General features: G+C 42.1%; 16 protein-coding genes across 20 annotated transcripts; 12 read left to right on the top strand and 4 right to left on the bottom strand.

Moving 5' to 3' along the window:
* Positions 1-2,190: 2,190 nt before the first annotated feature.
* cdcp1a (CUB domain containing protein 1a) lies at positions 2,191-7,430 on the top strand. Its single transcript, XM_087847988.1, has 6 exons — positions 2,191-2,330; positions 4,806-5,012; positions 5,108-5,470; positions 5,592-5,960; positions 6,600-6,675; positions 6,779-7,430. The coding sequence occupies exons 1-6, from the start codon at positions 2,261-2,263 to the stop codon at positions 7,209-7,211; spliced, it is 1,518 nt and encodes a 505-aa protein (XP_087704114.1). The 5' UTR covers positions 2,191-2,260; the 3' UTR covers positions 7,212-7,430.
* A 2,063-nt stretch (positions 7,431-9,493) lies between these two features.
* LOC118453625 (CUB domain-containing protein 1-like) lies at positions 9,494-19,550 on the top strand. Its single transcript, XM_087847987.1, has 9 exons — positions 9,494-9,795; positions 10,223-10,438; positions 10,534-10,896; positions 11,013-11,381; positions 12,317-12,508; positions 13,613-13,972; positions 14,072-14,428; positions 16,727-16,814; positions 17,706-19,550. The coding sequence occupies exons 1-9, from the start codon at positions 9,726-9,728 to the stop codon at positions 18,067-18,069; spliced, it is 2,379 nt and encodes a 792-aa protein (XP_087704113.1). The 5' UTR covers positions 9,494-9,725; the 3' UTR covers positions 18,070-19,550.
* Positions 19,355-21,010, bottom strand: clec3ba (C-type lectin domain family 3, member Ba). 2 transcript variants are annotated; one of them, XM_087847990.1, is made up of 3 exons: positions 20,777-21,005; positions 20,585-20,683; positions 19,355-20,390 (listed from the first exon to the last, which is right to left on the bottom strand). In XM_087847990.1, exons 1-3 carry the CDS (start codon positions 20,871-20,873, stop codon positions 19,990-19,992), a joined length of 597 nt encoding a protein of 198 aa, XP_087704116.1. In that variant the 5' UTR covers positions 20,874-21,005; the 3' UTR covers positions 19,355-19,989. The 2 variants fall into 2 exon arrangements, with proteins under 2 accessions (XP_087704116.1, XP_087704115.1); XM_087847989.1 differs by having other exon boundaries at positions 20,585-21,010.
* A 3,970-nt stretch (positions 21,011-24,980) lies between these two features.
* fez2a (fasciculation and elongation protein zeta 2a) lies at positions 24,981-29,445 on the bottom strand. Its single transcript, XM_087847985.1, has 8 exons — positions 29,343-29,445; positions 28,005-28,129; positions 27,704-27,820; positions 27,408-27,540; positions 27,055-27,314; positions 26,805-26,885; positions 26,331-26,406; positions 24,981-26,259 (listed from the first exon to the last, which is right to left on the bottom strand). Exons 2-8 carry the CDS (start codon positions 28,074-28,076, stop codon positions 26,144-26,146), a joined length of 855 nt encoding a protein of 284 aa, XP_087704111.1. The 5' UTR covers positions 28,077-28,129; positions 29,343-29,445; the 3' UTR covers positions 24,981-26,143.
* On the top strand, positions 29,301-37,605 carry ubxn11 (UBX domain protein 11). The gene is made up of 15 exons (XM_087847986.1): positions 29,301-29,638; positions 33,086-33,202; positions 33,305-33,345; positions 33,699-33,794; positions 33,907-34,007; positions 34,102-34,153; positions 34,235-34,314; positions 34,396-34,462; positions 34,551-34,768; positions 34,857-34,934; positions 35,008-35,131; positions 35,222-35,325; positions 36,358-36,431; positions 36,822-36,965; positions 37,053-37,605. The coding sequence occupies exons 1-15, from the start codon at positions 29,301-29,303 to the stop codon at positions 37,222-37,224; spliced, it is 1,806 nt and encodes a 601-aa protein (XP_087704112.1). The 3' UTR covers positions 37,225-37,605.
* Positions 37,606-38,060: 455 nt separating this feature from the next.
* Positions 38,061-50,271, bottom strand: cep85 (centrosomal protein 85). 3 transcript variants are annotated; one of them, XM_087847983.1, is made up of 14 exons: positions 50,171-50,271; positions 49,221-49,279; positions 48,985-49,116; positions 44,711-45,498; positions 42,810-42,940; positions 42,590-42,707; positions 42,291-42,476; positions 41,656-41,808; positions 41,413-41,567; positions 41,182-41,299; positions 40,699-40,749; positions 40,500-40,607; positions 40,123-40,366; positions 38,061-40,005 (listed from the first exon to the last, which is right to left on the bottom strand). In XM_087847983.1, the coding sequence occupies exons 2-14, from the start codon at positions 49,258-49,260 to the stop codon at positions 39,842-39,844; spliced, it is 2,388 nt and encodes a 795-aa protein (XP_087704109.1). In that variant the 5' UTR covers positions 49,261-49,279; positions 50,171-50,271; the 3' UTR covers positions 38,061-39,841. The 3 variants fall into 3 exon arrangements, with proteins under 3 accessions (XP_087704109.1, XP_087704108.1, XP_087704110.1); XM_087847982.1 differs by lacking the exons at positions 49,221-49,279; positions 50,171-50,271 and having other exon boundaries at positions 48,985-49,162; XM_087847984.1 differs by lacking the exons at positions 48,985-49,116; positions 49,221-49,279; positions 50,171-50,271 and adding an exon at positions 46,118-46,367.
* A 3,134-nt stretch (positions 50,272-53,405) lies between these two features.
* On the top strand, positions 53,406-64,184 carry wdtc1 (WD and tetratricopeptide repeats 1). The gene is made up of 16 exons (XM_006795899.3): positions 53,406-53,578; positions 54,086-54,226; positions 54,308-54,391; positions 54,486-54,532; positions 56,245-56,356; positions 58,071-58,258; positions 59,188-59,370; positions 59,511-59,605; positions 59,708-59,823; positions 59,915-59,990; positions 60,069-60,165; positions 60,556-60,726; positions 60,825-61,060; positions 61,289-61,454; positions 62,346-62,538; positions 62,701-64,184. Exons 2-16 carry the CDS (start codon positions 54,161-54,163, stop codon positions 62,896-62,898), a joined length of 2,028 nt encoding a protein of 675 aa, XP_006795962.1. The 5' UTR covers positions 53,406-53,578; positions 54,086-54,160; the 3' UTR covers positions 62,899-64,184.
* A 547-nt stretch (positions 64,185-64,731) lies between these two features.
* On the top strand, positions 64,732-69,506 carry LOC102795989 (transmembrane protein 222-like). Its single transcript, XM_006795900.3, has 6 exons — positions 64,732-64,909; positions 65,056-65,140; positions 65,453-65,484; positions 65,585-65,681; positions 65,953-66,083; positions 69,387-69,506. Exons 1-6 carry the CDS (start codon positions 64,791-64,793, stop codon positions 69,472-69,474), a joined length of 552 nt encoding a protein of 183 aa, XP_006795963.1. The 5' UTR covers positions 64,732-64,790; the 3' UTR covers positions 69,475-69,506.
* A 1,113-nt stretch (positions 69,507-70,619) lies between these two features.
* On the top strand, positions 70,620-72,170 carry LOC102796283 (trophoblast glycoprotein-like). The gene is made up of 2 exons (XM_006795901.3): positions 70,620-70,881; positions 71,119-72,170. The coding sequence occupies exons 1-2, from the start codon at positions 70,622-70,624 to the stop codon at positions 72,080-72,082; spliced, it is 1,224 nt and encodes a 407-aa protein (XP_006795964.2). The 5' UTR covers positions 70,620-70,621; the 3' UTR covers positions 72,083-72,170.
* Positions 72,171-74,236: 2,066 nt separating this feature from the next.
* On the top strand, positions 74,237-77,364 carry kdf1a (keratinocyte differentiation factor 1a). Its single transcript, XM_006795902.3, has 4 exons — positions 74,237-74,537; positions 74,835-75,865; positions 76,278-76,352; positions 77,062-77,364. The coding sequence occupies exons 2-4, from the start codon at positions 74,854-74,856 to the stop codon at positions 77,145-77,147; spliced, it is 1,173 nt and encodes a 390-aa protein (XP_006795965.2). The 5' UTR covers positions 74,237-74,537; positions 74,835-74,853; the 3' UTR covers positions 77,148-77,364.
* A 4,268-nt stretch (positions 77,365-81,632) lies between these two features.
* nr0b2a (nuclear receptor subfamily 0, group B, member 2a) lies at positions 81,633-83,090 on the bottom strand. The gene is made up of 2 exons (XM_006795903.3): positions 82,461-83,090; positions 81,633-82,345 (listed from the first exon to the last, which is right to left on the bottom strand). The coding sequence occupies exons 1-2, from the start codon at positions 82,993-82,995 to the stop codon at positions 82,104-82,106; spliced, it is 777 nt and encodes a 258-aa protein (XP_006795966.1). The 5' UTR covers positions 82,996-83,090; the 3' UTR covers positions 81,633-82,103.
* Positions 83,091-90,679: 7,589 nt separating this feature from the next.
* Positions 90,680-95,793, top strand: gpatch3 (G patch domain containing 3). The gene is made up of 7 exons (XM_087847981.1): positions 90,680-91,110; positions 92,753-93,213; positions 93,372-93,546; positions 94,752-94,811; positions 94,893-95,014; positions 95,104-95,231; positions 95,582-95,793. Exons 1-7 carry the CDS (start codon positions 90,696-90,698, stop codon positions 95,772-95,774), a joined length of 1,554 nt encoding a protein of 517 aa, XP_087704107.1. The 5' UTR covers positions 90,680-90,695; the 3' UTR covers positions 95,775-95,793.
* Positions 95,794-96,123: 330 nt separating this feature from the next.
* On the top strand, positions 96,124-100,211 carry gpn2 (GPN-loop GTPase 2). The gene is made up of 5 exons (XM_006795905.3): positions 96,124-96,908; positions 97,066-97,222; positions 97,502-97,662; positions 99,105-99,235; positions 99,434-100,211. The coding sequence occupies exons 1-5, from the start codon at positions 96,489-96,491 to the stop codon at positions 99,504-99,506; spliced, it is 942 nt and encodes a 313-aa protein (XP_006795968.1). The 5' UTR covers positions 96,124-96,488; the 3' UTR covers positions 99,507-100,211.
* Positions 100,212-102,199: 1,988 nt separating this feature from the next.
* Positions 102,200-119,824, top strand: arid1aa (AT-rich interaction domain 1Aa). 2 transcript variants are annotated; one of them, XM_006795907.3, is made up of 20 exons: positions 102,200-103,427; positions 105,770-105,988; positions 106,077-106,676; positions 106,783-106,878; positions 108,516-108,756; positions 109,990-110,079; positions 110,165-110,335; positions 110,918-111,251; positions 111,394-111,539; positions 111,649-111,734; positions 111,852-112,061; positions 112,172-112,376; positions 112,555-112,690; positions 112,784-112,950; positions 113,038-113,248; positions 114,076-114,201; positions 114,849-114,942; positions 115,169-116,012; positions 116,172-116,302; positions 116,390-119,824. In XM_006795907.3, the coding sequence occupies exons 1-20, from the start codon at positions 102,513-102,515 to the stop codon at positions 118,244-118,246; spliced, it is 6,879 nt and encodes a 2,292-aa protein (XP_006795970.2). In that variant the 5' UTR covers positions 102,200-102,512; the 3' UTR covers positions 118,247-119,824. The 2 variants fall into 2 exon arrangements, with proteins under 2 accessions (XP_006795970.2, XP_006795969.2); XM_006795906.3 differs by having other exon boundaries at positions 112,537-112,690.
* Positions 119,825-120,614: 790 nt separating this feature from the next.
* pigv (phosphatidylinositol glycan anchor biosynthesis, class V) lies at positions 120,615-123,456 on the top strand. The gene is made up of 3 exons (XM_006795909.2): positions 120,615-120,958; positions 121,126-122,292; positions 122,383-123,456. The coding sequence occupies exons 1-3, from the start codon at positions 120,896-120,898 to the stop codon at positions 122,662-122,664; spliced, it is 1,512 nt and encodes a 503-aa protein (XP_006795972.1). The 5' UTR covers positions 120,615-120,895; the 3' UTR covers positions 122,665-123,456.
* A 1,360-nt stretch (positions 123,457-124,816) lies between these two features.
* On the top strand, positions 124,817-133,926 carry zdhhc18a (zDHHC palmitoyltransferase 18a). The gene is made up of 9 exons (XM_087847980.1): positions 124,817-125,420; positions 125,510-125,670; positions 125,961-126,110; positions 127,602-127,739; positions 127,828-127,879; positions 128,392-128,494; positions 128,607-128,719; positions 130,507-130,612; positions 132,211-133,926. Exons 1-9 carry the CDS (start codon positions 125,188-125,190, stop codon positions 132,547-132,549), a joined length of 1,395 nt encoding a protein of 464 aa, XP_087704106.1. The 5' UTR covers positions 124,817-125,187; the 3' UTR covers positions 132,550-133,926.
* Positions 133,927-137,788: the final 3,862 nt, after the last annotated feature.

Below are 137,788 nucleotides of genomic sequence, written 5' to 3'. Positions count from 1 at the left end.
AAATCCGATATTTTCAAATCCGATTTGGGTCACTTTCGTATGTGGTACTGAATCCGATACATATCCGATGTTTCAGAAAGCGACTGCTGTTTGAATGGTCAAGTCGCATTAAATCCGTCTTTATGTCACTGACACAAGACAGACGCCAATTATCAGCGCCGGAGAAGACATCACGAACGCTTCCTGGCCATCCGGTGAAACTGCTGGGAAGACCACGTTGGAGAAACGTTAACATTTTATTTGTACTGCATAATCTGCAGATTCTGACAGAAATCTGCAACTATCCTTTGAAGCACCGCTCCTCTGTAAAACAGCAATAAGGATAATGATTAGGTTATCTACATTATTATGTAAATAACAAAATAACTTAAAGCAAAAATTGGGAAACGTGAAGTCCGAAGTCTTTATATTAAGGGCCATCAGTCAAACAATATTGTTTGCTCTGGGTCTAAACAGAGCGCGTTGTGTGTGACATCTTCTTTTGCGCATGCGGGCCGCTTTGAGCGTTCACACTAGAGCGCGTTTGCTGTCGCATTTTATTTGTAGTGTGAACGAGCAGACAAAAAAATCGGATTTGATCAAAAAATCGGAATTGAGCATTAAGACCTGCAGTGTGAACGTAGCCTAAGTTTGTGGTAAAAGGTTTGCACCCATTTGCCACAGCAGATGCCCCCGATTTTCGGTAAGTGAATGTGTTTAATTGTAGGCAGGGACATTACTGGATATTCTTGTGTAATTGCTACAAAATAATGTATGTTATACTTTGTTATTGCTACAGAAGAATATTTATTTTATTATTTTACATTTACAAATGTTTTTCCTGGGGACCCTGTGACACCCCATTGAAGAGCCATAGGCTGTGGATCTCTTAAGATCTCACTGTTGGGTTTGTAAGGCCATGTTACTCCTAAATTTCTATCTTGTTCAAAGAGAAGATATAACACAAAGTTCTAAGCTAATCGACCTTAGTGTTCTCCTTTTTTAAAAAGAATCAATAAGAGAATCGATAAAGAATCGAATTGTTAAACAGAATCGAAAATGGAATCGGAATCGTGAAAATCTTATCAATACCCATCCCTACTCGTGTTGAACAGGAGTTGGCTGAAGAAAACCTGCCAGTGAGGAGGTTAGGTTCAGACTCTGTTACCCTGGTAACCGACTCAGAGTTAAAGTTTAACCCTCTTTCTGGAACTGAAAACCCGAGTTTCCCTCATCTCCGGAATAACAAACTTGGACTTGTTAGCTAAACCTGCTTCCTAGAATAGCCCCAGTAATGAATCTACAGTGAGCTTAAAACATGTTGTGGATGAGAGAAGCAGTGAAAACACAGCACTTCAAGCCGGAGAAACTCTGTTTTAGTTTATAATCTGTCAGCTGTTGACTCTGTGAGAGTAAAGATTAACTATAAAAACATAATGTTTTATGAGCATACTTTAATGCGTATAGAACAATAACAATAAAATGATTCATTATTAAGTTGCATTTTAGAATCTGGACAAACTGGGATACATTAACAATGCTGGGAAATAGTGTGAAAGTTTTACACCAAACTTACAAATAAAATGCCATTTGCCACTCAAAGGTTTCCATTTGTCTCTGTGCCACTCGGAAATGGGTTGAGCAGCATGTACCGTGTGTACGGTTACTGAGATACTGTAACACATCCTGACTAACCTGTTTGTCCTGTGTAGAGAAACTAAAAGTCAGGGTTTTTTCCTCATAGTTGAGCAACCACACAAGGCTGTTTATCATTTAGGGGGGGGGGGACTTCTTCATAATATAATTTTAAAAAGCTCAAGCTCGTTTATGTTTCCAATTTCTAATTGGGAGTAACCATATTTATAGTTATCAATTTCTTATTCAGCAAATACCTCAATATATCCTTTGGGTTACTGTTTTACACTCAACGATCTATTAAAAGCACAACTTCACAAGAAACAGAAGACAGCCACAGGTGTTAGGCGTCCTGCTCACATTAACTAAGGCTCTATAACAGTGCGATCTCATCACATAAAAGCTTCTTTTAAAAAAAATTCTCCATGATACTTTTCAGGATTTTTTTTTTTTTTTAAACATGGGGTACAGGGCTGTCCTAACGCATCCTGCCAATATGGTCCTCCTGACCGCGCCCTTAATCGTTACCTTGCGTAAACACTCCCTCCTTGCTGGCACACTTTCACAATTAGGAGTCAACAACAACTAGCTGAGCTTCAGTTAACACCCAAGAATTGAAAGTTTCAGAGCGTCACTGTAGGGCAGCATGTCAGTATCAGCAGGCGCGGCCCTTCTGTGGATTTTACTTCTTACATTCACTGTCTCCACCGTGTCAGGTAACCTGAAACTTAAATATGAACCAGTGGGAGAGATTTGGTGTGAAATGTTGGTGAGGTGGTGGATCTGTCCGTTAAATACTGACACTAATGTCACTCAGAAGCTGAAAACAGCTGAAACAAGAAAATCCCTTTCAAGAAGCTCTCAGAGCGTGAGTGTCAGGTGATAATGAGTACGGCTGTTTTCGGTAAATCGTAAATTATACCGTGGACATATAAGGTGTCATGGCTACTGGACGGACTCACGCGCAGACAGTTCTTTCTTTGAGAACAAAAGGAGATTATTTATTTACAACAGGGATCACCTCAGTGCTATCTATCTATCTATCTATATGTGTGTGTGTGTGTGTACAGTGAGGGAGGGAGGGGGGGGGGGGGGGTCCAGGGCTCCAGGGAGAGAAGGGGGGGGGGGAGATCCACACACGGTTCCTCTTCCACACAGTCACCGCCACAGCTCCTCCGCACACATGCACTCCTCTTCAGCCGCACTCGCTCCGAAACTCCACACACGCTGCCACACCCGGGCAGGTCCCGTGATTTGGTCCAGAAGAGGGATATCTACACACAGAATTCAACGTTAGTTCCACAGCAAAATACACACAGGGGATTCGTTTGATAATGCCGAGAGCACGAACTCAGGAGGTTCACCGTTCCAGCGGTGAGCTGCTCTGTGCCACTGCCTTAAATAGCAGCTGGGGAAATCAGCCAGATCAGCAGCAGGTGGAGACAATCACACAGGTGCGTGGGCCAAGAGCGAGAGATCGTAACGACCTCCGCCCGGGCAGAGAGGAGGAGGAGAGACAAAGAAAACAAAAACAAAAAAGAACAACAACAAAAAAAAAAACCTGTAGCCAGCGTGAGCCAACCAGAGAGACACGGGGACCGTGACATAACGAGTCCACAGCGGAAGTGGTCAACAGGAGATCAGTGGGTATGAATCACCACTGACTGATCAGTTTTCGAGAAAATAACGCAGCATTTCCCGGAAGATCTCTGAGAAAAGAAAGGGGCTGGTGGGCCTTGGATGACCTCCAAAAACTTTTATTAATATATTTAAGATGATAGCAGCACTAATGAAATTTTTTGCAGCACAAAGGTAACACAAACGCTTGACATAAATTTTGTTTGATCTGAAGAAGGTATTAGTGTTTGGGAGGGGGGGGGGGGATACTGCTAGAGTTGTAATTATTAGAACAGAGGACACAGAGAATACCTGTTCAATCAATTTAATTTCACCTTGATCTGCTGAGTAACTGAAGCAATTTTCACATCTTCTTTATAGGCTGTGGGGAACCAGATTTGAATGCTTAAATGTATCCAGTTTAAAGTTTCAGAGCTCCAATCTGCAGCCATCACCTTAGGTATAAACAGCAGCACTAAGAGTGCACTCCTTGATAAAAGAGTTTTGTTAACCAGAATAACAAATAGCTGCCAATTATTCTCATGAAGCTGATTGAACAGGCATTCTTGTTAAAGAGCAATATAAAATAGATTACAATCAAGTCTAACAACATTTTATACACATTCTAATTAACCAAAAATAATACATGGCATAATACATACAGGCATTCCTATGACAATGCAATGCACAGTTTGCACTTCTTTTAGTAGTAAGGTAGACTTAAGCTGTTCCACATGTCCTGTGGATCCCTATTCATATTGAATTGCTGGTATTGAATTCGGTTTATCAGTTGGAAAATCTTGCACCAAAAGTCTGTTTAGAAAAATATGCAGAACATCGGGGGTTTTCAAAATGATATCAATGAAACATCAATTCAAAATCATGGATGGTGAATCTGTCTTCAGTTTTTATTGTGTCTTTAATAAAGGTTGTTAAAGCACTGCAGATTTCTCATATATAATACATACATAATTCATAATAATTATCACTGGTTCAAAGCTTAAATACAAGGTTGTTATTCTTTTTTAACTCACTTTTTCTTTTACTGAAACCCCATTGATAACTACAGGGACAACCTACTCCATACCTTGTGACAATCAGCCCCATAATAGATTTTTTTTAATCTCTCAGGTGCAGACTCTGTGTATACATAGATATTTGGTAAGAGGACATCAAATAAAGTGTAGGTGTCCTGTTTTATGATCATATAATGATGACTATAGAACAATAACAATTTGCTGCCATAACAAATTACTGATCCTCATTAGGGAAATACAAATACTTTAGATGCCATCCATTCTTCCACACATGGATCCAAATGATCTTCCAGGAATGGTGAAGCTATTTACCGAAGTACTGCAGTGATTTTCTACCTCTTGATCCCTAATCTGGAATCTAACTTGTTCCACAATGCAGAGCTGCTTAGTTATAGGAGAAATCATCTGTCACTGCAGTTAGTTGTATTTGTGAATTTTATCTCATCGAAATGGTAATTTCACTCTGTTATTTCCAGATATGACACAGGTCACACATGTTTATCCCTTTGCTCACTATAACTCTCTGTTTGCTTCCAGGGGCCCAGAAGTTGACTCTCACTGCTGAACCTGGAGCCATTATAAACATCAGAAATAATAATAAAGTCAAAGGTTGCAAAGTGTGTACAGGATCGATTATTAAAAAATGCAACGCTGGATCTCTGAATTATTTAAAAGGAAGTACTGTGGAATTGAAATGCTCCAGACCTCAAGATGTATTCAGTATAGAAATTGTACGGCGTATAAGTAAGTGTCTGTGTGATATCTGATTATTTTATCAGTGAGACTGAATGTCCTGAGTGGACTAACACAGTATGAGTGGATTCATTTTCTCTTTTCAGCTTGCACCACGGAGTCATGCAGTGGTCACATCATCCAGACTGACTTCAGCTCGACTGATGCGCTGCGTTTTAACCGCACGTTTACCTGGAATCTAGAGGCCGCAGCGCCAAAAGCTTTCCAAATAGATTTCACTAAGACAGGTCTTAAACAGATCAATCCATCTGAGAAATGTCCAGACAGACACACCTACACCCTCCAGGCCTTCCAGTCTACAGGCAATGTGGCTGTGGGGAAGTACTGCAGAAGTGGCACCATCAGCAGTGCTCAGGTTTTGAAAAGCGGCAGCTTTTCTGTGGACGTCCCAGCAGAGCAGAAGCTGCAAAATGACAAGTTTGATGTGACTGTGCGGGAAAAAATCAAGTGTGAGTTTAGTTACTGTCACTTTTTTTGTGTTTCATCCAAAATTACAGTGTCATTTAACAATTTTTGTTTTAATTTCAATTTATTTGGTGTGTTGTGTGTGTGTGTGTGTGTGTGTTGTAGCTCTTGCCCGAATTTCTCTGACTTTACCAAAAGGGACCTCTTCCTCAGAGCTGCTCTCGCCGGACTACCCAGAGAGTTTTCCTGATGACGACATCATGGAGTGGTACTTTCAGGTCCCAGACAAACACGGGGTTGATGTTCAGTTTCTAAAGCTCACACAGCCAGATTGTGTGAAGAAGGAAGTAGCAGTGGAGTACCACCAGAAAGGCAGGGTGACATCAGTTCTGGGGCTAAATGAGACACAGCCGCTCCAGAACCAGGGAGACTTTTTGCTCACGCTGAGGAACTGCGAGATGGAGAGAGCACCTGCTGATTCTCCTGGACTCACCTTCACCCTCAAGGTGTCTGCTTCCAGCCCAGCTTCAACAGGTCTGTATGTTATAAGCACTCACTCATTCATAGTTTGTACTTTCATTAACAATAAATAGATGAAATGTTATTCCGAGTTACTCCCAGGGAAAATATTTGCTTTTGAAAATGTAAAACTGCTTTAATCGATATTTGCATAAAGCTCTGTCATTGCATAATGTAGAAGATGTTTGAAGTGATGACCACAGAGAGCGAAAACAAGGCCCCAAATGTTACGTTTTCTTCCACTTATGCAGTTCAGGGTACACCCTGGGCAGGTCACAACACCGTGTTTGAGCATGACTCCCCAGAGCAAACAGGTCAGGAAGGTATTTCCAACTTGCCCAACAGCTGAAGGCTTGATGGTCTGGGTAAAACCTCGTCATCACTAGGTCCAAATTTTTCCAAGACTTTGGTTTATGACAAAACGTACTGCAGCACTGTGACCAGATCACATCAGCTTGATAACTTTAGCATTTGGTGTAAAGCACCACAGGAATATGAGGCTGTAGTGTAGCTTCACACTCGGGAGGATAAACGATAATTGAGTGATTTTCCAGCTTCAGCAATTCTGTTTATTGTTGAATTCTTTTTTTACAACCACTGCACATTGAAAATGTGAACCAAATGTTAACCAAGTTAATTGTTTCTCCTCTATAGCACTTTTAACCATCATCCTGGGTGTAGTGGCTACTCTGCTGGTCATTTCTGTCATAGTGCTAGTTGTAATGATTAGGTGAGTATTTCTATTATTTAGTGTGTTTTCAAAGGGGACGACCCATCAATAGCTGAATAAAACAGAAAATAATCCCAATCTTCTCTTTTGTCCCGCCAAACAGGAAGAACAAGAAGAAGAAGAAGAAGAAGAAGAAGAAGAAAGGCAATCATGAAGTTGCTGTCTATAATCCAAATGGCATCAACTTCTTACCAGGATACAAATCCCCAGACGTGCTGGGGACTTGTAAAGATGATGAGTCCCATGTGTACGAAGAGATTGATGACACCCTCGTCTACACACACCTGCTGAAAAGGGCTGCAGAGACTGGCAACTATGAAGAAACATGTAAACCTGTTTCAGGACACAGAGACTCTCAAAAGCCACTGCTCTCATCACAGCAGGGTCCTCCACGCCCCAACAAGCCACCAAGCAAAATCCGAACCCCGGTGGACAATACAATTTACCAGAATATGATTTACCAGCCTAAGGATCAAAGTGAGGACGAAAAGCTCCCGAATCTGGGGCCTCGACTGGAGCTAGAGGGAAGCAACTGAGCAGAAGACTGAACTCAGCTTTTTGATTTTTCTCTTGACCCACTTGAACTTTGGGATATTCATTCCCTGTGTGATTGCTCGCTGTTCAGCCTCACAAAGCACCTTTTCTGAGTGCAGCTTTTGCACTAAAGTGAGGCACACACAAACAACCTGTCTGCAGCTGTTACAACGTTTTGTCCCAGATTAAAGGCTCTTCGATTGCAAAGGTTGCTCTCAATCATCCCCTGTAGCTGCATCTGACATAAAACATTTATTTCATAGTAAGGTTAAATATATTGCTTTTTTAATGTGTCACGATGGGATGAGTCCTTTATCCTCATTGGAGACTAGTGGCATAATTCCCCTGCAATTAAACTGCATTTCAGTGTATTTCATTTTTAATTTCGGTGTAGTTATTTGACTGCAATAACTTAAAGGCAGGTACACTGGAATAATGGGGTGAGAAGTCAGGTTTTTACAGGAAACAGAAATTATTTTATTAAATTTTAAGTAGTGCGCAAGTAATTTTATAAAGTTCATGACTTATTTATTAGTATTACAGAATATCAGGTATTTTAAAGGAAAGGGGAGAAATTAAGTACATTTAAATAGTGCATAAAAATCCTAAAGTCATTTTAAGTATTCAATTTCATTGTAATTTTGCTGAATAAACAATATTTTCCCATCTTACCTCATAAATGGACTGGATTTTGGGTGTATGGACCATATTATGGAGTGACTTAACCTTGTCTTACATGATATTTATTGTTTTAGTGTGCATGATAGAGAGTCCACTGTGAAACTATTCTTTCATATTTATTAATATAAAAAATTATGTAGTAAGTTAAACTGTTCTCCCTTTTCTACTTTTCAATATATTTATTCAAGCTTTCAATATATTTTCACAGCGTTGTCTCCTCTGAATAGGATAGAACACCAAAGCTTTCTCCTTCCAGAGCAACGTCCAGGCAACAAATGCAGATAAAAGTTTTCAGTGGTCTTAAACAAACTTGTTTCTCTTTCCTGTGCCAATTTCAATACGATCCGCCCTCTTTTTTCTTAAATATTACAGCTTCAAGCTTCCCATCCAAGAAGCTACTCTAAGCGAGCGGTGAGTAACGGGCAGAACAATTACATTCTTTTCCACTAGAGGGCAGTACAACTCCTTGCTCCAATTAAATGGGTTGCCAGAAGAAGACAAAGAAGAAATTACTGCAAATGAGACCACGCAGCACGTGATCTGCTGGCTGGACTGACCAGTTTATCGTGAGGACAAAAATGAATTTTTCTTTAACCTAGTTTGCCACAGAAGGACGTTTGTAATTCAGAGGGAAAAATTATTATGATTAATGTTCCCAATTACTTCATCTTAATAAATAAATACAACACAACCTGCGTTTGCCTCTTTGATCCACTTCTTTGTGCATACTCAAATACCGTGAACTAGCTTTTGAGTATGGACAAAGAAATGAACACATCAAGCTGCTTGTGCCTTTATATGTTCTGCCAGTTCTTTCTCTATATGGTCGTCAAAGACTGGATAGGCAAGTGCAGTTCCTTTATATCCTTTAATGGCCTTATTTCTTTTCCATCTATTTTTTTCTTCTCCATGCATCGTTTTAATGTCATCCTGCACATGTTGATCTTCTTCGCTTCCTGAATGGACTTCCCCTTCTCCACCTTGCTCACTATAGTTCACAGCTCTGTTTACGTCCTCTAACGGAGGGGAAGCTCTGCCTGTCCTCCACATTGTAACTCTGTGGCATAACTACAAGCGTATAGACTCATAGTGTAGCTTACAAAAGGACTAAAACATCTGTGAAATGTTTTCAAACTTGTTTAAAACAGACAAAATAATGAAAACACCTTGATCACAGAAATTTTACCTGAAAAGGCAAAAATCACTTGAACTTAAATGTGCTTAATTCTCATGCAACGAGGCGCTTCTTTGCAGGATGAGAAAAATGTCGGACTCTCCATAAATGTGCGGTCACATGACCAATTTCTTCCCTAGAAACAGGGTGTGGCGCAACTCCCTCGATCCTTTGTTCTGCTATTTTACACTCGATCTAAAGACTTTCACATGAAACAGAAGACAAGCACAGTTGTTACTAATCTCATTCCTTAAGTCTGAAAACAGTGCAGGCTAAATCTAGATTTTATTGTCATGAGAGGACTGAGCCTGTTTTATCGTATATCAAACTCTGCATATTTTCCAGAAATTTCACTTTATTTTAGCACTTTTGTTCTACATCACGTCAGGAGTGTCGTAACGCGTCAGCACGCCTACCTGCCAAGATGGCGATTCTAGCCACGCCTTTAAACATCACCTGGCCTCAGCACTCCCTCCTTGCTGGCACACGTTCACATAGGGAGTGGACTCGTTGTGTCGACAACTGCTCCGTGAGCTTGATGTAACGCAGAGGAAAATGTGGCGTCCCAGCTCCAGACAAGAAGCGATGAAATGTGTCCGCTGATTTTATTTTTGTTTTTTCTCTCAGGATTGAAAGTTTCAGAGCGTCACTGTAGGGCAGCATGTCCGTATCAACAGGCGCGGCCCTTCTGTGGATTTTACTTCTTACGTTCATCGTGTCCACCGTGTCAGGTAACCCGAACCTTAAATATGAACCAGGGGGAGAGATTTGGTGTGAAATATTGGTGAGGTGGTGGATCTGTCCGTGAAATATTGACACTGTCTTCACCCGGAAGCTGAAAACAGCTGAAGCAACAAAATCCCTTTCAAGAAGCTCCCAGACTGTGTCATTTGATATGGGCTGTGCCGGTTTTGCCCCTGTGTAAATTTGAATAACAAACATTTCAGTGTAAACTAGGTTATGGCCAACCTGACTGAAGCACCATATTATGTGCTGAGCTTGCTCAGGTTTACTCAGTACAGACCTGCTTAGTCACAGGAACACTTAAGACAAGCTTCATCTATCACAGCAGTCAGTTTTATTTGTGAATGGAATTTCACTGTGTTATTTCCAGATATGATACATCCCTTTGCTCACGATAACTCTGTTTGCTTCCAGGGGCCCAGAAGTTGACTCTCACTGTTGAACCTGGAGCCACTATAAACATCAGAAATAATAATCAGGTCAAAGGTTGCAAAGTGTGTACAGGATCAGGAAACACACAACGTTGCAGTATTGAATCTCTGAACTCATTCAGTGGAAGTACTGTGTCCGTGGAGCTTGAATGCTCCAGACCTCAAGATGTATTCAGTATAGAAATTGTACGGCGTATAAGTAAGTGTCTGTGTGATATCTGATTATTTTATCAGTGAGACTGAATGTCCTGAGTGGACTAACACAGCATGGGTGGATTCATTTTCTCTTTTCAGATTGCACCACGGAGTCATGCAGTGGTCACATCATCCAGGCTGACTTCAGCTCGACTGATGCGCTGCGTTTTAACCGCACGTTTACCTGGAATCTAGAGGCCGCAGCGCAAAAAGCTTTCCAAATAGATTTCACTAAGACAGGTCTTAAACAGATCAATCCATCTGAGAAATGTCCAGACAGACACACCTACACCCTCCAGGCCTTCCAGTCTACGGGCAATGTGGCTGTGGGGAAGTACTGCAGAAGTGGCACCATCAGCAGTGCTCAGGTTTTGAAAAGCGGCAGCTTTTCTGTGGACGTCCCAGCAGAGCAGAAGCTGCAAAATGACAAGTTTGATGTGACTGTGCGGGAAAAAATCAAGTGTGAGTTTAGTTACAGTCACTTTTTTTGTGTTTCATCCAAAATGACAGTTTCATTTAACAATTTTTGTGTTAATTTGAATTTATTTGGTGTGTGTGTGTGTGTGTGTGTGTTGTAGCTCTTGCCCGAATTTCTCTGACTTTACCAAAAGGGACCTCTTCCTCAGAGCTGCTCTCGCCAAACTACCCAGAGAGTTTTCCTGATGACGACATCATGGAGTGGTACTTTCAGGTCCCAGACAAACACGGGGTTGATGTTCAGTTTCTAAAGCTCACACAGCCAGATTGTGTGAAGAAGGAAGTGGCAGTGGAGTACCACCAGAAAGGCAGGGTGACATCGGTTCTGGGGCTAAATGAGACACAGCCGCTCCAGAACCAGGGAGACTTTTTGCTCACGCTGAGGAACTGCGAGATGGAGAGAGCACCTGCTGATTCTCCTGGACTCACCTTCACCCTCAAGGTGTCTGCTTCCAGCCCAGCTTCAACAGGTCTGTATCATATAAGCACTTGGTGGAGCATTTAGTAACAAAAGTGTGAGTTGGTAGAGACGAAAAATGGAGCTGAAAGAAGTTTGCGTATTGGACTTGTAATTAATCAAAAGGCCATAACAAGACTACAAGTGAATACTGAGGATGTCTTCATGTCTTGAAGGTGTGTTATTACGTGCAGTGACATGTCTATATGTCACACTTTTTCTATGTTAGAGCAGCACAACTGTGTAAATACATACCAGACTTTACAGGTGTGTAGCTGATGAGTGCAGTCTGACCCATAAGTAAGCAACAAGCACAAGAAGCATGTTAGTCACAGGGTTAAAAGCTCCATCACATTATGTCTTTAGCTATTATTAGCTAAAGACATAATTAGTATTATTAAAGAGGGTGAGCTCAGATAGTCTGCTCTGTGGTTTCTCTCACTGTAAGGTGTTGGAGGATGTTGATGCTTCGTCTGACTCCAAGTGTTTCAAGCACGTAGTTACTAAGTGTAGCGTGGGTCCCACATGGCTAAATTTAGTACTGCAGTTTCTTTTGTACAGTGGTTTTGCTGTTGGGGAGATGGGTGCTGCCTGCTCTGCATGTGGCAGCATGTACTTGTATAAATAGTCTCTTTCTTTTTTCTTTTTCTTTCGTCTTTCTTAAAGGTTACAACAAAAGTGCAGTTTGATTAGTCAGTGGTATGACAATGTTCATTTTCTTGTAATATTTGTGAATAGGAGGGACTTGGAAAGTGTGTCTCATGGCCTGTTTCTGAACCCAGGAAAACTCTTAAATTGCCTAATCTCTTAGTCATGTATGACAGCACTGATACATTTCCAGGAAAGTTTGAGGAATCACGTTTGTTGTACGCGCACATTTTTCAGAGCCAAAGGAAAGCTCAATAAAACTTAGTTTGTGCTTTTTTTTGTTGCCCCCACCCCCTCCAGTGCCATGTAAAGTAGATCTCAGCAAAACTGAGGGCCTTTCTGTGAAGATTTCTACGGTGACACCGACCCCTGACTGCGTGATGAAAATAAACTCGGTGAAAAAAGACGACATCACAGTCACATCAAGTGCTGATCTGTCTTTTGAGGACTGCTTTCCTGACAACATGGAAGTCACAGCCACGCAAGTCATAGGTAAATCAAGATTTACTTAAACTCTCGTTTCATCAGCTGTTTAAGCCTCACTGTGTAAAATCCACAGATGTAGCGTAAATAATTCATTATAATTCTTTTGTCATTTAATCTAAATTATCTTAGATTTGGCTAAAAATTCTATGGTCCAAAGTTTATGTTTATATATATATATTGCTGTGAATTTTTAACTTAATATATTAAATAATTTAATATATTATTAAATTTAAAAATACTCCGGGTACTCCGGCTTCCTCCCACCGTCCAAAGACATGCAGCTTGTGGGGGTTAATAGGTTAATTGGATAATCCAAATTGCCACTAGGTGTGAATGTGCGAATGAATGTGAGTGCGAATGGTTGTCTGTCCCTGTGTGTTAGCCCTGCGACAGACTGGCGACCTGTCCAGGGTGTACCCCGCCTCTCGCCCTATGACAGCTGGGATAGGCTCCAGCGCCCCCCGCGACCCTGAAAAGGATAAGCGGAAGCGAATGGATGGATGGAATTTAAAAATATGATTTTTGAGAAATGGTCTGTTGACTTCCAGCGTGTTTCTCATTTTAAAATCGGAGGCAATATTTGAATAGCTCAAAAGAAATTTTTACTGGTTTTTCTTATCATAATTCTGGAAAGTGGATGGTGGGATCTTTTTAAAATAAATAAATAAATATAAAGTATTTCTTATACCAAGGCTAAGTTCATTATTTACTTTTAATTCATATAATTTTCAGGCAAATCAGAGTTGGTTCAGCTGAAAATATTCAAAAGTTTGATTTTAAGACGGAATAATAATAATACTAATGAAGGTGTTTAAAATGCATTGTAACATAGTGTAATTTAAGGATAAATATTCACTGCTGTTTTAGATCTGTTATTTTATTATATTTTATTTTATTTTTCAGTTTATATACACACCTCCTAATTTGGGTGCTCAAAGGAGAGGTTACAGCTGTTGGCAAATACATTACTACTCACATGTGCTTACAGGTTTATTAAAGTTAGTTCAGACCATGTGTTTAAAAACATCTGTACTGCCTTCTACTAAAAGTGCTTCTCATTGTACTGTAAAGTACTTTATCAGTTTCATTTGAGAACCTCTTTCCGTTCAGATTGTAGTTCTGGTAAATGTCCTGATCCAGTCAGTCTGTCGGTGCCTCTGCTGCCATCATGCCTCCCTGCACCTCTGAGCCGTGTGACGTGGACACTGCGTCCCGGTCAGCACGGCACGGTAAAGCTGATTTCTCCCAACGGGCCCCTCAAGCAGTCCCTACCTGGACAGCTATGTGATGACAGCATCACTATTGACGTGGCAGAAGAGAATGGAACAACTATTGGGACCTTCTGCCCCAACGGAGCCATACAGACCGTTCACATTCACACAAGTGTATCTGTCACATGGTGGTCCAGCATGAATGCTAAAGCACCAAGATCGGCTGTGTTGAATGCCAGTTTTGAAAAAGAGATTACAGGTAAAAACAAGCACACTTGAAGGGGATAAGCTGAATGAAATAAGAACATTAAATAACCATTAATATTTCACATTGTTTTCTTTTTGCAATAACCTTCAGAAAGATACATATTCACCGTTTCTCCAAAGAGAGACACCCCAGAACTTGTGGCTACTCCAGCTTGGCCAGCGGGAATGAAGGCCCACTCCACCGTCTCCTGGATTGTCTCAGTTCCTCCGAAGATGGAGGCGCAGCTGATTTTTACCAAGCTCAGCCAGCCCAAGTGCATCAACCGCCACACCAACATCCGGGTGCAAAGAATGGGCAGCACCAAGGAGGACTACAGCCGCAGGGAGGATGAGGTGGCCAATAGCGAGCTCACGGTCTCTGAGAGCTTCTACCTCAACATGTCCAACTGTTTGCCTGAAAGAGGAAACTTCAGCGTAATTACCAAGATCTCCCTGCAGAAGAGCAAGGGTAAGGGGAAACTTTACAGTTACTTAATCTATAAAATAATTTTCTGATTTTTTAAAAAAAAAAATATATATATAATTCTCAAGAATATTTTGATGAATTTCCATGAAAATTTGTCCAGACACTCAAGGTCCTCTGGCTTTTGAAGACAAATGTGACAAACTTTAACTTTCAGCATGCATCAGCTTGTTTCTGTTGCCTTGGTAAGGATGTTAGCCAGCTGAACAGTGTCAATACACTGTTGTGCATATGTAGATGAAAGATGCTGGTTGTGCTGGTGAGCATCATCAGTGATCTTTCCTAGATTCCTTGGGTGATTCGGTTTGGCGACCCAGCCAGGGATTGATCAGGTCCTGACATTAAGCCCCAGATTTCCCCACTTAATCCACCCGGAGGCTCCATCAGCTGCTTCTTTTGCAGTCCTGATGGCTGTGTTTCTGTGTGGTCCCTTCACGCCTGGCAGGGTGAGGACTCAGCCTACTTCAACAGCCGAGTGGCTGTAGCTCAGGAGGTAGAGCAGGTCACCTACTGATCGGAAGGTCAGTGGTTCGATCCCTGGCTCCTCCATGGGCATGCTCCTGCATGGGCAAGATACTAACCCCAACTTGCTCTTCGATGCGTCCATCGGAGTATGAATGTGTATAAATGTCGTTAGAAAGCACTAAGTGTAGATAAAGTGCTTGTGAGAATGGGTGTGATTGGGTGAGTGAGGCATGTTGTATAGAGCGCTTTGAGTACTCCGTGAGAGTAGAAAAGCGCTATATAAGAATCAGTCCATTTACCATTTAACAGGAAGATGACATTGTGCTCGCCACCTTTTTCTGGCAGTCCTCCCGAAACAAGTCCTTAAAACTTGGCCAGCTTGCTTTCAAAACCCTCCTCCATGTGATCCTACCAGTGCACAGTCAGGGCAGGTTGTTTTTACGGCTCTGAAAGAATGACAGTATGTGTCATCTGTGATGTGTTACAGAAACATGACTTGCTTGCCCAGACTGAGCACTGGTTCCCAGTTGTGTGAAGTGAAGACTTTGCTCTGTTCTGTGCTTTTGGTTTCTCATTAAGAAATGAAATTCCTACACAGACTTGCCGTACAGCTGGAGATGTGATGGGCTGGTAAAATGTCATACGCAGCTTAGTTGAGGAATTTAATTTGTTGGTGCTCTGCTCGCCAGATGTATTGACGTAAAGTATCATCACTGACTGATTGGCTTTAGTATTTTGCCTAAAGAACTGCTGCAGCTGTAGCATACAGGAGTATGAAGCTGTAGTATGGCTTCAAAGTTGGGAGCATGGAGGGCATGGATACTGAAACAGTTTTCTTTTTTAACCTTAGTGCAAAGTTTTATTCTGCTTTGCTGATTTTTAATCAATGTTCTGTTTGGAGAAAAAGTTACTTACACAGTTACTTTCCTTCTTTCTCTCTTGTGCAAGAAGAATCCTCCAGAATCAGGATTGTATTTATCTATATTTTTATTAATTCTTCAGCTTCAGGAGAAGCAGCCTAAGCAAGGACACCCAGAACCTCCTTCTTCCCAACTACCCCCTCCAGCTTATCTGGAGGAATACTGCTGCATTTCCAGGCCAGCTGAGAGATGTAATCTCCCAAGCATGTCCTGGGTGTGTCCTAGGGCATCATTCCGGTGGGAAATTCCGGAAACACTTCAGCCAAAAGGTTCCCAGAAGCCATCCTAGTCAGATTCCTGAACCACCTACCTACCTCTCTCTCTAAGGGAGAGACCTGCCACCCTTCAGAGAAAACTCATTTCTTTTAATCACTGCCCAGAGTTTGTGACCATAGGTGAGGGTTGGATGGTAGATCCATCGGGCGATCATGGCTCAAGTTGGGAGTTCACCTTGTAATCGGAAGGTTGCCGGTCTCGGTCGTTGTGTCCTTGGGCAAGACACTTCACCTACCGCCTACTGGTGTTGGCCAGAAGGGCCGATGGCGCAATATGGCATCCTTGCTTCTGTCAGTCTGCCCCAGGGCAGCTGTGGCTACAACTGTAGCTTGCCTCCACCAGTGTGTGAATGTGTGTGTGAATGGGTGGATGACTGGGTGTGTAAAGCGCTTTGGGGTCCCTAGAGGGGACTAGTAAAAGCGCTATACAAATACAGGCCATTTACCATTTAGATCAACCGGTAAATCGAGAGCCTTGCTGTCATACTCAGCTCTCATTACCACAACGGATTGATGCAGTGTCTGCATCACTGCAGGAGCGTCCACCATCCGTCTGTCAATATCAGCTAAAAATGTGATAGAAAAAGCTAACTATGCTGTTTGTTGCCATTTTTTCTTTCTAGACCTTTTACTAATCAACATCCTGAGTGTGGTGGCTGCTCTGCTGGTCATTTTTGTAATGGTGCTGGTTGTGGTCTGTGTGGTGATTAGGTGAGTATTACTCTTTTTTTATGTTTTGTTCTTTGAGTTTTATTATTTTTCTTTACAGTTAACATGGGTATTTTCACATTGTTTACTTATCTGCTCTCCTAAACCTGCTAGAAATTTTTGTCCTCCGTTGAAATTGACAGCGAGTCTTCTGCCCTCAGCTGAATGTCTCTATCCAGCTTATGCAGAGAGCTAAACATTAAATGGCTTCAGTAAACACTCAGGAGACCACGTGGCATTCTTCAGAGCTTTACTGATCCTTATTTTTCTTTTTGTAAAACTGTAATAACAGAAACAGAATACATATTCACTCTCCATACAAATACAAATATTGTTGACTTGTGTAAACAGTCACTACACAATCTCAGTATCAACACATGTCAAGAGATACAGCTAACACCACATGCTGGTATGCTTCATGTTAGCAGGCTAAAGAAAGGGCTAACAGCTAGCTTATGCTGGTAATGTAACAAACTCACTAAACACACAAGAAACTCGTTACTTTGCTAAACAAGGTACTAATAAGTGAGAACAATAAACCGTTTTGCCACACTTACAGATTATGCCTTTTCAAGGGCGCCAGATGCAGTAAATTACAGAGACACAGAGAAATGGACCTTCCCTGTCGAGCGCTGGGAGAAAACCACTGCTTGCACTCTAACATGGCGCTTCCCTGTCAACCCACTAGATGGCAGGCTTTGCCCAGACAAGATCAGGAATAAACATATTTTCTGACACGTTGCAACAGTTAATTACAGAATGAATGATTATGACCCGCCATATAACAAACTTATAAAAAACATACCTTAGAAATAACAGGAGGGACAGAATAGCGAGCATAATTTATCAGTAATTTCATTAAAAAAAACTCCGATCTTCTTTTCTGCCAAACAGGAAGAAGAAGAAGAAGCTCAATCACGAAGTCTCTGTCTATAATCCAAATGGCATCAACTTCCTGCCAGGATACAACGGACCCCCGAAAACACACGAAGACGATGACGCTCACGTGTACACTTCCATCGACGACACACTCGTCTACACACACCTGCTGAAAAAGGGTGCAGATATTGGCATCTATGGAGAAACATACCAACATTTCACGGGACACACAGACTCTCAAAAGCCACTGCTCTCGTCACAGAAGGGTCCTCCACTTCCCAACAGGTCTCCGGGCCAAGAACAAACCCTGATGGACCAAAGTGAGGACGAACAGTCTTCAAATCTGGGGCCTCGGCTGGAGCCAGAGGGCGGCAACTGAGCAGAAGATTGGACTTGACTATTTGATTTTTCTCTTGACCCACTTGGACTTTGGGATATTTATTCCCCGTGTGTTTGCTCGCTGTTCAGACCCACAAAAGACGCTTTTTTTGCATTGAGTGCAGCTTTTGCACTAGAGTGAGGCACACACAAACAGCTTCCAAACCTGTCTGCAGCTGTTACAGCGTTTTGTCTCAGGTTAAGGTTCTTCTTTTTCAAAAGCAGCACTTAATCATTCCTTCTACACAGGTTTTTAGTTTTTATAAAGAGGTCTTGTGTTGCTTTCAGGCAATGAATGTTTTCCATTTGTGATATTTTGTAAATACATTATATCGTTATCAGAACACAACGGTCTGGACTGCAGCAGCCGTATGTTGTAGCAGCATGTCCTTCTGTTGTTCATTGTTGCTTTTTGTTTTCTAGCTGTAGCATCATTACACCATAAATGAGCCTTACAGACGGGTCAGGCTCCCTTTAGAAATTAGTAAAGATCTTATAGTTGTTTTCAGTCATTTGTGTTACTGGGACGGTGCCAAACTGAAACAGAGCATTTGAGAAGCTCAAGCCTAAAGTGCTACTAGTGCATACTGAGACTGTATATCATGATCAGCACTGATCAGTAGTTAAAAAACATGTTTCACCATTTGTTGTGAGGACAGACACAGCTTTGTTTGGATTACGATGAGAAAAATATACATTGATTTGCAGTATATCAGCTGCTGCATCTGCCAAAAAATGTATTTATTTAGTAGTGAGCTGTAATATATTGCTGTTTAAATGTCCCTTATTCTAGCATGAGTCTAAACACAAAAGAGAAAAGTTTTCTTTCAAGGCATGCGTCTGTCCTCTTTGAGGAAAAGTGCTTCAGAAGGACTTTGGTCTTGAAAATTCCTGTTCCCTGCCGAGCGTGGCCATAAATGTTTTACAGTCTCAGTGGCTCACAGTGAGTAAAGAAACTTTAGAGGAGCCTTTAAAATCCGGAAGTTTGGAAATATTCAGACTTGTTGATCTGTTGCCTTCATTGGGGTGAGTAAAGTATTTTGAATGCAAACACAAAATGTAGAGTGTGTGTGTGTGTGTACGTACTCATCATACTCTCATCATTCACTCATAGTGAATAGGCTGGATTTACTTCCAGTATAAATTGGACAGGCGGGAGTCTTACGTTCATACTGAATCAGTTGCACAATACAATGAATCAGTCAACTTGGCACACCTATTTAAAAACAAAACGAGAAACTATGCTTTTGTTTTTGTTTTGTTTTTTTAGTTTATTCATGGAGGAAATGAATGTATGATCCTATGATGTGACCACGAAAATGACAACAATCATAACCCAGGTTTTATTTATTACCTTTGGTTGTAATAGATTTCTTACAAAAGCTTTTTTCTGTATGAGGAGTACATTCACATTATATCTGCTGTTGTTTGTTTGTTTGTTTGTTTGTTTTTTACATCAGCGAGAAGAATAAAATGGTAAACATGTTCATTAATATCCTGTAATAAAACATGAGAACTTAACATTTAGAAATAAAGAAGGTGGCACAGAAAAGGCTCTTTGTCAAAAGAAAGTGCCTTTTCTGTAAAAAGTAACTCAGAAAAGTAAAAAGTAAACTCAGTAAGAAAAGATTTTATTGCATTAACTGGCGGCTAATAAGAGAAAAATAAAGACAAGCCATCCAGTGTTTACCTCAATGAATATTTAAAGCATTGTTTATGGAGTGTATGTACAAGTGGGTGTAGCTTATACAAAGAGCACCAAGTGAAATCTCTGCTCTGGACTGACATCTGGAAGGCTTGGCCGAGAAAATGCAGGCTGATTAAAGATGCAGCGCATTATTTTTCAGCGCATTTCATAATGTTGCACTTCATGCTTACAAAGCAATGTCAGAGACAGAAAAACGGAGCAACAGATGGTCTGTCAGACGATGTTGAACTCGCACACAGACGCCTTCTCAGCCCTGCAGTTCTCATCGAACCACTTCCCGTTGGCCGTGATGGAGAGGACGGCGCAGTTCTGCCTGGATCCCCCATCTGGCTGCTGGGTGATTTCAGTCTCCCAGTTTTTGAAGCGCACATTAGAGCCTGATTGGTCAACCCAGTTGCCATCGGTAACCATGTCATTAATGCCCAGCCAGATGTGCTCATCGGGGCCGATGCTCTGGCGTACGTAGCTGTAGAGATGGTCGTTTTCGTCTCCTGTTAGAGGAGTGCTTAGGCTGCCTCCTTTGGCGATGCAGTCTTCACTGGCGGCATGGAAGGATTGTTTCACCAGATTGGCCAGAAAACACTTTCTGTGGATCTTTGTGCCCTTTAGACAAACTGATAGAGAGGGAATTATGAGGAAGTGGTTCAAATGCCCTGGACCTGTTTCAGCTCTCCATCTCTAGAAAGCTGTTTAACTAGAAAATGACATGCAGCCTGCAAACTGAAGCAAATACTTGAGTGGATTGTGCAACTTTGGGGCATTCTTTACAAAAAACCTAACTGCATGTTGTTTGTGAAGAAGTCTACACCTGTTTGTAAAGCTTGCTGCTCTTTCAGCACGGTCAGATCCTGAGTAATCTCATCAACTTGCCTCTGCAGATTCTCGATTGCAGAGTTGATGGCAGATTCTGCACAAAAACAAAAAAAGAAGGTGAACTCTAACAATACTGTCCTGTAGAAGCCACTGATTTTATATTCAGCTGGTGAATATGGAGTCCTACCTTTTTTGCCATTTCTTTTCTTCGAGTTCTGCTGGAGTGAGCCGTGTGCCAACAAGAGAAGGCAGAGCACCATCCAAAGTCCTCTAGCATCCATCATACCTGGAAAAAACACCTTAAATCCAATGCAGGGAGCCTGTTTTGGTGCAGCACAGCTTCTGAGCGCTGGCCAGACTGTGGCGTTTTACACACTCGGGCTGGAGGCACAGAGCTGAGTGAGGAAATCTTATCTGAGAGAGAACAAATGTTTTACAGATGTTTGACAGAGGTTTGTGTTGCTTTTGAAAGGCTGAGGCGAGATGGATGGGGAGCAGCTTTTTGTGTTTAACGGTGTTCAGACAAGCATGGCTGGTTTTTCCATATGTTTGTAAGACACCAATAAATTACAGATATCCTTTTGTCTTTTTGAGTGTGCAGTCATTTATTACATTAATAGAATTTAACAGGATCGGCATGTTGATGAAGCTATTTTGTCAATTACCTGCATCGGTTTTTGTTTAACGGCAACAACTATTAAAATGACGAACACATGAAAAGGCTTTTATCTTAGTTTTTTGAACTGTCGATCTAATCTCTTGTTTTCCTGTCACAGAGCCAGCTGTATTTCTTTTAAGGGCCAAAGGTTGGATTTTTTTTGGGGGGGGGATCCACAGCTTACATCTGGATCACCTAAATGAGCTGGAGGGTGTGTAGCTGACATGTGGCAGAGACTTGTTTTAATAAGTAATTTCACTATTGTGAAATTGACTTTAAATTATGCTTTGTGTGTTTCTGGAAGCCCATAGAGTTTTACTGACCATCAGCCAGCAATGAAAGGGAAGACTGGCCAAGACTCCAACCAGTCACTATTCACAGAGCCACATTTCACAGAGCCTGGCAAACACAAGCAAACACTCGAATTATCATTCTCTTGTGTACAGTCAAATGGGGAAAACAGCAAATTCTCTTTCAGTCTAGAGGTTTTACGTATCAGGACATAAAATAAAAAAATAATTTGGTCCTTAAGATCCTTAAAAATAATGAAAATGCAAACTCGGATGAACAGCAACACATGACATATTACACCAGAGGCAGTGTGGAAAATCCCATGTTTTAACCACCTCTGGCAACACTAACTTGAAGTAATTGTACTCTGTATGACTTAATCAGACTCTCTAGTTGTGGAGGATTTTTTGTTCATTCTTCTTTACAGTGTTGCTTCAGTTCATTCAGGTTTACAAGCTCATTATTCAGGCTGAGATCTGGAATTGGCTCGACCACTGCAACATGCTGATTCATTTCTCGTTCAGATAATCTGTTGTAGATTTGCTGATGTGCTGCGATCATTGTTCTGTTGTATGACTGTTCTATCCAAGCTTTAAGTGTCAGACAGACAGCTTAAGCTCATATTTGACAAGTTCTTTGGCATACCGACAAATTCATGGTTGACTCAATGACTGGAAGGTGCCCAGGTCCTGTAGCCACAAAACAAACCTAAATCCCCCCTGTTGTTGAAAATGACAGCACATATGCTGGAGAGGTAACAAGTAGTCCTCCCCCAAAAAGGGAACAGTTTGCAGGCAGTGGAGAGAGAAATGCAGCCCATTCCTCCCTCCGTATCCCGGCTGACTGATTTTTCTCTACAGTTGCAGTTTGTTTGTTCTCCTCCAACCAATTCAAGCTGCACAGCTGCAGCTTCTCCAGGATGGCACATCCATCAATTCAGTAGCAGGATGGGTATGTGTTCATTTGTGTGAGGTGGAACAGGATGAGCACTGCCAGAGTCCAGCAGCTTATTTATGTGCATATTTTGACAAAATTGTCAGACACAGACTCCTTAAGCACAGCAAGATATTAAATAAAGGGGATGTGGGTGTTTAGGCCATCTATCTATAGTATTTTGTACATTTTACTTACATTTTGTATTTTTGTTGCAAACCACTGACTGAAAATCCTAGCGCATATATTTCTCAGTGATGCTGTTTGAGGTAGAAGTGCTGGTGCTTATTGTCACTATAGTGAGCATTCCCAAAAAGTGGATCCTGTCCTTATGAACGTAGCGTTTCAGTGGGATTTCCTTACCTGGATAATTGAGCATGCATCAAGATATAGCGAGCATTGTTTGAAATTAAGAAACGACACGATGCAATTTTATCAATATTTTATCAAGAGAATATTTACAAAATAAATAAACATGGAAGCAGGTTCTGTGGTTTAGTAACATGACATTCAATGAAAATAAGTCATTTATAATGTACAAAAGTTCAGCCAAAGGCAAAGGCAGCTTGTATAAAGTCATACATAGAGAACAGCAATGCCCATTGGTAGTGTACGCCGCCCCATGCACAGGGGCAAGAGTACAGACAGTGCGTGGGTCACAATTCACTCAAATGCATAGTTAGTAAGTTAATCAGTAAATATCAGTCCAGACTAAATCACCTCAGCCATCAATACGTCATCTACTATAAAATTATAACAATCATGTTTGCAGTGTACTAAGATGAAAGCAGATGGCTCCCCTCTGTCTGCGGCTACATGGAAAACTGAACTATATGGTAGTTTTGTGTTTATAAACACAGGTTTCAGATAATCTGAGTAATCGTCATCATTTTGTATTTAATTATTTGTATCTTGTTCTCATCTGTTTCAGGTGCTACTGTAATAAATACTATCTTGTGGTTCACTCTCCTCTTTTTTAAAATTCTTAAGTTCTTTTCTGTGTAAGCTTATCAGTCTAGAAGCTTGTTAACATTCACTATTACGATCCTCTATCACTGCAACATCTGTATCAGAGCGCTTTGTGCATCGCGCTCTGTGTACAGCTCAGCACTTCCGATAAACACAAAGCCGGCCGCGGTGCAGCTTTGCTCTGATCAATAAGCAAAGCTCAGTGCACGGCCAGTCTACATTTCTTATATAATTTATTAACTTAGGATACACTATCACCCTGCGAGACAATTAAAAACAAAAATTCACAAGAATACACACGCTTTGAAATCATAGTGCTTGTACAAAATAAATACAGCTTAATGAAAATCCAGGGGGAAAAAATTGGACACACAAAGGTAAAAACATCCAGGAATAAATTAAGTGTGCTTCATGTTTGCAAAAAAAACAAAACAATGAGTCCTCTTCTTCTTTTCATCACGCTTAACAATGTGGAACCTGTGCAGAGCCTCCCTCTCGTCTATGTCGGGCAAACCACTGGAATAACAGCAGAGATCAATATTAACAAAGCTGCGATGGAGCCGCTGACACAGCCTCAGTATGAGGCATTAATTACAATCCAGGAGATAAAGATGAGGAAAAACAAAAGGATGTACGTGAGCAACTAAACCCATTTCTGGTGCAGGTCGAGTGATTCAAATACAGCCTTAGCTGAGATTAATAACTATTAATCATTATAGCAGTGTCTCATATATTAAGTGCTAGGTAAACAGATCTCTATGTGAGTGGTTGTGAGTCACAGTCTGCAGGTCTAGACACTAACAACCGTGCAGGAGAGAGGGGAAGTGCGAGGGAAAGCATCGGGGTCATTCTGCACTACAGTTCAGCGGTCAGGAGGAGGCGCTCTCTCATTATGAGTAACACCACCACAACACTCATAATCGAACTGTCACAAACCTCTCCATCCAGGGCTCACACCAGAGCTACGAGTGTGGGGCAGCGATTTGTTATGAAGAATAGCACAAAAGAAATACAGGAAGAAAAAATAAAGACATGAAACAGAAAGTGAAATGTGGACGACAGTCAAAGAGACAGACTGCAAATGTTCAGAGATACTAAAGCTCTGTACTCGGTAAACATCATGTGCACAGTGTTTACAATTCAAGTAGCATTTTTAAAATATGACCCATTGCTAAGGGTGTAATTCACCAAAAATTTAATGGGATTTCAGTGTATTTTATTTGAAATTACAATGTAATTATGTTTACCTACGAATCCTTATCCAGTACACAGTGCAGAATAAAGGGTAACAGTTCAGGTTTTTACAGGAAAGGAGACTCAAATTATACTGAGAGTAATTTTAAATAGTGTGTAAGTAGATGTAAGCAGTGGTGGACTGAACTCGTCTTTTTGCTTTATGGATATTTCACTATTCACCTGCCCTGTTATATAACATGTGATAAGGACCATTCTTCCTTTCAGTCCTTACAAGAAAAACAAACTCCACCAAACATCGCAGGACGTCCATCAAGGCCCATGGACACAGTGGTACAGTGATGGAGTCAGTGATTTACAGACTTGGGCATTCATGCCACCCACCCATCCACCGGGCAGGGTGAAGAAAGAAATAACTAAACTGTGGGTGGATGACATCAGCATTTTAACCCCATTAGCCTTTTATGACAGAGGGGTAAAAAACCTCATTTTAATGCATATCCACAACAAGAATAAACAGGGGTTTTTTTTTAGCTATGAATACTTTTAGGTTTGTTTTTCATTTGTACATTTCAGTCATATCTTTAGTTTATTTTGTGTTTTCTACACAAAAGCTACTACACTACACTCTTCTGCAAAATTACCTGGAAGTAACACACCTCTTACAATGAATTTTGCACTACTTCAAGTAAGTTACTATGTACTTACTATATCATTTTTCTTACTTCCTATATAATGTGTTTCCTCCTGTAAAATTACAATGAAATTACTTGCAGTAAAACATTTTTCCAGTAAAAACTTGACTTCTTATACCCTGTTGATACACTCCTTATTGTAGTTCATTCACCCATAAGTATGTGTAGATTAACATAATCACACTGTAATTTCAGACTAAATGATATTAATTCCAGTAAATTCCGGTTGAATTACACCCTTAGTTCAGACCCTATTATAAAAGTGGTACCAAAAGTAATTTTCCACATTTATTGCTGATTTCATTACAATCTGAAAGTGATTTTGAAGGAAAATACTTAATGAAGATTTACCAGCAAGAAACCAGATGTTAAATTTGGACTTTTACACAATCAGCTTTTATTACGTCTCCGAAAAACTTTAAGCCAACTCCACAACAGGGATATCAAAAGGCGACACATAAGGGGACGATGCTTTAATGGGGTAATAGAGAAGACCCGCTTTCATCACTGTACACAGGCCAAAGTCACCCCCTAAAGGCTTGTTTAAAACTCTCACAGTCTAGCTTGGAGTTAAAAACTCACGTTGAAGCTTTCAGAGGATTTTGTAATGAACTGAAATCAAACGAATTTGAGCATCAATGATTCACAACATATGTTCGCAGCATATATAACCGCAGCCGCGTCCCTTTGAGCTTACGTCATCGGCACAGTAATAATTGACTGCTATTGATCTTTTGGGTTATGTGGAACAAGGATGACATATGCAGACATACTGCCAACACGGGATTGTTGGGAGTCTCTCTGTGATGTTATTTTACTTCAAATGTAAAGCAGCCTGTGTAACAACACAAGAGAAAAGCTCACCTTTGAGAATGTAGTCTGTTAGGAGGCTGGGCACCTTGTCACTATCATCTCTCATAGCTTGCAGAACTGGGAATTAAATGAATCAGAGTTAGTAAGTCAACTGCAACAAACTGCACAGTGCAGGTGAAGCAACTTACTCTTGGTCAATATCTGGAGGTCTTCAATCGAAGGAGGATGTCCCTTCTTCTCGTAAGGGATGACTGTGGTCAAATACTGTAAAACATTTGAGAAAACACACCGATATTAAAGAAAACAACATGTTAAGCCTGAACTGTGTGTCTGATAAAGTGTCTGATCTTATTAATAGTTTTGAGATTGTGGAGTAGAATGGACGTTTGTGTTTTAGGGTGGTTCCCAACGCTTATTTTTCTGACGTAGCACTTGTCAGATAAACTCAAGAACCCTTGTTCAACAACACCTCTCTTATTCAAACACGTTCCTTTGAGCTCATTTCAAACTGGATTTGAACTACTTTCACGAGAGCTATTCTGTCCACATACTTTATACCCAACGTAGGTACACCCAAAGATAAACTGCAGGTGTGAACCTAGGTTTGGCATCACCATTCGAGAGCAGATGGAAAGCAGAGAGAAAAGGAAAAGCACAGTAACCTGTCTCTCACTGCACCCGCTCCCAAAAGTTTGACGGAAACTGTTTTGGATAACAGAGGAGATCCCCTCCATGCTGAAGCGCTGACAAGAAAGGAAGAAAAACAAAGGAAAAAAATTACCAGAAAGAGCAGATTTAAGGAAATACAGTAAATGCAGCAGACACTAGAAAAGAAAGATCTCTTTCACTCTAGCAACACCTCAGGACTGGTGAGAATTCCTTAAAACCTGGCTGTAAAGTTAAAGTACTCACAGATGTTTTCTCCGGAAGACCTTGCGATGTCCCAGCTCCACCTTTAAGCTTCTTCTTCTTCTTGAGCGCCTCGCGGTACTCCTTCTGCCGGTTCTGCACGTCGATGAGGGCTGAGATGAAACTGTTCTTCACCTCTTTCTCAAAGTCCAGCTCGTCCCTGAGAGCCAGCTGCTGAACCAGCTCCTCTGAAAACCTCCTGATCTTCATTTCAGTCTCCTCCAGACGCTCATTCAGCTCTGCAATGCTCAAGGCTTTCATCCCTGGACCACCAAAGCATATTCCCATAAATTACTAATATAATATGCAACACAATAACTCATCATAACACACTGTTCTGATCAGCAGACACTCACTCTCCTCGTAGTCAGGGCAGCTGTTGGGCTGCTGGACGTCCACAGAGAGCATCGACAGGTCCGACTGTGACGGATTATGCTCTGCCTCCATGTCAGGAGAGTCCTGCATCATTTCCTCTATCTCCTCAATAACCTGCATCAAAGAGCCAGCTCTTAAAATAACCCATCGAGCACGAGTTATTAAACATCTGTGGAAAAGATTTCAGCCACGTTAAGCTCTGCCTGTACAGGCTTGACCCAGTGTGGCTGCTTCTGGGGTGAACTACGCTGGATTCTGACAGGGCTGTGTAACGTACCTGCTCTGCTGTGAAAAGGGGCTCCTCTGCGATGCAGGAAACAATGATGGCGTGCATGTCTAGCTGATCCCTGAGCTCCTCATCGTCGGACAGCTCCAACGCGACATCTGCCTTTCTCTAACCAGGAACGGAGCAGGAGGAGGAATTTAATCAAAGCACTAAACCCTGGCACAATGAATATTTGAGATTTGCGAGATGACCGGTGGAGGGATTTGGCATTGGAGGGAGGGGAGCCGGGTGGTGGGATGAAGGGAAAAATGAGACAGAGATAGGATGGGCTGGAAGAAGTGGAATCACTCACGGGTTTCTCCTCCAGGTTAAATGTGGGAACGTGGAGGGAGCGCGTTCGAGAACATTTCCAGTCCACCGGCATCACATGTCCGTAGTTAGCCGTCAAAGTGTTCCAGATTCTGAGGGGACACAAGACTTTACACCACATAGTCTTTAAAAGGCTGTCCTGCAGATTTCATTTACCTGAACATGTTTCCAATGGGATCTGATGACTGTAAATATCTTAGCATCTGTGTTACAAACTACGTCAAGGTGGAAATCAATCAAAATAAACAAATGAACTGCAAAAAGAATGAGGGTATTTATAGTATACCCTCATTATAGTACAGAGCTACATATCAGGATGGACTTCATCTTTTCTTTGCATTTTTAAAGATTATTTTCTCATTTTTAATCTTTACCAACAAAAGCAACAGTTCTCCTGTTTGCAGCACTTGAGATAATCACAGCATTCCTGGAATTCCCCTTTAGCAATACATTTTTTTTACTAAAAAACAAACCTACCTTATCAGCAAGGATGTTGGTACTGACTGTGTGCACCACAGAAATACTTTTTAAATGCTGCATCTAAAAACATAACAATCAGATTAAGCAGGTCTGATGCTTAGGTTAAAAGTATAATCCCCTACACAGCTTATCAGGTTGAAAATACCACAGATGATGACGTTTAAAAAGCGCCACTTACACCCAGAGCTGAAGCATCGTGCCTCCTGATGGAGCACTTAAGCCAAGTTTCATGTTTCCTATTTAGGATTTGTTGAGGATTTTTCCACCCTTGACCTCCCATTTCTTTTCAATTTAACACTTTAAGGCTCAGTTTACCAGACATGGATTAAGTCTAGTGTGAAACTAAAAACGTTTGTGAATAGGTTGGGAAACTGTAAATGTTTTTGGAATGAACACTGGGGGGTTTAAAACAACCCCCAACTCCTAAACGTGGTAAAAAGGTGACTTTTTAAACAACCAGCAGCCTACCCTGATATGAAATTGTTATTATTACATACCTAAAAAATTACTTTAACCAGCTTTAAATATAATATCGCAGTTATTTTGCAACAAATGTATCTCTTAAAAATATCACAAAGATGTTGATTTTAGAAATGGGTTAAAAATAAAACGACTGTGAGTATCGGCTAATATCGATCTTTAATATAGGGCACATAAGATTAATCTGAACTAAAGTTTACTCAGTTTGAATATCTTGATAACAGATGATGTGTCGTTGTCTTTACTTCCTATTTTAAATGTTCCCAACATGTCTTTCCGTGTTTTTTAAACTGTATTGGAGCCTCCACACGCACACTGGATGGGAAACACGCAGCCTGCCGTAGACAGGCCGTGGACTCACTCGTCTTTCTCCAGCAGCGTGTCCTCGGCGATCACGGCCACGGGAGCGATGCTCTCCGTCTTGGCGTCAAAATTTTGGAAGCACGTGGTTAACTTTTCATCGAAATCGTTCACCAGATCCTCCATGGACCGGAACCCCGCGTTCTCTCTAGGGGAGAAGCTGCTGTCGTGCAGATCATCATCATCATCACCGCCAAACAGGAGCGATTCGGGCGCCGCTTCGCTCACGGCGGCGGCGGCGACACGGCCTTTCTGCGGCAGCAGCCCTTCCTGTGACACCATGCTCGGATCACCCAGGTTCGGCCAGTCGTCGTCGAAATGTGCTATAGGTGCAGCCATAGCCCGGACCGGCCTAGTCGCCCCGGGTGGATGATAGATGTGTTGTTGTTGTGGGACTGGCAGGCCTCCGCATCCTCCCTGTCTGCCCGCTCTCTGCCCACAGCGAGCCTGCGCCGGGCCGCCTAGCGGCGAGACGCGGAATATAAACAGGCCACGGTGACGTGGGGTCTGAACAACAACGTGATTGTTAAAAGCAATAAAACGCATCATGATCATTTATCACTACTGACCCGATACAATGGCGAGTTTATACCCTTTTGGGGGTGTGTTAAAATTCACACATCGTGTTAGATTTTAACACGTGCTGTATCTGCTCAGGGACAACACATGATGTGTCAATTTGAACACAAAATAATGTGTCTGCTTCTTTAACACATCTTCTGTTAAAGTAAGTCAACACAAAGATGTGTTATTTTGACACAAAGATGTGTTAAAATGTGTTTTGTTAGTAAAACATTTAATTTTTTTAAGAAATGAGAAAAAGATGTGTATATATACAGTATACATTTATTGATCCATTTTATACTTGGCATATTATTATTTATTACAAACAGAATAAACGGTTATAGTATAGCCAGAACCAGTAATTTGTATGCCATACATAATGAGAAATAAAAGATGAATCTTTTTTCAGAATTTTAGTACACCATACACAACTTGGTCCAATGTTCCCTCTAAGCTGTGCGTGTGGGCAATTGCGCACTGCTGGCATGGTCTCTGCGCACAGAAAATCTGCGTTGCGCACAAAAGAAAATCTAACCTGAATTGAAATTAAAATAAGTACATTAACAATTCTGTTTTGCAGTGTTAGTCAGTAAGTGACTGGCTGCTCCAGTATGGGATTAGAACAATGCCACCTTATCACATAGTCCAGCCAATAATGCGATTCACATTTGTATATACGCAGCTAATCAACGTTGTTGACAGGCTATGACAGCGTTCATATGTGCCAACACCGGTATTTTAGCTAGCAAAGCAGCGTGGCTGATGTGTCGTGAAGCCACGTTAATGACAACATGTACAACCATTGGAGATGTGAGCAGGACAGACGGAACAATTGACGGAAACTGTGGACTTTATACGTTTTTAAATTGTGTTGATAGTCCACGTAAAACCAGAGTTATGATAAAAAAAATTATATGCAATATTTGTTCTTTTTTGCTGAATACTGTTGTTGTTTAAATTTACTGTGGGAAGAAACGGTAAAAACTGCCTTTTATAAGGAAAGCCTCAAAAGCACTCTCCGCCTGTGAGCAAAAACAAAACCAAAAAACTCCACCCTTTCCTATTGGTGAAAAAATGTACCATGTCAACCAATCAAAAAATGATATGGCAACATGGCATTTAGTTGTTTAGGAAGGGGGGAAGTTTTAGGAGCAGTTTATTAAAAGTAGTGTAACATAAATGTAAATGCTGTAATTTGATTATTTTAATAAACCATGTAACTTGGATGGATTTGATGCTGGTGTGACCACAGTGCACACGTCTGCTGTTGCTCACAGTGGTCCACGGACCGCTCAGGGAGTTCGTGTGTTCGCCCAGACACGTGAAAAATTAGAGGGAACATTACATCATAAAAAAATTATTTGTTCAAAGTAATGAACAAATTACAGAGCTGCTAGTTTTAGGTCCTGTTGTTAGATTCTGAAAATAACACACAAAATGTGTTCAACTGTGCAACACATCAAGTGTGTTAAGCTTTTTTACACATCTTTTCAAAGTTTACACATTTTCTTACACGTGTTATGTAAAAAATTCACACAAAATGTGTTAATAGTGTAACAACACATTTTTTTTGTGTAAGTTGGGTCTTATTCAGTTGATATCCTGTTAGATTCTGCACAATAACAGAAGGACTATGAATTAAAAAACTGTCATATAAAAGCAACTCTTTTATGAGTTTGTATTTAATCCAGATGTACGGAGAGTCAGTGTGACGTTTTTAATTGCTTAATATAACATGGACAGCATTTATGTAGTTAAGAGACTGAAACAATGGTGTAAACAATACTGAAACAAACTTACTTTGGAGGATTCTGGTCAACATGATTAAGCCTTTGTCTCAGGTTTCATAATTAGTGTAAACTGGTGTATTAAACTGAAAACCGTGGTTATTAATTCTGAATTATTCTTGGGTTATACAAGTAACTAGATTGCTTCTGAATGTACTATTTTATTATGTATCCAGTTGAATATGTGCTTTAAATATGACTAATAATGTGCATTAAACGCACAGATGATCACTAAACCACTAATTACTTTCCACAGTAATTTGTTTGCACAACAAAACCTTTTATTTTGGAGATCTGTGATGTAAATGTGCCTGTCTCTAAATTGCTTTGGACCAACTTCTGTACTATAGGTTATAAATAAAATAAATGTGGCAGTCAACAGAAAAAGTGTTTTTATTTTTTATTTTCCCCCCAAAAATTGAATACAATTCAGTGGGCTCCATACTGAACTTAGAGGATAGGGCAAAAAAGTATCAATCTAATGCGCTAGTGTCGATCTGATACCAATACAAGCTTTGGTATCGATATTTTGATCAATCTGCCCACCTCTACTATAAATGGTAAATGGACTGGTTCTTATATAGCGCTTTTCTACTCTTCTGAGCACTCAAAGCGCTTTACACAACTTGTGCATTCACCCATTCACACCCATTCGCACAAGCACATTGTTCTAAGTGCTTTCTAAGTAACATTCACACACATTTATACTCCAATGGATGCATCGGAGAGCAATTTGGGGTTAATATCTTGCCCAGGGATATTTGGCATGCAGACTAGGGGAAGCCAGGAATCGAACCACCAACCTTCCGATCAGTAGATGACCTGCTCTACCACCTGAGCGGTTTGTCTGTATGACAAAGTTGGGAAGAAAAAATGTTATGTCATAATTGCTGTCATAATTTCTGAGTATCCATGGTTAACAGCATCTAAATAGTAAAGGCAAATTTAGGAAACACCACTCATCAATGTTTGTTTATCTTTCATGAAAAAAAGGCTTTTTTATTTTGTTTTTCTGTCTCATGTATTATGAAATGTATACATTTCATAATACATCTTATTATGATGAATAAAACATTAAATATTTATGACTTCTTACATTAAAAAAAACTACAATCACTTAGTTTGGAAATGAATTAATAATTTCTTTATTTGTATTTCGTTTTCAGAACGTTTATAATGTAAACGTCTACATTTTATACATTTTTTCCTATGAAACAGAGGTAGTAGAATTGTTAAGTGAGGACAGAAAGAGCGACCTCCTCTGGATGAAACAGGCACTTCTGCAGACTTCACTTAGTACGTTACATTGTTGCTATTGGAAACGGACTCCACACAAACTGAGAAAACACCGGAAATCCCTCTGAACCTCTGTTATAGTTCATGCTCTAAACAGAAAGAAGTCCAAAGAAGAAATAAGTGTGGGATACTTTGGATTTAAAATGAGCTCTCCTTTGTCGATGCTAAAGAAAACCAAACGCACTCCTCTGCAGGGCGCTCACAAAGAGCAAGGGTAGGTGATTAACTCCACACAGGTAGAAACTGGACTGTAGTTTTATTGTGCAGAATAAACGTATCAATCATGTCGCCACACTTAATTTTCTTCGACCTGCAGGAGCAAATCAAAAGTTCCTTTCAGGAGGAATCTGCTGAAAGGTAACGTTGCACTCACAGATCACCAGCAGCGCTGCAAGTACAGAATAAATAAACACATCCCAGCTAGAACTAGAACTACTTTCCTTTTAAACCCTTCAAAATAAAGCTGAAAGTCTGCACTTTAGTCACACTGTGATTGTTTGATTTAAAGTGTGTGGAGATCTAACAGTATTCATGTGTCCACAACATAAATAACTTAAACTGTGATGAGCAAAATGCAGCAAATCCTCACATTTGACGAATAATAACAATTATATCTTACTGGAGGAACTGATCATAAGTTTATCAGGTAACTTTTTCAGTTGAAAAAATAACAAAACATCTTTTATAACCATGATACTTTTTGTTTTTAGAATTTGAGGCTGAATTGGCCGATCAGTCGTCTGATTACTCTCACACTCCAACCAACGAAGCCTCCACCTCAAATACGGGAGCTCCATTAAAGAAAGGTAGGCATTAACACAATGCTTCATATTCCAGTGTCAATATATCTTCTTTTATTTATCACACACAAAATAATTATACGTTTTATTTTTCTAATACTTAACTGCTGGTTTTCAGGGTGTCCTCCGACCAACTTTGACCTCATGTCTGCCATGATGCAGCGAGTGACCCTCCTGGAGAAAACAGTGAGGAGCCAGGCAAATGAGATAGAGCGCAAAGTGAGCATGCAACCCCTTCAACGAATACCAAAACTGCCAGCCATCCTTTAAACATATTTAAACCTCACTTTATGGTTTCGTCATTCCTCCCAAGGATAAACAGATTTCAGATTTAGAGGAGAAGCTGAGGGTTCAGGAGAAGTCAGGTAATTACCTACAGCAGGCACAGACTTGAGTTCGACTTATGCTAAGTCGATCAAAGCGTTTTCATGATTGTGTGGATTTAGGAAGCACGCATGACCCGAGGAGCAGAGATGATCTCGAAAGCCGGTGCCAACAACTGCAAAATCAAGTGCATGAGATGGAGGTGAGTAAGGTGTGTTCATAAAGTATGAGATCGTGATTTGATCAGTGTGGAGGTTTCACTGAGCTGCTGTCGTTGTTGCAGGACTTTCTGAACGATTATGGTTTGATCTGGGTGGGAGATACAGACTCTGGTGATCCTGCAGAGCGAGGTAGATCCACCAGTCCTGCAGACCTGCAATCCCGCTGTGTCTTTTGTATGTTAAAGCTGTGCTGTTTTTGTTTTGTTGTCTTCTGCAGAGACTTCTGGTGGCAGAGGCTTCCACATAAACTTTGATCTTGTGCTGCAGAGGATCAGAGAACTGAACGTCCTCCTAGGGGAAGGAGAGTCTTTTGTGCAAATGACAGCGACAGGAGCACAGCTGGCAAAAAAGGATCCCATTCCACTGAGGCTCTACAGGAATGGCATCGTAATGTTTGATGGTCCTTTCCGCTCATATCAGGAGCACAGCACCCAGGTTAGCTACACTAAAAAAGGAAAATCAAAATCTATATCAAACTGGAATCTTTCCTTGGTTAAAAGTAATCAACTCTTGGTCCCTGCAGCAGTGCATGCAAGATCTGATGGATGGCTATTTTCCATCTGAGCTTCAAGAAAGATTTCCGGATGGTGTACCTTTTGAGGTGAGTCTCAGTTTCTTCTTCTTATTTTGTTTTTGGGAACAATCGAGTGACTTCACAAAAATTCTCTTCGCAGCTTCATGACAGGCGATACGAGGAATTCAACTCTAGGCTCCCGTGGGAAATGTTTCCTGGTGAAGGACAGGCTGTTTGTGGGGACAAAGATGAATCAGCAAGCTCGCTGAGTTCTCACTTCCCCGGTCTGTTCTGCAAACGTCACCCTGATCAAAGCCACGGTGCAGATCCTCAGAGACTTTGCTGTCCTTCTCATGTTTTCTTCTGATTCAAAGGCAAGAAGCTGACCACAGATCAGTTCCTGAACAAGTTGCCGAAGTCAGTGGTGAAGGCCGGCCGAGTGATTGATATCAGGAACTCGCTGAGGGCAAAGCTGCAGGTGAGTCAGCAATTATCTGTTTGTACAAATATACAGATGAGGACAAAATTACCAGCCACCCTACAAAGTTTAAAAGCTTCATCAACATTTTTCTGAGTGCTTTTTTAAACAGACCAAGGAATTTTTAACATAACATTTGTAAACATTGTAGTTTTCTTTATAAAACATCAACTATTATTACTATTTCAGAAAAAAGCAACAATTACCAGGATCAGTATTATTAGTTCCCTGAAAAACCATAGCAGGCGCTACTGCTGTGCAATGATGTGCTTTAACGTTGTAATGCTCGAAGCTAAGAAGTTGAAACTGAGAGTTAGCTTCCAATTTTCTCACATTATAAAAACTTCAAGCTGTCACCTGAGAAAGCATGCTACCAAAAACAAAAGAAATCCGTTCAGACTTACTCGAGTCATGAATTATAGTTTTAAAGAAGATAATCACTAGAATCCTGCACAGGAATGGACTGCAAAGCTGCAGAACAGATAACTTCACGCCAAACTTCACTGAAGGACAACCTGGAGAAAGATTTTAAATACTAGTAGCGCATGCTTTGATCAGATGAGACAAAACTAGAGCTCTTTGGCCAAAGAGAAGCTTTTTATGTTTGGAGAAAGAAGTGAGAGACATAAAGTAAAGAACAACATCCCCACAATGAAACACAGTGGTGGCAGTATTATGTTGTGTCTGGAACTGGGAATCTCTTCAAGGTGGAAGGAATCAAGATAAAAGGATATGTGAAGATTTGGGAACAAAATCTCAAGCAGTCACCAGTAAACCTGTGTCTGGGTTGTTGCTTTGTCTTTAAGCATGACAGTCCCCCAAAACATAGTCACCCCTGGTGAAGACCAGGCTCCAGAAGGCCAAAATCAACATTAATTGTCAATAATGTCATTAAAGGCCTGCACAAATCTCTGATTTCAGTTCCACTGTTTCTCTGTTTAGCAACACTTGGGAAACTCTTTATAGAGGGCCTAATGGTTAAGTCCTCATATATATATAAGACAGCACTGATAATCAGTGTGCTTCTACCAGGGTACATCTGATGTGGACAGCAGCAGTTCGGTGACACTGATAGATACACCGTCACTGCAAACGAGTACTGAGAGGTAAACCAAATGTTCTCTTTTATTTTTTATGTGTATAGCATAAATATTTGTCTAATCTGCCCGTTAACAGACTTACCAGAGGGTGTCAGTCATCACAAACTCATGCTGTGCAAATAAGCATGGCTTAAAAACATTTGTCATACCAACTGAATACCACATGGAAAAAAATGACAAGTACAAAGTGGGTTAAAGGAATTTAAGAACACCACACTTGATGTAAGACCTGCTTAAATCCCGATTTGGCCACTGATCGTCCAGATTGTAGAGATTACTGTATGTGCTGATCTGAAAATGAGGGCAGCCATCAGCTGGTGACCGTGTTTGTGATGCAACGCTCTAGTTTTCACCCACATTTTTCTAACAACCATAATGCGTCACGGCTGCCACCAGACTGCAGGCTTTCAGCGCCTACCAGCCTGCCTGTAACGTCATCACTCTCAAGGTGAAGTCAGAAGACGGGAGTCACACTTACATGGTGAAAATGTCCCCGTCGGAAACAGTCGGTGACCTGCGGAGGTACCTGGACAAACACAGGTGAGGACACATCTCAATGCACTGACCGCACCGCTGCTTTTACAATCACGTGACCCAGCCTGCTGTTTGTTTGTCGCTGCACTACAGAGGGGGCGGCGTGCCCAGTTATGACATCATCAGCGCACACCCACAGTGCAACTATGATGATGACGGTCAGACGCTCCAGTCGCGTGGAATCGTGACAAACGCCACTCTACTGCTGCGACAGAGGAAGCCCGATCCTTCACTGGCCGAGGTCAACAAAGATGTTAAAGATTAAAGAATTACTTTTATCTTGTTACATCAGTGCTGTTCACAGCAGAGCGGAGCGTGAGCAGAAGTAAAGGTGTTACTAATGTTATTAGTACGACTGTGTTCTGTGACGGTGAGGCCAAAAGCATTCACAAACCCACGACACTGAAATAAAATCCCAATGAGCCATTATTCCTTTTGTTTCTTATACCTTTGCTCTTATCTTAACAGGGACACAGCTCATTAACACCAATATCTAATCAGATCATCACATGGCAGCAATTCAGGTCAAGCTGACCTGCTAAAGTTCAAACAGATCATCAGAACGGTTAGTGCCAGATGGGCTGGTCTGCTGGGATTTTCCACACAACCATCTCTAAAGTTCAGAGACAACGTTTAGTGAGCAGCAGTTCTCTGGGTGAAATAGGAGAAACAGAATGACTGCTTAGACCTTATGGGAATGGAGCAGTAACTTGTTACAACCACAATATGCAGAAGAGCATCTCTTAACACACAACACACAGAACCTTTAAGCAGGTGGGCTACAGCAGGTGAGGACCACACCGGCTGCTGTCAGCTGAGACCAGGACGCTGAAGTTACGATTAAGACTGGAAAAATGTTGCATGGTCTGATGAGTCTCAGTTTCTGCTGCAACACTTTGATGATACGGTCAGAAAAGTGTTGAGTAAACATAAAAAGTAAGGTTCAGGCTGCTGGCGGTAGGACATAATCTCCTAATTTGTGTCTTTTAAATGACATGATGGCTTCACTGGACTCATTATGAATGTGCAGCTGACACATCTGCAGGAACAGTCTGGTCTTTTCATCCTTTCTCCGCAAAGTTAAACAAATAAAAGCAATCTGAGACCAATTAAAACAAAACCAAGTGTCGAAAATCTTTATTTCTAAAATATGCAAATACAAACAAGGACAAAAGTATGAAAATATAAACATATTTTTTCCCTTTTGCAAAACATTTGAGATGTTAAGGCATGCGGAGCCCGACTTTTCAAAGAGAAATCTTGTGCTACTCAAGTTTAAAGGTCCCATGAAATGAAAAATGGCTTGTGTGTCCCTGGGTGGTGTTCAGAATAATAAAAGTCATTGTTGCATATTTTTATGTTAAAATCCCTTTCTCTTCCCATAAAGTGTCATGTTTTTTTTGTTTTGTTTTCCCCTTTCAAATGGCTTATCTCACCGTCAGGACAAATACAAAAACTCCATTCACTTCGATGTGACCCGTGATTATGGGGTGATCCAGCCAACCCCTCCACAGTCACCTCCACAGTCAAAACGCTTGAAGGAACATCCCATCTCATCACACCTCAAACCACAAAGAAATAATACAATCGAACAGACACTTCATGGGACCTTTGCACACTGTGGATGCTTGCTGAGACACGTTAGCACATTATTACAGCAACAACACGTTAGGAAGACCCAGAAAACTTTCACACCGAGTTTTCAACGCAAACAAAAAAAACCTAAAATAACAATAAATAATACTGAAGATTAATACTGTTTCTCATTCATACATTTACTCAAACAGTTCACCGCTCTGCTTGAATGCGAGTCTGCTGTCATCGACATGAAATCTACGCTAAATCCTACTCGGACTTTCACCGTGTTTTAATCATCTACCAGGGCCAACTCGAGCTTTGCAACACGTTTTTTTTTTCCTACTACATTCAGTGTCAGAGGGAATGTATTGACTGTCCTACTGGTTGACACACTGAGTGAACGGTTATACTGGAAGAGTCATCTGCAATCAGCCCTTTGTGGTTGGTCTGGGATGAAATTAGCATTGCAGTTGCAAACGCGACAGAAAGGCACATGTTGGTAATTCATTCAGAAGGAAGCCTGCAGCAGCGAGGAGTGCTCGCACACCTGCACGACTGCTTCGACCGGTGTTTCTTTGGTATACGGTAGGCCTGTTGGTGTCAGAAGCTGATTTGGTATTAAACCTCTTTTAGTTATTATGCCTCATACCTCACAGCAGAGTCCAGTATTACAGTGTTCACCATTTCAAATGGCGCATTAGTAACATTTCCTTGCAAAGTCATTAAAAAAAGGAAGGGAAAAAAAAGCAAAAATAAAAAAGCAAAGGTTAAATATTTTCAGTTGATTGTCAACTACTTCTCAGATAATTCCCCTTTGGAGGGAAATTCAATTTTAAATAAGTTAATATTTGCAGGACCTCTACACAAAGAGTTTTCCACCAAAGTGGAATAAAAAGTATAAGACTGTTTTGGTAACTGACAGCATCTTGTCGTCATTATTATAAAAACAAAAAAAAACCCACACGTGCGCACGCAAACACACAGACACACAGACACACAATGCTTAAGGATCAAGTATTAGAGGTAAGTTATTTTCTGTTAGCCCTTGGACTGAAATAGATGAACTCACTGGGATGGGGGCGGGGAGGTGGGGGCTCTGAGCTACAGGCAGGCTTGAGACTCGACATGCTGTCAGTCGAGAAGTAGAAGCTAAACCATATGGGCTTTCCTTTGTCCTCGTTTCAAGGAAATTATAGTCCAGTCCTCTGACATTCAGGAACAAAGCGTGGAAGAAAAGCCTGTTAAGAGTCCTCCGAGATGAAGAGGTTCCTGCAAGTTTCCTCCATCGTGGCTGGTTGTCGAGGTTACTGAGTTATGCAGTTTTCTCCCATGTCCTGAGCGTAACGGTCCAGTATTACGTTACGCAGCTCCTCGACATCGCGCCGGAGCTGCTGGACTTCAACCAGCTTTTTCTGCAGCACCTCAGGATTCATCCAGTCCTCGCCGTGCTCCGCCACAGATGGGGGTGCTGGAAAAACAATGAATAATTGGTTCATCTCATTCCATTACATTTAATTTAAACATCAAATCCAACACTACAGTGAAAAAGATGACGGTCAGAAATAAAAACTCGAGTAGTGCTTACAAGTGAGGCCAAGGAGCAGGGACAGGTTGGGGTCCTGTCCCTGGGCTCGCTGGGTTAGGATGCTGCACAGTGAGCGCAGGTCACTGAGGCAGGAAGCAATCTCAGCATGCAGTCTCTTTGTGAGATTAGCCCCAGCTGGCTGCAGGACAGAGGAAGCCTGGTTAGTGCACTTTTGCTCTGGATCGCTCATCTGCTCCTGCAGCGTCAAATTCTGCTCCATTAGTTCCTGGTTCTGGGTCGACAGCTACAACACAATGATCGGCATCGGTGTTAGGAGCTGTCGAGCTTTATTGAGGACTCAGAGGTCTGATTTCTAAATTAAACAGAAACTGAGAAAGTTGGTGCTTTTTTTGGAGATGGTGGTTAATATAGCTCACCTCCTTCATGGCTGTGTGGAGCTCTAACACGTTCTGCTCTTTGGCCAGCACCTCCTCTCTGAGAGCCTGAGAGCTGCTTTCTTCCTGAGATATCTGCTCCTCCAAAGCCTGCAAAAGAAAAAAAAAGATTTAAAAATGTTGCTCGCTACAGAAACAGCAAACACGCACTCATTTAGATTCCCTGTGAAGAGACAAACACCTGGATCTGTGATCCAAGCTGTTCCATCATCCTGTGTTGCTTCTCAATAACCTGCAAAGAGAAGAAATGAGCATTAAAACAACACCAACTTAAGCACCAATGAGGCGTTACTGACCTGCTGGATATTTTCCATGTTATTGATCTAACTTGCACACATGAGCGCAGCAAATTTGGTACACACTGCAGAGAACATGTTGCAAACCACATAATACAGTCATTTCCCAGAGAAATACACACTTCTCTGTAAATCTAACTCATCTGAACATGAACTTCCTCTAAGCTCAGGAGTCATCTGAGGTCAATGCAAAGTGGGTTCTTTCTGCATCTTTACTTTGGGATAGAAATTACTTTTTAAGAAACCTACATACAAATAGTCCTTAGTTATTCTAGTTTATCCAGTGATATTTACACTCTGAATCCTGTCTTTGTGTTCTGCCCTGATCAGAAAAGGTGAACCTTCTTGTAAGACCACACCAAGCAGACCTTTTTGAGTCTCTGCTGCTCCTCTTTCAAACTGTTGTTCTCTCCTCTAAGCTTCTCAAAATCCAGAGAAGGGAGTCTGGCTCCATCCTCCAGGCCCTGCTGTACCCGCTGCTGCATACTAATGAAGACAAAAATAAAAACGCAGAGCACTCATTATGCACAGTTATTATGTTTTCTTTTTACACTGAGAGCGAGGAGAAATAACATGCCTACAGAGAGGAGTACACATACTCAGTAATGGTGGTCAGCAGGTCCCTCTCCCTGCGTTTCTGCTCCTCCAGGTATGCGTCTTTCTCCTTCAGCTGCGAGTTTGTCGTCGCCAGACAGTCGTCCAGTTCTTTTACTTTCCCTTCTAGCTCTGCTACCTGATGTTCAGCTTCCAACAGCTTATTTTAAAAAAGCAAACAAACATGAGCAGGTTTAATGATTAACACATGTGCACCTGAGCACACGAAAAGGAGTTAGTGTCCTAACCTGTTTGTTCTGGTTCTGGTAGTCCTCCAAGGTGGGCAGGTCAGCGAGGTAGCGCTCAAGAGTCTCAATACGCTGCTGGTTCTCCCTCTTCAGTTCCGACTCCTTCTGACACTTTTTCTTCAGGTTGCTGATGTGCTTGTCTCGACTGCGGATCTGCAAACATAAACACACGTTAATTTGATAACATTCTCCAAATGTGCCGCTCAATACTGATTACAGCCCTTCTCAATCATCTGATGACGAATAAAGGAAAATGACAAACCCATTGTTACTTTTTAGTTTCAAAGAAGTTTGTTTAATGAAAAGAGGAAGCGTACTTCAGGCTTCGAGTGATTAACCCTGACCGATTTTTATCTACACCATATTGTTTCTTGTGTGGGAGACAACAACTTCCCACTTGATGTCCTTGGGCTCAAGGACGTCGAGTGTTTTGCTCTGCTGTTAGCTAATATCAAATACTGGGACATGCTAGAGCAAAGTATTTGGCAGGGTTTTTATTTATATAAAAAAACAACAACAACAACAAACAAAACAACCATTGCATTGGCCATCATTAGGGTTTAAAAGTTTTCAGTCTCGATATTGTGGTTCTCGTGTGCATGACTCTTATAAGGACGTGTTGGGTAAGCACAAACCCTTTCTTCCTGTTTCTTCATCTCCTCCGTGTGCCTCTCGCAGGCTTCCTTCAGATTCTCGGTCAGTCGCCGCATCTCAGCCTCAACTGCCGCGAGTCTGCGCTCTGCCTCTGCTTTCTCCAGAACAACAGAGTCTGTGCGCTCTGCAAACTGCGCCCTCAAGAACGCGTTCTCCCTCTGAGCCTCCTGCAAGTCAACATCAAAGACTCAGCTGAGTAAGATATGGGTGCAGTTAATCAACATGACAGTATAGTAGTCCTAAGTATTGCCTTCTGGAGGCAGAGCATGTTTTTACTAACCTGTAGACGCAGCATGTACATATCTCCATAAGAAGCTCCTCTGCCCAGGAGGGCTCCGTGAACCTGCAGCTCGCTTTCCCTCAGACGCTGCTCCAGCTGGGCCATGTGCTGCTTTTGTCTGCGATCACAACCAAGTCCAACCGTCAACAACAACACAAACATTCACAAAGCTTTGTTTTGGTAATTTAATAAAAGCAGTGAACCCATTACAAACACTTACCTCTCAATGATAAGCTCCTTCTCCTTTAGCAGGCTCTCGCTGGCTTTGACCAGCGCGTCCCACTTGCCCGACTCAGAGTGAACCGGTGTTGAGTATAGAGGTGGGTACTGACCCATTCCTCCACCCATTAGCTGTAACAAGAGAGGGAGAAATGTATTAAGTGTCAGTGTTAACTGACAGTGGCGGACAAGTGATGAGACACCTGCATACTTTCCACTTTTTCACACAATTCAGGAGTTAGCAACAACAGATCTAGTGCTTTAAAGTACCAGGTACTGCAAACACCTCATGAATAACCTCTAGACACATCCAATTATTCATATGCAACACTAAAGTAACAACTACTTTTTTGTCAAATCACATGGTCATGGGTCACTGTGCTATGAAATAATTAGCAGTGCCAGCAGTGTTTGTTTTCCAGTAAAACTTTAGATGACTAATGTTAAGGTTGTAATGGTACTACTAGTCTTATCAACACTACTTGGTGATTTGTGCTTTAACTGTTGATGTTGTATAAGAAACAAATGAACAGGATTCAGGACAAAGACAACGATAGTGATGCTCTTCATGCATGTGTGCACTCAGGACAAAACGGTTACTTTTAATCATTAACCCTTCAAGCTACCGGCAGACTGCTGGAGTTTCTGCCTTTATATGCAAAAGACTTGTACTTAATTCATTGTTTAGCTTTGTACGTGCTACACTGTGCTGCAGCTGCCAATGGCCTTCACGCACATATAGAAACAGGGAAGATGAACTTCTGATTCTAAACCCCAAATTATAACGTTTGAAATGCAAACTGGACAATATATTATTAATAAAACAATAGTAAATGACACCAAGTGTCTTTATTTGTTCACTGCCAATAGTACAACTGGTAACATTGGAGCTGATCAGTATTCTTATGATCAATAAATAAGCTCTGGTACCCGTTTGATTTCTGCTTTAGTGCCAACATCTTTACATGAAATACTTATTTTAGAGCCACACATGCCATGTTTATGCTGGCAACATAACAGGTTTAAATCTGCACACAGCCAGCCATGTGACAGTGACAGAACAAATAAACTGGCATAACAAATATATTCCCAAGAAACATGAACACGAGCCTGTCATCTACTTCTTTTGTTAATGTCAAATAGGCTATGTATGTTGAGGACAAAAACGCTTATTGGGAAAGGACACAAAAAATTATATCTAAGCATTTAAAATACAATAAATAACGTTATGTATTAGAAATGAGTGAATGCAGCTCATCGATCTCGGCTTTAAATCAGCAGGAGGTTGTACAGCCTGTTCATATAGTATAATTACCTCTCAATACGATCAGGTTTAGCTTGTTTTTGTTCAGTGTTAGTTCCAGAAAAACTGCATTAGTGTACTTAAGTGTTCATTTGTAAGCAAAAATTTGATAAACTGCTAAAAGTCACACTTCAAAGTGGCGCTCGGTCAGCATCTGCTCCCAAACATAACAAAAGTCAGTGTTAACAAAGATCGAATACAGACAGCATATAATTGGTTGAAGTAGTTGAAATTTAAATTTTGGTTATTGATCTGTTTAAAATCCTGTTTTAAAATAAACTTAGACCACTGTATTAGACCACATTTTATATGTAATTAATAAAGAAATGGGAAAATCTATACATTGTGTATAGAAGCTATTCTTTTGCCGAGTTTTAATCTTTACAAACAAACAGCTACTCCACAAATCTTCAGGTTTTTTTTTTACATTTTCCCAGATACATCTGAACCCATTTAAAGAGCCTTTTTTGTTTTGCCACCTAGCAAAATATATTGTGTGGAAAAAGTGTCACAAGATACACTTGAAATCCAAACTTGTTGGTCTCACTTTATTTACCAACAATCTTGCAGCAGTAGATGTTTTATATTGAGATACATACCTGCATTTGTTCCATTTGCAAGCGTAAGCTTTCCAGTTGTTTATGCTGCTGTTGCTGCTGCCAGCTTGGAAGTTCACTGCATCTGTCCTGCCGCAGCGGCTCATAACCTTTGGAGCCTGCGTGCTCTCTCAGCAGAGCCTGCGTCTGAAGGCTAAGAGGACTCGTATAAACTCCAGCAGATCCGGCCACACCAGGCTGTCCGCCCCTTTGATTAGAGGCTTCTGCAGTACCGGGAACGCCAGGCCTAGCTTCAGGCAGAACTTTATAGCTGTGCTCCAAACTTCCTCTGTAGGCCTCAGACACGTAGTCTGGACTGTCTCTAATCCCGGTCTGTAACCGGAGTCTCATGTCAGGGCATAACCCACCCAGGAGGGCTGACTGATTCAGTGTAGGTTCCACAGCAGGAGTATCAAACCTGTGGCCCTCGTCCAATCGCGTATGGTCTGTTGGGAAAAGCGAGTGGTCCAGCCCATTCACCAGACTACGGTATCGACTCAGGCAGTCGGGCTTTACCCCGACGGGATCTCCTCCCACGCCGACTTCAGCATCCAAGTTGGGCGAAGATGCTGATTTGGAGAGAGAGGAGGACTTTGACGTGGTGCCGCTTGGGGTTCTGGAGCCAGAGGAAGATCTGTGACCTGCAGCTGAGGACAGGCAGTCCTCCTGGACACATGACTGGGGCTTTGAGGCCGGGGCTCCGGCCGTGGATGGCATGACATGTGCAGTGGGTATGGGGATCTGACTGCGGATGGGCTGGAAAGAGGGGCTGCTGCTGGAACTGCAAAAATCTTTAAAAAAATAAAATAAGACAAACATTAGAAACAACATTAAGAGGATTTCTCTCACTCTACAAATGTTCCCTGTTAAATCAGTGCAGAATATCTGGAGCGCTACCGCAGGCCATTTTCTCTATTTTCAGTCAGCAGTGTAAAGTAGATGCAGCAGGGTTTACTGGTGGCCTACTTTGATGATGAGGTGTCACCGCTGAAAGAATTAAATGGCTTTGACTGACTCAACTCAGGGAATAGGCTTATAATAGACTTAAAGCACTGCACAGAATTAGAGCTCCGTGTTACATGACAAACATTTCCTGTGTTCACTGTGTTAATAAACCTGCTGATACCTGCCTGAAACATGTACAATTATAACCCACTATAAAAATATGTTACTGCAGAAGGGCAGACAAAACGTTCAGCCCCTATAATTAGCAAAATTTTGACAACACACATGGCGTACTACAGCTTCAGTAAACACAAGAGTCCACTTTACTAAGCAAGCACATACAGCAATGTTAATCTGGAAGCTTCAGAGATGATAAATGACTTTAGGAACACAGGAAAACCCAACACCAGCCATCTCCACAATCCTCAACACACGTTACACAACTGTTTTACCAGCACTACGAACCTCAGAGAAGTGTTGAAGTCTGAAAATTGGGCAGTCACTCGAACACAGCAAACGTGTTAGAGGCTGTGGCATGTTTTCTAACAACGAGCGGAAGTGAGCAGAGCGGCAGAACGCTTTAAATCAAAACACAGAACAGTCGTCTGCATTTCCTGAGAGCAACAGAACAACCTGCGAAGCCAAGACTGACAGCCGCCCGACGAGCAAGCCCAAAGCCGTATTGTCCTCCAACAGAAGACCTCGCCTTTACCGAGCCCTGAACGAACGCATACAAACAGGCACACGCAGGAAAGGTTAGGGGGTATTTATAGCCCACCTCTCAAGTTACAGAGCAATCTGTGGGTGCCGCTTATTTAAGCACCTTGCCTCCTCCCACTGAACCACACATCACACGTGTACCTCCAAAGTCAAATACTGAATGGGATACTTCTCCCTCTTACCAGTTTAAACCAGAACTGATTTAAATTAAGACACCCTGAATAATCACTGCACACAAAAACAAACAGCAAACATGCCAAAATAGGGTGGGGGGAAAAAAAAGAACAAACTTTTTTTTTTTTTAAACATAACACATCTGATATAAAAGAAGCCTCAAGGCTCCACTGAATCACGACTGGCTAGAACATGTCTGAACTCCTCAGCAAGAACAACCTTTGTTAGATGTTTGCTCAACACACATTCCTACCCAAAGATATAAAAACCCAAAACTTGTTCATTTGTATACCAAATCTAGTGTATTTCCCACTTCACGGTGATTCTAAAAACTCATTATCGTAGCTTTTAGTGAAAGACACTGATAAGATATCATTGTTAACAAGGTCATTATCTCTTCTGCCTGCTGGTCTGATTCTTTATCAATTCCCTCATTGATTCATGATCAATCATCCAAGTACATCGTTTTTCAGCTTAGACACAGAGGTTTTACTATGCCTGAATCTGAGCACAGTTTAGAAACAGAGTTTTGTTTTTTTAGAAGGCCTGTGTGTGACTATGATGTGCAAAAACCTTTTTCCATGAGTTTGATGTCCCTCTATAAAATATGCAAAAGTCAGGAAATCATGAAGGCCCAGATTAAAAGGAACTGATCAGCTTGGAGCCACAAGAATGCAATGGACTGGACAATTTGATACTGGTGCTAAACTGGAAGCAGTTTAATTCCAAACCCTAATTAACTGCTATATTTATAGGCACTGCCATCAGTCTAGGTGGTTGGAAAAAAGCCTAATAGCTGCATTACTATATTAAAGCCGGTTTCCCACATGCACTATAGCCTGGAACGTTTCTAGATATCATCCAATGAAAAGTCTCTCAGCTCCAAGTTTGCCTATGTGAGAACAGAGTGGACAACTGTCTGTTGAAGGAGAGCACAAAACTGTAGACAATGTTTAACCAGATTCTCCCAACAATGTCTGGAGACTTCTCTTTTGTATTTTAATTTAAACTTTATTCAACTTAACAAACTGGCATCTTGAGAATATGACATGAGCCAAGGCAGGAAACCAAAACTTCCAGAGAAAAATCCAGAAAAGCACTCAAACTACTCAGGATTGTACAGTGGGTCAGTGCTGCTAGTTTAGCTCTGTAATGGCTTACAACTATTGCTATAAACGAAATTTGCTCAGGCAACACAACTCAATACATGAACATGTGGAGGGTTTGACAAAATAATGCAAAACTAGCAATTAGTGTATCTAATAACAAGCCTGCCAACCATTCGCTTGAATACAGCTCTGACCGTTATAGGAATATTGTCTTACAAGCGCCGAGCTCAGCGATTAACATGTTCAGGAGGTGTAAGATAACCCTGGCCACCTCGATGGCATCTGCTTTCATTTATTTCAAAGACAGAACGCATGCATCTACTAGCACTAATAACTGGTATTTACTGGAAGTTTGAACGTTTTGGTTGTTTCTTATTGTATCTTTGCTTGTGTGTTATTTGTTTATGCTCCACTGACTGTACTGCTGTCTTTCTTGGCCAGGACACTCTGAAGACATTTTTTCCTGGTTAAATAAATTTATTTTTTTTTTAAAGTTCTCCACAGGTTCTCTTAAAGCTAACTGATAAAAAGCCAGGAGCAGAGAGGATTGTTTAATTCACCATAGTGACAGGGAGAGCACCAAAACAACCATCAGTTTACTCAGTGTGCTGGGACACCATCACCTCACTAATATTTTTCCTTGTCCTTGACAATTGCCTGGCAATCCACCCATAAATACCAGCCCAAAGCCTACAGTGCTGCTACTCTGCAGCCTATTATTTCGTAATGTTTCCTTTGGAAACAGGGACCACCCATCCCAGCTGGCCATCCATTAAACACAGCCTTTCAGTCCATTATTTTTTCCACTAGTGCATGCACACACAAGCTATCAAACCATTGGGAGATTCCTATTTTAAACATAACAATGTGAAAGCAGTGATATTCCTGCCACAGACAAGGTACAGCCTTGGCATTCAAACATCTCCTCTCACTTAACCTCAACTCTGGAGGAGTACAAGCTGCACCTTGGGTCAGTTTTGGCTGGGGAGTATCTCTGTAAATGTCCCAGGCATTAGCGGTGAATCATGAACATTTTATCACCCTATAAATAGACCTAGAAACAACACCATGGACAACACAGTGTGTTCCAGCTTCATCTCCCCAAAATTGTTGAGTGCCAAGCATTACCTAATTTAAATATTTCATGACTGCGCTCAACTTTCTAGTGAGTAATTTTAAAGAACAGAGGTTTAAGGGTGCACAACCATTAGAAAAACAAACCCAACACTGTTTAATGGATGTGTTCAGGTCACTGCAGTGAGACAGTCTTCAAAACAATGTTACACAACAGGCACTACAGGCAGAGGAAGAACAAGCAAAAGTCATCACCTTCTGCACTGTCAGATGCTGATGTGCCAAGACCAGTGTCCCCGCTGTCCGATGTTCCGGGCCGGCGGCCAAAACGGCTTTGGAACTTCTCTGACACAGCTGGCGTCTGCCACTCCATGTCAGCAAACCGGGCTAATGCACATTTGTGAAAAGGGACAATGACAGCAGAGCAGAACATCAACACATGTGGAAATGATGCAGGGCTTATGCATGGTGACAGCAGCGTGTCAACTTACCCGCTGGTTTGGATTCAATATATCTCTGCGAGGTGGTCATTCCATAAAAGACCAGTTACCTGTGGAGACAAGGAATTAGCATTATTGTATGGTACGGGACACTGAACAGGTGATCAAACTCATGGAATAGCTTTAAATTGGAACATGTGTAAAACTTTGCCTCACTTAAATAAACAGCTGAACAACTAATGATCTATTTTAAACAATAATTTGACAGAAGCTGGCAGACTTTTGTGCCCACCGTAGAAAGCCTGTCTGCACATAGTAATTATGAACTGGACGGTCACGGGCTAGGACACAGCAGCTGTTAGCTACTGACTGATCTGCTCGCCTATCAAATTCATCTGCCCATCAACAACCACCACACACACTTTTCTGGGTAGCAACAAAAATAACAACACGAGCACATGTCTTCTCGTTACATAATGTCTTACACAAACATCTCTATCCCTACGGGAACCCTATAGGAACTTCCAAATCAATGGTGACAAAAGAATGTAATGATGGTGGGCACCAAAAGGCTAAGACACCCCCCACTGTTGTTCAAACTAATCCTTTTCTGTAGCTAATTCTTAAAGGAAACTACTGATGCCAGGGAACGCTTTAAGCTAAACACGAGTACAAGCTTAACTGAATGTACTAAAAGTATTTTTGTTAGTCGGCCAAATGAGCCAATCACTGCTATCCCAATTTACCTATTTTGTTAAAAAGAAAAACACACACACACAAACAACTCGTTTAAGATTTGAGCAGCGATGCCCTACACCGTTAAGCATTTTAGCTAATCCACGACAAATCCGTTTCCGCCGAACAAGCTAGCTAACAGCTAACACCGCTACGGTTTGCTTAGACTCCTGAGTTCACATCCACGATACATATCTGACTTCAGCCTGCCGTGCACACTATCATAGATAAGCCGGTTCTCCACGCTGAAAGAACGGCTACTTTACCCTCGGTTTCAGATAAGGACTGAATACAGTGATAAATCTCGGTCTCGGGCTCTGAATCTGAACCCTTCGCCGCCGCTGCTGCTGCTGCTGTTGTTCCGCTAGCCAACTGATCTCCTCTGATGGCAGACAACCCCGCAAAGACACGGTGGAAGCTTGTTTAACATTACAGCGCCGCCCGCTAAATTCGGGGAGTGGGTGCTGCTTCACAAACCGCTGCGGAGTTTTCTGCATACACCTTGTTACACCTCCACTGATGGTACACACCGACTTCAAAACTATGGGTGCTGGTGTAATATCGTGAAATATTACCCTCACGGCCAGATTAATTCACAGAATTATTATCTGTCATGTGACCAAAAAACCACTACAGCAACACACAACGAACGCATCCAACCAAGTTGCACAGAGAAGGCAAGAATAACCTAGAAGACTTTCGCAAGGGTTAAAATGCGTTGAAGCCATTTTTAAAATACCTTAAATTGGACTACAAAATGTTGATTGGCACTCATGTGAACACTGTAAACTTAAACACAAGAGGTCAATGTCAATGAATTGTCAAGGAATTTTATTTATAGAGCACATTTTAGTACACGTAAACTCAATGTGCTTTCTATAAAAGATAGACATCAAAATTACACGGATCTGTACGTAGGCCAATAAAAACAACAAAAGAAAACGTTACAAAAACATTAAATTCAAGCGAACACGCACACACAAACACATACAGTGTAAGTCTATGGAAGTAAAAAGGGTTTTGAGTCTGCTTTTGAATGTAAACACACTTATAATTGACCTCAGGTCAGCGGGCAAATCGTTCCAAAGAACAGGACCACAGTTTCTGAAAGCACACTTTGCTGTAATACTAGGAGTAGTTAAAAGATCTGCGCCTGATGACATGAGAGGTCTCACTGGGTTAAATAGAAGGAAGTTAAAGGTAATTCAGCGTGGAACTGAGAGCCAATTAAGTTATTTCAATAGATGTTCAAGCTTCCATGTGTGGTTAAGGACTCTGGTAGTGGCTCAATCCAATGATCCTTTGGATAATCTGGTTACAGAGTGTTAATGATTAACCTGCTTGACATGAATGCATAGAGCAATCTGTCAGTTCATATGTTCTTATGTTTTATTTTGTTTATTTAATTTTTCAGTAGTTGAAAGCAGTTCTGGTGGCCTTATTGATATTATTATTATTATTATTATTATTATTATTATTATTATTATTATTATTATTATTATTATTATTATTATTATTATTTCTTTTTTATATACACTACTGTGCAAAAGTTTTAGGCAGATGTGAAAATTGCTGTAAACAAAGAATGCTTTCAGAAATATAAATTGTTTATAGATTGTTTATTGGCCCCAAATGTATTCTGCAGCAAGACAATGACCCCAAACATACAACCAAAGTCATTAAGAACTATCTTCAGCGTGAAGAAGAACAAGAAGTACTGGAAGTGATGGTATAGCCCCAACAGAGCCCTGATCTCAACATCATCAAGTGTGTCTGGGATTACATTAAGAGACAGAAGGAAAATAAATGATTAACACTTCCATTTTTGAAAGCATTCTTTGTTTCCAGCACTTTTCCCTCACCTGCCTAAAACAATTGCACAGTACTAGAGATACAAAAGTAAGAATAATATACTATACCACATACTGCTAGCATGAAATTATCAGCTGACAATCGTGCCAAAACTCTGATTTCTCAAAAGTCAAATTTCAAAAAGAAAATCCTGGTTTGCACATGTTACCCTATGATGGCAGATGTTGAGTATTACAAATGTCAGTTTCTCAACTTCCTGCAACAAAGCAACAAACAAACTCAGCATATGTCACACTTTCACTTCCATTTTTTGAGCCAAGTTTGGTAAGAACTGAAAAAAGAACCATAGTATTGTAGAGTAGAGCAGAATCGAGAATTACTGACCCCTAAAAAAGCACAAGTAATCATTACAAACTTTAAAGACAGTATTATTACAGCAGATGACTTTTATGTTCTTTTAGAGTTTTGAAAGTTTCTGAAGAACTCTAATATCTGAATATTAAACTTAGTACTTCGCTGCATCTTTATTTAAGGGTTGTAAAAACACATGCAATGAGATTCAGGTTTACCAATCTTACTGTTAAAGAAAAACTAAAAGTTGAAACTATTATCTTTTAAAAGTAGTTCAGAAAAGACAGACCTAAAAACAAAATAAAGCCAAATAATAATAATAATAATAATTATATATATATATATATATATATATATATATATATATATATATATATATATATATATATATATATATATATATATATATATATATATATATATATATGAGAGAGTTCATAATTCACAAAGTCAGATACTTTATCACTCAGTGGGTTGTAAATATCCCAGGTTGTTTTAATTGAACTCAGACTGTTCCACTCATAAACACATAGGTCTGCTTGGTCACTTACAAACTCTGCCCACCCTCTTAATTTGACTGCTTTTTTGCATAAGGAAACTCTCCTTCCTCATTCACTGTGTGAAGTACATAAAATTACTCTTATTGTTTTCACTCATTCATTTACAAATCTTCTTCTTTTTTGATGCTGCCTTTAAGGGTCATCACAGCAGACCATCTGGCTCCATCTCACCCTACCCCCAGCATCCTCCTCTGTTAGCCTGACCTTCTGCGTGACCTCTTTCACTACATCTATAACCTCCTCTGGGGATTTTCTATTTTCCTCCTTCCTGGCAGATTTATATTCAACATCCCACTATCCCTCTTCTGCTAACCATCTGAGCCTTGCCTCTCTAACTTTGTCTCCAAATTGCTCACCCCGAGCTGTTCCACTGAGATACGTGTTTTTTAATCCTGCCCATCCTGGTCTCTCCCAATGAAAACGTTAACATCCTTAACTCTGCCACCTCCAGCGCCACCTTCTGTCTTTTTGTTAGTGTCACCATCTCCAAACCACACATCACAGCATCATAGCAGGTCTCACTACCTCGTGTAAACCATCCCTATTTTCAAAGTCACGATCCTTACTTACACTTGATTCACCTGCACAACACTATTCACAAATTCTTCGTTCAAGATTACCATCAAATTACAAAATACTACCATGTATTGCTTAAACATTTGGCAAATATATGTTACATTCTTTGTTGTAGTGCTCCTTTATTAAACGTTACTTGAAAATGCTTTTATTCTGGAATGCTTTTATTGTGACGTCCAAACAGACCGGAAGAGTTTAGTGTGTTTTCAGCTGGCGGAACAAAGTTGCGTGCTTATGTGCAGTGGGAGGAGGGTTGTGTTCAGGTCTGCGAAGGTATTAGCGAGTATCCTGTCAACAAAGTCACACGGAGTGCAATTTGTGACTTTTACTAAATGGACATTTCTTGACAGAGGCTTCCTTAGCTCGAGGGAAACGGTGAGTTTTGTTTAACAGTTGTAAATTATCACCAAAGCGCTGCAAATGTTAACGTTATATGAAGTGGATGTTTTGTTTAGCTAGCAAGGTAACGCCAGTACGCTAACGCCAGCTTCTTGGTGAACGACAGGTCTCTCAAAGGCCCTGTGCACGGATCGTTAACCATTCTCGTAGGCTAATGGGGCTTTAGATTTTAAATAATTGTTAGTTTTTTGCAAAACTGTCAGTTGTTGTATTCCCAGAGCTACGTTGCTAACATTAGCCTGGTTAGCTAATGAAGTCGCTTTGTAGGTAACGGGAGCAAATACTATCTGTAGACCAGCTAGCGGTATGTTTTGTGCCTTGGTCAGATGAGCAACAAAAAATCGGTGAATAAATCACATGCCTGAGTTTAATGTCGACTTTTTCCTTTTTCTTTTTAAAGCTGACATTGACGCTATACCTGTGTAAGGTCTCTGTCTTCTAACAAGTCTCTGCTCTGCCTTAATAAATTCTGCGTTTTTACAGCTTGGTCACAAGGAAAAGGAGTAAATGACACCTGATCTCTGACCCTTGGAAACCTCCAGCCTCGAAACCTAATTTATGTTTTGCGGTGAGGCCATGACTACTGCCAACATCTCCAGAGATATCCTGCACAGGCAGATCAGGGTACGTAAGAACAGTCCAGAGCCAGTGTGATCATCCCCGTCTGATGGAGAGTCTGATGGAGATGTGCTCTTTTGTCTTTAGGACAAGAGAGCTGCAAGCTTCCAAAGGTTCTACCATGTGACTGACCCCTTCATCAAGAGACTTGGACTGGAGGCTGAGCTCCAGGTCACTGATAACATGACATATTTTTCTGTAAACACATTGGGACACTTTTTTTCTTTTATCTTCGTCTGACCCTCAATGTCATTTATTTCAACAGGGCCACACAGGCTGTGTGAACTGTTTGGAGTGGAACGAACGTGGAGAGTAAGTGATCGAACCCTGTGAACCCTGTATGTACAGTGAATCTGTTGTATCTGTCCAGATAAGGTTTGCATCCTGTTCACTTCCTGCTTGGATTTTAAATGTCGCAGTTTTACTATCAGTGTTGGGTCTAACGTGTTCCAAAGTAATAATATAATCACATTATATTTTATTTTAGTAATTTAATGCGTTACTCACTAATTACAATACAGTTACAGTTATGTTGTTACTTGAATTACAAAGGCTCTTCAGTTATCTGAGCAACTGGCTGCTAGAAAGAAGAAAACTTTTTTTAATGCTTTTAAAGAGCAGAAATATGGTTATTACTTTTATTTTTATTGCACCAAAGGACAAGAGTGCCATGATGAAATGCAAACTGCGTGTAGGACAGAAACATCTGCATTATACACAAAGCTAGACAAGAAACTCAGAATAATGTCAAAGTTTATTGTATGGCAATCCCAGCCCAGCAGCCAAAGCCTGAACTTTAAAAGGCAGTGATGTGTAGTCAGGCTTGCAGTAGAATCACTGTGGCGATAGCTTTGAAGACCCTTTCAACTTTGTTTTGTGTTGTTGACTTTGTTTTCATATGTAAAAACTAAAAGAAAGATTGTATTTGTGTCCTCATTAGGGTGAGGTTTTGTGTTGGTGTGTGGAACTGTAACCTCAGTTTTATATTAGTTACCTGGTAATTAATTATGTGACAGTGTGTTTCAGTAATTTTATGTACTACATAAACTTTTTTCCTAGTAACAACCCCAACATTGTCTACTAGTTAGTAAAAGTAGTCTCGCCATGTTTATCAGTGGTGTGAGTCTGCTTCTTTCGTAATCTGACACCTTCAGCACACCAAGAGGGATCAGTTTAACAAAGATATTGCATCCATTCTAAAGTGAATCTAGCAATACAGATCCAGCTGCTTATTAGTTAGTTCTAATACCTGTAATATAACGTGTAAATGTAATAAATCAACAAAAAAAAGGTGCATACCTTAAAGAAATGCTGCTTGGCTTCTTCTTCACCTTTTTCTTACTTGAAGATTAGACTACTGCAATTCATAGTATTATGGTCTAGATCAGGCCACCATCCATCGTCTTCAGATGGTTCAAAATGCAGCTGCTCGCCTGCTAACTGGTACCAAACGGAGAGAGCATATAACCCCAGTTTTAGCTTCTTTACACTGGCTTCCTGTCTCCTACAGGATCCAATTTAAACTTTTACTTTTTGTTTTTAAGTCACTTAATGCCCGAGCCCCTCCTTACCTGTCTGAGCTCCTCTCTGCCTATGCTCCAGGAAAAACCACGAGGTCTACCTCAAAACTAATGCTGTCCATCCCACGGACTAATCTCAAATCCCGTGGTGATAGATCCTTCTCTGTGGCAGGTCCCAGACTTTGGAATAGTCTCCCCTTAAATATTAGATCTGCACAAACACTTGAGCAATTTAAATCATTACTAAAGACACATTTCTATGCCCTGGCTTTTAACACACTATGACCCAAGCATTTTGGTCTTATTTGAATTAGTTTAGTTATTGTTTTAATTCTTTTATTGTCCTATTATTGTTTTTTATTGTTATTATTGTATTACATTGTTGCTTTTTAATACCATTTTTATATTGTTAAGCACTTTGTGCAGCATCGGCTGTTTGAAATATGCTATATAAATAAATTTGACCTTGACCTTGGAATTGTTATTATTTTTTCCTCTATTCAGTCTGCTGGCTTCAGGCTCGGATGATCAACATGCCATCATCTGGGATCCATTCAGGCACAAGAAGCTAACAACTATGCACACAGGTCATGCAGCTAACATATTCTCTGTAAAGGTAAGGAGAACACATTCTACAGTGTACTGGATGGTGCCTGAGCTTAGAAACATATTAAAGTCATTGCACAATTGAGGCTGCCTTGTTGCTCTTCCTCAAGGTTAATTACTAAAATATGGCAGAGAATAATTTTCGCTGTGATCTGCATTAGGGCTGGGCCTTATCATACCGTTCACGGTAATACCGGTACAATGTTAGGCAATGATACGAAAATGAAGTATCGCGATAGAATATGGGTAAAATGTGCATACGCAGTGCCTTTGTTTTCATACGCACATGGTGGAAAAAGCATGGCGGTGACAGAGAAGGAGAAGAATCGTTGAATGAAACAGATGAACCAGAATTGGTTTGTAAAAATGCTGCAACTTCAGTGGTGTGGAACTGGTTTCGCTTTCGTCCGTCAGATACACACCACGTCGTTATTACTGTTATTACCGAACTGATTTTATGTGGTACACGGCGCTCAAAAATCTGTCAAAAATGTTTTAGTGTGACTTTGCTAAGCTGTGAAGCCGCACCACTTTTGTCGGAGCATTATGGCTACTGTAGTCGGGAACCTCGCAGAGTAATACGTACTGTGCTTCAACATAATATCACTGTATTGTGTGTGTATAACCTCTTTTCAAGTTTTGTGGATATTATACATGGTTATGCTCAGGATCTGTCGGCCAATTTCCACTGGAAATGCCTTTTGGTTAAACTGTCAGCAAGGAATTTGCAGCTGCGAGAGAATTCAGCATTAATGAATCAATGTTACGGAAGTGGAGGAAGCGCAGTTTTTGGCTTTCCCCATATTTCAAAAGTGCTTCATCTCTTTGCTATGACCGTTGCCCGGCATAATTTGCAGATGATAATGGTTTTAGCCACTGCGACGCTTTCGGCCAAAACAGGCGCAGCTTGATGACATCATCAACATGCGCAATCGCGGTATAGTCAAAATCTTTAACGTTGGCCAAATTTATATCGTTTCTATCGTATATCGTTTATATCGCCCACCCCTACATATATATAATATATATTTTTTGATGTCTTATTTCCTTTTCTTCCTACTGGTGATGAACTCCACTGGGGTTCTCTTTCCTGTTCATTTTGCACACTGTGTCTCCATCAGCTGACATGCTGTTGGCTTTTGTGGAGAACTGCAGCAAGTGTGCCTCTGCACCCTCAGTGTTGGTTGAATTCCCATAATCCTCTTCTCTGTGTAGCCATACAGCTATGTAAATGGATACAAACATTGGACTATGAATTCAGCTTAAGAAGTCTTTGTAAATGCCATAACAATGTCCTGTGTGTGACTATTGACATTTATATCACCATTTATTTCAAAGATAAGCCTTTCTCAAACATTGTGTGTGTATACTTAGTGGGGATGTGCTGTTTGTAAGATTTTGGGTCAGTGCCAGTGTTTACAGCTCAGATTTTCAAACAGCAGTGTAACAAATTGATCTTCGTTATTATTAATTACCTCCTATTTTAAAGTATATCGACCTTTATTTGGTACTTTTAAGTGAGTACAGAATCAAACACAGTCCTCATATCTGTCTCAGATGTGAGGACTATTAAACCGAACATGCCCTACAGATGATCGTTGGACTCTGTCAGCTTATTTACTAATCAGCTGGTCGCCTGATGTCAACAGTGCCAATATGAGCCAATAAAGTGTTGCATCTCAGTTCTTATCAGTTCACTTTGGTATTTTTATTTGTCCATGCAGTTCTTGCCTCACTCCGGGGACAGAATTTTGGTAACGGGTGCAGCCGACACAAAAGTCCACGTGCATGACCTGACAGTGAAGGAAACCATCCATATGTTTTCTGATCATACAAACAGAGTTAAACGCATAGCCACAGCACCCATGTGGCCCAACACCTTCTGGAGTGCTGCGGAGGACGGCATCATCAGGTTAGACCAAAGAGATCAATAATGTATTAAAGTCAAATGTTATATTGTTAGTGGGTGTCTGTGAAGGTTCTCAGTCATCCAGGTCATTGTAGTCTAAGGAGCTTGGAAAGAAAAGCGTCTGGACTTCTTTAAGTTGCTTGAAGACGTTTCACCTCTCATCCGAGAAGCTTCTTCAGTTCTAAGAGTCAAAAGGTGGAGAGTCCCAGATTTAAACCCAGTGGGAGTATCCCCACCCAAAGAGGGACAAAGGACCCCCTGATGATCCTCTATCTAATCACATGAGCCAAGGTGTGAAAACAGGTGTGGGTCACAATCAGCTAGGGTTTCGGGTGAGCTCATTGTGGGGCCAAACTGTCAGCAAGCATCAAGGAATTTGCATTTACACTGTTATTTTTTTTTATATAGCTTTAATGCACATAAAAACCGCTGCTTGTTTAAGTGAAAATGCATTGATGGGGGTTCTTTTTCCACTAATAAAGTTATGGAGTTGTAAAGTATTTTGTCTCGTGTCAATTATATCTTCAGTTATATCGTTATCGCAAATTTTCAAATATATATCGTGATAAATATTTTTGGCCATATTGCCCAGCCTTAATCTGCAGTGTGATCAAAGCTCACAGCATGTTGGTGCATTCGTAGCCTGCAGGTGTGTAGACCCACATCTACATGTTGTAGCTGTTTACTGTCACTTGGGGTCAGTGTTAGAAATATGTGGGACAATGAGTGTTGTGTGGATCAATCTTGTTTGTTTCTGCTTTTCTTTGTGTGTGAAGGAAAAAAACCCACTTTTTAAAAACTTCTCGGATGGGAGGTGAAACGTCTTCAAGCAACTTAAAGAAGTCCAGACGCTTTTCTTTCCAAGCTCCTTAGACTTGGTAGTGGGTGGTTTTGCCAAGGTAATATGTGCATGTTGTCCTTGTTCACTGCAGACAATACGACCTGAGGGAGAACAGTAAACACTCGGAGGTGCTGATCGATCTCACAGAGTTCTGTGGTCAGCTCGTCGAGGCCAAATGTTTAGCTGTTAACCCACGGGACAACAACTACCTGGCTGTGGGAGCCAATGGGCCTTTTGTACGTCTGTACGACATCAGGATGATACACAACTACAGGTGAGTTTGGCTTTTTCATGCTATTCTGTGGTAGTGAGTACTCGGCAAACTGTCAAATAAAGCGCTTTGTAGTTACTCTGTGGTGCTTTCCAAGTTTTGACAAGGAAGTTCTGAACTTTTTTTTTTTGTTCCTCACACAGGAAATCTTTGAGTCAAAGCACATCGGCAGCTGTGCACACATTCTGTGAAAGGCAGAAGCCCATCCCAGATGGAGCTGGGCAGTATTATGTTGCAGGTGTGTATACAGATAAATTGTCTGGAATCAAATTCTTTTAATGGGTGCATTTATATTCTGGACTGTGGTTTAATACCATTACCATCTGACTGAATGTTTCAGGTCACCTGCCGGTGAAACTCCCTGACTACAATAACCGCCTGAGGGTCCTGGTTGCCACCTATGTTACTTTCAGTCCTGATGGCACCGAGCTGCTTGTTAACATGGGCGGGGAACAGGTAATGCATCACCAAACAGAGAGGGAACCATGTGAGAATCGCAGTGGCATTCTTATGGGATCCTTTTACTATCTCTTTATGGTTCTTACAGGTGTATCTGTTTGACTTGACATTCAAACAGAGGCCATATACATTCTTGCTTCCAAAGAAATGCCAATCGTCAACAGGTAGGTAATAAACACTGAGTTTCACACTAACTCCAACGTACGTGAAGAATGCCGATTATTGAATCTCTCGCTTTCCAGGAGATGTGCAGAATGGAAAGACGACAAACGGCGTCTCCAATGGAATTCACCTGCCAGCTGGCCACATTCGCTTTACTGGGAGTAAAATGCAGTCTAGGTAAACATCGGCTCTTTCCACTACACGTTTATCGGGGTGACCGTGGCTCAGGGGGTTGGGAAGCACATCTGTAACCGGATGGTCACCGGTTTGATCCCCGGGCTCTCTGTCCTGGTCGTTGTGTCCTTGGGCAAGACACTTTACCCTGCTGCCTACTGGTGTTGGCCACAGGGGCCGATGGCGCAATATGGCAGCCTCGCTTCTGTCAGTCTGCCCCAGGGCAGCTGTGGCTACAACTGTAGCTGCCTCCACCATTGTGTGAATAGTGAATGAATAATGGCATTGTAAAGCGCTTTGGGAATATAAATCCAATCCATTATTATTATTATTGACTGAGGTTATACATTTGAATTTATGTCAAAATATCTGCTTTTCCCTTTTGTCTTTCAGTTCTAATGACCTCCCTCCTCACCTGGAGAAGATAAAACAACAAGCTAATGATGCTTTTGCACGGCAGCAGTGGACACAGGCCATCCAGCTGTACAGTTTAGGCATTCATCAGGCGAGCAGCAACGCCATGTTGTACGGGAACAGAGCTGCGGCCTATATGAAACGCAAGTGGTACGCGGCGTTGTTTTAGTGCAGAGGAATGATGGGTTTTTTTTATTCTAAAACCTTTGGAAACCCTGAGTCTTTATGTTTTTCTATGTGATTCTTAGGGATGGAGACCATTATGATGCCCTCAGGGACTGTCTGAAGGCTCTGAGTCTAAACCCCGGTCATCTGAAAGCACATTTCAGGCTGGCACGGTGTCTGTTTGAGCTAAAATATGTGGCTGAGGCTCTGGAGTGTCTGGATGATTTCAAAGGGAAGTTTCCAGAGCAGGCGCACAGCAGTGCCTGTGATGCCTTAGATAAAGACATCAAGGCTGCTCTTTACTCCAAGTCAGAATCAGGTGGGAAAGAAATAGCTCTTGGCTAATTTTCAGTAACGCAGAATTTACACACACAGATCTAGAAAAAAACATTTATATCACACTTCATTGGATAATTGCCATTATTTACAATGATTGTATGCTCACTAAAAAACCTGCTTTGTAGTACACGTGTTGTTTCTTTGTGTATACTTTAGTTTTAAAATCTGTGTGAATTACAATAAAAAAATGTTTTTTCTTTAACTGCAGAAGACAAAAAGGCCAACAGCTCCATCCGATTCCACTCGTTCAGTCGGAAAGAGTCCATTCCTGAAGATGAGCTGGAGCTGAGAGAGCGCAGCTTTGACTACAAACACAGATACTGCGGTCACTGTAACACCACCACTGACATCAAAGAAGCCAACTTTTTTGGAAGGTGGGTTAATCTCGTTGCCAGGCTGCTGTGTCATCACTAGGGGGCAGTCGTGAGCTCTGAAATGTAACGTGATCTTTATCTAAATGACACACTGTGCTCAAGCGATTATAAATAAAGCCGAGCCTTCAATAACACATTAACACCCTTGCACTCAGTAACTAGTCAAACCTCTTTTGCAGCAAAATGCTCAAACAGCTTTGAAAGTAGCTGCACAGGAGAAAAGTGTTCTTTATTACAAAGCTGTGGAATCTCAGCCATAGTTTTTAGCATGTGTGAGCAGCTTTTGGGGGCTGATTAACAGCTTCTTTGTTTGATTACTATTTGATCTTTTTTATTTTAACATAATTTTGTTCTATTAGTTTTACACAATCAACAGTACCTCAATCTAAACAACTTGTTTAGTTTCTTTAGAGTCGTTCGTACTTTTAGATGTTGGCCTATGAAGCAGTTGTTTGCTTTTGCTGTTCAAAAGTGTGACTAAATCGTCTACTTCCCATGACGTTATAACAGTCAGAATATATTCTAATCAACACCAACTCGCGCTGTGGCTCATTTAGTTTACCTTTAAATAAACACAAATCTTTATGATGTGTTTGATTAGTGAGTGCAGTTCCAACAGCTTAACGAGACTGGTTTTTGATACCATGGGCCAAAGGAGGTACTGTATGCTGAGTGACGGTAGAAAATAGCACGCTGCTGTTGCTTAACCTTCACCTCAGCTGTTCTCAGTACTGTACACATCTGCGCAGTGAAGTCGACATTCTATGAAAGAAGTTCAATGTAAAACGATTGCACAATTTTCCAAGTAAATATTTAAATTCCCCGTAAAAGGTTTGTGTCCCAGGAACATGGCTCATCAGGCAGGTCTGAATGGATTCTTTTTCTCCGCAGCAAAGGCCAGTATATTGTAAGCGGCTCAGATGATGGCTCTTTCTTTATCTGGGAAAAAGAAACAACCAATCTTGTGAGGATCCTGCAGGGGGATGAGTCCATAGTCAACTGCCTACAGCCGCACCCCAGCTACTGCTTCCTGGCTACTAGCGGTATCGACCCTGTCGTTCGGTTATGGAACCCCAGGCCAGAGGTAAACAGAGGAAACTCCTCTATGCGCAGACTTGGCAGACTTGGTCTTGACATGCTTTGGGAGTGTGTTAAGGAGATGGCATTCATTAAAAAGATGTGTCATGCTGTTGGAATTATATTTGATCACTTCTTTTGTTTTTTTTTTTCTTTTTAAATACTGCAGACAGACAGCGAAAACGGGCGTGTGGTGGAAGACATGGAGGGAGCTGCTCAGGCTAATCAGCGGCGCATGAACGCGGATCCGCTGGAGGTCATGCTGCTTAACATGGGCTATCGCATCACAGGCCTGCGCGGTGTCGGTCCAGATGGTTCAGACGATGAAGACAGCTCAGAGGGACAAGTACAGTGCAGGCCCAGCTAAGCAAATAGTCATCCATTCTGCAGAATGGATTTTAGGAAGCAAAGCACTCTACTAGCTCCTGTTTGAATCTGAAATCCCCTCGCCCTCCTCCCCAGCCCCGTCTGACAGAACATTGAGTGAATGTCGTGTCACATCTCTGCACTATGCATCACCTTCCCCTGTCCTGTGAGAGGACTGGTGGAGACCACTTTTGGGGGAGAGGAATTCATGGAGGGTTGCGACAGCACCCTTCCACCCCTTCGAAGCACCCACAACACCTCAGCCCGTCCCTCCCTCCACCCTGCGGTGGCAGTGGGATGACTTTGAGGAGAGCACCTTCAAAACTTCACTCCCCCACTTTCTCACAAAGAAGGAGGAGTTCAGCACGTATCGCTCCTCAGGTTTATGTTGGAGAGGCGCGTATCTGGTGACCTATTTTCAGGTCGGCGTGTGGCCGCGCGGTCAGAATAAGATCTCTGACCCGAAAACAGTGTATTTGTTACAAGTACAAGAGCAAAGCGTCACAGTACCCACTCATCTCGGAAAGGCTGCACACCCAAGTTATTTAAGTTAGCCTCAATCCTATTTTCCGTTGGAGTTTTGGCCAGTGGAAGGCTAGAATTAACTCGCTCTTTAAGTTGTGAACGCTGCCAGAGTTGCTCTAATAAAATGTATTTATATGCTTTTTTAGTTTACAACTGTCAGGAGGAAGAAGAAAAAAAACAAGGGGTTCTTCTGCCAAAGGTTGCCATCTGTCACGTAAACAGCCAAGGATTAATGTTAGACTTCTTTGTTTCATTGAAACATAACTTTGGCTCCTTTTAGTTAAGAGGTTTTTCTTACAGTAGATTATTGACAGGTCAAAGAAAGCAGCTTTCTAATACAGTTTGTTTTTTTTCTTCTAGTCCTGTTGATTACACATCATTTGAGATGAAGTGTCAGTGTCATTTTTGGGGGGGAGGGGGCAGCGTTAGGGTTCCTGCCTACTAGCTGCAGCTCTAGCATTAGTCCTCTGCTGCAGCCAGGTGTTCAGTCCTGCTTGCATGAGGCTTCTCTGAGCATAGATGCAGGGCAATAAAAGAGCACAGCCACAAGCCATCCAGTGCTCGCTGGGTCTTCTTTACCCTTAGATAGGGTAAATGTTCATGAATGGAGTCCTCAGCTACATGCATCACTAAGGCTTCCATTCGTTTTCATTTGTTCATTAATTTGAGATGCTCTGTTTTCTTTGAGGAATCCTGTAAGACCTTTGTGGCAAACAGAACAAAGAATAAAAATTATTGAACACCACCTCAGTATCCTTTTGATTCATTGTTTGTTTCATCTGTTTGCCCTTTTTAGCGCAGCGGTTACACAACGCGTACAGTAGCACTTAGTTTTATCTAGGTTAGGAGGATCCCAATTCGTCAGTGTCCGCACTTTTTGCTGACTGCCGGGCAACAAATGCGAGCACGGTACATCACGAGCAAGTTAAGTGAGCATCTCATGCCCCCGTATGCTTCGCAGTAATGAGGTGACCCATCTGTGGGAGAAGTTACTGCAGGTAACTCTGTAGCAACAACGCTGGGCTGGAAAAGCAAGTGTTTTGCAGATGTTTCATTGATGTGGTGAATTAATCGCAGAAACACAAAGCAGTCAGTTTTACAGTGAAATGAGACCATTTTGCATGTATTTAGAGACTATCGCAATACATGAAAAATCTAAAAAATTAATTATTTTTTAGATTTGTTATAGAGGTAAACTGCTAGGGCGCTGCAGCTAACATGAAATCCCTCCTCGCTGACCGTAAAGGCCGCAATCGACGAACAGATGGCCCGTGCTGCGTTCACGGACCGACAGTTGGAGGAGGTGGCTGCGTACCTCCGCTGCTGTGCGTCACTGCCGTTCATCTCCCTCTGTCACTCCAGGCTGTGATGGCGGAGGCGAACGATACCGACGTAATGATGAGCTACCACGGTGATTTCCCAAAAAACGACAGAAAAAGCAGCCGCTACCCTTTCTGCATTGTCTGGACACCCATTCCCATTTTAACGTAAGAGGCTACTGCAGTATTGATGCTCCTGTGCTGTGGCAGCAGATGCTAATACTGTTTCCTTTTAATGGTATTGCGTTAGCTGTTTTGCTGGACATTCAGACGTACAGTAATTGCCTCGTGTGTTATTTGCGTGCGTCCTGCAGGTGGGTGCTCCCCTTCATCGGTCACATGGGCATATGCACTTCTGCTGGAGTCATACGAGATTTCGCAGGGTCATATTTTGTCTCGGTGAGCACTGCTTTTGCTTCGAGTTTATCACATCACCGCATAGAGACTGATGATAAAATGCTAGACCTTCTCAATGGGAGTCTCAAGGATAGATTCGCATTAGCGGTGGGAAGCAATTTGAATATGGTACTGGTATTGGATCAGTACTACTGTGTTATAAACTGTATTGAGATTTAGTCTTTTTCTACCTTTATAAGTTTAAAGTATCAGTGTCAGTGTTGGTGTTGTCAATACTGGCCCTGTATTTATTTGGTATTGGATCATGCAAAATTTGCATTATCGTACAGCACTAATGATTTCCGCTCTTTCCAGGAGGATAACATGGGGTTTGGTAGACCCACAAAGTAAGTTTATTGATGATATTATTGTCTTTTAACAAGTAGGTGGGAGCAGAGATAACACATTAAAGGTAACTCACTGTTTTCTTTTAAAATAATACTGCAGGTATTGGAAGCTTGATGTGGATAAAGTGTGTGGTAATGGTGCAGCTACATGGGACAAAGCTGTGCACGATGCATCAGAGGAGTACAAATGCAGGCCGGTAAGATTGTTGTATTTAGCATTCTCTTATGAATTAATTAACACATTTCTGGATTGTGTTTATGGAAGGCCTTCAGTGCCAAAATGAATTAAGTGTTTGTTTAATTAATTACAATTAAAATATATTTTTAAATATGTAATACTATTTAATTATAGTTTTAATTAATTAATTATATAATGATGTATTTATTTAATTCATTTTGACACTAGTGACCCTCCTTACACATTAGTGATTTAATAATAAATACTTATTTATTTACTTTTTGTTGAAGCACAATCTGTGCTTTGATAACTGCCATTCCCACGTTGCCATGGCCCTCAACCTGATGCGCTACGACAACAGCACATCCTGGAACATGGTGAACCTGTGTGTGCTGTCTCTCACTCACGGGAAACACGTAAGGTAAATATTTTGGCCACTTATTCCAGCACTGCAGGAATAAAACACATGTATGAATGATAAGAGCGGCTAGAGACAGATCACTATTCACACTGTCATTCCTACTACAGCCTAACCCAACATGCATGTCTTCGGACTGTGGGAGGGAGTCTGAGTACTAGAGGTGGGAATCACCATACATCCCACGATACGATATTATCACAATACTTAACGCACGATACGATATTATTGCAATTTTTTAAAATATTTTGCGATATTCAGATTCTGTACATAAAAGTAAACTTTATCAATATTCATTTTATCTAATATCAAAGTCTCACACTCAGTCTTTCTCTCATTTCAGTCAGTTTTATTGTTGACAAACTGAACGGTTTGTATTACAGTCTAGTCCAACTTAACTGAATGCAACCATCTGGTACAATTATAGCTATTCTGAACTATGCAATTTATGAAAACTATGCAGCCCATTCAGCAACTGAAGAATTTGAAAGTAAATTAAAACAAAATATCATTTTACATTAAATAAAAAAAGTTTTAAACTTAATTAAAATAAAACATGTCTTAAATTAAAATAAGTAAACTGTCATGTTTATTGCTGCCAAAAAAAAGTTAAACACATTTGGAGAGTGAAGGAATGTCAGGATTCTTGCTCAGAAAAAGGATCAACATGCTCTGAAGTCAGAGCACAAAAAACGTTTTTGTAACAATATCGATTTCTGCTGTCCCTATATCGATACATTATTAGCAAACAAAATATCACGATACTACACAGTATCGATTTTTTCCCCCGACCCCTACTGAGTACCCAGAGAGAACATGTGAACTCTACAAAGAAAGGCCCCTGTTGGTGGGTGGAGCAACAGTGCTAAACACTGCTCCGCCCTCTTGCCACTAATACTACATGCTACCATTTAGAGTCATCCAAGGAAACCTGGAAACCAAAAATGAACGGCGTGATCTTTTGGCTTGGTTAACTTTCACATTTGTCAAGCTATTATTAATGCAGAACAATTTATACAGGTTATGTTTTTTAATAACATTGTGCAATACAGAAGACATTCTGCACATGCTGCGACAGCATTGCTTCGCAGTGAAAGAACCCAGCTGCAAAACCCGTCTGCCTGCAGTCCAAACATGCCACCCCCCAGACAATATTTAGTGTATTTTTAGGGCCCTTAACTGTTGCACAGGTGAAATCCTCTATAAAACTTTCAAAAGTTATCAGCTGATCTCCTCAGCTCCCAAACCCTTACACAGTGTTGCTAAAAGAAGAAATGAGGCAACACGGAGGGAATCATACCCCTATCCCACCTCTTTTGAAACATCTAGTTAGAATCAAATTGAGCACGAGCTATTTATATTGTAAGTTTTATTTATATTTTACACAATGTCGCATCTTTTCTGGAAACAGGTTGTATAAAATGAATGATTAATTTGCTAGTGTTTATATCTCGAGCTTTGCTTCACATTCACTGGGAAAATCTTTCAGTTTGGTTTTTCGCCCTGGTTTTGTACATCAGGAGCAATTCTGGCTTTCAAATGTGTGAGTCAAGGGCACTTAAACCTTTTAACACAAGCTGTTTGCCTACCCACTCTACCACTTGACATGTAGTAGCCCCACCGGTGCTTATCTGCAATAAATCCTCTATTGTTAACAGGAAAATTTAAGTTCCAGTCATACTGGTTTTGTTTGAGCCAATTGGTTTAGGTTGTGAAGTTTATTTAGTCAGTTACGACTGTGCAGAATGCATTCACCAACTACTTTGGTAGGTACACCTGTTCAAAACAAGCTGCTGAAGTTCAAGCCAAACGTCAGGACAGGAAAAACAGGTGACTTAAGTGAATGTGGCGCAGTTCTTAGTGCTGGACAGGCTGTGTTTCAGAAACTGCTGATCTACACAGTCATCTCTTTGCAGCGTTTACAGAGAATAATCTAACAAAGAGAAACTACCCAGTAAGAGGCATGTTCTTTGAAGCCAGAGGTCAGAGGACAATGGCTGGACTGCTTTGAGTTTATATAAAGGCAACATACCTTCGTTGTAACTCATGACAGCCACGGTCTGCAAAAGAGCATCTCTGAATGCACAACATGACAAATCATGAAGCAGATGGGCTACAAGAAGCAGAAGATCACACTGTGTCCCACTCCTACCAGTTAAAAACAGGAAACAGATGCTCCAATTCACACGAGCTCACCAAATTTGGGCAATGGAAGATTGGAAAAATGTTGCCTGGTCTGATGAGTCTCAATTTCTACTGTGAGATTGGATAGTAAGGTCAGAATTTGGGATAAATAACATGAAAGCGTGGCTCAATCGTGCCTGGTATCAGTGTTCAGGCTGCTGCCTCTTAGTACCAGCTGAGCATCATTTCTACACCACAGCCTACCTGAATATTGTTGCTCCTATTAGTATGCCCCTCTGCTACTAGCAGGGTAACATGCCATGTCTAAAAGCTAGAATCATGTCAAACCAGTTTCTTAAGCATGACAATGAATCCACTGTGCTCAAAAGACCTCCACAATCAGCGGATCTTAGTCCAGTAGAGCACCTTTGGGATGTGACGGAACAGGAGTGTCACACCACGGGTGTGCAGCGTACAGATCTGCAGCAGCTGTGCAGTCACATCAACATGGACCAAAATATCTGAGGAATGTTTCCAGCACCTTGTTGAATCTTTGCTGTGACGAATTAAGGCGGCTCTGAAGGCAAAAAAGGTTTCAACCCAACACTACCAAGGTGTGCCTAATAAAGTGTCCTGTGAGTGTACTAAACCCTCTATCATGGCAGGTTTCACTCTTTCAGACATGGGTGATACGAGTAGCTGTGTTAGGATTACAGTTTAACTGAAGGAGAACATTACTGTGCAGCACACCTGAAGGATCTTCATCACAACAGTCTGAACAGTCTGTTAAATAGCTCCGCTGCTGGATGCTGGAGAGCATTAGGAGACATATGGCTCAGAGATCCTCCCTCATTATTCTCTGCTGACCCACATAGAGATTGCTGGCGTCACAGCTTGTGCTGCCTCTGCTCGTACGATCCTGTGGCACAGGAGTGTTTTAAACAGAAGGGGAGTCGCGCAATTAATCACAGACGGCAGCGCTCCCCTCTGTGTAGCAACTGGAGGTCAGTCCTCCGCTGGGGCTCCCCGCACACCGGCTGGGTGGACGGGGACAGTAGGACACAAGCTGGGGCTGTAGACACGATGTTAGATTGCACAATGAGACACTTCGGCACACCTCACGTCCTTGTCACATCCAGATGTTGAGAAGTACTCTAATTACTGTGTTTTTCCACCCTCCAGCTGGGCTGCTTTCCTCAAGACCTGGCTGCCCTTCGTCATGCTCAGCGGAGTCCTCGCCACCTTCATCCTCACGTTTAACCTACAGTAGTGCGGCGAGCAGTAGAACGAGCTGCCTCAGGCTTTTTGGTTATACTTTATACGCAGTCGTTGATGTGAGTGGTGCGTTCTGATGGAACATTTGTTTGTGCACAAACTGAGTGACTTCCTCTTCATCTGCTGTGATGCATTTTCTAAGAGTATTAAAGGGCAAAGCTAACTGTTTTGTTTTTGTGGGGGTGGGGGCAGTTGAAAAGAACAATTTGTCCTTCAGTTATTGATATTTTGATTATTTCTCATTGTGTATTATGCTATCAAGGCAAGCTACAGTGTCTGCATTTGTGTTTTTGCTTTATTGCCCCTCGTTAATATTATCATGAAGGAGACGACGTCCAGATTAGACCCCAGTAGAGTAATGCATTTCAGTTGCAGAGATGTATTTTTCATGAACAGCAGTGATGAATGTGTTTCCAGGCGGGCTAATATATATTTCAGTGACGAATCCATAGAAAACAGATTGCAAAATCTTCAAGCTGGAAGTATTCATCAATTATTTGTCTTAGAAATATGAGCAGCTAGACCAAAGATAGAATGATGGAAACCCGCATGTTAATAATTAGGGTATTGCGCTCCCTCGGATACATTTTCCTCCTTAATAAGACGCTTCTATGTTAAGTGACTTCTTTTTTGTTTGTTTCGGCTTTTTCGCAGTAAGATTTGTATGATTTCCTTTTGTGCATCTTCACACTTGATCCTGCCAAGTTATATGAGCAATATTTGATCACTTGTTTATGCATTATGTTATTTTATTGGATGTTTTTGGTACTTGAATAAGTATTATTTATTATTGTATGTCTGTAACCATTTAATATTTCCATTTTTGTACCTGCATTTCGGATTTGCTGTGTGCAGAGCTCTTTTGTTGTCTCCCCTGGCAGACTGGGATAAAGGTGACCGTTTGTGGGTCGTCCTCTGTACCTTTAAGGGGACTGCGTTTTCATCCAGCAGACTCTGTGTGATATGAACTACCATCACTTTACGGGAACCTTTATTCCCACAGTGCAGCAGACGACGACTGAGCAAGCAGTCTTTGCCACCTCTGCAGTGTCCGATCACTTTTAGAGAACAAAGGACAACAGCTAAAGTTTGATTTATGAATACACGTCTGTAGTTTAAACTTTTTCAGCCGTTATTTAGAGATGTGTTTTTCTGCTGTTTTTGTGTTTTTGGGGATTCTTTTCTGCGCTCTGTGCCGCTGCTTGGAGTGTCCTTTTGGCTGCGAGTGTTTCGCTGTGATCCGCACGGTAAAATGTGTTTCTAAAGATCTGCTCACAGCACCAGAAAATATTCCGGGATATGCCAGGACCGTCATTATCACAGGGAATAATATACACCAAATTGGACCCAGTTCGTTTACGGAGCTGGCGAACGTCACTAACATCATTTTAACCAATAACAGGTGAGAATGTCAGTGTTTTTTTATTTGTTTCTTTTGCAGTTTCAACCATGTATGTATTAAGCCGTATTTGAATAGTTTATTTCTTTATGTTTACACAATAAATAAATAACTAAAGATCTGTTTCTGTGAGTTTTTCTTTTTTTAACCTTGATAGTACAGTACAGTTTCTTGTTTCCAAGCAGGAGGTTATAATCAGATGTCTAAAACCTGATGTTAAAGTGTTAGTCGTCTCCTCAGGTTAACAGAGATGGCGTCCCACACCTTCTCCTCCCTGGTCAACCTGCGCTTCCTGGACCTCAGTGGAAACCAGCTGGCACTCATCCATCCAGAGGCTCTCAGCATACCTGGTAGTCCCCTTCAGGAGCTCAACCTGAGCCAGTCACTCTACAACTTTACTGCCCTTACAGACCTGACCACAGCTCTGCGCTGGGGGGGCCTCGCGGGGCTCCTCCGCCTCGACCTCTCGGGGAACAAGCTTGCGCTGCTTCCCCCGGGCATGTTCTCTCACCTTCCCAATCTGCAGCAGCTTTTCCTCACCAACAACTCTTTGGTGGCAGTCTACAGTGGGACCTTCTCTGGCATGAATTACCTGGAGATGCTCGACCTGACGCACAACACCTTCAGCACATTCGGAACCGATGCTCTGCTGGAGTTGGACAAGCTCGGGGACATCAGAATCCTGCTCGGTAACAACCCTTACACCTGCTCCTGCGAGATCAATGAGTTCGTCGCGTGGCTGAATAAATCGAGAGCTAAGGTTGATGTGGATGCTGTGAGATGTGCCTCACCTGGCGCGTTAACTGACGCCCGCCTAAGAGGGCTCAGCATCCAGGATATCGGGTGTGTTGTTCCAGTCCTGGCAGAGGTCGCTGATCTCACCCTGCAGACCTCGTATGTCTTCCTGGGACTGGTTCTGGGGCTCGTTGGCATGGTTTTTCTCTTTGTGCTCTACCTGAATCGCAAAGGTATGAAGAAGTGGATCAATGAAATGAGAGACGCTTGTCGGGATGTCCTGGAGGGCTATCACTACCGGTACGAGATTGACTCGGACCCTCGGCTGGGGCACATTTCTGCAGACAGCAGAAGGGCACAAAGGCAGTTAGGAATATCTCTGTCCCAGCAGCTGCCAAGTGACACCTCTGTTGCCCCCACAAAAACACAAGTCAAACAGCTGACAACCTCCCCACCTCAAAACTTATGATAAACTAACTGATGCTTTGACATATTATGGTGTAGCTGTAAATAGTTTTAGGAGGAAATTTACAATTTTGTCTCGAACATTCTGTACATATCGGAGTTATAACCTAGAAACCTAAAAAAAAAAGTGCCTTTGTGTTGTAGATGCTCTAGATCCTTGTATTTGTAAGTTAGTAAGTGTGTGTTTTTCTTCTAGATTTTTATAAGGACCTTACACATAGGCTACTTTGGAAATGGATGTCAGCTTTTTCAGTGTGCTTTCTTTACTTTTATATTAGCTGAAATATATTTCCGGTAAGCAGAAGATAAAGAAAAGCATAAATAACATAAATTATAGATGACCAGTGAATGGTAGGGTAGGTCTATTCTACTGTGTTCTTCAGTAAAAAAAGCAAAACCTTTAAATTTACTCATCCCTATATCTTTATAGGAGTGGTAATAATGCGATTTGTATTATTTGAATGAATATGTCTTGGTATGATATAAAAACCTGTGTTTACATTAATTAGAAATAAAAAGAAATGATGTAATTAATTTCTTGTGCCGTTTTATTGTAAGTGTAGTGAGGAAGGCACTGCTACACAGGCTCATGTTTATCTCCACGTGAGATTGCTATACTATTTCAATTCAATGAGTGGGTGATTAAGTGTTTCTATACAAGGAAAAAGTAGGGCAGAATGAATGATATCACCGGGAAACACACCTGCTGGCTCTGCAGCTGTGCACCTCTGTGTCCCTGCCGGAGCTATCTACCTATTGTATGTGCACGTTTATATAGAGAAATGAGAAAAGTGCACTGCTGCAATTTAAAACACAAAAATTCTCTGCTATCCTGCATCACATGGCTGTTTATCAGGGGTGTCAAGCACGCAGCCTAAAGGGCAGAACTGGCCACCAAGGGTCCACCGGACAGCTTTGGAAAATGTGAAAGCTGCAAAGACGCTCTCATTTGATTTATCCTTAAGAAAGGTCTGAATCATCTGCACTTTTACGGCCTTCTAGCCAACAAACACGTTGCCTACAATCTGCCCTACAACACCAAATAAAGAAAGTGATAGAAACACCGTCAAAAGATAGAAAATGATTTTTTCCCCCATAACATTTCTACTTCATTAAATATAAGAAATGTATCTGTTTTCATTGTATAAACCACTTACGTGAAGTTTTGCTGGGACTTTCTCTTATTTATTTCTGCAAAATTTCCCCTGAATCTGCCTTAAGGCATTGTAAACCTACACAGGTGTTTATGCTTTTATGTTTAGTCTTAAGCACATTCAAGTTGCGTAAAGCAGCATATATTAAATAATCAAACTTGCCATTAAAATCCTTTTATTTTTATTGTTTTAATTTTGTTCCTATATTCCTTTCTCCGTTATACTTTTTATGGAGGCTAATGAAATATTCTTCATCAAGCTTCACTCGCTTTTTCTACTCACTATGTGTTTATACACCACTCTGCATTTAATCATTAGTTATTATGAATCTTTGGCTCTCCTCCACAGTGTGTCTGTTATCCTGTCTTCCTTCCCTCATCCCCAATCTGGCCACCCTCCCTGAGCCTCATTCTGCCAGACGTTTCTTCCTGTTAAAAGGGAGTTTTTCCTTTCCACTTTCACCAAGTGCTTCCTCATACGGGAGTTTTCTGTCTATTATCATTATTGTCTAGTATTTACTTTAGAGTATAACGCACGTTATAAAATTTTACTGAATAATGATTTCTTGTTGTAATGAATGAACTTTAAACTGAGCTACACATGTAATGTTCAAACTTAAATAAAATGTAACTTTAAGAATATCAATTTCTTTTTCATAGTGGGTCCGCAGTTGTTGTTTTTTTAAATGAATAATAAATAAAATAAAGAATAAAGAAGGAAAATCCAGAACTGGGCATTTTGTGACTCATTAAATTCCTGTTCTTTAAGAACTCTTTAATAATTCACGAAATGCGTATTTAAACATTTTTAAACTGAAAGAAAGTCGACACATTTTTTATGAAATGTAAAAAAAAAAACCCCACACGTTATTATGGAATAGTTTCCCCTCGTATCACCCCCCGCCCCCTCTTTCCTCCCCACATCTCTCGTTCCGTCCCCTGCACGTTCAAATCCGCCTCGTGTGACGTCACGACTCACCTGTGGGTGGGTGTAGGATCTGGGATTAGCTGTAGCCGCAGGTAATAGCCAAACATTGGGAGACTCTCGGCAACGCAAGACTGTAAACTTTTTTTCACTGAAAGACAAACGACGCCGATGAGCTGAGCTGTGTTTTCCCCCTCGGACTGCCGGACTCTGTTTTGGGTTTGCAAACTTTGCTGAAGTACACAAACCTAAAAAATCTGTAGGCGGTTTTGTTTTCTCCGTTTGGAGCGTTAGCGTAGTTTTTTTTCTCTCTCTCTCTAAGACTTCCGCACTTTGCTCGTTGAACAAGTTGTCTGGGATAAAAGTGTTTCCTCTTATGCGGTAAGTGGGCGATTTGCAAGTAAAATGGAAAAACAGTTGGATGTTGAATGAGCTTTGGTCTCACCTTTTCTCCTCCGCGCGCACTATTAGGCAAGAAAAAAAATCAAGGGTGCGACGAAAGTTATTGTTAAGATAGAAATCAGAGCACTCAGCTTTATTTACACTCTCCGAGCTTCATGTTAGGTTACTTTACTGAAAGCTATGTTTTTCCTGCTTCAGCTTTAAATGCAGCTTAGTTCAATGTGTTTTGGGGGTTTTATGGAGGTTGTACTAAACTGTCCTCTCCTACTCCTCCAGGTCCCAGGCTTTTTGAGCCATGCCTGGCCACAGCACAGGGGCTCCCCGCCACAAGTACCCCAACTCTAGCTCTAGGGCGGACAACCATCGACCCAACCGGACTATATCCAGGGACAGCACGACCAGCCAAGACTCCTACAAGGATCCTCATGGGGAGCAACTACGTGACCACTCCCGCTATTCAGAGGGCAGGTATGGTCGAGGAAGAAGCCACCCTCGAAACTGCACTGGAAGGGGTTCAGAGACAATAGGATTTATTCCGGGGTCGGCAGACAGCGTGCCGAGCAGCAGGCAGTCCTGTGGCTCCTGTGCCTCCATGGGCTGGAGTAGCTGTAAGGCTCTTATCTGTTGTGTTCTCACCTGTGGATTTTATGGCACCCGGGAGCCCTGCCTCCCCGTTAACGAGAGCTCCACAGACCATACCCCCAAAACGGTCGGTGACCCTCGACCTCCTAACGGCATAGCTGTGAAAACCCCTGGCATGTCTTTGGAGCCCAATAATAAGCAGCCCAAGACCCCCAGATTGCCCCTGAATGACAGTTTCCGTTACCCAGATGTGCACATAGCAGGTCAGAAGGTAAAGTACCCAGTTGCTGACCCCAAACGGGGTCGCGCATCAGGTAAAGGGGATAACCAGCGGCCGGTCAGCAACACCAGCCTTCTATCCTACGAGGACTACGACTTGGATGAGCAGAGCGACAAAGACATTGACTCTCTGATCACCAAGAAGCTGCTGGAGCTTTACGCCCTGCATCAGATTGACCAGCTGGCCAAGTGCACCTCCGATTCCTCCTTCTCCCGCAAGACCAACGAGATCAGCGAGCTCATCTACAGCATCGCTCAGGACTACAACCTGGAGGAGCAAGAGGCCGAGTGCAAGCTGGTGCACGGGGTCATCCGCATCAGCACGCGGAAGGGCAAAAGGAACAAGGGCTACCTGTCGACCGGGCAGCATCATAACAGCAGGAGGGACGGGACCCTCCCCGACAGTGGCAACGAGACCATGACAAACACCTTCATGAGCAGTGATTGTAAGAATCTTTTCTTTTTCTTTTTTTTTTTTGCTAGAGCTGTGTAAATATTTATAATGCACAAGACAACCTTGCTCACCAGCACCTTGCAGCAACATACCAAATATACCAATCATCTGACCCGTCTTTTCTTAATGACTCATCGAGTCTGTTGGAACACCGGCTGAAGCTCTTTTGTTTGCCTCGTAGCTGCGAGCTCTAAAACTCCAGGTATTTTACGTGCAGTAGCCTCATAACAATCGCTTAATCTGAGGCAAGTCGATGCAGGTGCGGCGTCTGCTAAACTCAAACACGATAACAGAGATGACCGGATGAATTATAACATTTGCTGGATCTCTGTTTGTTTTCTCTTGCCTGTGTTCATTTTGTCTTGTCTTTTGTTTTTGCTTTGTTTTTTTGCCTTTCGCTACAGTTCCAGAGGTGAAAGTGTCGGAGCAGACGCCATCGGACGAGCTGGCGAGAAAGATGAGAAATTACAGCGGGCGAAGTGAGTGCATGCGCGGGGGTGGTGTGTGTGGGGATTTCCCATGAGTCTGTCTTCTTTTGGTTTCGTGTGGGATTAAGATACTCGGGAGTAAATAAAGTAATTCTGCTTGACTTTGGCAGTCCATCAGGGCATTTGGGTGCAATAACCAGCGCGTGTGTGTTTGTGTGTGTGTGACCCATTGTGCCTGCTGCAGCTGTAGGCGTTTTCTCACCTCCTCCTCCTCCACCTTTCAGTCACATCCCACTCTCCTAGCAGTGAAAGCACCGCATTCCTGCCCTTTTTCCATTCCCTGCATATTCGTTCACCTAACACCTACCTACCTGCTTGCCCCCCAGCTCCATGGTAATGCTACACCACCTGCTAGATGAGCAGATCAAGTCGCATTAAATATATGTCACACAATGTTCCCAGATCTGCTAAGTAATTTCACCACCTTGGGTTACAGATGGATTACGTAAACTAAGCTCCTCTTTTCTCTCTGTCTCTCTCTCGTTGTTCGGTGAAGAGGTTGGTAAAAGGACGGGTGTCCTGTTACATGTCTGTGAATGAGGGTACGCCACACCATGTTTTCACAACTTTAACTCGGTGTTCGGGGAACGTGTCCGGGTCCTGGGTTTGTCCAGGTTTTTTTGCTTAAGGATAAATGAAATTAGAGCTATGCTTTGTAACCTCACTGCATTCCTTTTTTTGTCCTTTCTCTTTTTTGCAGCATATTCCTCCAGCACTACTACGGCCTACTCGGCGTACCACCACGACACTGAAACCTACTCCTCAGGCGCTCCTCTGATTCTCTAAAAGTCAAACAAAAACAATGAGATGTAGCCAGTTACATGGGCTATTTCATCCTCCTGCTGTTACCAAGTTGAGCACCTTTTACCCCAGGTGGTTGTACTTCTGCCTTTAAGTGGTCCAGCTACTACCTGCTGTTTTCAAGCATCTTTATTTTTCAAGCAAAAGGCCCACTGAGGAGACTCTGTCCCCCTATTTCCCCTCCACACACACACACACACACACACACACACACACGCGTTAGGAGATGTAGGTTTTTATGTATTTTTTCTGTGCAGTGTTTAAAGATGAAAAAAGTGACTCCACTCAACAGGATGCCATAGGAAAGAGGCAGACGTTTGAACAGAGCCGTCCTCGTTCTTGTTTTTATCTTCATTTTTTTTGCTAGCTGTTGTGCATGTGCCGTATGTGTGTATGAGCTTGTCGACTTCCTGCCATTTCCCCACAACCCTAAGACGTGTGTTTTTTACCTGAAATTTGTATTAGCCATATTTTGTAAATACCCTTCTGTCGATGTTACTTTGTGGTTTTTTAAAACCATATGTGGTGTTTGTCCACATTTTTTTTTTATATTGTTGGCTACTAAGTCATATTTTTAACAAAATAATAAAAAAAACAACAACTTCCATACCTCTTTATGCTTGTGTTTATTCAAAAGTCTAAATTTGGAAGTCTTTCTCTCTCTATATATATAAAAAGCAGCTCCATTTGTTTGGCAGCTTCTCTGGCACTCTCTCTTCAGCCTATTTTTTTCCTCTTTATCTCTGGGATTATTGTTGTCAGGCTCATCTCCCCGAGGTCACTGTGTTACAGCAGACAGGCTTTTTCCGCCCTCAGCAAAAGAAGGAACTCGTTTGGCTGGTTCTTACAGAAAGGAAATAAAATCCACGGCTTTGTCTTTGTCATTTATGGCGAAGGAACAGTGCAGAAAGTCAGCCTAATTTTCTCGAAGCAGTTCAAATTTGGGTTAAACAAATGAAGCTGCATCTGTCAATAATCATTATCTTTTGTATATTTTAGGAGCCCGTACAGTTGTTTCCAGCTTTGACTTACTGCTTTAAAACGAGGGGCGGGGGGTTAAACCGGTAGCCAAAATTGCACCGAGAAAACGCACAAACAAAGTTACTGAAACAATTTTGTTTTTATTCAAAACCCAGTAAAATCTTGCATGAAGACAATTACACTTCTTAACTATCTGTTCTTCAGCACCACACGCACAGCTTTTTTTGTTTTTGTTTTAGGCAAGTTGTTTCTGTGTGTGTGCATTTGGCCTGTGTAACCCCATTTCCTCTGGCTCACTCCCCCACCAGCGCATTCCTGTTTTACCTGTATGTAGGTGTCATGTAAAGGCTCACAGTTTCACAACTAACATACCACAGAACAAGACCAATCGTGAGCTTGCTCCATAAGTGATGCAGCCTGCAGATTTCCAAGAACCAGTCAAGAGTTTCCCGTCGCAGCTGATTTAGCCTTTTAAGTTTTTCCTCGGTTGCTTTCAGGTGCTGAACATTTAAAATCACTCCGAGTGAGGCTTTTGCACTCATAAAGGTTTGCAAACGCAATAAAGTTTAGGTTCAATTTTTATGATTCTCTCTATTGGGAAAATGTGTAACTTCCACAGTTTTCCATGAGAGGGGGACAGAGAACCATTAGAGAAAAAAGAAAGCATTACGTAGACTGCGTATAAAACTAAGCTGCCACATTTAAACATAGTGTCTCCATCCTCAGGTCAAGATACATAACTAATAATAACATGGATATATTTATGACCCCTGATAAACCCTAACAACCGATTAAAAAGAACGTGCTTTTCTAAGCTGTCATTCCCCCACCTATTCTATAATGAATAAATAAATAACTCTGCTTTGGTAATAGTGTTATATCCCCTAAAATCTCTTTTTTGATTTCCTCCCACCAATAGAATCATTTTCATGCTCTCCAGAGATTCATGCAACAATCTAAACTCAGTGATTTTGGTCCACACTGACGTAATAAGATCACATAGTTGCTGCACATTTGTCAGCTGCACATTCATGATGGAAATCTCCCATTCCACCACATCTCAAAGATGCTCAATATGCAGTGTTGGGGAGTAACGGAATACATGTACCGCCGTTATGTATTTAAAATACAAAATATGAGTAACTGTATTCCGTTACAGTTACCGTTTAAAAAGGTGGTATTTAGAATACAGTTACTTTGTTGAAATAAATGGATTACACGGCGGTACTTCCCTGTTTCATATTGTGGCGGGTCAGGACTTTTTTGGGTTTTGTTTGACAGCTACGTTCTGTTGTTCCAGGCGGCAGCGTTACGGTTGCCATGGTTACAGGGTGACGCTCTCTCTCTGCGTGTTTCCTGGGTGAGAGAGGCCTTTTTGTTGTTGTTGTGCTAAGCTAATAGGCAGAATGCTACAGGCATAGCTCTACAGAATGTAGCATCATAGGCAGTGTAGTCCGTGCTGCAGGGAGAATGGACTGCCATACACTTTATGTGTCTGTGAGCGAGGGAGGGAGAAAAAGGAAAAGTACGAGCTGTCATCGAGCAAAAACGGGAGCTGGAAGCATGTAAATATAATAATAACCACTGCAGCCAAGAAGAGTGCCTGACGAGCCCAGTTGTAAGTAAGCTATTAAGACTCGACTGTACACCATGTTCGTGTTTTCCTCCAAAAACAATAAGTTACGTTGGAGCAGCCTTTCAACGCCTCTCTCTGTCTCTCGCTAGCAAAGTTGACCCAGACAACAAAGTAAAGCTATTTTTCGGCTACGAGCCCGACACAGAACCCACCGTATTAGCCAGAGGTCCCTTTACTACGGTTCGGAGCCGCGGACCTTCAGTAACAGTAATAAATCACAGCAATAGTACATTCATGTAGTTGTAAACAGCATGATAATATATTAAGTAATCCAAAGTATTCAGAATACGTTACTCTCATTGAGTAACATAACGGAATACGTTACAGAATACATTTTGGGGCATGTAATCTGTATTCTGTAATGGAATACATTTTAAAAGTAACCTTCCCAACACTGTCAATATGATTGAGATCTGGTAACTATGGAGGGGATTTGACTGCGGTGAACTCATTTTCATGTTAAAGAAAGCCGTTTGAAATTATGTGAGCTTTGTCACATGGTGTGTTAACCTGCTGGAAGCAGCCGACAGAAGACGGGCACACTGTGGTCAAAAAGGGATGGATGCGGTCAGCAACAACGGGTAAGCTGTGGTTTTTTAAACGATGCTCACTGGTGTGGGTCCAAAGTGTGCTAAGAGTATTCTCCAGACCATCACACCACCACCAGCCTCAGCTCAAAGCTGAATGTCGTTTATGCCAAATTCTGACCTTACCACCTGATTATTGGAGCAAAAATTAAAACCCATCAGACCAGACAACATTTTCTAGTTTTCTATTGTCCAACTTTGGTGTAGCTTTATTTTGTTCTTAGTGGACAGAAGTAGATCTCAGTGTGGTCTTTCTGTATCTTCTTCTGCTGCTTTTAGCGCTGTCAGAAAAGCTCTTCTGCACAGCTTGGCTGTAATAACTGATTATTTGACTTGCTGTTGCCTTCCTGTCAGATCGAAGCAGTCTGGTCATTCTCCTCTGACCTTTGTTATCAACGGGACATTTTCACACAGAGAACTGAGATATTCTTTGTAAATGCTTTTTTTCTTCTATTTTTTTTGGCTTCATTAAGATCTTAATTTGTTAAAGCAGTATAAAATTCTTTATTCCTATTATTTTAATATGTTCACATACTATTTGTTTTTCTGTAATACAGTTATCTAAACCTATTTTCAAGAAAGTCTTCTAGCTGTTAATTTATTTAAAATCAATAAGCACTCATGTTAAATGTAACATGTAAAACATTTCCTGATATTTTAATGCAGAGGTTATTTAGGTAAAAATGACATGACAAGCATTTTTCTTAAGGAGGCATCTGGTTGAAATGCTAGGCTCACTACTTCCTGGATTAAAGAAGAAATACTACCATAAAAGAAAACAGTTTTCTACTTCATTCCAACGTTTGTTTAAAGACGACCAAAATGGCATGGCCTGGTAAATGGCCTGCATTTGTATAGCGCTTTACTCAGTCCCTAAGGACCCCAAAGCGCTTTACACATTCAGTCATTCACCCATTCACACACACATTCGCACACTGGCAATGGCAAGCTACGTTGTAGCCACAGCTGCCCTGGGGCGCACTGACAGAGGCGAGGCTGCTGGACACTGGCGCCACCGGGCCCTCTGACCACCACCAGTAGGCAAACATGGGGTTAGTATCTTGCCCAAGGATATTTGGCATACAGCCAGGAGGCAGCCTGGGATCGAACCACTGACTTTCTGATTAGTGGCTGACCTGCTCTGCCACTAACTACAGCCACCCCATCACCCCAAAATCATCCTTTTACTCCCATTTTCAAGGTATTTGCTTTTTAAGAGCTCTGGCAACAACAAGAATTTAATGTGTACATGTAGTCCTGCACATATCACTGATGGGCCTGCCAATGGAGTGCAGGGGTCAAATGTTCAAACCAGACTGTTAGTATCAGATGTTCCTGCTGGTACATATATTACAAACTTCCCTTTTCAGGTGACCGACACACAATTTCACTCTTCATTTGTGTAAAAAAAATAGATTTATTTGAAAAGTTTTGTAAATGCAAACAATTATTTACAACAGAGAGCTCCCGTCATGAGATCAAGCAAATATATGGACAGTAGGTACACTGTCCTAATGTAGAAAGTCAAATCCAGTTCAGTTGGACGAAATCTTGTCAGACTGGGCTTCAGTGACCTCAGCATCATTTTCAGTGTAAGCAATTCATAACCCCATCTTCAACAATTCACAGTTTTTGTTTTCTTTGAGTTTTGTTTAATAGTAAATGTGTTTTAGAGCAGCCCACCATCAGGCATTCCTTCCTTTCACAAAGACGGAAAAGCTCTAAAATCCACTGCTCCTATCTGCAGAAGAGCATGTCGACCAGCAGCTCCAGCAGGTTCGCCTGTCCTATCACAGGCCGGAAGAAGAGTTCAGTGATGAGGCTGGGGGTGATGCTCTGCAGCACGGAGGCTGTGAGGAGGATTCGAGCAAAGCGGTCCCCATCCCCTGGGTGGAGGAGCTGAACCACCTTGCTTAAGGCCTGCTGAGCTTCCTGTTGCAAGCCTTCCACAAACAGGGCTGCCTTCAAATCTGGTACGTCTGTTGGTGGAAAAACAAAACTGTAAAGTTACATGACTGCTTAATATTGCACATCATTATTAAACCACTGAAAACTGACCAGAGAAAGCTGAAGCTGAACATTTCAAATACATACCTGGATTAAATATCGTGGTCCCTTTGAGGTACGCGTACTCCTTGGGGCTCAAATCCAAACTCCAAAACTTTTTGAGACAAGACACGAGTTTGCTGACACCGGCCATAGTGGGCTGCTCCCTTTCCACCTCAAGGTTCTCAGGTCGGTTCAGGAGGATCTTTTTCAGCATGCTGTCAGTGGGGATGTCCATCACCTCAAAGTCCACGTGCTCTTGGGCCAGACCCAGAATGAAGAGTGGTGCCCAGCAGCTTTTCAGAAGGGCGAACTGGTCGTTTGGAGGCAGCTGGTTAAAGGCGGGCAAGTTTTTCATGAAATTTAGGGTTTTCACAAGAACCGCCGAAGCTTCTTTGCAAATCTCCGATGGCCTTTTCAAGCACACTGTCCGTCGCGCCTCACATTTGCATCTGTGAGGCACTGAATTGTAGCTGAAGTTGCCTTGGCTTGGTCTGCTGCCATCCATTTGGCTCAGGATGTTGTACAGGATAGGATTTGAAGTCCTATCACTGCTGGTTGAACAACAACACGCGCTGTCCATTTTGACCGAGTCACAGATTGTGTGGGCAGTTAAATGAATCCTCTCACAGGATGGGCTCTTCACGAGCTTGTGAGCACAGCTGCTGCTGCTGCTGCTTGGAGTCTCCCTCTATTTATAAGGCCAGCCCAACCTGCTTTAGTGGACCTTGACATGTCAATACGTTCCATATGAAAAACAACTGTGTGCTCTGCCAGGTGACTGGAACAACCCTGGGAAACTGATAAGCTTTTCTCAATGAAAAGGAGCTGCTGAAATAAAGTCTGGCTATCAAGAGGGCTGGGTCTTATCTTGAAACCGGTGTCATTAACCCAGGCAGTACCAAGCTACCAAGGACTGCAAAAGTAATCAGCCCCACAGTGAGCCCCCGCTTGCTGCCAGCTCACACCTGTAATACTGGAAACAGGCCAAAGTAGACTTGGGTCACTGACCTGCGAGATAACTTCAAATAAAGTGTTTCATATTTTTTTTTTCCCAAATAAAAGAGTAAAATCCCAGAAGACAGCTGGAATTTTAAAACTCTAATTTAGTGGAAACTGGTTGTAAACAGCCACCTTGGTGTTATTGTCTTTACCTGACAACGTAAAGCACCCTGAGGCAACTGTTGCTGCGATCTGGCACTATATAAATAAAACCGAATTATTTGGCAATGAATCTTGACAAGCTGAGTTATTACTATTTATATTGTATTTATATTATAGAGCATAGGTGTCAAACTCTGGCCCGCGTGCCAAATTTGGCCCGCAGCCTAATTATATTTGGCCCACGAGGCCATACCAAATTACTATTAGAGCTGGCCTACTGGTATTATACAGCTAATATATATATTGTTTAGTATTAAGCTTTGCTTGTTCCATATTCAGTTTTTCAGCAAAACTTGTTTGAGTCCATAAGAAAAGATTCATTCTTATATCTAGAGGAAGATTTTTTTTTCAATAAATATTAATGTTAGCCCGCGACTTTGTTCCAGTTTTGAATTTTGGCCCACTGTGTATTTGAGTTTGACACCCCTGTTATAGAGGAAGCTTTATATAAGAGAAGTGTAATTCAGCCTCCTCCAGCTCACAAGGGTTGGAAGGTTGGACATGTATTTGATAGAGCAGACATTTATTTTCACTGCCACATTGCAATATAACGACTACAAGCATCCAGTGAAAACGCAAATTCTGCACAAACCTGTGAAGAAGAGCTAGAAAACCTTCTTGTGTGCCACAGGACAACCTTGAATATGGTTCTATTTATGGTACAGAAATAGCGTTTCAGCACTATCACACACTGGTAAATAGACTTTTACTTGCATAGATCAGTTGAAATCAAATTCAAACTGCTTTCTACAGTCTCGCACATCCACACAGCACTATTATCTGTGCCTAAAACACACTCTGATGGATACATCTGGGGGGACTCAGGATTCAGTATATCACCCAGCAGTACTTTGACACCCAGACTGGTGGATCTGCAGCTGCCCAGTGGTATTTATTGTATTTCATGTTTTATATTTGTAACAGATGTTCCAATGAAAAGACCGACACCACTAAAAGTCCAGATCGCTGGCAGTCTCGAGAATCCCTCCCTCCTGTAAAGATTAATCTGTAGTTTGGGAACAGGCAGAGATAACTGGTTAGTGGATCACAGGTCAAGCTTTGTGAAACACGGGGACTTACTATTAAAGCAGGGTCAGGTGATTCTGATGATTCTGAGGCGACTGGAGTGGGTGCGTAGCCGTTTATCTGTTAGCTGGAGAATCCACAGCATCTGTGCAAAATGACCGCTGAGATATTTCAGCCTGCACCCAGGAAGTAGACTGCACCGTACCTGCAGCCCTCCAGCTCTGCCCCATCCACTCAATAAAAAAACAAGAAACGAATGTGTGAGAAACCGCTCTACTGACACAACTGCTACGCACATTTTTTTCTCCCACCACCCCCAAAACAATTATTTTTCACAATTAAACACAAAACCACCTGCATAAAACTGTTATTTATTCTTTGTTATTGGATTTACCTTTGTGAGTTTTGTTTTTGGGGGGATTTGGTTTATTATTTGAGGCTTAAGTGTTTTGTTTTTTTCAGATGTATGTAGGGATTTACTTAAAATTGACCTTGGAAGTTATTCATTTTCAGGGCAAATCTGGAACCAGGAATTTTTAGAAGTGTTCTTTATCATTGTGAGTTGGGATAAAATTGGAAATTGTGTGTCTTATATCTTCACAAATACACACACAACTATTTAAAAAATATTCTCAAGTCAATATAAAAGAAATCCAGATCAGTCTGGATCGAACTCCTGTGTACCGTGAAGGGAATTTCCAGCCCTGGCTGTGGTGTGCAGACTTTACGGTGATTGCCCTGATACGTGCTGTACTGCTGTACTGCGAAAAAATATCTAGTGAACATTTGTACTGGCCATGGCAAATTATTGTCCTCATGAGGTTGATCTTACTTCAGTCTGTGACATTCGTATATCTCTTCATATATCAAACTAACTTTTATGAATTTTCTTTTCAAGTTTCTGAAACTTGAAATGAGCACAACAAACTCCTGTACGTGGAGTTCATGGTGTCCGTAACATGTCGTACACTTTTCCACTTGTCATTTAAATGCATTTATCCTATTTTGTTATCTTCCCCGTACCTGGCACCGAGCTTTGGGGCCGATAAGAAAATGATTTTATTATCGTAAGAAATAAACAAACAACTCAATGTGGAAGACCTCTGGTTTGAACATCCAGTGCCATGAACTATAGACAGTAAAACATTTATGATAGTCAGTGATCCCGGGTGCCACCATATATGATGTACCATCTTCGTTATTTATTGTTATTTAGTGACACATTTGCCAAAAAGCCTGACAAACCCAGAAGCTTGAAACTGGAAGTTTAAGAGGAGGATCTGAACTGCAGGGTACCTGTGTCAAGGTCAGTCCATAAAGTGAATGACCGCAATAAAGAGATTACACAGCAGACACAACTGGCAGCGCCAGTCACCGAATATTTGTTTTATGTTATCAATGCCTTTACTCATTCCTTGAAAGAATACATGAAAAATTTTAACAGCCCTGTTTTTTTCCCAGGGTGATCTCATATGATGGACAGCATCATATCAATCATATGGGACTCAATGTCCGTACTCACAGAAGCCTAATTGAAATTGACCACAGCTTCAAAACACAATAAGACGCACTGGGTTACCTTCAAGAGCGCGCTCCCTTCAGGGAAGTGACCTATAATGCACTCAGCAGCCCTCAGGCTTCATCAAGCATGCTGACAGTTGTAAATGCTTTTGATAAGGCCCGTGTTTATAGAGGTTTGGAGCAGGCACAGACGGGCACGGAGGACAGACGTTTATCTCTGCCAGGACAGTAAAACGAAACGTCCTTCATACTATAAGTAGAACAACCACTGTGTTCGGAGTAAAGGGAAGCAAGATGGTGATGAAGTATGATGTCACAGACAGGAGCTGAAGACTGTTTTCCTAATATCTTCAATATTCATGCACCTTAAAAGAATTTATTGGGACACTTTACTGTAAGTGCATTACTGGATTTGTGGGAATATGAGTCAACAAGTGGCTCAGACTCATCTTCACAGTTTTCCCAAAACACTGACTGACTGACTGACTGACTGAACTTCCACTGCTTCCAGTTTTTTCAGGCCACTGAACGTTCCGTGTTGCAGCAGCTCCGTGCTACCACGTGGGTGCATGATGGACGTCATGTGTTGAACATGACTTTTGGCCTTGACCTACTGCTAATACAGAGGTTCATTTGCCTGGTTCCATTTTAATAAGGTCATCAACCCAAAGATGATTCACACAGGGTGGCCTCATGGGAACATGTACTCTGGAGAAGAAAAAAAAAAACCCAGAATCACTCAAAAATAAAAATTCAGATTGAAATTGCATTTTTATACACACTGAACTTTAATTGCAGTGAAATAAAAAAAAAAATAAATTTAAAGATGTTTTTGAAGTTGTTTTTTGTTTTTGAAGCCCTTCAGTCTCAGATGCCATCTTATGTTTATGGGTCTGCAGTTGGCACCAGTAACGGCCTTAATTTGGGTCGAGGATCATCCAGCTTCTTGATGGACAGTCAACTGGATCCTCTGGCTGAGTGCTTGTGAAATTTTTTTGGGTCTTCCACTTTTTTGTTCCATAACCTTCAGGATCATTTAAGAAGTGACTGTCTTACTGTATCCCACCTCAGCAGCGATGGCGCACTGCGAGAGACCCCGCTTGTGCAGTTCAACAACCCGACCACGTTCAAAAAGAGAAAGTTTTTTTTTGCCTTTGCCTTCAGAACGTTATGACAGTGTGACTACCTGACAGAAAATGTCAATGAATCCACATTTCTGCACAGATTTGGCCTTTTAAAGGCACGTGGTCATAAACCTTCATCAGCTGTAAAACAGCTTGTTTCAGTTTAAGCGTTGTTTTCAATAAACATGTTTTATCTCACTCCCATTTCTTCTTGTTGCATGTTGAAGCTCTACTTGGAACCTTGTTAAGATATAAACATCAAAATATGATTTTTTTTTTTGCCATTTTTCAAGTGGTCTTAAACTTTTGATCGGGACTGTATATAATAGACACCCAGCAAATTTTTTGATTTATACCTGCTTCATGTTAGAATCTGTTCATGCATTTAAAACGTTTGATTTCTTTTTCTGTGTATTCCTTAACAAATAGACTGAAATACTTTGTTTCATTAATATCTGAAAGGCTGCAGCAGGATATATTTGTATACAGTGGCTTGTAAAAAATATTTGGCCCCCTTGAACTTTTCCACATTTTGTCACATTACAGCCACAAACATGAATCAATTTCATTGGAATTCCACGTGAACGACCAACACAAAGTGGTGTACACGTGAGAAGTGGAATGAAAATCATACATGATCCCAAACATTTTTTACAAATAATTAACTGCAAAGTATGCCAAAGCTTTTATTGCATTGGTTTTGGGATCATTGTCACGATGAAAAATGAAGCTACTGCCAATCAGATGCTTTCCACGTGTTATTGAATGGTCGTTCAAAATCTGACTGTTCATAATTTCACCAATTGTGAAAAGATCCCCAACACCACTGAAATTTTAAGGACACACTGCACACCATGCTGAGATATGCCAAGTTTTGAATGTCCTTGTTGGTGTGCAAATACTATTTTATGTATTTCAAATTGTGTTATCTTTGGCATTTTGCATAAGTTTGACTAAACAAGTGGGAACTAATCATGTGTTCTTTGCCACTTAAAATTGGTTCTTTGCTTAGCTGTCTGCGTGTACACACAACACAGGTTCATCTCTTGAGTTAGGTGGCTGTTTTATGATCTAATCACATATTAACCACATCTACTGTTGTTTAATTTTTATTTTATTTTTACATCACACACGTTCACACATGCACATTCTCAAGAATTTGTTTGAACTTCCACTAATCAGGAGGATGATGACTAATGCACGGTGTGTGTGTAATATGATGTGTGACATAATGTCAGAGTCCAGACACCCGAGTCTAGTTTTACTGCCCATTACTATAAAAATACAACAATAAAAGCTGAGGTGAAGGACAAAGCAAGGGTTAACTTTGGGTTAATGAACTCTGACTAGATATATTTCTCAGCTGCCTCTTTCTCTTTTACCCTTTTACTAGTCATGTTAACTTAAACAGTTTTGAACAACTCTTGGTGTATTTCTAATGAAATGAAGGTTTTACTGTGACCATTATTAAAGAGGCAGAATTGGCAACTTATAGTCAGTGTGAAAAAAATATACCTGTGCAACCAAGTGAGACATGATTAAACCTGTTGTCTATCAAAGCACATTGATGCCACTTTGATGTGACCTCTTATAATATATACTGTATGAAAACATTAAGACAATGCTTAAGCAGTTCTAGTAATCCAATGGTCTATTTACTGAGCTATCGGTATTGGCATGTATGATGGCAGATAAAAGAACATTTTAAAACTAAAGGAAAAATTGGAGAAAGACCGATCAACTATGTAAAGACACATAAACAACATTAACAATGTTAGCAGCATTTGAAGGAATCTGAATGCAACTTCTGTGTTCATAACTTACCTGTTTGGGATGCCACAAACACAGCAACCAGCTGACCTGTGTAAAATCGAGCGGACGGTATTATTGTTGGTTGGGCTCTAATTTTTTAACTTGATGTTTATGATTCTGGATTTTCCTGACCAATCTTGCATCACTTTGTTTTCCACAAATTACACAGCACATTTATGTACAGACTTTAAACACCAAAAATCCAACCATTAAGACCCAATATGTGATTTTAAGCAATCTGATTATATATTTTGAGCAGCACTGGTTACTGGCGGTGTGGATGTCGGGGGGGATTTCACAGTGAAAATATAAAAAGGATCAAGACTGGTGATTGTTTGGATATGGTCTGGATTTTTGTGATGATTGTATTTTGGGTCCCTGCATTAGTTTTATTTTTATATTGCTGCTTTTCTTTCTTTAATGTTTATTTGTATTTCTGTTAGTTCCTGTTTTGGACTTTGAATTCAAGCTGATTATGAAAAATGCTTTTTATTTTTTTCTGTCTGTCTGTAGTCAGGTGTTGGGGTCCTGAAACCTGTGACTGACAGACACACACACACAAGCTGGTACATGTGAATGTCCACTGTATCTACATTGTACACTAAATAAATAAATGTTTAAATACTGACATTCAAAGTTGAGCTAACCGTTTCTGTACTCCTTCCTTTACTCCACTGCATTTGTCTGACAGCCACTTATTAAATTTTGAGATTACAGTGAAAAACTGTGGATCTCTGGATTCTGTGATTTTTAATTTGATATTTTCTGCTAAACTGAATGAGGACGTGTTCCTTTATGGGTTGAGAGCCTTTTCCTTCTGATATATAAAGAGTTAAAAACGGTCTTGGCTGTAACAAGCTATGTTCAAAGGTAAACGGGGCTGTTTTCTGAGTCCATAAAAAAGGCTGACTTTTAAGAGCTACCTTAAAAGTCAGCCTTTGACAGGCTTTGACAGGTCAGGGACGCTATAAACGCAACACTCATATATATTATGATGTGTTGATGTATATTAAACTGTACGCACATTATAAAAAAGCAAGCTTAAATGAGCTCAACATTAAACATTTACATCCGTAAAACATGCATAAACAATATAATGCAGCAGTCTCATAAAACGAAAAACAGCATATGCAATAGTAGAAAGAGAAAAAGTACTTTCAGAAAAGACGTTAAGACGAGAGATATGCTCTTCAGATATCCTAGATTTAATTATTATGGAGAATTCAGCAAAAGGGAATAAAAAGGAGGGATTTCCCGGGCTGTTTTTATTTAATCAGATTTAATTAATTAAAATGTTTTGCTCATAACACCTAAAAATTGCGCAGAAAAAAATATTATTGCTCATTTTGAGATTAAAATCGAATTAAACTATAATATATTCCGACTTTTAGAAAAAAGGTCGAAATATTATTTTCAGATAATTCTTTCAAATAACTCCCTGAAAAAGTTCCTGCAGGTTTTGCCAAGATGTCTTCTTGCGTTTAAGTTGAATACTTTATGATTTTTTTGACATGGTTAATAATTGTTATTTGTAATTATTACTAATGAACGTTTATGAATTGATGAGCTTTACTTCTGTAACGTCTGCGGAAGCGGATATGACGTCATTTACAAACGTTCCTGAAGATAAACAATCATGGCGGACGCTGAAGCTGACCCTCCGGTGTATTTTGCAATAACCAGCATTCCTGTCGCGTTTCGCTCAGCGGACCTGAGGAATTATTTCAGTCAGTTCATAGAAAGCGGAGGTTTTCATTGTTTTCACTACCGACACAGGCCGGAGGTTCTCAGGGAGTCCGGAGCGCCTGAGAGCTCGGTGTCTGGAGATGACTCGGAGCCCCGTTCCTCATCTTCGGAGTCCGCTGAGCTAACAAAGATCACAGCCGAGTCAAAGCCGGCGGTGAGGTCGTGCTGCTGCATCGTCTCAGTTCGCGCTAAGGACGCTGAGAGGTTCGTGAGGATGTATGCGGGGAACCACTGGATCGACGCGAAGGGAAACTGGCTGGCAAGACGATGTGTTATCAAGAGAGTCAAAGTTTCCAATGACAAAGGTGAATAATGTCATATGCGACGTATTAATGTAGCACATGACACATTAGTCATTGACAGGTCATGGTGAGGAGTATTAGTTATCATCCAGTGATAAAAGCTGTAGTTCCTGTGCCTCTGTTGTGAGCCTTAGAAGAAAATCACAGCCAGAATTATAAAAATCAGAAATTATTTATTTATCTTATATTTGGGGAAATGCTTTTAAATCAACAAAGCAAAACTGAATTTTAAAAGATGTGGAGAATTATTAAAACGTATTACCTCCAGGATGATTTCCTGGATCTGTCCTTGTGGCTGTGAAGCTGACATGGGTGAAGGTATATTTTGCTGTTAACTGTAAGGTAGCATCTGCCTCCATCTCCTATCCCTTGAAGAAGATGCAAAGGACAGGATTGAGATGGAGGGAGATGAGCTGTGGTGACCCCCTAAGGAGAGCAGCTGAAAGAAGAAGACAGACATTACAATTGGCTGGGTCTTATATACTTTAACTTTTTTCTTCTACATGAACACTTGCTGTGCTTCCTACAGCTTGTCTCCTTCACCAATTCATAGGAGCACTTTTTAAATTGCTTTCTGTCTAACACTCACACTCTGATGGATGAGAGAAACTTTGTTAGTTGCTGAAGCTGCTCAAAATACAAGTCAGTATTGTAACACTTCTCCAGTCTGTATGCCAGGGATCAAAGCTTCTGATTAGTAGACATGCTCTACCTCTCAAGTTACAGTCACCCCACAGTGTTGGAGAGAGATTCCAAAAGATCTGCCGTGGGCAGCACTTATTGGAGAGAAGACAGGAAAGCTGGGACAAAGAGCATGGGCAAGACACACAGTAAATGGCCGTGGGGCAGATTTGAACTTAGGCCTCTCTTAGGCAATAGCGTTATGGCACACGGGTCTCCTATACTGGTGTCTGAAAGAACTTGATTTTATTTGGAAGAGACCTCCAGCTGAACCAGGCTCAGGCTGGAGCATATAGACAACAAGCAGGACTAAAAAAAAAGTTAAGCTCATGCAGTAGTGGCATATTAAACATATGGGGAATGGAGACTATATGCTCAGTGCATCATGGGAAGCCTCAGCCCAGCACCTTGAGCCTGTAGCAAAAAAAAAAATATGACTATGATGTTAACTATAAGCTTTATCAATAAGGAAAGTTTAAATCCTAACCTTCAACGTAGAAGAGGTGTCTGTCTCCTGAATCCAAACTGGGAGCTGGATCCACTGGGGAGGACCTGACAGCTAAAGGCTCTGACTCCCATTCTACTTTTGGAAACTCCATAAATCATAAGCCTGCTGAGAGTGCTACTGGGATGATATTAAACTGTAAGGTCTTTAAGATAAGATGGAGGCTTTGTATGTGAGGAAAAGGATTTAAAATTCAGTTCTGGTTTTAACAAGAAGCCAGTGAAGAGAAGCCAGTATGGGGAAAAATATGATCTCTCTTTCTAGTGCCTGTCTGCACTCTCGTTGCGGCATTTTGTTTTGTTTTGGTTTTCACTGAAGGCTTTATGAGAAGTTTTTAGGAGAACCTGACAGTAAGGAATTACAATGACCCAGCCTAGAAGTAAGAGATGCACGAACCTTTCACATCATGTGGTTTTTGTCACTGTTTGTACATGTATTATTATTTTTTCTTTCTTTCAGATGACGGATCTTTCCCCTATAAAACAAAGTATGAACAGCGGCACCGCGTTTCCTTAACAGAGCGATTCACAGAGGCCGACCTCAGAAGCCTCTCCGAACTGAATCCACCTGCTCTGATGCAGAACGGGAATGTGGGCACACCCGTAAAAGTGTTTCTCCAGCTCATCCAAGCCTGTCGCCTGCCTCCACGCCTCATTCGGAAACTGGGGCTCACTTTCCCCAAGACCAGTTCCAACCGTCGCTATGGGAACGTGCCCTTCCAGTACCATGACACTTGCACACTTCCAGCCACAGAAGAGACTGTATTAACAGCTGCTGGACATGAAATATCAGGACCAGGTACTTTGCCTGGTTCATCCTTAGGATCGAGGCAGCTGGGTGATAACACAGAAACCACTGAGGCTGATGAAGCACAGAAGGAAGACGCAGAGGAAGAGGATGCGCAGTCGAATGCTGATGATGTAGGTTCAGTTCAGACCTGTCAACCAGCTGTCTGTCAGCGTGTTGGATAAATGTGTTGGTTTTAGTTTGTGTCGGCTGTCCACTAGGCGCAGCCTAACTAAAATCATCATCATCCCTTTATTGTAGTTTGCTAATTTCTTCATGTGATTGATTGTAGGACGATGACTGCTGTGAGGAGTGGGAACGCCACGAGGCTTTGCATGACGATGTAACAAGCCAGGAGCGAATCAAAGAGAGACTGTTTGAAGAAGAGATTGAGCTGAAGTGGGAAAAAGGAGGCTCAGGTCTGGTGTTCTACACTGATGCTCAGTACTGGCAAGAGGAAGAAGGAGGTAGGCACCAAAAACACTAATGCACTTTGAAGAAAAAAGCTTGCATACTATACTGTGTTAATAAACAAGCAATGGGGTGTGCAGGTTATTAAGCAAACTTTAGGTAAAATAGGTGTGGAAAGGCAAACTGAAAGTGTCTGTATGTGTTAAGAAATCAATTCAGTCGAGATGCTGACAAACAAATTCCGCTCTACAATAACATACATTAAAAGATAATTGCAAATATACTCACACTGGCCGCTTTGTTAGATACACCTCTTCAGTAGCTTGCTAATTCAAAAATTCGATCAGCCAAGCCAACATGCCAGCAACTGAATGAGTTTAGGCATGCAAACTTGGTGAGGACGACCTGCTGAAGCTTAAACCAAGCATCAGAATAGGGAAGAAAGCTGGTTTAAATAACTTGAAGCATAGTTGTTGCTGTCAGACAGTTTGAGTTTGGTCTGAGTATTTCAAAAACTGCTGATCTTCCGGCGTTTTTCGCACACAACCATCTGTCGGGTTTACAGAAAACGGTCCAAAAACAAGCAAATATAAAGTGAGCAGCAAATTGTGGGTGAAAATGCCTCCTTTGGTGTCAGAGGAGAACAGCCAGACGTCTTTATGAGTGAAAGCAACAGTAGCTCAAATAATCACTTGTTAAAAAAAGGGGGGCAGAACAGCATCTCTGAATATGTTAAACCTTGAAGCTCATGGGCTACAGCAGCAGATGTCTTCTAAGAACAGGAAACTGATGTTCACAAAAGTTCAATAACTCCGGACAAAAGAAGACTGGAAAAAACGTTGGAAACATCGGAACATCAGAATTAGGAGTAACCAACATGGAAGCATGGATTCATCCTGCCTTGTGTCAACTGCTGGGGTGTGGAATATTTTCTTAGCACACTTTGGGGTTCTTAGTACCAACTGACCATCATTTAAATGTCACAATCTACTTTTGTGTTGCTACTCGCCATGAACATCCATCTTTATGACAACAGTGTACCCATTTCCAGCAGGATAACAAGCCACATGAAAACACTGAGATCATCACTAAACTGGTTTCTTGAACATGACAATGAGTTCACTGTTCTCAAATGGCACAGTCACCAGATCTCAATTCAATAGAGGGATGTGGTGTAACCAGAGATTTACATCATGAACAAATAGCTAACAAAACAACAGCGACTGTGTGACTACATTCATGTGTTTCTCTCGTTTTTCAGACTTTGATGAACAAACAGCCGATGACTGGGATGTTGACATGAGTGTTTACTATGATAAAGGTAACTTTTTTTTACCCTAATTAACTAAACTGTGCTCTATTAATGCAGAGTCAGATTTCCTATAACCAAGTCCTTTTACAGATGGAGGTGACATGGATGCTCGAGATTACGTCACAATGCGGTATGAAAAGAGGCTGAGGGAGGGTCGTGAAGATGGATCGGGGCACAATCAGTCTATTGGCCGCTTTGAGAGGTTCACTAAGGTGAGGAGGTTGCCATCACTTATAACTTAATGTAATCTTTCCTCTTGTTATACATCAGATAACGGCACATATATTTTTTCTCTGATTAGGGCTTTGGGCGTCGTGTGATGGAGAAACATGGATGGAGGGAAGGTGAAGGCCTGGGAAACAGCCAGATTGGAATTTCTGAAGCGCTTGAAAATGACGGGCAACATCCCAACTGTAAAAGAGGCTTTGGGTGAGCATGAGCACAATCAACGGAAGATTTTGATAGACTTTGCTCTCCAGCTGATGGCAGGTCGCTTGTTGAAGGCTCAGGTGTCAATCAATACTGCTATTCTTCAGTCTCATTGGTAGTTGTTTCGATCTTATGGAGGAAGTTAAAAGAAGTTAATTTTACATCCAACCCACTTCCCAACGCCAGCAGTTATTCCGCCCTTAGTCACTTGAAATTGCAGGATGTCACTCACTTTGCTTCCAGTGTGGATGCAGCTTAACAGCTAATATATGCTAATATAATTTTAAGCTTTGGTATGTGAGGTAGGTGATGCTGATGCTGTGTTGTTTTTTTCCTTTTCTTTTTTGCAGGTATCATGGAGAGAAATTGGTCTTACATCCTATAAAAAAGGCCAGAACAGATTATCATATAACTACAGTGTATGATAAACCCAAAGACATAGACAGAGGCGATACCTTGCTGAGACGGCAGCCGAACACAAGTATGAAGTACAGAGGGTGGCAACCAGGTGGCAGCATTGGCCCACAAAGATCTCAAAGATGACTTTAATAAAATTTAATTAAAACCATTTTAACATCATGGAACTCTTTTTTTAAACACACACCTATATCTGTATCTCTCTCTCTCTCTATATATATATACGTTAAAATCCTTTTTTCATGTGATTAGTGTCTCTAATTTTTAATCTCACACAAAATCTAGTTTTCCTATATTACCTATACACATGTGTATGAATTGTACCAAGCTATTAATGACGGAATAATGTGGTGTTTGAACAAGGATGAGATGATTTAGAAAAAAATGTAGTCTGAAATTAGTCCTGCACGTCGCGCCATGTTAACAACCGGCTTTTATTTTGACACGCCAGTTACGTAACTTGGATATACTTCCGAGTAGCGTTAGCATGTGTTAGCGACTTCCATACGCATGTAAATATAGCATCAGCAAACGGTAAATATCAGTCAGTATTGCTGTAATTTACAGTGAAAGTCAACATTATATTAAGGACCTGCACATATGTTTTGAGTAGACTTACGATTTATCGTACATAAACATTTAAATAGCTACTTTGTACAAGTCTTGTCTGACCGGAGTGGATGGCAGGTCCAGGTTTATTTAGTGTTTAATAAGTTTTTAATGTAGTTGGTGGAAGAAAAACTGAACTCTTGATACCAAATCCTGTGACCCTGCCAGCCAAAACCCCAGTTAGTACCCTGCACAGGACATCCTAGCACCATCTAATGCGAGTCTGGAGCCATGTCCAAGCAGACACAAGCGAAACCCTCCCTGCGTTTCGGTCAGGTGGTTATTGGGCCCCCGGGTTCGGGGAAAACCACCTACTGCCAAGGGATGCAAGAGTTTCTGACTCACCTGGGACGCAAGGTGGTGGTTGTGAACATGGATCCAGCCAATGAAGGGATACCTTATTCCTGTGCGGTAGATATCTCAGAGCTGGTGACTTTGGACGATGTCATGGAAGGTTTAAAGCTGGGGCCCAATGGTGGACTTCTCTACTGCATGGAATACGTGGAAGCAAATCTGGACTGGTTGGAGGAGAAGCTGAAACAGTACAGTGACTGCTACTTCTTGTTTGACTGTCCTGGACAGGTGGAGCTCTACACCCACCAGAACTCAGTGAAGAATATCTTCTCACAGCTGGCCAAGTGGAATTTCAGGGTGAGCTTCATCATTAGATAATTATTGTATGTCTGCTGAGCCTTCACAGCTCCTACCTTACCCATACAACCATCATGTAGACACAGCTTTAACGCAACAAGGTGAATTTATATTAACATCATAAGATGAATTTTAGGGCTGATGTCCTCTCTTTTAGCTCACAGCGGTGCACCTCGTGGACTCGCATTACTGTGCTGATCCAGCCAAGTTCATTTCAGTGCTGTGCACCTCGCTGTCTACGATGCTGCATGTCGAGCTTCCCCATGTCAACGTTCTCTCCAAGATGGACTTGATGGAGCAGTATGGCAAGCTGGGTGAGTTAATAAGGGTTTGCTTTAAACAGATTTTACAGGCTGTAGTCAGAGATTATCTGATGAATCACATTGATTTGTGCTGGATAAATGTTCTAAGACAGTGAGATTAAGACATCAAAGGTCTTTTTAGAAATCACATTTCTTTGTTTCCCTTCTAAGAAAGTAGGATGAAAGAAAAAAATATATACCGGCATTGATTGCCAGCTGAGTTGTTGAATTTCACAACTGGTTGCTTTTCATCATCATCCTTGGTAACATTTGTCTTGTACTCTTTTCCAGCCTTCAACCTTGACTTCTACACAGAGGTCATGGATCTGACCTATCTTCTCGATCACTTGGCTGCAGACCCCTTCTTTAAAAAATTCCGCCACCTAAATGAAAAGCTGGCAGAGGTCGTACAAGATTACAGCCTTGTGTCCTTTGTCCCTCTCAATGTACAGGTACCAGCGCTGCTTTTTGGTATCAATTGCAAAAGAAGAGCCAGTAATGTCTGTTTAACTCCCAATAAATTAGAATATGCTTTGGTGAATTAAATAAATAAAATAAGCTGCTTTCACACATGAAGTTCTGGCAGTTTGGGGAGAATCTAGTAGTGATAATTTCCACAGGTGTCCTTTCTCAGAGTCTCAGTCTGCTCAGATGTGCTTGCCTGCCTTATTCACACATGCCAACATCACATGGGATTTGCACTGGGGAGTTTGTTGGTTAAAGACCAGTGGAATGTTTAATACATTGCTCTAATGTTGAGTGACTAACAGGGGGGTGGCACTGTCGCCTCACAGCAAAAAGGCTCCTGGTTCCAACCTGACGGCCAGCTGGAGCCTTTCAGTGTGCAGTTTGCATGTTCTCTTTGTGCTCACGTGGGCTCTCTCTGGGTACTCCAGCTTCCTCCCACAGTCCAAAGATTGTCTGTCTCTGTGTCAGGGACTGGGGGCCTGTCTGGGATGTACCCCATCCAGTGATAGCTGGGATACGTGCCAGCCCTGACACAACCCTGAATTGGATTAGTGGTTAAGAGAGTGTGTGGATGGATGGATGGATGGGTTCAGTTTGTGTGGACCACTAACAGGTCTAGAGAGTACACATAAAAACAAATGCCATGTCTTGCCAGTGAACTCAACAAATTTTCATTGTTATTACTTAATTAATGTATCTGCGTCATGCTTCTGTGAGATGTTGAGTGCAAAACAAGAGTTCTTTACTTTCTTCTGAAGTAGTCATAAAGCATCCATACTGACCAGACGTCACGGTTCGTCTCCGTTAGCCCTTTAAGTATTTCTAAAAGTCACATGCCTCATATTTCATTGTTTGAACCGTTAAATCATAAATCGCTTTTAGCGTTTCAAATTGAAGGTTGGATCAATTTTGTGCAGATGGATTGGGGCAGAGGGCTGTCTGCACTCTGCACTCGTTCCCTGACATCGCTTCTTTATAAAGAGTGATTTGATCCTGTGTGTGCACAGAGACAGGAGTCTAGACCATGTGCCATCACTGCATGTGGCACCAGCAAGTTATACGTGAGGCAGGTTGGCACACATGCTTTGTACATGTTCTTAGTTTAAGCAGCCATTAGTTACCTTGGTTACCCACTTATGGTGCCTAAAGCAGCCAAAAATAAAAGAGCTTTCGACTTTGAGAAAGAGCTGCAAAGTGTTAGAGGTCAGCGAAGTTTGAGGATTTATTGCTTTGCATGTGCGTGCTGCTTATGTCATTATGTCAGCACTTTATAACACAAAGAAGAATCTGAAAAATCTGTGCTTACACATTTTCAAACAGGCTTTGTCATCCTCTTTCTAAAGTGAATCTCACTTGAGGGGATCAGTGGGTAGTTTCTCTTTGTGGGAAAGCCCCGGATCAAGCACTTCTCTTTTTCGGTTTCCAGGACAAAGAGAGCATGATTCAGGTCTTACGAGCAGTGGACAAGGCCAACGGCTACTGCTTTGGAGACCTGGAGGAGAGGAATCTGCAGGCCATGATGTCAGCTGCTGTGGGGGCAGACTTCCAGTTCAACTCGTATCCTTTCCTGATCGTCGTGGTGACTCACAGTGACTCATCTGGTTTGATGCCAAATATAAAGATTTACTGGAGGTGTCTGAAAAGCATAATAGTATCATAGTGTTTACAGTTTTACTGAGAGGATTTCTTATGCCAAGAAATAACAGCCGATCTATGTGTAGTTTGTCAGGTTTTCCTTAACATTTAACCAACCAGTACTCTCGGGGTGCAAGAGAGGTATGTTGAAACCAGTGGAAAGACTGTGGAAGAGGAAATGATGGAGCTGTAAATGGAAAAGCTCAAATAACAGGACGAAAGCGGTCACCCCTTCAGCAGCAGTATACGAAGGGGGTCCTGGGAACATCCATCTCACTTGGCCTGAATTCTTCTCAGCCTCTCTGCAGAAGCAGTGGAGACATGGGAACTAAATGTGGGTGCTGTAGATGCTTCACGGTCGCACCACACCTCACGAAAGAATCACAGTGATGAAGACTAAAGGGAGCAAATGTGTGGGCTGAGTAATCTTTTTTTTTTTTTGTAATGTTTTGTAGGCAAAAAAGAAATGTCTTCTTTACAAATGCATAAAAAATAAAGTCATTCAGTTTCATTTTTGTTTGAGTTTGATACATGCTTGGGAGCCCATGTTTTGCCTTGTTGCCCTGATACGATCGTCGAGCTGAAACAACAACGTGACTGCAATGAATATGGCCATTTATTCTTATTATGGGTGATAAAATGAAATGTTTTGTGTGAATAATGGCAGATGCACACAAACTGGAATGACGAGGAAGATGTCTGATAAAGCCTGCATGCATAAAAACATGACACGCAGTGGAATATAATCTCCAGAGCCTCAGCTGCCTCCTTACAGTTGCACGATTTTCTGCACAGTGAAAAGGGAAGTTTTGAGCAGTGTTTTAGGGTAAAGGAAAAGGTGGACAATCCTATAAACATTTGTAAGACAACTACATATTATCCAGAGATGATTCTTTTATGACAAAGACTGAAATGGTTCAATAAAGCCCTTAAGTAAGGCATCATAAGTAGTTGAGTCCTTGTATATATGGATCTGCTGTTTGACCAGCAGATGGCACATGTGCTCGCAAATGCTTCTCCCTGATCCACAAAAGTCTGCTCCAAGTCTTTCAACCAGCCGGAGCCGAAAAAATTAAGTCAGGCGGGGAGAGGAAGCCACATTAAATCTGTGTTTCTGCACAACTGGCCCTGTGTCTGGTCTCTGGGATGGAAGATCCTCTTGTCTTTCGAAATACAACTAAAACTTCTCCCTATTGACTGCCCCTGACTTTGCTGCCCTACTCCCAGTTCACTCCCCCCAGCTCAACATCCCACATTTAAAAAAATAAAAATAAAAATCGTAACCCTGCCAACTTAAAAAGGAGCCCATAGACGCTGGTTTTAACACGAGGGGCCTCGGTGTGCCAGCGCTTTCGTGCAAAGTTGGAAGTCAGACTGAAATAAAGCGTGATCCACTTTGAGAGCTCGCACTGGTGTGGGAAATCGCATTAACCCTGTGTGGTGTGACGTGGCTATGAAATTATATGTGTACAGTCCTTCCTGGCAAAGCTCTGTGTCTAAGTGTACGTGTTTGTGTGTGTGTGTGCATTAGGGGGTGTGTCAGGCAGAATGTTAAATTGTGTTTCGATGTTTGTACATGTGATCAAGTATGCCGTCTCAGTGGTACTTCCTGTGCCCCCCCCCCCCCCTTCTCTCTAAGCCCCCTAGAGGTAGATGCGTGTGTGTTTGTGTAAAAGAGAGAGAGAGAGATAGAGAGCAAGAGACAGTTTGCGTGTGTGTCGAGAGTGAGAACAGAAACCGAAAGGCAATGTCGTCCCATTTACAGCCCGATTCTGAACTGTAATCAATACACAGTCCGAACTATTAAATGCCTCGTAAACCGTCTAATAAATTCGCATTTAATTATTACTACCAAAAAAACAAAACCACAAAAACTCCCTCAGCCTCGCACACACTCTTTTCATTACCATCCTACCCCTGCTCAACACTGTGCGCAAACACCCTGTGTGCCAAAAAAACATGTCTGCTTCATTTGACTGAGCAGAGGACGAACGTTTTTCTAACTGTTTGGGAGACTTTGAAACTGTCCATGCATCCTCTCTCTGATAGATAAGGGCTGCCTGATTTTTTTCCCCCCCTTCCTCCCTCCTCTGAACGGTGTAGTTCAATGTTAGTGGGGTGAGAGAGGGAAGCTGGAGCCTGCGCGCCCATCCCCCCACACTCGGCAGAGAGTGTTTCTGCTGGAGTGAGAGACAGACAGAGAGGAGAGAGGGGGTGGTAGAAGAGAGCAGAGCAGAGCAAAGCAGGCAGGGGAGGGAATAAGGGAATGTGCATTGGTAGTCTCGTTTGCTGCAAGGCTTCCTCCTTCTGCTGTGGAAAAACCTGTGCGTGTGCTGCCTTTCTCGCCTAAATACCACTCAGAAACACTGTTCGGGGGGAACACAATAACGCCAAGTGCACAAAGGCGCATTTAAACGAGCTGAATGTTACAGCTTTTTGCTTTTAAAGTCTTAAAAATATAAGTGGGTGTGTGGAAGGCAGGCTAAATGAATGCAGTGCAAAGTTTGCAGCATTTATGTATCCTGCTGTGCGTAATAACGCCCTTTACGCGCGCAGCTGTGGCACCCACATATATGCAAATACTTGGACAAATTATATATTTTTTTACGCATTAATTAGTTTTCCCGGGTACTGATGAGTCCACGAAACCCTCAAACGTATTCACCAAGCCTACAGCCCGTGATCTATATACAGCCTCTTGATTGGCGGATGGTTTAAAGTGCATTGTTTATGAGTTTGGGCGACTCTCGTCGTGTGCAGAAAATATTCCACCTATGGTGGGGAGAAGGGAAAAAAGATAGAGAGACAACGTGAGGTTTTCTGAAGACAAAAAATCCAGTCCGCGTTGTGACAGCTCCGCTCCGCGTTTTGCGGCCATCTGTGCGGCTCAGTAAAATGGCTGTATCTAGCGGAGCCTCGTGTTGGTTGGGTTCGCTCCCTGCCTCTACCCGGGCTCAGTAACACAACTCCCACAACAATTTCTGTCGCTTTTTTTACGCATTGTATGGAGCCTCCATCATTTCTCTAACCCATTTACGGAACCGGAACCGGGAGGATGGAGGCCGGATTCGGTCCGGTATGAGGGGTGGGAATGCATCGGCAAAAGGATAAATGGTTCTAAACAATTATTTATATTCAATGCTAGCTTTTGATTGTGACTGACTCGCCGAGAGAGGGAGAGAGAGGTGGGGGGTATATCATGGCCGCTCAGGTCGCCAGCGCCGCCACTCTTAACACTAGTCCGCCGTCCGAACTCAAAAAGCCGGATCGAGACGCCAAGGACGAGTCGGGTCCGGGAGAGAAGCAGCCAGACAAAAAGCAACCGGGCTTGGACGGCGGATCGCCGGGAAGGGGGGATCTGCAGGACGGGGCCGACGGTGGAAATGTAGGGGGAGGAGGAGAACCTGAGATGAAGAACGGGAATGGGAACCCGCCCAGGGCTAACAATAATACCCAGAATGACTCTGTCGGACCGGAGGGAAACAACCACCCCGGTTTGGTGCATCACCACGGCGCGGCTTTTCCTCCACCTTCGTACGGATACAGTCAGCACTACGGTCGGGCCCCTTTTCATCAACATGGCGGACAACAAAGCCCTGGCATGGCAGCTGCTGCGGGTCCGGTCGTGCAGTCGAGCAACATGATGGACCCTTATCAACATAATTCACACGACCATGGCTTTTCAAACCACCAGTTCAACAATTATAACCCATTCCCGAACAGGACTCCGTATCCCAGCCAAGCGTACGCCATGAACTCCCCTCGCAGCGCCCAGGCACCGACAGCTGGGGGGCAACCAGCTAAGCAGCAGCCACCAGCGGGAGGACCCACGGCAATGGCTGGATCTTACAGTAATCAGAGATATAACATTGGAAACCCTCAACCTACATCCACACCGACACTCAACAAGCTCCTAACCTCCCCCAGCTCAACGCGGGGATATCCAAACTATCCGTCTAGCGACTATAGTAGCCAAGAAGGAGCTAGCAAGGGACCAGCAGACATGGGCAGTAGCGGTCAGTATGGAGGGAGCAATCCGGCTTGGCAACAAAGGAGCCATCACCCATCGCCTATGAGCCCTGGAAGTGCTGGGCAGCCGTTAGCAAGAACCCAGGTAAAAGCCATTTTAACAGGAACAAGGCACGAGCTTTAGCACGTCTCCTTCCCTTCTCCTAGCTAGTTCACAACGTAGCAGGCCAGCCATTGTCTGATACTAGTTCGCAAAGACTCTAAAATGGCTGCCTCTTGTGTGTAATTTTTTTCTTTTCACTACACCATTAAATAAGAGTTGTTTTAACGTATTTATAAAGCTGGCTAGCAACAAAAAAGCGTCGCTCGAGGCGGATATAAGTTGTTGAAACGATGTAAAGGACGGTTCGGGGGAAGCCAAGAAGGCCCGACTTTGAAAAGGGGGCGAAATAGTCGCTGAAGAGCAACGGTTCGTTTTTTCTCTCATAGCTTTGCTTCTCCTTTTACGTGCTGAATTTACAATGAATTTTTGCTGCGAACACATCCGTGTGATGGTGCACAGCTACAGTAACGTGTTCTTATACGTGTGAGTTTGTGGCGGTTGCTCGTACCTTCGTGTTTGTGTTGTTTTCTTGTGCGATAAACTGTATTTCGGTGGCCATGACGGAAGGAATGCGTTTCGTGTCGAGCGAGTCTCGCACAGTTGGTTAAAATGGCTCATGTTGGTCTTGTTTAAATTGCGTAAATATCACAGTTTGCTCGCTGGGGAAAGGTTAAACTGTTAGTTTGGGTCATATATTGATTAAAAAAGAATTTCCCCGTGCTGAAAAGCCGCTCGGCTTCCCCGCATGCACGCCGCCTGTAAACAATCATCCCTGCTTTTTATGAGCGACTTGAATGCAGTCAGCAGATTGCAGTTTGCACTGGGATTTGAATTGTGGAGGTAAAATCCTACTGTCAAAGCCAGGAGATAGTTGGTCTTGGGTTGACATGCTAGCTGAAATCTGATTGGCTCCTCATCCGCTGCTCATGGCCATTTATAATTACATGTGATGCAAGGCAACAGTTGCTGATAAGAGCACATAGCATTAACTCATCACAGGGTCACCAGAGATTTTATTTTTTTGCTGCTTCTCCTCTAAGCTCCACTTCTTACTTGCAAAAAAAATCCACTGTTGGAGCAGCTCGCACCTGAATGATGTGTGGATTTGTAGTTTTGCTCCCATCATTTGCTAATATTGACCAAAAATGCGAAATGTGTTGCTGTGGGCTCTGGGTGCAGCTTGTTACACCAAAAAGGGGTGCAAGTAGTTTGTTTTAGTGTTTGAATGTAATTCAGACACTATTAACACAGTAAAGTTCACATCATGGATAAATGGGCTCTTATTTACTGATATACCATATTTGTTTAAAATTCTCGAGTTAATGCAATAAACACATGGCTATTTTTTGGTTGTTTTGTTTAATACACACAGTAGAATAAAAGACAAATTTGAGCTTTCCCCACGAGGATGTGTGTGTGAATGTGTGTGTATGCGCTCTCTTTGCTGCTGTGTCTGGCTTGCCACACAAGTTTAACTGCAGAAAATTTCCCCCCAATCCTCCCCCGAAGCCAATCAGAAGGCAGTCCACCATCTCTCACCCGCCAAGGGAGTTTCCTCTCTGTCTTATGCAGATTAGCCATGTGCTACTCTTATTCACTTGATTATCTTGGATGTGCAAAGGGTCACATAAAGCTTTTTATTTTTGTTTGTTATTTGGACAGAGGAGTTGCCATTGAGTTGAGGATGCTCTTGTCGGCAAGGTGCGCTTGTGGGGATTCACCCAAAGTAGCTCATGGGTCTACATTTATTTGTTTAAGCAGATCATCTTGGGGTGCTTAATTTTTATCATGTGACACAGTTTTGAGTAAAGATCCAGAATGTGACCTGTGTTTCCAGCTTTTTTTTAAAAAACTGAATGTGCCAGGTTATAGACTATGTACAACTATACACAGTTTTTACTCTCCACAGCTGTTGTGAAGTTACTTCCTTCATTTCTTGTGTCATTCATCCAGAGCCAAACTGCCTTCAATGAAGGGTGGAAGGGGGGCTACTTGGAACAGACTCAAAACAGGAGCACAGCTGGGATATGTTTAAGATTGGGCAGACTGCCCTCCATTCGAAAGTATATATATTCTGTTGACTTCCGAAACTATGGCAAAGTGAGGTGAAAAAAAATCAGGGTAATGACCGTGGGAAATAAGGTGGGGAGAAAAACACAGCTCGCCTGTTTGCTGGAGTTTCTTTTTCTTTTCTTTTTTTTCTTTTCAGGTAGGGAAATGTAAGACACTGCAGTCAAGTATTTTACAGCTGTAATAGTACAATTATCTGTGTGAGGACGCTTGCTTGAAACTTGTAGGATTTGATGACTTGATTTCCTGTGTTGTGCTGTTATCATCTGATTTTTTTAACTTTCTTTTTTGCTCTCTGTTCTTGCCACGTCCAGCCTCCTGGTGCCATGGACCCGATGGGAAAAATGAGGGGTCAGCCATATGGAACAAGCGGCCCATACAGTCAGCAGTCACAGCAAGGGCCTTCAGCAGGTCCACAACCAGGGCCTGGTTACCCTGGACAGGGTTATGCCCCGCCAGGTCCCCAGAGATATCCAGTGGGAATGCAAGGCCGGACCTCTGGAGGCATGGGGGCCATGCCGTATGGTCCACAGGTATTATTTTTCATTCTGAATCTTCAGTTTTATCTCTCATTACTGTTGGTGTGTTTGAGGCTTTAGTGTGTTTGTATATTCTGTTTAGATGGGATCTTATGGCCAGCAGGGAGCAGGAGGCTATGGCTCTCAGGGCCAGGCACCCTATTATGGCCAACCAAGCCAGGCTCCTCACCCAAGTCAGCAACAAACCCCATATTCACAGCCTCCACCTGGACAACCCGGCGGCCAGTCACCATACCCAGGTCAACCCCATCCTCCTCAGACTTCTACTCCACACACCCAGGGAGGGCCACCTTATCAGCAGCCCCACATGCCCCCACAGTCCCAGGGGCCACTGCCAGGCCCATCCCAAGGGCCCCCACAGTCACAGCCCCCTTATTCTCAACCTTCAGCCCCACAGTCTGGCCAGTCTCCCTACGCCCAGCAGCAGGGTCCTCCCAGTCAGGCCCAGCAGCAGCCCAACTCCCAGTCTAACCCTGGACCGCAAGGCCAGTCCAGCTACCCAGGATCAATACAGGGGCCCCAGCAGCCACCCTCACAGCAACAGCAATCACAGTCTCATCCACAGCAGCCACCAGGACACAGCCAGCACCCACAAGGGCAGCCTGCAGGTTACGCCCAGAACCCTCAACAGCAGCAAGCACAACAGTCACCTTATCAGCGCTTTCCTCCTCCTCCTCCGCAGGTACCAATCTCAGTCTTGGCTCATATTCATCTTGGTTAATGAGTTTTCTCTATGTGGTTCTGTATCTCTGGCAGTATACTTAAGCGCACGTTCTTTTGTTTATCAGGAGGTATCCCAGGACTCATTTCAGTCCAATGCGCCTCCATCCACTCAGCCTAAATCTGGTCCAGAGGACGGTCAAGGCCGCCCCTCCAGCCTTCCGGTCAGTTATGCTTCTTATAACACCGCCGGGGCATTGCTTTTTCACAGTTTTCCATCAGATATTTTTTCTTGCAGCTTTATTATATTCATCATGCTAGTTTTCAAAAACACGGCAGTTTATGGCACATTACATTTAAAATTCATTTCGTATAATTGATGATAATGTAAAAATTTTCTTTGCTGTGGCTGCTGCGCGTGCTGCTGTTCTTCAGTTGTTGAGACACAGCTCCATGGCTGATGCTTTTTGGAAAAGGGTGCTGTGCAAATGAGACGAGAAATCTGACAATCGAGCACTTGCGCAGATGAAATGGCTGAACCGAGACAATTCGAAAACATGTTTTCAGTCTGCTTCCATGCGTATTCTGTTTTTGTTTGGGCTGTGAAGGCAAATGGACCAAACCCTCTGTTTTTTTTTTTGTTTTTTTTTTTTTAGTGCGAATTCAAAAGTTATGTAAGAAAAAAACACCTGTGATGGTTCTTGAACTGTTAAGACCGCTTTCTAATCGATGCATTTCCATCTAAAACTGAAAACATTTCAGTACTGGACCTTTTTTTTGCGTGCAGTCCTCTTCTTTGCACACGATCGATTTCCAGCCTATAGTAACAACCTCTGGATGGTATTCCCGTTATTTCTTTTGAGCTCTTTTGTGCAACCAGAGAGCATTAAAGTGCACACTGACCTGCTGCCATTCAGCAGAATTTGATTTACCTTTGCGAGCCCTGATGATGCAGGATGACGTCACCTAAACGATGCAGTGAGTGAGTTACCAGTCTGAAAGACTTGATGTTATGCAGACTTGTCCTGTGTTAAAAACAAAAACAAAAAAACTGTGTGAATACGAACGTGACTGTAACTAAAATGCAGCTCTCCCGTCATCTGTCCGGATCAAACTTCCAGGTTTGTAAATTCCCTTCATCTGAACTGAATCTTGGCTGTTTGTTTGTGTATTGAAATCACATGGCAGAGCTGGCGCTGCACGCTGACTCGGCTTGCATCCTACAAACCTTGGTAACCATGACAACCCCCAGCACTAATGCACACTCACTTTTTCTTTGAAAAAGATAAATAAGGACAAAGGCCTCTGGGTGTGTGTATTTGTATCTCTGCCACTCATGTCTTAACAGCAGAAGGATGAAATTGCAGCATCCTGATACTACAGCTAATGTACGAAGTAAACATTACAATACTGTAAACCAGAGGCTCCGTTGACTTGGCTTAAATAAGCATAGGGACACACATTGGATAACAATTAAACATGCTTGCAGGACGCAATGAAAATATTAGCGTAAAGAGAAATCACTTCAGTTCTTTATCAGCATTTAATCTAGTCTAAGCTTGCAGAGTGTCTTGCAGACCCATTGCACTCATTCGCCTCTATTCGCCTTAGTGCTCTTATTAAATTTTTGTGGGTTGTTTTGATTCTTTTTAGGACGCTGTTTTAGGCCGGATGTGGCGGTATTTTGCCCATGTATGCTATAGAAAGTTGAGAGGAATCAAGAGAAAGGAGCATCTGTGTCAAAATGCACAAACTGTCATATTTTTTATTCATTTTTTTTGCCCTGCTAAATTTTCCTGTCTCTCTGCAGTGCAGTTCTTTTACTCCTTGTTCTTTCTTTTCTCCCTGTATGTGTTCTCAGGACCTGTCGGGGTCCATCGATGACCTGCCTACCGGTACAGAGGGCGCCCTGAGTCCCGGCGTGAGCACGTCAGGGGTGTCGAGCAGCCAGGGCGAGCAGAGCAACCCTGCTCAGTCGCCCTTCTCTCCTCACACATCCCCACACCTGCCAGGCATCCGAGGGCCTTCGCCTTCCCCGGCCGGTTCCCCTGCCAGCGCCAGCACATCCCGCACAGGACCGCTGTCACCTGCCAACATGCCAGGTGGGCCTTCACAGTGAAATTGGGCATATGATTATTAGCGGGCTTCTTACATGTCTGATCGTGACAGCGATGCCAGATTACTGACCAGTGCTGCTTAAATTATTAGAGAAGCTGTTGGTTTTTGCATATTTTTGGGAGATTACGTTTACCTTTTTGGTGAATTTTGTTTGAAACCCTCTTTGCCATTTTTGGAAATGTTTCCCAAGCCTCACTGAAGCTATATGTCCTATATTTGGACCCGACAGTAAAAGGAAACATTATCGATGGCCTGCAATTGCACATTTCCTCAAAACTCAGCCTGCTGTGTTTAGCTTCCTCGGGCACCTCAGGGTCTTTGCTGCACACTAAAATATTAGTTTTGTTTGGTTGTTCACAAAGCATAAATATGTGTGTGTGTTTGGCATGGTCTACAAATTTAGAATTGTGCACCTTCTAAAGTTTAGCCTGTAAATATGCTCTCTGCTGTTCTGCGAGGGCTGATTTTTGACTCGGAGTTTGACAAATTTTTCTGCTGAAAGTGTAAAGTTTTTCTCACCCCTGTTAAGAGTCTGAATGGATTTATAACCTCAGAACTAGAATAGAATAGAATTCAACTTTATTGTCGTTGCACAGGTACAGGGCAACGAAATGCAGTTTGCATCCATCCAGAAGTGCTTTAGCCGTGATATAGATATATTACAATATATATTAGCAATAATATAGAAATGTAAGTATATTACAGAAATGGGTCTATTATGGTATGTTATAATGTACACGGTATGAAGTATGTTATGAATATTCTATAACTATAAGTATGTACAGGCTGTAGTGAGTACAAGCTATGAACAGGATATAAATATGAAATTAAAAAAAACTATACAGAAATCTGAGATATACAGTTATACAGAAATGTGAACTATGCAAGTTATAAACAGATCAGAAGGCTTTTCTGGGCCCATAATGGGCAACGAGCAGTGTAGAATCTTGAAGCAGTGGGAGACATTTTTGTATTCTGTGGTTCGACCCAAATACATCAATGTTATTTTCCCTTACTGTCCAGTTCTGAATCTCTGTGTGGTGGAAGAGGTGTTAATGCCATTTTTAAGAATGTCTAGTAGTGCAAAAGAGTTTTATAGTTTTATGTGTCTTTAAGAATAGAAATCACCCTTTGTCCTCAAATTGGAATAAACATAGCAACTACTCGTTGCTCCTTCCCTGAGCTCTCACCAATTTAACTTAATTATTACTGTTTAGGGACCCAAATGCCTCCCAGACCATCAAGTGTGCAGTCAGATGGGAGCCTACACCCTACAATGAGCCAGTCTCCTATGGCCCAGGACAGAGGTATGTTGCCATCTGAAGTCTGCTTTGAGATTAACATGTCGAGTGTTTGCCGTGGCATCTGAGCCTTTGTTTTTGTCTCTTTTAGGGTTTATGCAGAGAAACCCTCAGATGCCCCCTTATGGCTCCCCCCAATCAGCCTCTGCACTGTCACCACGCCAGTCCTCTGGGGGACAGATGCACCCTGGGATGGGCCCATATCAGCAGAACAACTCCATGGGAGGCTACGGGCAGCAGGGAGGACAATATGGCCCTCAAGGTTTAAACTTTTGGATTGGGTTATCTTTAAGAGGCTGTTTTTTGTTGTTGTTGTTTTTTTTTAATTCTTTGAAATACTGCTAAGACAACTGTCTTCTAAAAATTGATTATATTAAGCCTAAATATTGCTTAATAAAGGCTTTCCACTCCATTTACAACCTGTCTAAAAAGTTTGCTGTTTACAATGTATCAGAAAATCTTTAGGAATATATCTCCCTGCCTCATATGAATACCATGCTATCGCTGGTCCCTCCCTCTGACTGTGTTGCAGCTATTTATAGCTGTGAAGCAGAGAGTCAGCTGACGTAGCAGAGCCTCCTGTCAGTAGAGCTGAAACTGTGACAAAGGCTTGTTGCTCAGGCTGCATAGTGCTCTCTCTCTCTCTCTCTCTCTCTCTCTGTACTAGCAGTCTGTAAGGAAAAGTCTGCCTCACGCACTCTTTAACAAAAGACTACTTTGAATTATAAAAACCAAGAAACTTCTGGGTGCTGCAGTGAGACTTGTTTTTTCAGAGTTCTGTTCAGTTGCAACCATGTGATTTACTTGAACCTTTTTTTTTTCCATCTTATCATTCCCATCTTAGGTTATCCTCGGCAACCTAGCTATGGCAACATGCCTAATGCCAGCTACCCTGGGACTGGCATGGGCTCAATAAATCCCATGGCAAGCCAGGGTGGAGGTCCTCCATATGCTGGCATGCCTCCAGGAAGGATGCCTCCTAATCAAATGGGGGCACGGCCCTATGGCCCCAACATGGGTCCCAATATGGGGCCTAGCATGGGTCCAAACATGCCTCCCAACATGGGCAATATGCCCCCCCAGGTGAGCTCAGGAATGTGTCCTCCACCAGGAATGAACAGAAAGCCCCCGGATCCCTCAGCCATGCAACACCCTGCCACAAACTCCATGCACAACAGGTTGGTCACCAGTGGATCCTCAACTACCTGCATTTATTCACCAGGCACAAGTCTGCTGGTTATCACTCATGTCTAAATATTAAGTAGCTGCACAGTGCCTCATCCCACTTGCACATAAGATGACATATTTCTCTCTCTCCAGGATGTCTGGGTACCCCAATATGTCTCCAGGCATGATGGGCTCTGGCCCGCCTTACGGCCCTCCAATGAACAATATGCCTGGAATGATGAACACTCCAGGTGGATCACCCTACCCTATGGGGCCAAACATGGCCAATAACACAAGTGGTAAGTTGTACTGGCGTAACCTCATAACTTAATGTTGTTCTTTTTTTCCTGTTTGTTTTCTCTTACGTGGATGCTTCACAGCTAATTCATTCCCCACCATTGTTTCTAGGCATGGCCTCTAGTCCAGAAATGAACAATAAGATGAATAACAAGGTAGAAGGGAGTGTGACGCCCAAGCCAGAATCCAAATCAAAGGTAACCCCTCTATTAAATATAATTACTATTTTTACAAGTCTTTTAAAATCTGTGCACCTCACCTCATGTCCTTTGTCATTTTGAAAATTGGTTTCTTCCTCCTCTCACACTAAACAGAAGTCCAACTCTTCCACCACAACCAGTGAAAAGATAACGCATCTGTACGACTTAGGACCAGAGCCAGAGAGGAAGATGTGGGTGGACCGTTATTTGGCCTTTATTGAAGAGAAGGCTATGGGCATGACCAACCTGCCTGCTGTAGGGCGCAAACCTCTCGACCTCTTTCGGCTGTACATGTCTGTTAAAGAGATCGGAGGCATGATGCAGGTTAATATGGAAGTTTTAAACAACATGAATCCCAGAGTAAATGTTTTGCTTTGTCTTTGTTGAATCCTTTCCTCATATCCCTGTATTTTGTGTATGTGTGTGTACCTCAGGTGAATAAGAATAAGAAATGGCGTGATCTGGCCACTTCCTTGAATGTGGGTACATCCAGCAGTGCTGCTAGTTCTTTAAAGAAACAGTACATCCAGTGTCTGTATGCCTTTGAGTGCAAAATTGAGCGTGGTGAAGACCCCCCACCTGAGATCTTTTCAGACAACAAAAAGAACCAAGCTGCTAAGGTCCAGCCGCCCTCTCCAGGTGAGAGCTGTGCTCATGTAACCTTTTCTGATGAGCGTGCCTTTTCAATAATCAACCCCTTTGAACTTTAAAACTGACAAAAATGCCCGACTTGCTCTTTTGCAGTGTTATTAAAGCCATGTACTATATCTATCTGTTCCTCTCTTATTTCAAACTGAAGCGTCCCTCTGCTCCACAGCTGGGTCAGGCTCTCTGCAGGGTCCTCAGACTCCTCAGTCGACCAGCAGCTCCATGGCTGAGGGGGGAGACTTAAAACCCCCTACTCCGGCCTCGACTCCTCATGCCCAAATGCCCCCCATGCCGCCCGGGTCCAGGTGACTCTCGTTTAAGATTTTAACTGAAGAATCTTTTCTTTCAAGAGTCATTAACATTAATTATACTAATCCTTCCTTTTGCCTCTTTCCTAGGAGCGTTAACCTGCAGGACCCCTTCTCTGACGGAAGCGATCCTGCATTTCCCCGGAAGAACATGACGCCCAACTCCAACTATCAGTCTGGCATGAACACGCCTGACATGCAAGGTCGAATGGGCCCGTACGAACCAAACAAAGACCCCTTTAGTAACATCCGGAAAGGTGGGAACACTGAATGGTGTTGTTAATGTCAGCTAATTAACCAGTTACACATTTCTAAATGCTTTGTAACTCTAAATATATTTCCAGTTGGGGAGCAGTTTCTACCTGCTAACCAGGGTCCCAACAGCGGGATGGGTGATCAATCACAGCAGCCGCCGCAACAACAACAACCGCCACCACAACAACCGCAACAGCAGCAGCAGCAACCTCCATTCAACAGGGGACCGCCTGGGGCCATGGGCACAATGCCAATGGGGCCCAGACAGCAGTATCCTTATGGACCAGGCTACGACAGGAGGTAAGGCAGAATTTTAATGGTCCTTCAACACAGCTGGTAAAAACAAGTACTTTCATGATTAATCAAACCACAAATGTCCCCATTCACCTCAAAGAAATTGTCTAATGACTGAGTCGAATATATTTGATATTTAAGAAGCTGGCTGGCTTCTTACACACTTAATTAAGCTCTTAGGTTATTTTAATGCTGCCGTTGATTCACATGTTTATATGGTGACAAGAATGAAATGTATCCCTAAAACAAGTGTAATACGAGTAAACGCGAGAAGAAAGGTGGCGTTGTACAGTCTCCACGGGCAATCCTTTTCCCCACGATTGTATTATTTTTTTGAATTTTTTATTTTAAATTAGTGATACTGCACACTTGCATGGTGGGACCAATATTTTTTATTTGTGCAGTAGCTACTTTGACAGTGACAGTAGTAGTTCATGTTCTGCCTGGAGAAACATTTTAGCGCTAATGTGGGTTTACAGGTGTCATAACCTATTGTAGTAACAGCAAAACACTTTCCACCAGCAGTGTCTCACTTTCCTTCCCTGGGACGTTTCCTGGTTTGTTAGTTCTTGTATGTGGAGTACTGGCATTTTTGGATTACAGTGTTCCGTCTGAGCCTTTTTTAGTTGCTGTTGTCACTTTTGTTACCATTTTCCTATCAAACTGGATGTTTAAAGTAGGCTATTCAAGATATACTTCCTCACTGTTAGCAGTCATACACTGAGAGCCACTTATAAATTGTCTTGACCTTGTGCTTTGTAACATTTCCTTTTTTCTTTTCTTTTTTGGATGATCTAGCATAATCTCTACGTGTATTGTTCCACTTTTCCCAGGTCGGAGCAAGGAATGGGCCCCGAAGGCAACATGGGATCTGGTGTTCCTCAGCCAAACCCGATGATGCCTGCCAACGCCGACACGGGGATGTATTCGCCAAATCGCTTCCCACCGCAGCAGCCACGGTCAGTTCACAAAGCACTTCGTGGCTGGCAGCCTTTTAGATTTTGAAACTACTGTCAATTGGAAGTCATTCTTCATATATAACAAATCTGCTGTTTTAGTAAAACTTGAATAACCTTCAACTCTTCAGTCTCGTTACAAAGCCAGTCACAGTGTCATGAGACACTGTATTTTGATGTAATGATCGCTTCATTAATATAATTTTTTTTCATCTTTGAGTAAATATTCACTTGGCATTTACTGCTCTTTAGTTTAAGCTTTAACCTGTGTGAATATGAATGTTATACAGTTGCATTGATTTAAATGTATTTTGTCTTAATCCAACACAAATTCTCTGCTGGCTGGTATTTTTCACCAAGTAGTGAGCCATGCAGTTAACAAACACATGCTTGACATAATAATACAGTAAATGTTTTATAGAAAGATGGATCACGTTGAAGCACCAAAGAGGAGTATAAAGGATATTAAGTATAATGTAATTCACTGTGACACGGCTATGAGGAATCTACAGCTAAATGCCCTTCGGGTGTGCATTCATCGACGTATGCTGATAGATATCAGTGAGGCTTGTTGTAACTTGGTGAGAGATGCATAAGATTTTCATGGTCAAACTGAACAGGCATTTGTTTTTTTATTTTTATTTTTGCAGGCATGATTCCTATGGTAATCAGTATCCTGGACAGGGAACGCCCCCTACTGGCTCTTACCCAAATCAGCAGCCTGGAATGTACACACAGCAACCGGTAAATGATCCATCTGCACTACACCAACTCCCAGTGTTCTTAGTGTGTGTAGGTCAAACAATGTGAAGGTTATAACTTTTACTTGTGTATTTATTTATTTTTTGTCCTTGATGGAGCTCCTGTCATTTTTTTTTTTACATTTGTGTGAATGACTTGATTCTTTTTGCAGTTTGCTGTAAATGGCAAATGATAAATGTGTCTGTCTGCACTTTTGTATTTTCTGTAGAGTTACAAGCGTCCAGGGGAAGGCGGTTACCCACCATCAAAACGTCACGAGTCTGACTACAGTGGACCCTTCCCTGGCGGACAGCAGCCACCGCAGCAACCGCAACAGCAAGGAGGCGCCTCTGCACCCTCTTCAGGACAGCAGGAGCCATACAATCAGTACAGCAGCAGCGGGCCCTACCCTGGCGCCGATCGCCGTCCACCCGGCCCCAGCAGTCAGTTCCCGTTTCCCTTTGGTCGTGAACGGATGCAGGGGACAACTGGGCCCAATTCGCAACCTAACATGCCCCCTCAGATGATGCAGTCAGGCCCTCCTGAGGGTCCTCAGGGAGGCATGTGGCAGGGACCTCGAGATATGAACTATCAGAACTACCCCAGCCGACAGGGTGGCCCTGGGGGTCCTCCACAGGGACCCGGTTACCCCGGCATGAACCGGGCAGAGGAGATGATGCCGTCAGAACAACGCATGAACCACGATGGCCAGTGGGGGGGTCAGATGGGCCCTCGGCAGCCTCCTTACGGTCCAGCCGGGCCTGGCACACCTATGCCTCGCTCTGTACAGTCCAACTACCAGCCCCCTCAGGGGGTGCAGAACCACATTCCACAGGTGCCGAGCCCAGCATCCATGCCCCGCCCCATAGAGAGCAGGACATCGCCTAGCAAGTCTCCCTTTATGCATGGAATGAAGATGCAGAAGGCTGGTCCCCCAGTGCCTGCATCCCACATAGTGCCCCCTCCAGTGCAGTCACCTCTAATAAGGCGAGACATGCCTTTTCCGCCAGGCTCTGTAGAAGCTACCCTCCCTGTCCTGAAGCCACGTCGAAGACTCACCATGAAAGATATTGGTATGAAAGGAAATTCTAGAACTTAAAAGCAGCTTTTTACCCTTTATTGTTCACAGTACTGTTTAATACTGCAGCTGTCCTCAGCTGTAAGTTATTGATCAGAGAGTAGTGGTATTCATTAATTTATTTTTTTTTTTCTCCTTGATTTTTCTCTTTTAGGAACCCCAGAGGCCTGGAGAGTTATGATGTCATTAAAGTCCGGTTTATTGGCTGAAAGCACGTGGGCCTTAGATACTATCAATATACTTCTCTATGACGACAATAGTATTTCCACCTTCGATCTCAACACGGTGAGATTCAGTATTGAGCCCTAATAATGTTTGTAGCAGTTTGCATGGTGATCATTTCTAATATTTTTCTTTATATTGTTTCTTCAGTTGCCTGGTCTATTAGAGTTGGTGGTTGAGTATTTCCGACGCTGCCTCATTGAAATCTTTGGCATCCTGCGGGAGTATGAGGTCGGCGACCCTGGCCAGAGAACACTACTTGATCCTGAGACCTTGAAACGAGACTGGAATGGCACAGAGGAAGAGGAACCACGGGTGGATGATATGGAACAAGAGGATGAAGATGACGATGAAGAGGAGGAACGAGAAACGGAGGGGTCATCTCATGTCAAAGAGGAGGAAGATCAAAAGCAGTGCTCTCAAGGTCAGGACGAGAAGAGCAAGGGTTCATCGTCTGAGCAGACGGGCTCGTTGCACACCCCAACTTCCCACGAGAGACCCAAGCAGGCGAGCAAGTTTGACAAGTTTCCCCTGAAGTTGGTACGAAAGAAAGACCCATTTGCCGCAGCCCAGGCAAATAATCATGGCAAAATTCAAGAGTTTGACAGTGGCTTACTTCACTGGAGCGCAGGAGGGGGAGACTCAACAGAACACATCCAGACCCACTTTGAGCCACGAAAAGACTTCTTGGAACCACGCGAACGAATACCCGTGCCACCGGTTTTACTAAGGCGGAGAGTCCTAGAAGAAGAGATACGGGAAAATGGTTTGCCTGCCGAGGAGGAGAGAAGGAAGCCTCAAGACGAAGAAGAAATGCCAAAAGAGACCTCCTCTTCAGAAAGATCAGCAGTCTCAGAGAAGCCCAGCTCCTTGCTTGGCAGCGAGGAGGAGAGGAAGACAGATTGTGACTCCAAGACGGTTGAGAAAGGCTCGAAAAGTCATCTAGAGAATAATAGACCCATTCCCTCCTCTGGCAGTTTCTTTACCCAGCAGGCACAGCAGAACGGCACCATCCTGGAGGACGAGCCTCACAGTAAGGATGAGGGTCCGCTCGTTGCACTGACTACCTGGCAGGATTCTTTAGCCCGGCGCTGCATTTGCGTCTCAAATATTGTCCGCAGCCTCTCCTTCGTTCCAGGCAATGACCACGAGATGTCCAAGCATTCGGGACTGCTGCTTATACTGGGCCGACTAATCCTGCTCCACCACCGGCACCCGGAGCGCAAACAGGCCCCGCTCACCTACGAAAAGGACGAGGATTCGGATGAGGGCGTGGGCCAAAGGGACGAATGGTGGTGGGACTGCTTGGAGCTGCTGAGGGAGAACACACTGGTCACTTTGGCAAATATTTCAGGCCAGCTGGACCTCTCCATCTACTCCGAAAGCATCTGCTTGCCTCTGTTGGACGGCCTCCTTCACTGGGCTGTGTGCCCCTCAGCAGAAGCCCAGGACCCTTTCCCCACTCTGGGACCCCACGGTTCTTTGTCACCTCAGAGACTTGTCCTGGAAACGCTCAGTAAACTAAGCATCCAAGACAACAATGTGGACCTCATCTTGGCCACTCCACCATTCAGTCGGTTGGAGAAGCTTTACGGGAACCTGGTGCGGCTAATTGGAGACAGGAAGGTCGCGGTCTGTAGGGAGATGGCCGTAGTTCTACTAGCCAACCTGGCCCAGGGTGACACTCTGGCAGCCCGAGCAATCGCTGTTCAGAAGGGCAGCGTGGGCAACCTGCTGGGCTTTCTGGAGGACAGTCTGGCGGCCACACAGCTGCAACAGAGCCAGAGCTCTCTGCTACACCTACAAGGGATGCCCTTTGAACCCACGAGCCCGGACATGATGCGGCGAGCAGCCCGGGCCCTGCACGCCTTAGCTAAGGTGGAGGAGAACCACTCAGAGTTCACACTACACGAGTCCCGACTCCTCGACCTTTCAGTGTCTCCCCTCATGAACTCGCTGGTTTCTCATGTTATCTGTGATGTACTCTTTCTGATCGGCCAGTCATGACAGCTGGAGGGAGCCGTGGCTCCACTTCTCGGGGGTTTTGTCCCCAGTGCCCCTCCTTCCTGGTAACCTTGGCTTATGTGTGTGTAACAGGGCAAAGAAAGTTCAAGTGACTGTCTGTATTTTAATTTATGAAAATCCTTCAGATTCCATTTTCCGTGCCTCCCCATCCTGGGCCAGCCTCACTCGAGGAGACGGAGGGGCAGGGCGGGGGTTAATCACGGAGCGGTGGTGGATCTACAAATCGGAGAGATGCCGACAAAGTGACACTACTTGCGAAGCAAATGCCCACTGGATGACACAGAGCAAAGCACCACGGTTGGGAGACTGTGCTGCACTCGGGTGGGGCGGGCAGGGGGGGAAAGTACTTTTTAATAAATAATAAATAGCTGAAAAAACAAAAACTGTAACCAAAGTTGCTGTCTCGTTTACAGTGAGTTTGGGAGACACAGTGTGCCCTAGCTCTCCCCTCGAGGGCACAATGAGTCTGTGACTGGTTGATGTTCAGAGGTGAAGCAGACTGATTAAGTGGCCTACTGGTTATAGTTGCTGTAGTTGGATTCTCACCAGTCAGCCCGACAGTAGACAAAGTGCTGTCAATAGACACCTTCACCGGGGAGGCCTGTGCAGTGTGCAGTAGATTGTAGGACATTTTCTGTACCGTACTGCTCTTGAGTGTAAGCATTCTGTAACACACGTTTCCACACAGAAGCTGGCGATGCAGCTCCTCAAGAGTTTCGAGGTCAATTTAGTTTGGTGTTAAAACAGAAAATGGCTTTCTTCCCCAAAGTATCAAGAACCTACAACACCCTTACCTCCTCTTATCCCTTGATTGTATGAATACCCTTATGAAAAGAAATCACCTCTTAGGACTGGTTTTCAACTTCAGATACAGCTTTGCTGTGGTGTATATATAATGTTGTACATTATACTTCCTTTCTGTGTCTGTCTCTCTCGCTCTCTCTCTCTGTGTCACTATTCTCACACTTGTTTATTGGCGCGGGACGGAGGCTGACGCGAGTTTGGTCCGTGACCTTCGGTCCTCTCCGATAAGACCCACATCTCTGGTCTCTCCACAGCTCCGTAGTATGGCAGACATGGCTCAGACCTGTTATCTCCTGGTACAATGAAAATAAACTAGATGAAGAACACGTTTGACAAATTTTCTCCAGTCATGGATTCTGCATATTTGTATTTCAGACTATGTAGCTAAGACATCGTGTAAATTCCTCCCTTTCCCTTTTTTGGCTCAATGAATATCATTTATTCAGTATGAAATCTTTATACTATATGTTCCACGTGGTAAGAATAAATGTACATTAAATCTTCGTAAGCTGTTTGATGGTTTTGTTCTTTTGCAATAACGACCTTCTTTTGGGGGGGGAAATGAATGAATTCACAAAGCACTGTTTAGAGATGCTCTTTAAACCACATGTCCAAGATTACCTGTTCAATAAATGCTTCACTTATATTTAAAGACTCCTAAAACTCCTTAAAAAGGTGTTACAACATGAATGTCAAACTCACTTTACATACACACAGCTCACTTTTATCTGAAGTGGGGAAGATGAGTAAAACATTTTGTCAGATTATAGATTTTTACTAAACATTTTGTCCCTGGGATATCTTAATATGAGATTAAGACGTCACATCTCAGTTTTTCTACATGATGAATTTGTACAATTACAAAACGTTCTGGTAGCTCACTGTCCAGACTGTCCTGTATTCAGTTTTTTTTAATCACAGAAAACTTTTTAAACTGACATTTCTATAGTAGAGAGTGAAAAACAAGAACTTTTGTGTTATCTAGTAACTATTTTCGTATAATACAAATGGCTGTGAGGGACGTCTTGATCAGCAGGAAAAGCTGTAAAACATGAAAATACAGCTGAAGGTCACAAAATGCATTCCTTTATATTTTATTATTTTTATTTTATAGTCTTTTAGTGGGCCGGATTCGATTCTTTGCAGGCCACCTTTGGCTCCCAGGCCTTCTATTTGACACCCCTGTGTTACTAGATTGTCTCATTGTACTTTATGAGGCTGCAAAACACAAAGTTATGGGCTTTCCTTTACATGAACTTAATCAAAATAGTTTCAGGCGATCAAACCCAAATATCAGTGCAGTAAAACAAAATATTCAGAAATGTGTATATCAATAAAAAACTTCTAAATCCTTATAATTCTATTTATGAAATGAAAGGGGAAAACAACAGCGTTTGTGGGCATAAACCAGTCCATGGGGCAGTATCGAGCGCCGCCTGCTGGAGCGGACATGTATGGCGTGTTAGCGATATTACCGCAACGATGCGAACTTTTATTTTGAAATAACGTTTGCCCTTACGCCGGAAGAGAAAAGTGCCATTCGAAAAGAAGCTGCAGGATGAGGATATGAGGACAAAGAGTTCAGCCGAGCGACAAACAAACGCCGCTCGAAGACCATAAAATATCATTTGTGTTTACTCTTTTCGTTTCGTTTCCTAACGTCAACGCCAAACTTCTAAAAACTAATTCACCGACTACTTATTTTCCCGTTGTAGCTATGTTTTATAGAAAATATGCCGACTCCAGCAGTGAGAGTGTCGTATTGGCGGCAGAGCTGATGCCTGTCGTAACCGGCTTTCTCAGCTTTTCTGTGTCGCATCAGTGACTATGGATGTGAGAGCAGTTTTGGAGTTTGCCACAGTAACCAGGGGCCTCTCTCTGGTTCTGCAGGTAAGTTTGGCATCCTTAAAAGTCTCGAAAGAACGAGTCATATTTGACAACAGGACGTTTCTACCTACAGGCTGTAGTGAAAGTCACTGTATACTTTAAAAGCATACAGCTGACATGTGTATTTATGACGAATGTGTATTTTAATAATGATAAATGTTTCTTTTCAGGCTGTCTTGAACGCTGCTATCCCTGACCATGACGCCGAGGCGTTCAGGCCCCCTCGGACAGAGGACTCCCTGTACTTGGACTGGATGGTGGAGTGGTTGTTTGGCGGCCTCTCTCACTGGGATGCTGAGCACTTCCTCTTCATTGCCGAGAGAGGATATCTTTACGAGCACAACTTTGCGTTTTTCCCCCTCTTCCCCGTCATCCTCCGGGGCTTGGCAGAGACGCTGCTGTGGCCCCTGAGCAGCTGGCTGAGTGTGCGGGGGCGGCTGCTGGTTGCTGTGGCCCTGGGAAACAGCGCCCTCTTCCTGTTGAGCGCCGTCGCCTTGCATGCCCTCAGTAGAATAGTTCTCCAGGACAGGCGTCTTGCTCTGCTCTCCAGCCTGCTCTACTGCATCACACCCGCCAATGTTTTCATGACTGCTGGGTACTCGGAGAGCCTGTTTGCTGCTCTCACTTTCGGTGGTCTTTATCTCTTGGAGAAAGGATTCATCTTCCGAGCCTGCCTTGCCCTCAGCATAGCTACCGCAGCACGATCGAATGGCCTTGTCAACATAGGGTTTCTGCTGTATCTTCCATCACTGCATGCCATCTCCCAGATTCGTTTGTATCGCGCCACAACAAAAGGCCACAGTAAAGTCTTCCACTACATCTGGGTCATCATCTGTCTGCTGCTGACCTCCGTCTTGGGAACTGCAATTATTGCCCTACCCTTCTGTGCTTTCCAATACTATGGTTATAGGACGTTTTGCACACCATCCACCTCCTTGGAGAGCATTCCTCCTGCTCTCCTGTCAATAGCTGAACGGAAGGGCTACCGGGTTCCGGATGAAAACGGTCCACCACCCCTCTGGTGTATGAGACCCCTGCCCCTGCTTTATTCTCACATCCAGGATGTATATTGGGATGTGGGCTTCCTCCGTTATTTTGAACTGAAGCAGATACCCAACTTTCTTCTGGCTCTTCCTATGGCCACCCTTGGAATAATTGCCTGTTATGCATACTTTCAAGCTAATCCAGAGCTGTGTGTGAGACTCGGCCTTTGGGACACAAGTGCAAACAAAGGGCTTGACAAACCCACGCCTGGATTCTTCAACCCTCGAGTGTTCGTGTATGTGGTGCATTCAGCAGTGCTGCTGGTTTTCGGGACATTGTGCATGCATGTGCAGGTAAGGAAGTTGTATAATGAGTGTCTTGCAAAATGTCTTGTTTGAAGCGATTCAAAGCTTCACCCCTCCTCTCTTAATCTGCCTTTGTAGGTACTAACCCGATTCATGGCCTCCTCGTCTCCCGTACCATTCTGGATAAGTGCTCACCTGCTCCTCCTCAATGAGCCACTCCTTCATCGAAGGAAAACATCAAACCCCAACGTGCAGCTGCATTCTAGAAATAGCTGCAAGCACACACCTCAGAATCCTATTGTTGCGCTCCTGCCACACTTAAAAGCCTGTTCTTCTACCACACAGGGCATCCTGGGATACTTCCTCTCTTACTGGCTACTGGGCCTTGCACTGCATTGCAATTTCTTGCCATGGACTTGACTTAAGACGTTGTTTCAAGCTCTTAATGCTAAAGTTCTGTGCAGGACTAGGTTGTAAAGTCAGTGTTTCAGCAGGGATCCTTTGGTATTTCAATAATAACCATTAATTGCAATAAAAGGACAGTGATTTTTGTCAAAGAGATAATTGTACATATAATACTACATTTTACATAATTAAAATCACACTTCACAAAAAACACAAAGCCAGCACAAAGTCCAAAAAGTTGTGTCTTACTGGAGTGACTTTGCCTAGTCCTGCACAGAGCTTTCTGTGACAAGATTACATTTTTAATGCCAGTTCTTGATCATGATACAGTTGCCAGGTTTCATTTGCACATTTTAGTCAAATGTGTTTTTGTGTTCTTTGAGAACAAATGTAGAAAATAACTGAAATCTTAATGGACTCTGGTTGGGTGTAAATATTGGGAGACTACGGTTGTACGTGGGAGGGGAACACTTTTTATTTCATGTCCAGTTCTTCCTGAAGCCACTGCTCTTTGAAACCTCCAGCTTGTGTCTCGGGACTTGAGTGAGAATTAAAAAAAACAAAACGGGAACCTTAATTTTTTTTCTTCATCTTTTATGTATTTATTTATTGTGTTAATGGTTCTTTCACGAGGCATTGATGTAAAATGTCCACAATGTGCAATTTTATTTTAAAGAACATTGTTGCCAAAGTTGTGTTAACATGTCAGATAACACGCGATAAATCTAAACAAGGATGACATTTGTGCTGAAGACCTTTTCTTTCATGTAAAAGTTTTAAATTCTTTACTGTCGTGCAAAGTAAACTCATGAAACAACTTGGTGCAGAACTGCTACACTTATTTTTATGGAAAAATCTTTACTAACACCACCAACTCAACTGACCCTGACAGTTATCTTCATATAGTTTCCAAACAAGTGTCCATTCAGTAAAGCCTGACAGCTATTATTCAGCATATGCCACAAGTGAACAATGGATTTCTGTTATTTTAGGCCACTGACACTGTGATACACCTAGAATCACTGTCTAGCTGTGGTGTAAAAAGACTAATTCAAAAGGAAAGGAAATATAAGTGCACAGGTGAGAGTCTTGCCAGATTACATTACCCCACTACTGTAGTAAAGCTAAAGGACGTGGATGAGGAACATCAGTTTTCATGTAATGCTGTAGAGCTGTAGCAAGTGGAGCTACGATTTCTTGTTCTTTAAACAGAATTGAATACGAGCTATAAATGTGACTGATCATGCTGACCTCTTTCTGAATATGACATGAGAGCTAAAAGATGAAAAAAATGGAAACACTCTGAATGACATCACAGCTGAAATGACAGAGCAGGTGTACAACTATTTGAAGCAATGTGTTTTTTAATCTGTCAACTATCACAACATCCTGTTGACAACTGCAATCAGGTGAGATACTAAAATAGGCTATAACCTATTTTCTCCAGAAAATATGAGGTCAGGCAGAAGTGTTCATGGACTATGATGTTCACAGATCACATTGTGACCTGTAGTGAGAGTAGGGAGCAAGTGGAGGAGAGCCTGGAGAGGTGGAGGTATGCTCTGGAGAGGGGAGAAATTAAAGTCAGTAGAAGCAAGACTGAATATGTGTGTGTGAATGAGAGGGAGACAGGTAGGAAGGAAAACATATGAAGAGTAGAGATAACGAAAGTAGTTAGACAAAGTTAGAGAGGCAGGGCAGAGAAAGGATAGTAGGGGTGGTGGATATACTGGACAAAGGATGTTGAAGATGGAGCTGCTAGGCAGAAGGGCATGAGGAAGATCACAGAGAAGATTTGTGGATGTAGAAGGGCATAATGAGGTGATTAGAGGGTGTTAAGGATAAGACAGGTTGAAATGGAGGCACTAAAGGAAGATGATTTGCTTTTTTTTGTTAAATACAATTTTTCTTTCATTCACCCAATCACAAACATACTGAAACAAAAATGTCATATTTTAAACTATTTTTATTTACTTTTTTTTTTTTTAATGATATTTTCGGCACGGGTATAAATCAGTATAGAGAAAACACAGCCTGTGTCAATAAAAACAGATTATCATCGCGCCTGCCACTGATCTTCCTGTCATCCCCGTGCAGACGCGTTTTCCCCATCATCAGGACGTACGTGATGACGTTACGATGACGCCATGACGTACGGTAGCTGACTGTGAAAGAAAAAGGAACTCCTGTGAAGACGTTGGAGTGGAAGCTCCTCTGTGAGGGTTGAATTTTTAATAAAGGCTAGTTAATTTGACAGCATGAGCAGTCATATTTCTGTTTGGCTTTAATTTAACTACCAAACATGGTAGTTAACCCTGCGCCAACCTGGCGGTTGATTCAGACTGTGAACTACGGAGAAGAATGCCTTTGTTGGTACGCTAGCTAGTGTTAGCTTTCATGATGGGAAAGTAAGAAGCAAAATATAAAGTTACACTGACTGACCCTTGAGAGGACTGTCATTTTTTAAAAGAAGAAACACGACGAGGAAAGAGAGGTCTGTCTGTGTGTGCCTTTAGCTACCTCCGAACCGCTTACACGATGAAGAACTGCGAGTACCAGCAGATAGATCCACGGGCACTGTCGGTGACCCCGCTGTCGGCGCAGAATCTCGGGGAGAAGAAGGCGCAGTCGCCCCGGAGGAAATGGGAAGTGTTCCCCGGGAAGAACAGGTTTTTCTGCGACGGGCGACTCATTCTTTCCCGACAGAGCGGTGTCCTTCCTCTGACAATGGGCCTTATTGTTGTCACCTGTGGCCTTTTCTTTGCATTTGAGTGAGTCAAAATGTACGTGTTTATTTTCGAGGGTGTCTTGTGACGTCTGAGTTTATACCCCCCTTTTTTATGTGAATATACATTTATAGTTGCCCGTTCCTGGTGAAGCACCTGACCATCTTCATACCTGTGATCGGCGGGGTGCTTTTTGTGTTTGTGGTCATCTCCCTGCTGAGAACCAGCTTTACCGATCCAGGCATTTTACCCAGAGCCACTCCAGATGAAGCTGCAGACATAGAGCGGCAGATAGGTGAGGCATATGTAGTTCCAGCTTACTCACTGTGGGACAGATGGAATGAAAGAGCTTTCCCATCTGTGTGTGGGGTGTGTGTGTGGGGTGGGGTGTCTGAGGGACATGTTTGTTGCTTGAGCTGCAGACCTAAGCTGATTACTCTGGGTCATGGTTGAAGAGCACAAAGGCCTGGTATAGTTTGATTTCTACTTACTTCCTCATTTTTATGAAGTTATTTGGTTGAGCTGTTTTGCTGAATTGCAAGCACCTTAAAGAAGCGTCTCCCCCTTGTACATGTCTATTTTAAGATACCTCAGGATCCTCTACATACCGCCCTCCTCCGCGGACCAAGGAGATCCTCATCAACCAGCAGGTGGTAAAGCTCAAATACTGCTTCACCTGTAAGATGTTCCGCCCTCCTCGCACCTCCCACTGCAGCCTGTGCGACAACTGTGTAGGTGAGAATAAACTTACACATGGAATCCCAAATCCATCTATCTTAAGTGCAAAGTGCAATATTGCTATTATATCCAGTGCCTACCTATGCCATTCTTAAAGCTGTTTTTTAATTATTACTCATTTATTTATGATTGAATAGAACATATTATTTTTTTATGACTGTTTCATTCTAATAGTATGACTGTTTATGTTTGCCTCTATGCTTGTGCTTGCAATGATAATGAAGCTTATCTTAGTGGGGAACACTAATGTTAAATATCAGAATGATAATATATTTCCTTGAGCGTGTTCCAACATTATACTTACAATAGCCTGAAACCTCAAAGTTACCAAGAGCGTACAAAAAAAAGAAGTGAAACCCATAAACACATGACCTGACATTTGTTTTTTAAAGTAACCAAATCAGTTTAGCCATATATGCAGGATCTATGTAGTTAGTTGAAAGTGGGTGGTTAGCATTTGGTCATTATTTTAGTAAAATAAACAGTTTCATAGTAATAACTGTTACTTCTCCATGTATGCCATAAAGAAAAGCTCACAAATCTGCCTCATGAGCTGTAGGTTTTTGCCAGGCAGTGGTTTTAAATCAGAATTTATTCCTAACAAACTCTCAGGGAGTACATAATTAAATAATAATTTTTGTTTCTTCAAAGGTTACTGTATTTTCAGTCCTAAATTTCAGCACGCTTCCCCTGACATTGTTTACTTTGCTCCCTGTGAAGGGATTGTACCACTACGATGGCGCTTTATTGTGAAAGGTTGGAAAGATTATTAGTTTGATTGGGTTTTCTACAATTTTACTTAAACTTTTGAAATCTCTTCTACACACATTGAGGAAGTTGGGAGTTTTGTTCCTCATTTCTTAGGATACAACCTAAATGCGCGACTTTTTCTGTGTCTTATGCCTTCTATGTTTCCGTACAGACCTGCTGGGAAACACTGCTGACACCACTTTCCTTGGAAAACCCAGTTTTTTGTTTTTTTTTTAGTTTGAAAATGATAAAGCTCAGACAGCCAAGATTGCTGCCTGATTAAGTTTTATCAGTCATTAAATTAGGGTAAATGTAACACTTAGGCTCATACAGCTTTTATCACTTTACTGTTCTTTTCCATAATGCTCCTGGTTTGCTCTTATATGTTGCTGTATTTGCTCTGAGATGAGTCCAGGTTTGTGTTTTCTGCTGCTGTGAATGCTTCGTGGTGACGTTTTACCTTGAGTAACAAGTCCACCTTTTTGTCTGTCCCAGCTAAGAAACCTCTGGTGTTACTTTTTGCCACTGTGTTGATCATTTTGTAGTTTTTTCTTTTTTGTTTTTTTTAACCAGCCCTCTCGCTCTCTGCTTCCACTTTACATGAATGGGCGTGTGATGTGTGAATACAGATAGAAATCCTGTAAAAGATCCACTAGATTGATCCACAGAGATTTGTAGCGTGTCACTGAAATTAATGACTGTAACTTTATGCCTTCTTTGCTTTCTTTTCCCCTCCAGAACGATTTGATCACCACTGTCCATGGGTGGGAAACTGTGTGGGAAAACGCAATTACCGCTTTTTCTACAGCTTCATCATCTCCCTGTCTTTTCTCACGTCTTTTATATTTGGCTGTGTCATCACACACATCACCCTGCGTAAGTACTTAAACACATTTAGTATCTGTCACATTACCAGCAAAGACTTTAACATGCCTCTGTCTCTGATGTTGATGTTTCTCTCCAGGTTCTCAAGAAGGTAAAAGCCTCGTTCAAGCCATTGAAGAGAGCCCTGCAAGATATCCTTTGTGTGTCACTGCTGTGTTAGACAGTCGAGGCACTTCCCGCTGCTCCTCAGCTTATTCCCACCCTTAATAGGATAAGAGTATTAGAGGTGCTTTTAGTGTGATTGCTGTCTATTAGTAAGTTTGCTGCCTCATGTCTCGTGAGACAATTATAGACGTAACCATTAGTCACAGTCACAGATGACTGTGGATTGATTTCCACATGCTGTGTATTACATATAAGACATTATGTTATTGCCCGAAACATTTCTGTGTCTAAATAAGAGACATACCTAGTATGTTTTTTTTTCTGTAAAGACTGACTTATATACTTATAGTAGCTAAGGTATTTGGGATATTTAGATTATTTTGAAGGGAAAAATGCTCAACACAGATTTGAATGTAGCAGTGGGAAGATATTTTCAATTTACAGACATGCATGAATGACAGTTGTTTATCTTTAAACATCATGGATCTTTGGTTACCATTTCAACAACTGATGTTATACCTTGACTTTCTTTGTGCACTGTGGTGGAGTTGGTGATTTGTTTCTTCTCCATCTGGTCTATTTTGGGCCTCTCAGGCTTTCACACCTACTTAGTAGCTTCTAATCTCACCACTAATGAAGACGTGAGTAGTGCTATTCTGACGTGGCAAAGCTGAATTCACGATTGTTTGATTTTTGTTAAAATACACATAAAATGCTGAAAACTGTGGAGCTCACAGCTTACTTGTCATGCAGATAAAGGGATCCTGGTCAAGTAAAAGGGGTGCAGAGGAGTCTGAAAACCCATACACTTACAACAGCATTATAACTAACTGCTGCGTAACGTTATGCGGCCCCATGCCTCCGAGGTGAGTAAAGACGTCCTCCTCATCACTTCACACATTTTCATCAAGTTCACCCTTGTGTCTCACTAATCACCTTAACAACTCGCAGTCTAGAAACACAAAGCGGCCTTTGACCTTTTTGATGCTTTAGGTAATATTAAGATTTGGTACCCCGCCGTTGGCTGCATGGATAACCCTCCAAACTGATTAGCAGATGTCTTGTTGTATTCCAGGGAACATGTTCATTCACATCTCGTTTAATATCTGTATGTGCTGATTTAGAGCAGCTTCTGCTACTATAAAATGTGTTTTCATCTTGACATGACTACCTCTTGCTGTGTTTTGGTAGATGGAGAGTTCACTGGACACACTGTTTAGCCTGTTGATGCAAATGTCTAACAGTCTGTATGGTTTACAGAGAATGGTCCCAAAAAGGAGAAAATATAAAGTGAGCGGCAGTCCTGTGGGTGAAAATGCCTTGGTGATGCTAGCGGAGAATAGCCAGACTGCTTAAAGCTAGGAAAGCAATAGTAACTCAAATAGTCACGGAGTTTAAGCAGAAGAGCGTCTCTGAACACATAAAACGTTGAACCTGACACAGCAGCAAAAAACCACACGGGTTGCTGCTTCTGTCAGCTAAAAACAGGAAGCTGAAGTTCAATATTGAACAATAAAAGACTGGAAAAATATAATCTGCTCCGATGAGTCTTGAATTCTGTTGCAACATTTAGATGGTAGGGTCAGAATTTGGTGTAAACAGCATGAATGCATGGATCCATCCTGCCAACCATTACACCAGTGGCATCGAGGCTTCATCCTGCCAATGGTGTAATGGTTTAAAGCCGATTCAGCAGTGACTCTATGACTGAGTGTTCCAAGTCACTGTAAAGATTGGGATTCACTCTTTTTTTTATTTATTTATTTTATTAGTCCTTTATTTATCCAGGTAAAAAATCTTATTGAGATTAAAAATCTCATTTCCAAGTGAGACCTGGCATCATGGCAACAAAAGTCACATACCACATAGGTATATAACATTTAAAACAAATACAATATCCCATACCAACATGTGTAAAATATACAATAACAGATCAAATTAAGAGTACATTAAAAACAATCACACTGAGTAAAAGAGCTGTCCTCTCGTTCCTTTAAGACAGACTTAAACTCTCCCAAGGTAACCAATTCTGATAATTTCAGTTCCTTCTGCAGATTATTCCAGAAAGCAGGGGCAGCGTATTTAAAAATTTAAAAACACATAAATAAGATGGAACCAGCCCAAGGGGAGATTTATAGATAAAGATCAACCAATTGGAGAGTCTGCGAATATACAAAGATGGACATTTAGCAGCAGCATACAAAGAACAATGATGTACACAATTTCCATCGCCAGTAATAAAACGTAAAGCACAATGGTACACAGTATCCAACCTCTTTAGGTAGTGGGCAGGTGCATTCATAAAAAGCAGGTCACCATAATCCAATAAAGGTAAAAAGGTTGCACGAATCAAATGTTTTGTCACTTGGAGGGAGAAACAGGATTGGTTTCTAAAAAAGTAACCTAGTTTTAGTTTTAACTTCGACACAAGCTTTTGAATGTGAGTCTTAAATGACACTCTTAGGTTCTGACCATAAGTCATTGTATTAGTTCAGACCATTTTTGTATATCTTGCTTTGAATACAGTGGCAGCATGGTGTCTTGTAGTTGTGCATTGTTGCAGCTGTATCATTGCAGAGACTTGAACGGTGTTAAAGTACACATGCAGTTTACACCCTGGTGGATCATAACAATCTTGTGTTCTGGTTTCCAGTCTGATCGACAGAAGAGGTTTCCTTCCTCCGGATGAGCCGATCCCTGCTGCTTCTGCCTCAGATTTAGAGCTGCCCCCCTTCAGGGCCAAGAACGATGCAAACATGGTAGGGATTAAAAACCTTGTGATCCCTCCCAAATACTGACTGTCCCATAGTTCCCAATGTGTTGCTCCTCCATCCTTTAAACTTCCAGCTATGGTTCCTCAAATGCAAAGTGGCCAGAGCTGCGCTTTTTATTGTTGCCAGAGAGAAGCTGTATCCATTTAGTTTTTTAAATTTGAACCGTTACAGGGCTTTTAACGGCAGCTTCACTAGAGCTCAATTTTAATGGTTCAGAACTGACCCACAACACAGAGCCAGACAGTCACTGCAGAACTGATTAAGGAAACTAAGAAGAAACTAAATCGAAAACTCACCAGTGAAGTTTCTTTTAACTGTTTGGCATCATGACCAGTTAACTATGCGTTAAAATCACCACTGAGTCCTGCGGATGTACATAATGGTTAATTTGTGCTGTTTACACTAAACACCTTAATATGTGGTTATTTTTGCCAGAGAATTCAACATGTTGTTTTGTCTGCTGCAAGTCTGGTTTTATGCTGTAATGACAGTTGATGGACAGAATTGCTGCTTTCTTTTAGTGTGTTGGGTAAATCGTGCCTTGAATATGTTTGTGTATTATCTTATCAAATGCAGGTTATTAGCCATTTTTAAAATAATCTTAAAACAATTTCTATTTTTTGCACTCATACAATAACAGTTTTGTGTTTTGTGTATTTAAATAAACAGTATTTTTGTATTTTGAGATTTGTTTACTTTTTATTTTGTGCCTGTCTGAGTTTTTTTCTTTGGGAATGAGGGGGTTGTGTTGTCCTTCTGAATGAACACATGTGTATTTACGCCTGTAACTTTACTTTCTATATAAAAGCGTTAACACTCAGTGTTGTACTGTATCCACCCTGCCAGGAGGAGAACTGTCAGGACTTTTCTTTGTCCTGCACAGCCTGAAGGTCACTGCTGCATATAGATGGTCGATGGTAAGACTAGGGTTGAACCTTAAACCACTCCCATCATGTCTTCACTTGCCTCCGCTGTGTGCCTCCGTCCTTCACGTTACAGTTGCAGTTCTGTTTGCTGTAGCTGCCATCTCTGTGGTTTTGAATATAAAGCTAAACAGGAGGAGATATTGTTACTGGTTTGTGGTGATGGTGTGAATAATATTTGTGAATATGCATGCTTCACTACCATTCATTAACATTTGCTTGACTCACCCACCTCTTAACAGTTGATTTTCTTTCCTCTTTGCCACGAGATGCACGGAGACGCAGTCGAATACAAGTCTGCATAATCTTTACCCGCCACCTTTTTGCTCCCAATTCAAGCCAGAAGAAAAGACAGGAAGCAGCTTCTCCGTGCACATCTGTAAACCTTTTGCCATATTTGGCTGCCTTCTAATTGCATTTTCTGCATCGAACTCACGTCCTCCAAGCTTCTCCATCTTATCACAGCGCTGCCATCAGAGCTCCCATTGCTTTCACTTTTCTTATGACTTCCAAACTAATTCCTTAAATCAGATTGCAGAATTTTGTGTACACGCCTGTCCTGTTTTTACTCTCATGCCATTCGCAGCTTGGCTTCTATTAACACATTTTGCTCCTGCCTTTTCCTGATTTTGCTCTCTTTTTTTCTTCTTCTTCACACAGTGCACTCAGAGCACAAAGGATGTGCTGGAGAGGGTGGTCCACTCCTCAGACTTTCCTGTCCTTTGCTCCCCCGGGACCCCAAAGACTACCCCTCAGGTCCTGAATGTTTCTAGCCGCGCAGCCCCAACCTCAGAGCCTTCGCCGTCTGTTGGCTGCACACAGCAGCAAGCTCGCCAGCCAGCGGCCACTGCATGCCCCCCGTTCAGCCGAAGCAACAAGAGGGACTCGCTGCACTCGATCAACCCAGCCTTCCGTCTGGCTTCTCCTTCACCCACGCTTAGCCACACCACACTGATATTAGGGGATGCACCCGACACTGGCTTTAATCCACTGCACTGAGCGGACTTGTCCGGCTGCACTGCTCATGGCTGGTCTGGCTCTAACCTCTTTCGTTGTGGTGGTCATGATGCATGTTGCGATTTGTTTCGTCAAGACGTCATTGTGAGGAGTTGTGGATTAAGTTGCACCACTGGTGTCACACTGTATGTGTCCTTCAGAATTTAAGTAATTCTTAGTAACACTTGGAAGCACAATATAGAGAGATATTTTTTTAAACACCTTTTTTTAAGACGCCCAGAACATGCCTCCACAACCTCAGCAGAACCTCAGTGTTTAAGTTCCTGCTATTATCTTATGCAAACGGGTATGAAAATCTGGGTTTACGTACATTTCAACTGTGGATGCAAGAGGTTTGGACTTGCCGACCTGGTATGCTCTGGATAGCGAGCCATTTCAGGATTATTTATTAACTATATCAGGATTATCAACTCAAGAGTTGGCCTTATGTCTGATTCGGTTATGTCCTGTCATTTCCTGTCTAGATGTACATGATCGCAGTGTAATCAGGCGGTTTAGCAGTTTGGAGATAAATTAATAATCCGAGCGTGAAGGATGGACAAGGTACAATTTAGTTTGTTTTAGAAATGTCTTTATTTCAGGGGTTTTGTTGTATTTATTATTTACCTCTGCATGTCTTGCATATCACAAATGACATTTTTCTGGAGGTTTGTCATGTTTATATGGACAGCTAAATTCAACCTGGGCAAGGTGGGTTAGATTTGTTTGGGTTTTACCAGGAAATAGCTTCCACATATTATTTTTTTATTCTTCAGTCTGTTACTCATACTCAAGACATCAAAGTATTTAAATCAAATTTGCTGCTTCCTACCAGGATATGGGTAGTGCTATTTATCACTCTTTTTAGTGTTACTGTGATCTGCTGGGCTGCTTTAGGGACGGGTGAGCATCTGTTCAGTCTTTGCCTAAGGGCAGGAAGACTGTGTATTACTGCAGGCACTATTTCAGCAGAACGATGTTTGGATGGATGGATGAGACCTCTTTCGTGTCTGTGACCTTCGTCCACATTGACAGAATGAAACCTGCTCCCCTTTCTGTGATGGTGGAGAACAGTTTATTTAAAAGAAGGCGGCAGGAGCTTTGTGCCACTAGAGGGCGCCACATGAGTACAACAGTTTGAGTGAAACGGTTAGGGAGGGGAAAAGGCTTTTCTGTGTGTTATTTAATCATTTTGTAACTGAGTAGGTTGTGAGTTTGTGAAGAACTACATCGCCATAGTGGGTCACTCATTTATCAAATATCAGTATCAAGACTCATAGGTAGAGTAGACGACTACAAGCAGCGCTTGTATGAACAAACGTTTGTATTTTGTATGGTGTAGCAGTGAAACTGTAACATTTGATCAATAAATATCATCAGACTTGGTGATTGGGACTCTTTTTTTTTTTTTTTTTCTTCTTTTGTTTTCTTTTTCCTGTCTTCAGTTAAAAAGAAAACCTACACATTGACATTACAATAGCTTTACATAAGCTAATGTCAAAATCTAATCTAAAAGCAGGTTCATTCTTTAATTCACTCGGTTAATGTGATCAGACAGCCAAATATGCAGTAATAAAAAGCATGTGTGAGGTGTGTTTATCAGAAACACAGCATGTACAACAGCTGACACAGGATTGGGGTTTTTTGCGTTGGTTTATTTTTTTATTGCTCATATGATAACAGAGTTATAGAGATGTGATAACACAGAGGTGAAGGTACTGGTTAAATGAGGAAAAAAATCAGACATGGTTAACATACTACACTGTCTGGGGAAACAAACATGATGTCTGTACTCAGTCTGAGCTAAAACTCACTCCCACCAAATCTATATCAAATATTTAAACTGCAGCCTCGAAGTGGACAGTCATAAAATCTCCCAAGTGCTAAGAAGAAAGTGTTTGTTTGTTTCAGTTTTTCATGCATTTAAAGAAACTATTTTGTCTGCAATTATTAAAACCGAAATATAAAAGTTAAGAAAAATTTCTTGATGGCTATAAACGTATTCACAATGGATTGACAGTGACAGCCGAGGCCAGAGACTGACAGCACTCAGCTGCCACTGCTGTGCAGATGAGTGCAAATGTTGCTCTGTATACACATGCACATACATTTATATACATACGTATGTGTGTGTATAAATATATGTATATACAGTGTGTGTGACAATTAGTGCTTTCCTGTTTAACCCTTTATGTAGCAAGGAACTGCACGCGATACGTTGACTTAGAGACTAATGAGACTTTTTGTCACAAAGTAAAAAACAAAAGCTTGTAATATTTGCTGGTAACATCCTCAGGCAGAAAATTTGAATTTCCAATCAGCGATCGCCCTGCAAAGACTTTGGGGTGAAGTAGAAGTGACGAGTTTAAAAAAAGTAATTTTATTTAGGTTTGGGTAAAATTTCAGTGTTTAACAAAGAGAAAAGCACGAAATAATGGGGAAAAATAAAAGACTCAATGCATAAAATCATGCCAAAACACTAACTGGATAGAGATAAAGGATTTTATACAAATTACAGACTGTTGCAAAACTGAACAACATATTTGCAGTGAAATATGATAGTTTAAAGGGATTTCTTGGGTTGTTTATATACAGTTGAAATATTACCTCATTTGACTTGAAGGGAATTTGGCGTGGCAGTACAACAACCTGTATCTTAAGTGGACTTAAAGCAGATGGTCAGACTTGTGGCTCAGTGTCATGCGGATGGAGAAAGTTAAAGAATCACAGCCTCAGCAGCTGGGTTGCATTTTGACCACAGACCTCGTGGCGTAGAGGACTGAAAATTGTTTGCAGAAGATGAAAAAATTAAATCAGCATTTGGAAATAATGTTTAACAAATGTAATGAGAGTACCAGGTCATCAAAGTGTAGCTGGTTTATGTGAGTCCTTGCTGGCTGCAGGTGATTATTCGCTTGCCGGGGTTTATCACGCTCTTTAACCCCAGCTGGTGTGGCACAGAGGCAGGCCACCCAGTTAGAAGGGGTGAATTCCTGATTTTCAGAATAAGAGCATGTGTTTTATTGTTTTGTTTTTTAAAATTGTGCTTTTTGTTTTACTTTCTAGCGATATTAAACTTGTCCTTTTACGACAGTGAGCTGAGATCTAAATGGCTCGACTTTTTCTTAGTTTCCATGAGCAACACCAGAGAAAGTTCGCTCCTTCACTTAAAACTAATAAATTCCAGGTTTTTTTAAAAAAGAATTTGTCCACCATGATTTATCTCTGGATGTCCTCCACTACATGATTCACTGCGCCTTGTTCCTCTTCCCTGAGCCAACTTTGGTCCTGTTGTCATGTGCACAGCTGTGTGTCACCCTCTCACAAGCTTTTTTCTCATCGCTCACCGACCTGACCGAAGCAGAAGTGAAGTACCTCTGTGAACACAACAGGTGATTCACAGTCAGGACTGCTGTCAGCATCACCGCTGAGCTAAAAGTGCATCTCCGCGCTGGGCAGTGAAGCTGGATATAATTAACCCTGCGCTGAGCAGAATAAACCAGGGACGTGCAGCTGCCAGCGAGAACAGTTTGTTGCCACTGCAAGTGAAACATGAAACAACCGTATCCAGAGAGTAACAGGCACACGGTGGTTAACATTTCTGAATGCTGGATGTATGCTGCGAAAATGTCTCAAGAAAACTAGGAGCTGTACTACGTCCTAACACATGTTCCAGCCATGTGAAGATTTTGCAACTCATGTGTCCTGGCTGACACTAAGTGCTTCTCACATACCTTACATGAGGAGCTTGTTCAGTACTTATTCATGTATTTGTTTACTGGGACTTCCTTTGGGTGTAACAGTGGTGTGTTTGATAATCTGAAGCTTTAGTCTGCTTCACTCAGAAGCTATGCTCACAGAGTGGAGATGGGTCAAATGGTCAGTACAGGGCTACAGGTATGAATGTACAGTTAGGAGGAGGCCTTTATGTCCACTTCACGCTGACTAATGCTTGTTATAGACTGGGCCACATATACAAAAAACAAACAAAGTGTCATTGTCCCAAAACCAATGTTAATTTTTCTCAAATGAAATGATTGGGACGTGATTTTAATGCAGACCTCATGCACATCACCAAACGCTGTGTTTTCTCCCTTAAGATGCTCTGCCAGGCCTTTTCTTCCACCACTCACAGATAGTGCTTGTTTGTGGGTCTCTCTGCCTTCAGCTTTGACCTCAGTAATTGGAAACCTGCTCTGCCGGCTTGAGATCAGGCAAGTAACTGAAGAATATAACACTTCTTTGCCACGAGAAACTTTGCTGTCTGATCAGTTTTGCAGCATTTGGATGAACCTGAGCAGAGTGCATAGCTCCGCATACTTAAAAATTCACCCTGCTTCTTCTAACAGCAGTTAAATCATCAATAAACACAGGCAGCCAAAGGCACGACACTGCCTCCACCATGTTTGACAGATGATGTGATATGCTTCGGATCATGAGTTGTTTCTCTCCGTCTCCAAACTTTCCTCTTTTCAACATTCTGTTAAAAATTAATTTTGCTTTCATCTGTAAAAACTTGACCTTGTGTTTCTTTGTTCTTTGTTTTTTTTTTCAGAGTTGTGCAGGCTGTCTGAGATATTTTTTGGCAAAGTCTAATCTGCACTTCTTGTTCTTGTGCGTAAGCAGAGGTTTGCACTTGGTTGTAAAGCCTCTGTATTTCCATTCAGGAGGGTGTCTCTCGATCGACCTTGACATTTACCATTTATATTTACCTCCTTGTGAATGTTTTTAAATTGGTTATATATTGTGAGGTTGTTTCTCATAACTATGGAAAATAATCCTGTCATTGTGCACTTTAGTTGTGTTTTATGTTATCTGAATTTGCCATTGAATAACCAGGAAACAGACCTCACCTGGCCAATGATTCTCTTTGGCAGTCAATGGACTGAGCCTCTGAGAGTAGGGGGACTGTGTATATAAATGTCCAAAAACCCTTTGAATTAAACCAGAAAGTCAGCACTACAGTTACATCTTGATTGTTTGATTTAAAATCCACTGTGATGATGTACAGAAGCCAAATTACATAAAAACACCCCGAAACTATCGGACTGTAGCTCTTGATTAAACTCCTAAGACCCGAACTCTTCCACGACATGCATTTTTAACTTCTCTTTGATATTTGGGCTGATTGGGACCTGATGAATGTAAAAACAAAGAATTACTAGATTTTTTTTAAACCTAATCTTTGTTTCTAAGAAAAATGAGAGCCACATATGAGGATATTTGTTTAAAATTTCGATAG

Source organism: Neolamprologus brichardi, chromosome 11 (assembly GCF_056152115.1).
Source record: "Neolamprologus brichardi isolate AB-2024 chromosome 11, ASM5615211v1, whole genome shotgun sequence".
Taxonomy (NCBI): Eukaryota; Metazoa; Chordata; class Actinopteri; order Cichliformes; family Cichlidae; genus Neolamprologus; species Neolamprologus brichardi.
Note: the sequence above shows the minus strand (reverse complement) of the source record. Positions and strands in the feature narration are given on the sequence as shown.

Excerpts from the sequence above, each read along its gene's own strand:
- ubxn11 (XM_087847986.1), top strand. The coding sequence starts at position 29,301 with ATGGGAAACACGCAGCCTGCCGTAGACAGGCCGTGGACTCACTCGTCT. Across the intron at positions 35,132-35,221 it reads GCTGAGTTCTCACTTCCCCG|GCAAGAAGCTGACCACAGAT; the intron begins GTCTGTTCTGCA and ends TCTGATTCAAAG. Across the intron at positions 36,966-37,052 it reads AGGTACCTGGACAAACACAG|AGGGGGCGGCGTGCCCAGTT; the intron begins GTGAGGACACAT and ends GCTGCACTACAG.
- LOC102795989 (XM_006795900.3), top strand. The coding sequence starts at position 64,791 with ATGGCGGAGGCGAACGATACCGACGTAATGATGAGCTACCACGGTGAT. Across the intron at positions 65,141-65,452 it reads CAGGGTCATATTTTGTCTCG|GAGGATAACATGGGGTTTGG; the intron begins GTGAGCACTGCT and ends CGCTCTTTCCAG. Across the intron at positions 65,485-65,584 it reads GGGTTTGGTAGACCCACAAA|GTATTGGAAGCTTGATGTGG; the intron begins GTAAGTTTATTG and ends ATAATACTGCAG.
- cdcp1a (XM_087847988.1), top strand. The coding sequence starts at position 2,261 with ATGTCAGTATCAGCAGGCGCGGCCCTTCTGTGGATTTTACTTCTTACA. Across the intron at positions 2,331-4,805 it reads CACTGTCTCCACCGTGTCAG|GGGCCCAGAAGTTGACTCTC; the intron begins GTAACCTGAAAC and ends GTTTGCTTCCAG. Across the intron at positions 5,471-5,591 it reads TGTGCGGGAAAAAATCAAGT|CTCTTGCCCGAATTTCTCTG; the intron begins GTGAGTTTAGTT and ends TGTGTGTTGTAG.
- wdtc1 (XM_006795899.3), top strand. The coding sequence starts at position 54,161 with ATGTTTTGCGGTGAGGCCATGACTACTGCCAACATCTCCAGAGATATC. Across the intron at positions 59,606-59,707 it reads TGGGCAGTATTATGTTGCAG|GTCACCTGCCGGTGAAACTC; the intron begins GTGTGTATACAG and ends TGAATGTTTCAG. Across the intron at positions 61,455-62,345 it reads GAAGCCAACTTTTTTGGAAG|CAAAGGCCAGTATATTGTAA; the intron begins GTGGGTTAATCT and ends TTTTCTCCGCAG.
- fez2a (XM_087847985.1), bottom strand. The coding sequence starts at position 28,076 with ATGCCGGTGGACTGGAAATGTTCTCGAACGCGCTCCCTCCACGTTCCC. Across the intron at positions 27,821-28,004 it reads TTAACCTGGAGGAGAAACCC|AGAAAGGCAGATGTCGCGTT; the intron begins GTGAGTGATTCC and ends GTTCCTGGTTAG. Across the intron at positions 26,260-26,330 it reads CCTCCAGATATTGACCAAGA|TTCTGCAAGCTATGAGAGAT; the intron begins GTAAGTTGCTTC and ends TTTAATTCCCAG.
- kdf1a (XM_006795902.3), top strand. The coding sequence starts at position 74,854 with ATGCCTGGCCACAGCACAGGGGCTCCCCGCCACAAGTACCCCAACTCT. Across the intron at positions 75,866-76,277 it reads CACCTTCATGAGCAGTGATT|TTCCAGAGGTGAAAGTGTCG; the intron begins GTAAGAATCTTT and ends CTTTCGCTACAG. Across the intron at positions 76,353-77,061 it reads GAGAAATTACAGCGGGCGAA|CATATTCCTCCAGCACTACT; the intron begins GTGAGTGCATGC and ends TCTTTTTTGCAG.
- cep85 (XM_087847982.1), bottom strand. The coding sequence starts at position 49,162 with ATGTTCTGCTCTGCTGTCATTGTCCCTTTTCACAAATGTGCATTAGCC. Across the intron at positions 42,477-42,589 it reads TGTACATGCTGCGTCTACAG|GAGGCTCAGAGGGAGAACGC; the intron begins GTTAGTAAAAAC and ends GTTGACTTGCAG. Across the intron at positions 40,608-40,698 it reads AGCTTGGATCACAGATCCAG|GCTTTGGAGGAGCAGATATC; the intron begins GTGTTTGTCTCT and ends TTTCTTTTGCAG.
- gpatch3 (XM_087847981.1), top strand. The coding sequence starts at position 90,696 with ATGGCGGACGCTGAAGCTGACCCTCCGGTGTATTTTGCAATAACCAGC. Across the intron at positions 93,214-93,371 it reads CGCAGTCGAATGCTGATGAT|GACGATGACTGCTGTGAGGA; the intron begins GTAGGTTCAGTT and ends GATTGATTGTAG. Across the intron at positions 95,015-95,103 it reads GCTTTGAGAGGTTCACTAAG|GGCTTTGGGCGTCGTGTGAT; the intron begins GTGAGGAGGTTG and ends TTCTCTGATTAG.
- nr0b2a (XM_006795903.3), bottom strand. The coding sequence starts at position 82,995 with ATGGACAGCGCGTGTTGTTGTTCAACCAGCAGTGATAGGACTTCAAAT. Across the intron at positions 82,346-82,460 it reads GACCACGATATTTAATCCAG|ACGTACCAGATTTGAAGGCA; the intron begins GTATGTATTTGA and ends TTCCACCAACAG.
- LOC102796283 (XM_006795901.3), top strand. The coding sequence starts at position 70,622 with ATGTGTTTTTCTGCTGTTTTTGTGTTTTTGGGGATTCTTTTCTGCGCT. Across the intron at positions 70,882-71,118 it reads ATCATTTTAACCAATAACAG|GTTAACAGAGATGGCGTCCC; the intron begins GTGAGAATGTCA and ends TCGTCTCCTCAG.
- zdhhc18a (XM_087847980.1), top strand. The coding sequence starts at position 125,188 with ATGAAGAACTGCGAGTACCAGCAGATAGATCCACGGGCACTGTCGGTG. Across the intron at positions 125,421-125,509 it reads GGCCTTTTCTTTGCATTTGA|TTGCCCGTTCCTGGTGAAGC; the intron begins GTGAGTCAAAAT and ends ATACATTTATAG. Across the intron at positions 127,740-127,827 it reads CATCACACACATCACCCTGC|GTTCTCAAGAAGGTAAAAGC; the intron begins GTAAGTACTTAA and ends GTTTCTCTCCAG.
- gpn2 (XM_006795905.3), top strand. The coding sequence starts at position 96,489 with ATGTCCAAGCAGACACAAGCGAAACCCTCCCTGCGTTTCGGTCAGGTG. Across the intron at positions 97,663-99,104 it reads TTGTCCCTCTCAATGTACAG|GACAAAGAGAGCATGATTCA; the intron begins GTACCAGCGCTG and ends TTCGGTTTCCAG. Across the intron at positions 99,236-99,433 it reads GCAGACTTCCAGTTCAACTC|TACTCTCGGGGTGCAAGAGA; the intron begins GTATCCTTTCCT and ends TTAACCAACCAG.
- LOC118453625 (XM_087847987.1), top strand. The coding sequence starts at position 9,726 with ATGTCCGTATCAACAGGCGCGGCCCTTCTGTGGATTTTACTTCTTACG. Across the intron at positions 10,897-11,012 it reads TGTGCGGGAAAAAATCAAGT|CTCTTGCCCGAATTTCTCTG; the intron begins GTGAGTTTAGTT and ends TGTGTGTTGTAG. Across the intron at positions 12,509-13,612 it reads CACAGCCACGCAAGTCATAG|ATTGTAGTTCTGGTAAATGT; the intron begins GTAAATCAAGAT and ends CTTTCCGTTCAG.
- clec3ba (XM_087847989.1), bottom strand. The coding sequence starts at position 20,873 with ATGATGGATGCTAGAGGACTTTGGATGGTGCTCTGCCTTCTCTTGTTG. Across the intron at positions 20,391-20,584 it reads GCAGCAAGCTTTACAAACAG|TTTGTCTAAAGGGCACAAAG; the intron begins GTGTAGACTTCT and ends CCTCTCTATCAG.
- arid1aa (XM_006795906.3), top strand. The coding sequence starts at position 102,513 with ATGGCCGCTCAGGTCGCCAGCGCCGCCACTCTTAACACTAGTCCGCCG. Across the intron at positions 111,735-111,851 it reads AGCCAGAATCCAAATCAAAG|AAGTCCAACTCTTCCACCAC; the intron begins GTAACCCCTCTA and ends CACACTAAACAG. Across the intron at positions 114,202-114,848 it reads TTCCCACCGCAGCAGCCACG|GCATGATTCCTATGGTAATC; the intron begins GTCAGTTCACAA and ends TTATTTTTGCAG.
- pigv (XM_006795909.2), top strand. The coding sequence starts at position 120,896 with ATGGATGTGAGAGCAGTTTTGGAGTTTGCCACAGTAACCAGGGGCCTC. Across the intron at positions 120,959-121,125 it reads GCCTCTCTCTGGTTCTGCAG|GCTGTCTTGAACGCTGCTAT; the intron begins GTAAGTTTGGCA and ends GTTTCTTTTCAG. Across the intron at positions 122,293-122,382 it reads CATTGTGCATGCATGTGCAG|GTACTAACCCGATTCATGGC; the intron begins GTAAGGAAGTTG and ends CTGCCTTTGTAG.